Source organism: Urocitellus parryii, chromosome 2 (genome assembly GCF_045843805.1).
Source record: "Urocitellus parryii isolate mUroPar1 chromosome 2, mUroPar1.hap1, whole genome shotgun sequence".
In the NCBI taxonomy this organism is placed as follows: Eukaryota; Metazoa; Chordata; class Mammalia; order Rodentia; family Sciuridae; genus Urocitellus; species Urocitellus parryii.
In genome coordinates, this window is record NC_135532.1 from 41,554,702 (window position 1) to 41,698,880 (window position 144,179).

At 44.1% G+C, this 144,179-nt stretch overlaps 2 protein-coding genes across 3 annotated transcripts in view; one reads left to right on the forward strand and one right to left on the reverse strand.

Annotated features, from left to right (window-relative positions):
* Nucleotides 1-13,367: 13,367 nt before the first annotated feature.
* On the forward strand, nt 13,368-75,519 carry Siah3 (siah E3 ubiquitin protein ligase family member 3). Its single transcript, XM_026411951.2, has 2 exons — nt 13,368-13,574; nt 74,848-75,519. Exons 1-2 carry the CDS (start codon nt 13,440-13,442, stop codon nt 75,517-75,519), a joined length of 807 nt encoding a protein of 268 aa, XP_026267736.1. The 5' UTR covers nt 13,368-13,439.
* Nucleotides 75,520-136,352: 60,833 nt separating this feature from the next.
* Nucleotides 136,353-144,179, reverse strand: part of Cby2 (chibby family member 2) — a 13,835-nt gene continuing 6,008 nt past the window's right edge. For both annotated transcript variants that reach the window (XM_026411969.2, XM_026411968.2), the window contains one exon: nt 136,353-137,552. In XM_026411969.2, coding sequence (XP_026267754.1) covers nt 136,353-137,552 — 1,200 coding nt within the window. The remainder of the gene's footprint in view (nt 137,553-144,179) is intronic.

The following is a 144,179-nucleotide window of genomic DNA, read 5'->3' on the forward strand; positions in this document are numbered from 1 at the left end:
TCAGCCTCCCGAGCCACTGGGATTACAGGCATGCACCACTGTGCCCAGCTACGATCCTTTTGCAGAAAGGAATAAATTAAATAAACTACATACTATTTTTTGTAACCTATGAAACACTACTTTCTTCCTCAGCTCAAAGCTTCTAAAAATACATGAGTTTTACTTCTCAGTGTTGAACATATAATAGTTGGATGATAAACACCAGTTGGCTGATTTTATGAATCCATTTGATAGATTGTAAGTGGAAAGACTAAGTCTGCTCCATCACCAGGGAGCTTGTTAGCCGTGGAGTGCAGAGAAATTGTCTAGGCAGAGTCTCAGAGGGAGAACAGGTCTTTGAGTAATGAGCCTTTCGATTGAATTGCTAAATCCACCTCTTCAGCTGGGAGGGGTAGAATAAGAAGAAATCAAAGCCATGAGGTCAGAGGCAACTCCTTTCTTGAGAAGGGAGAATGACGCACAACCATTGAACCATTAGGAGCTTGAAAAATGAGCTTTTGTTTTCTTAAAGGGCTCCAACTTCCTGTTGTGTCTGTCAGTGGAAGTGAGTAAATTTCAAGAGCTAACTGTTCATCATTCAGTGACTTTTTTCTTTCTTTTTTCTTTTTCTTTTTTTTTTTTTGTTGTTGTTGGACATCTGCTAGGTACCATACATTGTCAATGCCAAGTCAATTTAGGATGTTGGCACCCTCAGAGAGCTTGCAATCTAGTAAGAGTCCAAAAATGTATTCAGATATTTCTAAAACGCAAAGCAGGATAAGGCAAAATGCCTTTAGAGAAATACAAATAGAGGCTAGCAGGTGCTGAGGAGGAAGAAAAAAGAATGTGCCTCTCCATTTTTTACATCAAATGGGAGGAGGGGAGGGGTGTCAGGTCGCTGATGTCCACTCCTGAAGCCATCTGGCACCACAGGTGTGTGAGCAGTGTGTCCACCTCCTGCTCCAACCCCTCTGGCCCGTGTGCACTGCTATTTGCTACCCTTTAAGAAATGGAGTGACTATGGGCCTTGTGCTTTGTGTTTTAGGGCCTAAAAGTCTGAAACCACTTCAAGGTCTCTTAACATTTGTGTAGTCAGGAGGCTCCATCTCTGACTAAAAGTCAACTGTCGAAGAGAGGAACAGGGTAACTTGATGATAAACCACATTTCTGCAGTGTCTGGCCTGGAAGTGCTGGCTGCTTATCCATACATGAGCACTCAGGGTGAATTCTCCCAGAACCATGGAGAAATAGCCTCATTTCAAGTTCTGCCATTACACACACAGAAAATATCAGAATTTAGGGTTCACTAATAGGAAAAGAACCAAGCCTCCCTTGCTGAAATACACACATGCATACGCATGCAAGCAGGGACAGCCTCAAGGGTTCTCGGTTCTGCCTTCAGCGATGTCCCTGACTTCTGGATTTTGCCATCAGCCCCAAAATCTTCTTGATGAAGTTAGTTAGGTTAACAAACCTCAAAGAAATATGGCCTTTATGATAATTAAAGTTTCCAGGGTCCCTGATGGAATTACCTGACTGCTTTACTGCATTCACCACAGCCTGGGATCCAGATTCCTTACAAAGAGCTACCCGTGTTAGTGGCTGCAAGGATTTTGTTTTACACAAGAGAGAGAGAAAATCAATCTGCAAGGTCACCATCAACACTGATGTTTAAATGCCAGTGGAGGGCAAAAATAACAGAAAATGCTGGGAACAATTTTCCTTCCTGGACACGCCTGGGGGCCTCAAGCATACCCAGCAAAACCCTCCCAATCAGGGCTGGGCAGATTAGAGAGCAGCCAATACTAATATCTAAGAAAGCACTTTTCTCCTTATTTTTAAACCCAGAAGTAATCAAGTGCTCACTGTAGAAAAACAGAAATACAGATGGTAAAACAAGATAAAGCAAGCAACCAAAATTCTACTACCTAGAGAAAAATCTCTGAATATTTTGCTGTACAAAACTTTGCATATATGTCTAGTTTTCATAGAATTAACTCCACATAGATTCTGTGATCTATATCCCTCTCTCAATATGTGATGAATGTCTTTGCCTGTATGTACATGCCGATATTCATTATACACACACACAAGCTCATCATAGTTTTATATTTTAATGGTTCAAATACAGTCTATTCTCGAGGTGGACTGCAGTTCATTCATTGGATCTTATGTTTTGTGGGGCATTTAGGTCTCTTGCAGCTTTTCACTAGTAGAGGAATACCCTAAGGAGTTTCCTTGTGCAGATATTTGCATATTTCTGTTAGATCAGTTCCTTAGAATGGAACTTCTAGGTACCTCTGCCTCTTTGAGACATTTGCTCCTTATTTCCAAACTCTGTTCCAGGAATACCATTCTGACAGCCACTGTCAGCAGCCAAGTCTGAGAGCACCTGTTTCTCTAGACTCAGAAGGGGCACCTTCTAAAACCCCCCCACATGGTCTTTGCCCTTGGCTTCTCATCCAGGACGTGCTCCTTTTCTGACAGCAGGTTGCAGAAAAGGCTCTGTACCGCTCTGTGGGCACCACACAAAGAAAGATGGGCAGGCAGCCATAGCTGGAGGAAAAACCGAGATGGGCCATTAGGACCCCGTGAGATTTTGCTCAAGAGAAAAGAGAGGGAGGTGGGGACCAAAAAAAAAAAAAAAAAACGAGGTGTCATCCTCAGAGACTTGTGGCTCAATTCCCCTGCCCTCCTTTCTGTTTGGGAGCAGCCCTATCTTGCGTTTATGTAGCTTCGCTTTTCTGAGAAAGCTGAATCACTCCAGCAAGGTTTCGGCTTTCAAGTCTTTTCCAGGTTCGAGCGTAATTGGCCCTGGCTGCACTTTTACACAGATGACGGTAGCAAATCTTCCCCACTCCTTTGTCGGCACCGGAAGGATGACCTGCTTTACTACAGTGTGGAACCTCCTGCCCCCAATCCAGGGCTCCCTTTAAATATCTTCCTCTTTCACTTATTGTAAGAGATAGGAATAAAAATACAAAGGAACCCCAGGATCTGCAGTAGAAATTACCTTTTGATATGCTTCTTGGTGTAGTTGTTGTTGTCCTTTGTTTTATTTCCTGAACAAGCACAAATAAGGGGCTGGGGTTGTGGCTCAGTGGTAGAGAGCACTTGCCTAGCTCTGGATTGGATCCTCAGCACCGCTTATAAAAAATAAAGGTCCATCATCAACAACAGCTAAGCACAAGTAAATGAGACTTAAGATCTAGTCCTAGCTACTCAGCAGAAGCCATGCCCCAGACTGCATCAGTAGCACCCCAACCACTGTACAAGTGAATCTTTGGGGTCATGGCTACTGACTTGTCAGGAATTTCCCAGGAGAAGACTGACCAGGCTTTGTAAGGTGCTTTAAGGTGGTTAATTGTATGTGTCCACTTGGATAAGCCATAGTATTCAGATATTTGGTCAAACACTAGATGCTTCCGTGAAAGTATTTTATTTTGTGGTGCTGGGGATTGAACCCAGGGTCTTGTGCATATGAGGCAAGGACTCTACCAACTGAGCTAGATCCCCAGCCCACCCCTGAAAGTTTTTTTTTTTTTTTAATAAGATTAACATGTAAAAGTGGATTTCCTTTCATAATGTGGGTGGGCCTCATCTATTCAGTTGAAGTCCTTAAGAGATAAGGACTGGCTCCCCAAAGAGGAGGGGACTCTGTCTGCAGATGACCTTTGGACTTGAACTGCAGCCTCAGTTCTTCCCTGGTCTCAGCCTGCCTTGCAGAGTTTGAACTTGCCAGCTGGCTCAATCTCATCGGTCAATTCCCTAAAATAAATCTCTCTCACTTTCTCTCTCTTTTTCCTGTGTCCTTTCTGTTCTCTTTCTCTGGTGACCACTGACTAACAGGTCCCTTGCCAACATGGTCAAACAAGAGTGACGATAATAGTGGTGTTCTCGACGCTGTGCTTCATCAAAAGCCCAACGTTAGGAAGCTGGCCTGTGTGCTCCTCTTCACAGACATGGGAGCTGGGGTCCCAGAGGCTGGTCTCCTGGCTTCTAGCCTCCCTAGTGCCACTCCAGGGAAACAGCACTGAGGAGTGAGCCTGGCCTTCAGACCTAGGTTGCCCTGACTTGTTTCACCCTCATGTTCAGGTCACCCTGTCTTGATGTCAAAGTGGTTTAGCATTAAAAAAAAAAAAACACAAACCCACAAAAAAACATTCAGTCCCAGATGGATACAAGCAGGGCTCTAAATTTTTCTACTTCGGGGCAGATGAAAACCACACAAGATGACTACAGGTCCTGAACACGGTCAATGGGGTTTGGATGGAGAAAGAGTCTTCCCCTGAGCCAATGTGTTAGATCTTTATGCAGCTTGAGAATGATTTAGAAACTCAACCTCTGCACACCATTGCTTCAGTTTCTCTCCCTTCATCTCCTACCTCTCTCTAAGGCCCGTCACAAGTGGAGCAGGGCTCTGCCCAGCATGGGAGGCCTTCCTCCCTTCCTCCTCTTCCTCTGCCAGAAAAAAAAAAAAAAAAAGATTTGGAGGTGGGAGTCTCAGGGAGGAGAGGAGGAGGAGGAAGATCAATGCTCTCCTCTCTTCTCTCCTTCCCCCTTAGGTTCAGACACAGTGAAAACATAATAAGCGTCTTTCAGCTCTGTGAATAGATGCTGCGGTAACTGTCACAGGAAAACATCAATGTGTTTTAACACTCAAGGGAATAAAGCTGTTTGGAGACATGGAAGGGAAAATGACAATATGACAAGAGACACTGGGCTCCCATTTGGTTCTAGGCAGATCGTAATGTGAAAAACACCATTTGCCTTGCGTTGCTGACACCTTAAGTGCTGTGGACTTAGGCACCCCCAGATAATATTTGCTATTTTGCAATCTTCCTTCCTATTTTCCTAGGAAAGATTTACGGAATCATCCGGCCTCTTTATTTCCACCGTTCTCCCCTCCCCCCACCCTCCTCGATGCCAGAAGCAGCTGCTGTTGCCTTGGCAACGTTACAGAATAAACTTGTTGCTTTTGGACCATCTGTACCCAACCTGTACTATGTGGAGGCTGATTGCTTCCTTTTCCTGTGTGTCATCTACCAAAAGTCAGGATTCCTAGTCCAGATGCTGACCGGCCTGAGCACTTCTGAGAGCCAGCCGGACTGCTCTCAGCCTCTCCAAGCCCAGGGCAGCGCTGATCCATTCCTTTGCATTTGGGTCTTTCCCATAAGACCCCTCACAAAATACACACCTGTTACTAGGGAGATGAGACCCATCGTCACACTACAGTCCAGGGGGATCAGTTGGTTTTCTTGTAGAAAACAGAATCTCAGTGAATGGAAGGACAGAACCTGTATAAAACAAGAAACAAAAAACTGCGAGTAAATTGTATGATTTTTCACTGTTATTTTTTTTTAACTAATTTAAAAAAATTTGTTCCCTCTCATCCAAAAGATATATAATGTAGTGATTATAAATATATGCTTCTTGAAAAAGATTTGGAAACCACAGAAATAAATTTTTTTAGATGACCAACAGTCCTGCTACCCAGAGACAAATGCTGCTACTTTTCATATGTTTTAAATCCAATTTTATATCCTGATTTTCCTAATTTAATGGATGTTGGACATTTTTGCATATTATTTGAAATATGATTCTCTCCCCACCCACTGCCTGATTGGTCCCTCTCTGTCTTTGCAATATATTTTTGTTCATTCAAGAACCCAGTCTTTTCTCCTATAGTTTCCTACGATTTGGGTTTTACTAGTTGGATTCCCAGGTTGTTGTTGATCATGTTCCTCTGTTTCCTATAGTTCCTAAAATTTGGTAGCTGAATCTAGAGGTTTGCTGGGTGCACATGGGTCACTTAGGTGAGCCTGCTTCATAAGCCATGTTTTTTCCTTCCCGAGGGAAGGGTTCCCTGGTTGTCTCTGTTCTGTGAGGGCAGCAGCCATTGATGATCACTGCCCAGACCCATTCCTTCATTCAAAAAAAATTTTTTTTAATTCTTGTTTTTCCTTTATTTATTTGTTTACAGCTGGAATGCTTCTACAAAGAGAAACTTCTCCTCAATCACTAATTATATGGAGGTACAGCTCACACAGGAAAGACAGGATATATGCTGATTTTATTTCCTTTATTAGCCAGTTATCAAACTAACGAATTCGATGCCAAACATGATCCAAAAGGAACTAATTAGTTTTTTAATGTCATTATGGATTAGAACATTTTGATATATTTTAATCCACTGCAGCTATGATTTTAATGATGCTCCAATTGTCCCATCTTCAGCAATGACAGCCCCTTCACATTGGCTTCTGAGTCTTTAACAAGACTCTACCATTTTTTTCCTAGTTTTTTTTTTTAATTTTTAAATTGCTTCCTTACTTTCCATGTTGAGGAGATGTTTCCAGGCTTATCCCACACATTTTCTGCTCCAGATATAGAACTATCCATTTCTTGGTTTGTTGGGTTGTTGTTTTAAGTGGGAAAAGGTATATGCAAACCATGGTCTGGCTCCGATGGTACTCATTGTTGAAGGTCTTTTCAGTGGATCAGACTAAGTAACATTCTTTCTCCTTTACCTTAATCTCTTCTTCCCTTCCCCTTTCCCTACTTCTCCTCCTCCTTCTCTGCCTCATCGCCTCTCTTCTTTAACATAAAAGGTGTACCCTATAATCATTGCAATCAAGTTTAACCTCATTGACCTTATACCTGTAGCTCCTTTCACACCAATGACACCCACTTAATTACACATTTGCTTCATCAACCATATTCACACATCAAATTATCCCCAAACCTGGTGTCTCCTAGCAATGATAACACTAATAATATCACAGTTTCTACAGATAGCAAATCTTACGCAGTTTAGCTTACAGTCTGGATCAAAGTCTTCCATGAGATTGCAGACAAAATGTTGGCCAGGACTGAAGTTATGGAAGGCTTGGCTGGGGATGGGAGATCTGTTTCCACTGGGACTTGCTCCCAAGGCTGGCAAGCTGATACGGGCTGTTGATAGAAGACCTCTGTTGTTCTTCACAGGGGCCTCTCACACAGCTGCTGGAGGGTCCTTGCAATATGAGTTCTGGTTTTACCCAAAGCAGGTGATGCTAGAGAGCAAGGTGTAAGCAGCTTTGCTTTTGTGATCTATCTTCAGAATCTCTGGCTGCTGCTCTAAGTCACTATGTCACATAGTCTCCAACTGTTCAAAGAGGATTGTCAAAGAATTTGCAGGCATATTTCTTTTTACTTTATGACTAACAACTTACATTCCTCCCACATGCAAAATTACTCACCCCTTCTGAAGACTCCCCAAAATTTCCTCCCTTCAAGCATCAACTGGAAGTCCAGGTCTTGTCACCTAAATCAGGTCCAGAGACGGAAGACACGCGTCAGGTGTGGTTCGTTGAATTCAGCTCCCTAAGCACAATTCCTCATGATCTGAAGAATTGGGATCTAAAAAGAGAAGTTATTTTTCACTCCTTGCCGACAGGTACACTTAACATGAATGGTGGGAGAAGCATAAGATAACCACCATAAACCCCACCAACAGTATTTGAAACAGAAAAACAGGAGACACACAAAAGCCCTGATCCATAGCAATTTGGAAATCCATCAGGGCAAATGAAGCTCCTTGATTGGCACTCGAAGCCTGAGATTACGTCTCTACAGCTTCCACCTCTGGTGTCTGACCATTAGCCCTACCCTCCAGGACATCCATGCTTTTCCATGAAAGGCAACCAATCTTTTCTCTGGAACAATTTTCTCAGCTTGCTTCTTACTGACAGAAACTTGTGTTTCCAAAAGCCTCTTTCTGTTTTATATATTCTGCTTCTTTCAGCTTAAGTTTGTAATATCTTTGCCAATGTACTCCTTTTAAAGACTTCATGGATCTCTTATGATTTTTTACAGTAGCCCATTCAATCCAATCATCACCCCTGCAAGTAAGTCCTTCTCAACCTTGGACTTCTACCAACAATCTTTTCAAGGCCCTTTCATTTTTAATTAACATACTCATCTTCTATCCACTGTCTAATTTGAAAGCCACTCCTAAATTTTAGGGTTTGTTATGGCATACCCTACCTCCGGTACAAATTCTGTACTAGATATCTATGGCTGTGTAACAAGTTACCCTAAAATTTAGTGTCTTAGAATGATGATTAACATTTATTGAGTCACAGTTTCTGTAAGTTAGAAATATGAGAGCTGCTCTGAGCTGGGCTATTCTAGAGGAGAGTTTCTGGTGAGGTTGGATGAGGGAGTTTGGCTAGAGCTGCAGTCATCTGGCGGTTTGACCAACACTGAGGGATCTGTGTCCAAGGACAGTCATTTCCATGGCTGGAAAGTGGCTGCTGGCTGTGGGTGGGGAGAGAGAGCTTCTTTTCCACATGGACCTCTCTAGATTCGTGGCAGAGTGTCCTTATGGTATGAAATGGGCTTAAGAGCAAGCCATCCAGGAGAACAGTGGGGAAACTTCAATTCCATTGATAACCAAGGCTTACAGATCACACATTACCATTTTTATGCTTTTTATTATGGTCAACTCAGTAAATCTTGCTCCCACTCAAAAAGGAAAATTAGGTTGTACATCTTGAAGGTGGAGGTGTATTTTTAAACCACATAAACACTATTGCCAATGATAAAATTACTGACAGTAGTTACATTTTCCACAACTTTTTTTTTTTTCTTTTAATAGAGTGCTTCTTACTGAGGATACGGTCAAATTACTATGTTCTGAATTCACATAAAGTTGTCCCCTGTGTGCATGTGCCATCAACTTAAAAAACAGTTGACTTGTTTTCTTTTGCTTTTGACTTTTGGGAATTCCTTCTTTTTTGTTTTGTTTTATAATTTTATAAAATAACTTAAATGTGTTGAAGTCAAACTAATCAGGCCAGATTCAGAAAATCTAGCTTTATTTCTTTACACTCTGTACCCTTCTCTCCTCTAGGTTAACTTTTAAAAAAACTTTTTATGTATACTTCCTTTTAAAAACAACTCCTTAAATAAATACATACTTCTAATTCTAAAATATTTTCATGTTATTCATACTACCCTTCATATTTCTTTTTTTCAGACACCGATATACATGGAATTCATTTCAGTATTTGAAGTCCAGTATTCACAAATAATGGTCATTTCTATGGCTAATGGTTACCATTATGTAAATGTATGTAGTTTATTCAACCAGTCCTCCATGCACAGATAATCTGGTGGTTTCTACTCTTTAACTAATGATTTATTTATCCCTATTCTTTTATTTTAGTCTCTTACTATTATAAATAGTATTGTGACAAATCGTTTTATGCATGTGTCTTTCTGAAATTTTTTCCACATAATTTTATGGTTACAATTTACTCCATTTTGTGGATTGTTTAAAAATGAAAAGTATCAATTTGACAGATAAAAGATATTATCTTGTTTGAATTTTTATTTCTTTGATTTCTAGTTCTATTGAGTATTCTTCACTTGCTTATTAATCTTTATTTTAAAACCTCTTTTTTGAAGTATGAGATACAAAAAGCTATACATATTTAATGTGTACAAGTGGATTCTGGAAAATTCCTAGAGGTATTTTCATCTGTGGATGGTTGTTAAATTGATGTTTCTATTGGATCAGAAGGTGAGGACTGGGACTTCTGCCTTCTTGGTAACTTTGCATTCTGCTTATTCATCTTTTTATTTCTTCCATGTACTCTGTCTGTATCTTTTGTCAATTTTTTTCGATGTAACTTTAAATTCTTTCAAGTGCAAAGAGAAGAGTTCTTTAATAGGAATGGAAATCTTTTGTCACTGTTCCTGTAAAATATCTCTAATTGTTTCTTTTCTTTTCAATTTTATTTGTTAGAAATTATTTTGACAAAGTTTAATGTTTTATATAATTGGGTTTTTTCCCTTTGTGATTACTTTAGTAGATTCTAAAAAATCTTTAGAAGTATTTTTCACCATTTCAAAATTCAATGACAAGTTCATCCACATGTTACTTTAGTATTACTGAGGACATATATCTTTCATACAGAAAACCCAGTCTGATAGATTTCCATGAATCGGACAAAGTTATTGCACTAGTTGGCTAGGGCTGCTATAACAAAGTGCCACAACCCAGGCAGCTGGAACAACAGAAAATTAGCCTCACACTTCTGGAGGCTAGAGGTCTAATATCCAAGTGTCAGCTAGACTGGTTCTCCCTGAGGGTTATGAGGGAGATTGTGTTCCATGCTTCTCTTTCTGGTCATATTTGGCATTCCTTACTTATAGATATATCACCCCAATCTGTGCCTCAGGATGTGGAGTATCAAGAAATTATTTATTGTTGGTGGAAATGCAAAATGGTGCAACTTCCTTGGAATACAGTTGGGTGGTTTCTTAGAGAACCAAATATACTCTTACCATGCAATCCTGTAATGTGGCTCCCTGGTATATAACCAGAGGTGTTGGAAACATGTCCACACAAAGACCTGCACATGGATGTTTACAGCAGCTTAATTCATAATTACCAAAACTTGGAAGCAACCAGGATGTCCCTCAGTTGGAGAATGGATAAACTGTGGTACATCCAGAAAAAAAGAATATTAATTAACACTAAAAACAAATGAGCTATCAAGCCCTGAAAAGACACAGAGAGACGTGGATGCACATTATTAAGTGAAAAGACCACTTTAAAAGATTATATAACATAGTCCTAAGTATGACATCTGGAAAAGGCAAATCTATGGAGATGGTGAAAAGGCCCATGGCTGTCAGGGATTTGAGGAGAAGGAGCAAAGAATAAAGGGCACAGAAGATTTTCAGAGCAGTGAAACCCTCCTGGGTGATTCTACAATGGTAGATATTTGCCATTATAAGTCTGTGCATACCCATAAGTATATCCAGTATACTGTGCACCCTGATGTAAACTGTGGACTCTGGATTAGGATGATACACTAGTGGAAGTTTACCAATTGCAACCAATGCACTGCAGTGCTGGGGGGAGGATGTTGACAGTGCGGGGAGCTATGTATGTGCTGGGGTAAGGGGCACACGGGAACTCACTGTGCCTTCCTCTCAATTTGAGAGAATCTAATATTAATCTGAAAATGAGAGAATCTAATATTAATCTGAAAATAATCTTTAATAAAATTTTAAACATACAAGGAGCACTGATTTCTATATCTTAAACAAACATGAGATTATCAATCAAATAATAGACCTTTGTTCTATTTGATGGTTTCCTTACTTTCCTTATAATCATTTTATTTAAAATAGATTTGAAAAGAAACAAAACTAGATGACAGAAAAAAAAAAAAAAACTTCACCCTCAGGGGACTTATTCTAGAGGGTGACAAAAGCAATAAACAAATGAACAAAAAAAATTAAATGTAAACAAAACAAACAAAATATCCATTGTATAAAGAATATAAAAGAGGAAGTTTGAACCTTTCTGAATTATGAAGTGTGTCTTTAAGGAATCCATGGGAGTCTATGTTCACTTTTTTTTTTAAGACAATAAAAACACACCAAAATGGTTTCCTGCTGAATTGCTGAGAGCTTTTTCAGAAAATGTAAACTTCAGAAAGCAAATTCTAATAGTGTAGACCAACAACCTTTATTTACAACCATGTAATAAATGGGTCCAGGAATTCATATTCTATAAAACCAGCACATTGAAAAAGGTCTAATCAATTTGAACGCTGTCATCTAGTTTTATGCCAGAACAATTATTTTTAAAAGCACAATTTTTCAATTTTATTTGGTGTTGAGCTTGTCCCTTAAAATATGGGTTTGGTTTAAAATTTAGGTTAAAATTAACCTGGGCTCTGTTCCCGTGTCATTAAACATATGCATATTTTTCTTCCTATATTTTATTCTGTTTTAGTTTATTGCCTGAGCAAGAAACAGCCAGATATTTCAGCATGTGCTTTTTTTGTGGGGGGGGGAGGGGATACTAGGGATTAAACTTAGGTGCGCTCAGCCACTGAGCCATGTCCCCAGCCCTTTTTAAAATATTGTATTTAGAGACAGGGTCTCCCTGAGTTGCTTAGTGCCTTGCTGTTGTTGAAGTTGGCTTTAAACTCATGGTTCTCCTACCTCAGCCTCCCAATCAGCATATGTATAGTGGGGCAGAGTGAGAGTCATTCAGGAAGGAGTAATGAACTTACACTCAATGGCTGCAATTCACTAATGAGACTGATTGTGCCCCAAGCAGCACTGGATTTGGTCTGACTGCTCCATGGAGAAATAGCCAAGAAGTGTGAAAATATAATATACCTGGCTTTAGTTACAAAGACCACATACACTATCAGAGCTCATCCCTAGAAACCCTAACTCTCTATGTACTGCTTGGGAGCCCTTCTTTAAGAACCACCTGGTGGCCTGGTCCCACCAGCCCATTTTGGGAGAGCAAGGTGAGTTTGTGTTATAGTGTGAGCACCCAAATGCTCTCTGCCTGCTCCAGCACAGAAACAGTGCTACTAGCATTCCCCAAGCAAGTAAGTGATGTGGTGTGTGTGTTTCTTAATCTCTATTTTAATGTCTCCTACCAGCTAGTGGTTAATTAGCAATTTGCTGCCCACCAATATGCAAATGAATGACAAGCAAAGGGTCTCTGCCTCTGTAATTATTTTGCTGATTTACAAGCCACTTTCTTCTCTGTGTAGGTTTTTCTGTGTGTGCATTCATGCATCAGGGATTTCATTATTTTTAGAAGTGTACTCTGTGCATTTTTATGCTTTAATAAAAAAGATTTCAGTAATTACAGTGTTTTGAAAAAAAATGTCTATATATACACATATTTCCCCCCCTCGGCTCCAAATGAGTTTGTCAGTTTTTTGTGTTTTTTTTTAAATATATAAAAAGTGGAGAGTTAGATTTATCAAGGGGCTGTAATCCAAATTGCAGAGAGTCAGAGGCGCAAGATTGAAAGATACACATCTCTGCTGCTGCCAAATCCTTATCTGGAATCGGAGTCTTGTAATATTTGATTTTCTCCCAAGCAGCTTTGGTGAGTCGAGCCACGGTCTGCGTTATCCATCTGCCTACTTTGGAGCAGGGTGTTTTACTATTTGGCGGTTTAAACGCTTTACATTATTTTTTTTGGGGGGGGGGGCAGGGCATTAAGAAAGGCTCTCATGTTAAATTAAGTCAATTAATAAATGGAGACACATTAAGCAATCAATTTTGTCAGCCTATCTCCCCAGCATTATGTATGGTTGGCTGTAATCACAAGATAAATGCAATGTGCTGATCTATGGTAATGTTCAATAATACATTCTCCGCCAGGCTCAATTCATCAGGGAGTTTCGGTAGGGGAGGCATTTGTTATTGGCTGTCTCTGCACCTCAAGGATAACATTTCTGTCCTTTTGATTGGCTGCCCCACTGCTGCAAGATTCTAACCGTCTTATTTTGATGATGAATATGAAGGCACGCTAAGCCGGGCTGGAGCGGAGTGTCTCAGAGGCTGCGTTCCTTCCAGAGCCCAAGGACCTACAGCTCCCTCCTCTGCCTTCCTGTGCCAACAACCCCCCAAAAGTTGTGATGCTTTTCTTTACCCAGTGCTTTGGGGCTGTGTTAGATCTCATTCACCTCCGGTTTCAGCACTACAAAGCCAAACGGGTTTTCTCTGCTGCTGGGCAACTTGTCTGCGTTGTCAATCCCACGCACAACCTAAAGGTGAGTCGCTGTCTCGCAGCATTGTGCATGCATTCTGCTCGGGGGACTCGTCCCTCCTCTTGGCGACCGGCCGCGGTGAGCCTCCCGCGTACCCCGAGCCCCTTCCAAATACCGGTTCGCGGGTGCTGGGACCCTGTGGTCCTCGGAGGTGATTGCCTGGGCTCTTTCTGGCTCTCTAGCTGGCTGGGTGCTTGTGCTGACGGTGTGCTGTTTCCCTAAAACACTGGAGCGATGGTCTGGTGTCTTCCCCACGCCGGCAACAGGAGCAGGATGGTGGGGGGAGGGGGGGGCAGGTGGATGAAGGTGGTGGAGAGAGTATGTGTGTTGAGCAGGGCGTGGGTGGGGGGCGGTGTACCCACCACTCTTTCAAATGTTTGTGGGCAAGTGCTCAGAAGATAGGATTTGAAAAGTTACCATGTCGCTGTCTGTCCCATGAGCTGGGAAAGGCAGTTAAGTACAGGGATTTTGGAAGCCCCTGCTGGCTAGGGGGCTACAGATCCAGCAAAAAGTACCTGCAGGACTGAGCAGCCCCGAGACAGGGAATTGGTGAGGGGGCTCCTTCTGCAAAGTATTGGCCCTTGTCCTTGGACTTGGTGTGTTCCTGCCAGCTAGATGGGCACCTTTCTCCTGAGTACAGGAGGAGGGGGAGGAGGGCTTTGCTTCAGTTGTGTAATAATGAAACCAGCTTGGAGCCTCTGCTGCCTCAAGCTTTGCTGGCAGCTGGGTGCTGAGCTGCTGGTGGCTGCCTGGCTACTCCTCTGCTGTCCTTGCCTCTGCTTTTGTGCCTTCTGTCAAGGCCCTTTAAGAGAGAGTCAAAACATGGGCTCTAGAAGGATCACTATACCTCACAGCCAGGGCTGAGGGGGAAATGAATCAAGAGCCACTGGCCAGGGGTGATGGAGAGGAGGGGCAGAAAATGGGGTGAGGCATGGTGGGAGGACTCAGCTGAACTCTCCACATGAGAAACTCTGAGCCACTTTGGCTCTGTCCTGAAATAAAAGGTGGGACTCTTTCTTTGAGAGTTGCTTTTGGGTGCTCCCCACTGTACTGGAGGATTGAGGGCAGGGGGAGGGGCCAGTCTGTAGCAGGAATGCTGGACAGTGTCCACGAGGACAGATCTGTCCTTCTGACCACTGCTGCTAGGTAGAGTGTTGGATGTTGCCTATCACTTTATGAACTCTCACCTGGCAGCTGTCCTTAGCTGCCACCCTACAAGCCTCTGCTGATCATCCCTCCAAACCCCATTCCTGGAAGTCCCTAGGAAGGACAGCTGCCTGGAGAGCCTGAGGCCACATGCCAAGGCCAGCCCCAAGTGCAGGAGCCATGGACTGCCCTGGAACCAGCACACTTGACCCCACCTAGGAACCGACTTCCTGGGACCTTAGCTGTGACTAATACCATCTCACTAACATTTCCTGCTCTCTCTCCCTCTCTCCCTCTGGGTCTGGCTTATGCGTGCTCTCTCTCTCTCTCCTCTCATTCCTTTCTTTCTTTATAGCTTAGTTTTATAAATGAGAACTCTCTACCAGTCATCCCTGACAAAGCAAGTGTATAGCATGCATATTAAAATATAATTCTGAATTCTATTTTATGGTCGCTTTTGAGACCACATTCGAACTCCCATTATTTTGTCACTTTACATTAGTTAGTTCCCTGTGGCAAGAAATTTTGTTTACTCCTGTTTTGCATTTTAATACCTTTAAAATTGTTTACGAGACTTAGCATTTCTGAGGTTTGAATTTATATGGTTCATTGACCGTAGCTGATGATGGAGGAGAGAGGGGTGCGGAGGTCTTGGTGTGGGGTGAGGGGATATTTTGGGGTGACATCTGTTTGGATATTGACACTTATTCCTGCTGCAAAACCCAGGGATTCAGAGTCAGGACTGGAAACCTTGAGTTAGCTCTGACCAACTGTGTGACCTTGAATGATTGAACCTCTCTGAGACTCCCCTTTATCACCTTCAACAGGAGCATAGGAATAATTGTCCTGGCTCCTCCACAGCATTGTGAGGCTGCCAAGAAATATGAGGGGCAAATGTGCTTTGTAATACTCTCCTCTAAAAAAAAAAGTATGTTTTTGCATACAATTTGTAGGAACTTCAAAAGTTGTCACTTGGAGCCTTCAGGCAACTTGGAAATCCTATAAGCAGGAACATAAAAATAGGTGACATATGCTTTGAGGGGCTATTTTGCCCGGCTCACTTTTTCACATACACTCTCATTTGATTTTTCATTTCCCATTAAAAAAAAATCCACTTAGGGAGTTTGCTTATAAAAGAACCACCACTGGTGTGTGTGTGGGGGAAGCATGTGGAGTGTAAGAATGCTGTCAGGCTTGGGGCACAGCATAGAGTTCAGAGGGGTCTCCATAAGCACCCCATGCTCATCCAGGATCTGGGTGGCCCAGCATTTAAGTTTACCTACTCCTCACACCTGAGGCCTAACACTCATTTGCAGAGTTTCTAAAGGAACAACCCTCTAGAAATATCACCGCCCCACTGCTTAGATTAAAAAGTGCACAAAGGCTGAAAAAAAGGTTCTCTTTGTAAACGTTAATTTCCATAAATAGACCACAGGAGTATGCCTTCAATGTAAATAAGCTGTGATCTACATAAATAAATATCCCTCTTTCTTAAAGGGAGAGAGAGAGAGAGAGAGAGAGAGAGAGAGAGAGAGAGAGAGAGAACACGAACAAACTGTGGCAATATAACCCAGAATAGCTATTGATCTGTGGTGCTTCCCCACACTTTGTATGACAGGCTGGAACATGAAATTGTGACCAAGGACAGAGAGACTGCAACCTTGTTTTCAATGTTGTATGTAGCTACAAAGAAGGCTGGGAAGCCTGCATTTTTCTTTGTGGAAGTACTTTTACACTCTTTATCTTTGTCTGGGTTTTCCTGGGAATTCTCACAACATCCAAGAACCCGAGGCAAATGCTAGATTATAATCCAAATTCACTTACTGAGAAGAGCAACTCGTGTATTTACTGTGCTTTTATAGGTCACCTTCATTCTCAATCTTATTATGGTGATTACTCAGCAACCTGGGATTCCTTCAAGCCTCATGCCTCTTCTTTTAAGTGGAAGGCAAAGTCTTCCTGGGGCTGCAGACACCATGGTTAGAGCCATTACACCACTAAGCCTACCCTAATTAAAAGGGTCCTTTGGAGTAAATGGCATTGTGCTAGAGAGACTTCAGCTCTAAGAGAATGCCAGGCAATACAGCAAATAAGATTGTGTCCCTGTGTCTGTCTCTGTCTGTAGGGATGACTTCTTGCAAAGATAAGGGTTTCAAATGGTACCCCCACTTTTCCTTCCCGCTTCATGAGAGACAGCTCCCAAGGGGCCAGCTTTCTTGGCTCGCTGCCCTCTGCTTCCCAGGTCACAGAGTTATTGCAATGCGGCGAGAAAGCTGCAGGCGGCGCTCTTGAGGCTGCCGCGCCTGGGTCTGATTCAGCATTCCTTCCTTCCGCGCGTCCTTTGCTTGTTTCCGACCCAAGAAGCCTTTCTCCCCTGGCTCCTCTCCCGTTGGCACTGGCTGCCCTGCGCAGCGCTGCCTTCTGCCCCGCCTGCAGACCGTACCCTTTGAGGGTGGGCGGGATGGCCAGTTCCTGCAGCCTGGTTTCTCCCAGGGAAGGGTCTGCAGCCCCAGCCAGAGCCCTTCTGCGGTCTGTCTTCAGCACTCCGCCAGCGGACAGTGACTGAGAAGAGATGTCTGTGCGACTTCCTCCTTTTAACCACAGGCCTTGAAAACAAGTTCCTGAAAAAAAAAAAAAATGCTTTCTGCAAAAATACCCGAAATGCGAAATGCTTTCTGGCAAACTTCCAAAAGGCCCTCTCTCATACCTCCATGCAGTGCCCTCCTCTGCGTCCTGACCTGGGAACAGAAGTCTTCCCACCTCCCTGGAAGGGAAGGTTAGTCCTGCCTCCAGCCAGCCAGATCCCTGCTGCTCTTGTCTGTGGTAACCCATTAACCTTGGGCTTACAGACAAAAACACGGAATGGGACAATGATGGGTTTAAGTGCCTGGCAGATTTGAGACCTGTAACTGGGGCATTTCAGTACCATTCCTGTAGTATCCCTGTGCCTTTCATTCTAAGACCAGCCTATGGGGGAAATGTATTCCGAGTGGTGGGGCGGGGGAGGAAAGAGGAGATGATCCTCCAAGGAGAGAAACAGGAGAGATGTGAGATGTATGGCAAAGCCAAACATCACCTCCAACTGTTTATTGGGATAATCTTTGGAAATCCCTGGCTGCCCTGGGGCTTTGCTAACTGCCTGACACAGCACAGCAGGGAGCAGCAGGGATGTGAGCTGAAGACCCGAGCAAAACCTGAGCTTTGTTTTTAGAGATTTAGAAATGGCCTTTGGAGGTAAAGCAGTTAAGGGTTTCTGACAGGATTGTTTAAGAGCTGGGATGTGGGTTACCCAGTTCTTATTTATTCACACAGCCACCTCTGAGGGCTCTGTTCCCAGTCCTCTGACCAATTTCCCCATCTTCTTTCTCTGCCTAGACTGGAGCCACCTCCTGCTCATTAGCACTTGTCAGGGGCTGGGGAGAGGTACTGGCGAAGGAGTAGGTCTAGGCTGGTGGTCTGCATCTCTGAGCTTTATCCTAGAGGCTGTCTGCAGCCTCTTCCAGCCCCTTGGTATTGTATGACACTCGACTCGATGGGCACGGAGCAGTCGAGCAGCTTTTCTGGTTAATGGTGATTGCAAATGAGGCTCCGGAGTCACATAACAGGAGGCCCAGAGCCCTGAGCAGTAATTTGGTTAGCTGTGTGCTAGTGATTGAGTTGCAGGCAAGGCTGAAGCAGGTGACTTGCAGAGGGGAGCAGATTACTTCTGTACTGCGTTTATCCACCAGCCCCCAAGCAAATTCTGTGGTATCCCTTAACCATGGTCCCTCCATATGTAGAGACTATTTGGGAAAATTAGAAAACTGAGACTGAGCTCTTTCTTTGAAATCCACAGTGAGGTCAGAGTTATTTGAATGGCATCCCTGGGATAAGACAGAATACTTTTTGAGGAATTAACAATATGGAGAAAGGGCACAGGGGTGCATACCTATAATCTCAGTGACTCAGGAGCTGAGGCAGGAGGGTCATAAGTATAAGGCCAGCCTCAGCAACTTAGTGAGGCCCTAAGCAACTTAGGGAGACCCTGTCTCAATAAATAAATAGGGCTGGGGTGTGGTTCAGTGGTTAAGCACCCCTGGGTTCAATCCTGGTATAAAAGAAATTATAAGGGAAAAATGTAACTCTCGGTAAAGGTATTTTACCCTTAAAAAGTCAGCTTCACTCGATCAGCTCTGCTCCCCAAGGGATCAGTGAACCTGTTTAGATGTGAAATGACTCAGAAGAGGGGTCAACCTGGAGAATGGAGACCCACCCTCCCATGGGTTCTGTGGCTCAGGAAATGTGGGTGGAATGTCAAAGCTGGGAGATTAAACCTTATTTTATAATCAAGGACACTACTTACGCTGGTTTCCTGTGGCTGCTGTAACAAATTGCTACAAACTGGGCAGCTTAACAACACAATAAAGCACAGAAATGCATTGTCTGTCTCACAGTCCTGGAGACCAGGCACTGGCAGGGCCAGGCTCCCTCAGAACTCGCTAGGGCAGAATCCCTAAAGGCTCCGCGCACCCCTTGGCTTGTGGCTACATCTCTCCTATCTCTGCTTCCACACGCCTCCTTCTCTGCTGTGTGTTGTCTCCTTTGTGTGTTTATCTTTTGAGGACACAGGTGACTGCACTTTGGGCCTGCCTGGATAACACTGGATGAGCTTCCCCTCCCATTATCCTTAGTTTATTCACACCTTTGGCAATATGATAGTCACTCTTTTGGTGTATAAGATAATATTCACAGGTTCAGGGCATTGGGATGTGGGCATATCTTTGAAGACTACCATTTGACCTCCTGCACGACTTTTGCAAAGTCTGCCTATTTAGGGACAGAAGTTAGGTCTCCTTTTGCCAGATCTTTATCACTAAACTCCTCAGGCTGCCTTCAAATTACCCAAGCTAAATGTCCCAGGTACATACTGAGGGGCGGAAACTTGCCCTTATTGTACCTTATCACTCCACTTGGGGCCAGCAACCTGGCCTCATGGGCTGCACCACACACCCTACCATCCCCCTTCATCAAACCCACATTTCTTAGCAAATCACAGCCTCTACCTCCTCCTCCTCCTCCTTTATTCCTCCATCCTTCTTCAAATTTTCTGTCCTTCTCTATTTCAAATTCCTTTGGGGGGGGGCAGTGAGGGTGGGGATCAGTACTGAGGATTGAATCCAAGGCCTTGTGCATGCTAGGCAAGTGCTCTATCACTGAGCTACATCCCCAGCTCTTTTAAAATTTTATTTGGGACAGGGTCTCATTTAGTTGCTCAGGCTGGCCTTGAACTTGTGATCCTCCTGCCTCAGCCTCCTGAGTAGCTGGAATTATAGGCGTGTGTCACCACACCTTTCTTCTTTTTCAAATTCTTTTACAAATAGTATAATTCATACACATGCATACATACCATATTTGAAAAATCAGATGTTAATAAGGTACACAGTAAAAGGGTAGAGCTTTCTATTTTATCCTTGGTGCCTATGTTATAAGTCCACAAGATCAATATGGGGAGAAGGAGCGAATTTGTGGGGGGGGGGGAGATCATGAGCACTGGGCAAGTGAGTTCAAATCCCAAATGTGCCACTTGCTGACACCTGGCCTTGAACTTAGCCTCTTAGAGGCTCCAGGTCCTCATCTATACAGAAGAGAAAACAATGTTCCCCTTCTCTGATGGCTATGAGAACCGAAGGAGCTCACATCATCAAATGCCCACTGTGGAGGAGAGTCCCAGCAGCAGCTTCTGTCAACATGCTTATTAGAGTAACAGTGGCTCCCCACACCCCCAACCTGGCAGTCGCCCTTGGCCTTTCCTCTCTCTCTGCCAGGCAGTACTCACGATTTCTTTCTAGTATTTATTTGCACATTGCCTTTAGCCTTGAAGGGAATTTTAATAAAATAATTTCTTGCCATATACAGATTTAATGTTTAGCTTCAAAGTGCTGAGCCCTATTGGGTTCTGAGTCTAGAAGTCCAGAGGGAGAGGAGCTGGGTCTTGGCAGGACATATGTGCCCACCATGGAACAGGGGTTGAGTGAGTGGGTGCCCTGTCATTCACAGAGCCAGGAGCCGTGCAGTGCAGATAAATCTCCTTCTCCACCCATCCTGAACACTTGCCCCTTATGACTTATTCATGGCTTCTTTCCATTAGCAGCAGCTGGAGGAAGCACACGGGTAGAGGCACACACTCTCGCACACACAAATGATGGCCACCCTGAGATGTCCACGTGGGTGGACCCTGAGTGGCCTCTGAATAGCAGTGATATTCAGGTCACAGGTGCTGATCCCAGTCGGTGGGGTCAATGCAATAGAAGGAAAAATGGAGATGAACAGGATCCTCCCCCCACCCACCTGTGACTGATCACTCCAGGCTCGGGAGAGAGGGGAGGGGACAGAGTAGTGCCCAGAAAGAAAGAGTAATATTTCAGCTAAGTATGGGTTTGGGAGTCAGACAGATCTGGGCTTAATCTGAATCCTGCTTTTCTTTTCTTTTGTATTTATATGTGACAGTAGAATGTATTTTGACATATCATATATACATGGAGTATAACTTCCCATTCTTGCGGTTGTACATGATGTGGAGTTACACTGGTCATGTATTCATATATGAACATAGGAAAGGTATGTCCGATTCATTCTACTATCTTTCCTATGTCCAGCCCTCCCTTTTGTTCCCCTTTGGCTAACCCCCATCATGTTATTTTTATTTTTAAATTTTATCTAATAATATCTTTTAAATAACACATTTTAAAATTTATCTAATAATATCTTTCAAATTCTTTATTTTTAATTGACACAGAAAATGTACAAATATACAGGGTACAATATGATAATTCAACACAAGTACATAATCAAATCAGGGTAATCCACATTTCTGCATCATTGAGCATTTATCATTCCTATGTGTCCAGAACCTTTGACATCTTTGACCTCCTTGAGTCTTGCTTCCTCACCTGTAAAAGGGTTGGTGTAGAGAATACCAACGTGCTCAGGACCTGGCACATTATAATTACTCCATCCACAGTAGTTACATTATCATTACTATTGAGTTCGAGTCCTCAGACATATTACCTGGTGCACAGGGTGTGACTCAGTTTGCCTAACTTGAAAGGGTGAGCAAACTTCCACTACTGGATGTTGGGAATGACTGGGCAGGGACAGAGGTAGAAGGTCCCACCTGTTGAGGGACCAAGTTTCAAACTATTGTGTGTTCAAGCAAAGAAAACCAGAATGATATTCTATGCAAGGCTTGAGTCTCACAAATGAGGCTCAAAGGGATAAGGTGACATGTCCAAGGTCACAGCTGGATGGGCTGCAGTAGGGCCAGTCCAACCCTCATGCTCTGCATTCAGCCACTGCTCTGCCTCTGCCACCACCCCATGAGGGGTGGGCAGCTTGGTTAAGGTCACTGCCTCTGTGATGTGTCCCCACAGTGGTGCTGGACATTTTTCCAGAGGGCCCTCATTCTCAGGACATGGCTAAGGTCTGAACCTGCTGGGCAGCTGTGGGGCAATAAAACCGCAAGTATTTCTTGTGTCTCTAGTGCTGGGTTATAATGAGGGCTAGGGACAAGACTCCATGGGATGTCACCAGAGCCTCACAGCTATAACCCCCAGACATAGCCTGATGGATCAAGTTCTACCAGCAAAGGTTACATTTTCATCTTGACCATGGGCCCAGTATGAAAGGACCATCATCAGAAAACAGGTCAGAAAGCAGCCTAGTGTTTTCAGCCAAAGAACAGGGTCTTTGTGGCTAATTTAGAATTGTGGTCTAACTGGAAATGTCAGTTGTACTTGCACAACGCTGTATCTCTTAATAATTTCTTAGACCTTTAATGTATTTTTAATCATGAATCCACAATGAGGCGGGAGCTGTGTGCTGCAGGGCTGCCTGCAGCTGCCTGCCGTTGGACTCCACAAGGAGAGAATGGCCTGAGAAAGGAGGGGCTGGCCTGGCAGGAGAGCAGGGCCCTCTGCAGAAGAGCTCTGCAAACCACAGCTGAGGAGGGAAGATGGGGATAGGTTGGCCTCAGAGATGGAACCAAATTCAGATCAATAAGTGCAGATTTTACAAGAGACTGGTGAGCAAGCCCGGCCACCTCTGGCTTTGTAGCCAGACTTCGTGGCGACCTCAGATCTGACTCACAGAACTTGGCCAAGATGTGCCGAGAAGTCTAAGGTTAGTAGCCACTCAGAACCTCTTCTGCCAGTTAGGATTATATTGTGGTTTTAACCTAGGCTGAGCTGGGACACATCCTCAACCCTTCAGATGATAATTTTCTACTGTGTCAGTTATGCACACGATAATAACAATAATGACAATAGCAATCAGAAGTAGCTACATTGAAAGCGTGCTACATCCAGGAACTCTGTTAAATCCTTATGCATCTGCCACTGGGAAATAGTATTTTGTAAATTCATATCCTGTGCTTTAAAACACTTCTTGACATGTCATCCCTAAGAGTTCACTTTTCACAACAAACAACGGGGCCAACTTACTGGATCCTAGGACTCATATTGGATATATTATTTTTTATTTAAAAATACTTAGGGACCCCCATCTTACTCATCCTCATGTATAAACACATGCTCCAGCTCTTGGTGGTGATCCTGGGCTGTATTCTCTGTGTTTCTGTAGGCTGCCCCATGGAATTGAGCCCCTGTGGCCTGTAGCAGTGACTCTGTGGCTCTTCCACCGCTTGCTGGAGTCACCTTCCAAATAAACTATCATACCCATGGCCTTATCTCAGGCTCTGCTTTAACCCAGATTAAGACTGTGTGTGTGTGTGTGTGTGTGTTACTGCATAACATTTATTGAGCACTTACTAAATGCCAAACACTTCAATAAGTGACTTACTTGAATTTCTTTTTATTAAGAAAAGCCTCAAGATAATGCCCCAAGTGTGTGCCAAAATCACACACGAGGAAGCTGAGGCCCAGGAGACAAAGTGACTTGCCCAAGGCTCCATCCCATTCATGAAAAAGTCTACTGCATGCTTTCAACCTCTGTGTTATCTCTTTCTCTCTCTTTCCTGATTTCAGAATAGATTGTCTCCAAGCTTCTGCAAATAGCACAGTATTCCAAATTCAAGCTCTCTAGAAATGATGATTTGCTTAAATACCTTTAGGGACATCTTTGCCACAGCTTTACCTAAATGCCCAACTCAAAATTATCCTATAGCAAAGGAAGTTTATGCTCCAGGACCTTTTTTTTTTTTTTTAATGGGTTACCTGGTTTGACAGGTGGACAGCATGTCTGAAACTAAGACTGACCCCTGATCCGGGAGGTGTGGTTGCCTTGTCAACATCTGACTTGCTGTTCAGTGACATGGGAGCTAGGGACACATTAGAAATGCACATGCTCTCTAAGCATTGGGATAACATTACCTTTCTCTGAGAAAGAAACAAAGAAAGAGAGATCTTTTTATACAAAAAGAAAAAGGCCCTTTAAGAGAACATGGCTCTTCCCATGCAGCACCTGTTCTGTAAGAACCACAGGCCTTTGAAACATCCTTTCTCATTAGCAGCCACATTCTATTACTGAATCTTTTTTTTTTTCCCCTGAAATCAAAGAAGAACGAAATTTTAATGACCAGCTCTTACCTAATTTAGCTCAGCTTTTACCTTGGTTTCTGGTGAGGCCTTCCCCTAATATTCTACAAACATTTTTTCTTTGCAAAAGTGCCAGGAGAAGAACTGAGCTAAGAGGCGCCAGGGTGGGAGTGGGGAGGCCGTCCCAGGGGCAAGGAATGGGGCTGGCAGGCTGCTCCAGGGCTGTGCTGGAGAAAGGACAGTCAGTGCTCCTGCTCCGGTTAGTGGCTGGAGGAAAATGCTCAGGCAAGAGCCAAGCAGGGGAATCACCAGGACACACGCAGAAGCTACCAAGGGCTGCAGAAGGTTCACAGGTGACACAGAAGTGGGAAGAATGACCAGGACACCTGAGGAAGGCGGCTGAGACCTATGTGATATGCCTTCACTCCCCTGCGGGTCCCCCAGGGTGCCTGTTTATGACAGTACCCTTCAGGGTGGTGGCATGGGGTGAGAGGGCTGGCGCTGGCACCGTAAGGGCCAGACTGTCCCCCACCCGTGTCTTGCACAAGGCCTCCTTGTAGGCAGACGGGCTGCTGAGCACAAGAAGTTGTCTCCCTGAAGCCAAAGTGATACATCTGTTTACGGTAATTAAATAAATGCCAGTTGGACCCCTCTCAGCATGCTTACTGAAGGAAGAGCCAGAAACACCGGGCTCTCCAAGAATCCGAGAGGGATTAGAAACAGAGAGGCGAGCTCCCAGGCACTTCCGCCCACTCTCGAAAGTACTTGGCCAAGGAAGTCTACTTCGGATCCCCAGGCAAAGCCGCATTTGTGTCCTGGCTTAGTCTCCTGTGTCAAGTCACTCAGCCTCAGCCTCTCCATCTGCCAGACCAGAGGGTCCCTCTAAGGTGACCTTGATGTGCAGAGATGGGTATTCACAATTAGATTTATTTACATGCACAATTAGATTTATTTACATGCAGCTTTTCAAAAGAAGCCTCTCTTTAAAAGGAGTTTGAGATGGTCAGGAGTGATGGCACACACCTATGAGCCCAGTGACTCAGGAGGCTGAGGCAGGAGGATCACATGATGGAGGACAGCCTTAGCAATTTAGCCAGACTAAAAAGTCTCAGGGTCATAGCTCAGTGATGCAGCGACCCTGGGTATGGGTTTATTATTAGTTATTATTGCTGTTATTATCTTGCCAGATGTGAGGAGGGTCTTCAGTTGCCGTGCTTGGTCCATGGTTTCTAAGGGTGATTCAGTAAAAGGAGAGAAAAAAAAAATCCATGGGGTGGGGCTCCCATCTGCTGAATTATAGTTGTTTTGACCTCAGGTCAAATGATCTGAAGACTGGTTCTGTCTCCACGTTCTGAAGCTCACTTTTTAATAGCCGGGGGAAGAGGCCCTGTCACTACGGTGCCAAAGGTGGTCTGCAGGTTCTCTAATAAATGAGGGGCATTTGGGGCTTTGTGGGTGGGGGGGATCAGTTTTTCTCTTTCTGCCCTTCTAATCTTTCTTGTGGGCTCTCAGATCTCATGAGGACGAGAGAACATTAAAAGGATCCTTCAATTGTGAAAGCAAAGTTCTTTTTTCACTTGGTTTTAAACACACTCACTTATAAAGTACAAACTATGTGCCAGACACACTGTTCTAATTATGCCTATTGCCTCATTTAATCGTCAAAATAACCCTGTGGAGTAGAGCTATTATTACCACTTCATAAATGAGGAAACTAAGGTGCAGAGAGGGAAAGCAATATGTCCAAGGCCACAGAGCAGCGAGTGATGGGGCCAGGATCATGAAATCAGGAGCCTGCCTGTGTCTTCTACCCTGCCATCCTGCAGAAGGCCTACATTTGGCTAAATGCATGAGGAGGTGAGTGAGCCTCATGTAGCCCAGGGTGGGTTGGGCTGCTGACTGTTCCCTGAGTGCCCTGCTTGAAGCCTCCTGCCTCTCTTGCTGGAAGGAAGGGTAATCTCCTGGACCAGCTCAGATTTCCAGGGATAATTCCGAGCCTCCCATTTTTGGACCTGGGCTCACTAAAAGCTGTCCAATAACCCGAGAATCCTCTGATACATGCTCCCTTTGGTTTTGGTCTCAAAATATGCTAAATCCTGATTTTCAGTGGGATTTGAGGCCCAGGAGATTTTTCTCTCTCTCCTCCCAGCCAGCAGAGGAAGCCTAGGAGCAGGCTACTTGATTATGGGGCCTTCACAATTGAATGGCCTTTTCTTTCCCCTGATAGAGATAGATGCTGATAACTCAGTGATGACGAAAACACTGTAAAGTGTCAAGCGCAGCATGTTTAGTTACAAAAGCTAGGAATAATTGCTTCAGCCTTGCTGCTAAGAAAACCAGTGGTTGAGTCCAGGATAGTTCTAGTAAGAAATTGGCATTCGGGGATTAATTGTTTAGAATGTAATGACTGCTACAACCCAAACTAATGAGAACAGAAGGCTGTATCCAATTTGAATTTTGGAAGTGAAACAGTGTTTTCCAGGCTGACTGATCCAGAATGGAAGGGTGGCTATTGCTGGTTTGTTGTTGTTGTTGTTTGTTTGTTTGTTTTGTTTTTGACCTCAGCATTGGTTGGACAAAAAAATAAGAAAGCATTTTGCAACAGCAGCTTCTGAGACCACTAGGTAAAAGTTTGTGCAAAGACCTCAGGAACATTCTTGATTGATTGCTTAGAAGTCAGGCTGAGCTCTTCCCAAGGCTCTGAGCAGCTTGGGGCCAACAAGGCTGCAGGGAGTCACCTTGCTAGGGAAGGAGCTGGCGACTCTGAGCATCAGTCAGATCCATCCCTGGCACTTACATCTCTGACCTTCAGTAGGTTACCACTTGCTGGATCTGTTCCCTCCTATAAAAGTGGGGTGGATAGCAGCATGTGCCTTGCCAGCCTCCATGGCTCATCCTGAGGATCAAATGAGGAAGTATCTGACAAAGTGCTCAGCAGTCTTCATCTCACAACGTGGTAGAGGGGAACATTTGGAGAAATTCCCCCCCTTTCTGGTTCTTAGCCTTGATTATTCTAAAAAGGACGCCTCATTTCTTCCCCCCCCCCGCCCACCCCCTCTTTTTCCTTTCTTGTAACTTCTTGCAAAGCTATGAGAGCCATGTGAGATAACTGTCATGGCAAACAGTAGTAGCTCAGTACCTAAAAGGACTCAGGGTGGTTTGCTGAGTCCAGATGTACAATAGCCTGAGAGCCCTACAAGGGACTTGACCTGTTCCAAAGGAGCTAGGGAAGTGGGCCTGAAGTTCTGCCCTTGCCAGGTCTTGAGAGAGCTGAAAGTGCTCTGGATTGTGAACCATGGAGGAGACATGGAAGAATAAAGATGGAGTAGCTCACTAGTTTACTGAGCACCTGCTATGAACATATATTTATAGGTTGGGCTCCTACCATGGGGTGGTGGTGCTATAATGGAGAGACATTAGAGTCCTTGGAAGATACCCATGGTATCAGCGTTCTCATGGGAAAGTCCTAAATTCTTCTCTGTTTTCCTAATTCTTAACCTCCCACCTCCATCTCTATTTTCTAGCTGTTCATGGGTAATTAGATTCCCCTGAATTTTTTCAACCAAACAGAAGGTACACTCATTAAAGTCCCACCAAGACTTGAGGACTCTTCTGACATATACATCTCAGTCTCTATATATCTGTATCTCTCTATATAGATAGAGATATAGATGTACATATGCTACATCCTCAACTCTCTCTCTTTCTCTGTGTATAATATGTGCATGTATGACATACACAAAAATCCATAAGAGATATTTTGTATATCTCATATATACATAACTATATACATGAAATTTATTAGCAAGTATGAGAGAAAAACCACCTCTTAGTTTTTTTTGAGGAAAAATGATTATAGAAAGGGAAACAAGCAAGACTGTTTTACCTCAAATGAATTGCTGGGGATAATGTCAGAAGTAGAGTGAGCACTGGTCATGAGAACGTTCCAGAATGTAGCAAGTTCCTGACGCTGTGATCTGGCTGGCAGCTACTGGGGCTCGTGTGTGTTAAAATTCACCAAGCTGCACACTCGAGATTCATGCACTTCACGCACAGGCAGTTTGGGTGTCAGTCAGCTTGGGCTTGCCAGCTACCTGCCCTTGAGCAAGTTACTGATCCTTGGAAACCTCAATTTACTCCATTGCGAAGCAAGTGAGACCAACACATCCACCTCGCGGCTCTGCGGCGGCGCTGAAGGAGTTAGCATCCATCATTGGGAGTTCCACATTAACTACTCTCAAATTAGCTCTGTAAGCCATTGCTTATTAAAATGCTTTGAAGTGGACAAGGAGGGAGATATTTCTTTTTGTGTACTTTTTCTAAATATTAAAAAATGAGTTAGTTCTGTCCAAAACTCTCCTCCCTTCTAACCACTCTATCAATCCCACTCATTTTATAGACTGATTCCTTTTAAGCCACACTTGAGGATAGATGCTGCCTCTTCTGCCTGGTAAACGGGTTTCAGCTTCCCCTCGGACATCACAATGCAACCAGAATCCAGTCCTCAAGGAGGCTAGAGTTGCTACTGAAAGTGGCCCACTGAAAAAGACTTTTGTAGCCAGATGCCGTGGCGCACACCTGTAATCCCAGTGCTTCAAGAGGCTGAGGTAGGAGGATCACAAATTCAAGGTCAGCCTAGGCAGTTTAGCAAGACCCTCTTTCAAAATAAAACATTAAAAGGATCTAGGGTTATAGCTCAGGGATAGGGTGCCCCCCTGTTCAAAACCCAGTAACCCCAAATAAAAAAGAAAAGTCTTTGTGGCTCCCATCATGGACTTGCCTTCTGCCCTGAAAAGGGGTGAATCCTGGCTGCATTTGATTCCTTATGGTAATGTTATGGCTCTAATCTAATTCCATATGGCGGCTGAGATGAGAGGAAATTTTGACTGCTCTTCTATTGGTAAACAGGGGTAGCAATTTTTGAACTTCAAAATCCTGAATATACCATTTTTATCATACTGCTATGAAATTATGCTATTCCCCGAAGGAATCTTCAGGAGAAGTGGGCTTTGATGCAGATTCTCAGGAACCATTACGGGCATCACGAGGGGAAGATGAGCACAACTCTCAAAGAGCTTGACTGCCACTATTTTAGACCAGGCCTAAGGGCCATGGACTTTGGCTATGAAGACGGACTCCTAACCTCACACAGTATTAGTCTATCATGGACAGACAGACACTCCAGGGGAGAGGAGCAGGAGAAGGAAGCTATTCAGAGCAGGCCAGGTGCAGTGGGGAATGCCATGCCTCTATCTCATTTAGCCCTCCCCTGAAGAGCAAAGGAATTAGTTATTCTTATTTTACAGATGAGGAAACCGAGGTTTAGAGAGGCTAAGACATGGCCCAAAGTCACAAAACCTGTAAGTGGGAACTGCACCGACTGCATACTTTTTGGAATGCAGTACAAAAGGAAAACATGGGGCCGCTAGTTAAAAATTAACAATTTCACAGTGACAGTAGCACATTACATCAAGAGGAGGGTCCTTGTCAGCTCAGGGACCCATGGGACCACACAGGTGGGATGTCTATAAAGCCACATCAAGTGCAGACAGTACCAAGAGCTGTGGAAGTAGAGGGAGGGAAGGACTCCCGCTGGTTGGAAATACTGATAAAATGAAAGCTTTACATAGAAGTAGCAGTAAATTAGGAGGACAACGTCACTCGTTTTCCTACAGTCTGATCACAAGGCCACCCTGGTGACTGTTTTTACTGACATAATCAGGGCAAGCTGTACCCAGGAGCTTAGAAGTCTCCTGAGCCTATGGGATTAATGAGTCTGTCCTGAGACTGAGACACCTAGACTGATGCTAGGAAGAAATCCAGTTCTGGGTTTATTCTCTGCTGTCTAGAACTTTTTAATCCCTCTGAGGACTGTAACTAACTGGCCCAGAATCGACATGTCTGTATAATTTCATATCCATTAAGAATAAGATTACCTGTAAATAACAACATCAAGCCATGGTGGCTTGAACAAATAAAGGTATATTTTTCTTGCAAAACAGGCCAGGAGTAAATGCTGTCTACCATTATTAGCTCAGGTGCTTAAAATGTCAGTATGGATCCCTCTGAGATTCTCTTGCTCTTTCCCTCAAATTATTACCATATGGTTACAATATACTTGCTGCAGCTCTAACCCTTGTGACTGCACTCAAGACAAATACAAGGGGAAAGGATGATATAGTTCCCTTTAATGAAGAAACCAAAGCTTTCTCAGAATTCCCTCCTCCAAAACATAGCCTCTCAGTTCACTCACAGAACCAGGTCACATGGCCACCAGAACTGCCAAGATCTTCTGAGAGAACAAAGAACAGTGATTGGCTCAAACATGGGAGTGGCCACTAAATTGCCATCAACCAAACTGAAGCATTGTTAACCACAAATAAAGGGAGGACAATTTACGCTGTTGGTTACTCTGTAGACTACTCTAGTTCTTGTATTCATCCCCATGGATCCCAAGGTCGTGGCTTTTCTGGGTTCAATTTGAGGGCATCTGTTACCCAAGAATTGTAGGAAGCTGGCATCCTCTGCATCACATGGCCTGCTGGCCCCATGTCACTTCTCCTCTTCCTTTTAGGGTGTTTATAACTCAAAGAGTTTAGGTCTCTCTAAATATGCCTTATCTTTCCTTCAGTTCCATAAACTCCTAAAGAGCAAATTTGTATTCAATTTGAAAAAAAAAAAAAATATATATATATATATATATATATATATATATATATATATATATTTAACAATGTCCATTGTGCTAGGAGTTGTGATTATGTGTCTGCCCATTAAACATGGTAAATGCAGCAACATGGACGAGGGGCAAGCTGGGAAGATCAAGGAGGACTTGCAGAGAAGGCTACTTATTCATCCATCCCATCCATCCTTCCATCCATCCACCCCCCCATCTATCCATCCATCTACCATCTACCTATCATCTATCCATTCATCCATCCAAATAGTTATTTAGTACCTAATGTGTGCCCAGCACTGTCCTGGGCTTTGGGGATGTATTTGTGAAAGACAGAAACAGGTTCCTGATCTCATAGCATTTATTGTCCAGTCCAAGAAGGAACTGAAATAAATAAATAAATAAATAAATAAATAAATATATTTAAATGTTTTACAAAGAATGAAAACAAGCAAGGTTCTATAGACTGGCTCATCCAGGAAACCCTTCTCTAGAACAGTGACACATTGGCTTGAATCGGAATGAAAAGAATTATCCCTGGAAGAACCTAGCTGAGGCCCAGGGGGAAACACCTTCTAGGCACAGTCTAAGGAGAAACTAGGAAACAAAGACATGGGGTGAGTGTTGGCGTTAGGGGAGGAAGACGGAGTCCTCTAGGTGCTGGGGGACCTGGGTGGAGTCTACCAAGGTCTGGAGGAAAGCTGGATCTTGGAGGATGCAGCCAGGAAACACAGGAGCAGGGAGTAGAGTTGTCCACGGGACAGGGCAGGGCCAGACACAAAGATCTTTGAGAAGGGACCTTGCCTTGGATGCTCCTCAACTCCCTGGTGGGGAAGTGAGCAGGGAGAAGAGCTCCCTGGCAGCCAGGACATCCTGGCGGGAAGGTGGCGGGAGACCTGTTAGAGGTGGCAACGACATCCAGAAAAGAAAGTACTTGGGCCCACACCATAGAGAAAGTGGGACACGCGGCTGAGTGAAAGAGACATGGGAAGCAGAAGTGTAATGGAATTGTCATCTCTGGGTGCTTCCTTCCTGGGACCCGACCTCTGACAGGTGTGCACTGATGCTCAGAAGCTCAGAAATGCAGCAGAGGACAGAAGAGTTGCAGCAGAGAAAATGCTGCCTCCTAAGTCACCTCTTACTTAGGGATGTTCCCTAAAAGACACTGACTTGTTTATTTTTCCTACCTTTAGCAGGAGAGGGAGATGGGAGAGGTGGGTCCCTGGAGGATGATTGTACAGGGAAGTAGAAGGGTCAGCTCAAATGGGCCCCAGGCTGGACTGGGAGCTGTGCTCCTGGGTGAGCTGAAATTGATCTCCCTCCCCTCTGTGGAGAGGAGTGCGGGGTGAAGCTGTGGCGTCGTGGTCGCCAACGTGTCTGCCCGTAGCTCCCTGCCTTGTCTCTATAATCCACATTCCCATTTATTAACGTGATGCTCCCAGAGTTGAGATAATGATTTAAAAGCTCTAATTTTGTTACATTCTGAAGCCTGACTGCCATCAAGGCTGATTGTAATGAGATTTGGGAAGGAGCCTGGCTCTTAGCTGGGGTCAATTCATCTTTGGGAGAAAGTGCTACCATCAAAACGCCCAGGAATTATTAGCACTTAGAGGAAAGCTGCAGAGACCTATTAATGCAAGATGTCTAGGGAGTCCTGAAGTGTGAGGTGCAATTATATTTCTTATTTATTTCCCCCAGCTTCATATTTAAGGGTGAAGAAAAGATGGGTAGGTAAGACCTCATGAAGATCAATAAATATTTATTAAGCACCTATAATACTGTCACACTGCCTTCTCTCTGCATAACGTGTCACTTCACGAGCATGGACGCGTGAGCACATCACTGTCGCTTCTTAGCACAGCCCTGGAGATAGTAGAGGACAAATATTTTGTTTTGTTTTTATTTTTTGATAACGAGGGCTCTGAGGCTCAAAGAGATTAAGTCCCTTTCTCTAATAAGTGTTAAAGCTGGATTTTAACCTGGATTTTTTTTTTCAACTCTGGGTGCATCATTTTTCTAAGGATATTCTTTATGTGCCAGCCTGATTGAGTCTAGGGCTTCAAACACACATGGTCTCTTTCCAACAGTGTTTTTCAATCTGCATGAATAATAGACTCCTGTAGGAAGCTTTAAACAAAGACGAAATGCTGAAGTCTGGATCCCACCCTCTAGAGGTTCTGCTTTAATTAGATGAGATCAGGTTCAGATGCTTTGAGCTCGTAGAATCTAGGAGAGGGAAAAATTTCATGACAGGTTATGGAGTGGAATGTATCCTACTCCACTTTGGTCATTCTTTGTTCTTATTTTTGGTATCAATAAAGCAATGCTTTATTGATAGCCACAGCAGATAGGTCCCCTGCCTGCAACAGGGCCTCATCACAGTAAGTCTTTCCAACAGCCCTTTGATGCAGGGAACATGGTCGACACTTATAGAAAGAACCTCATATGGCACAGAGGGACAAAGGGCTTGGAACAAACAGGAACTGACTTCAAACCAAGTTTGGCCAGTTACTACTCATGTGATTTTGAAACTTAAGTTAACTTAAACCTCTAAATATAAATTGTATGTAAAATGGGATGTAAAAATTCCCCCTAAGTTATTAGCATTGTGAAGACCAAAGAGCTGAAACACATAGTTGAGCTTTGTAGAACTTACTATAGAGATTATTATGATTATTTATTTATTTATTTTTTGGTACCAAGAATTGATCCCAGTGGTGCTTAAACACTGAGCCACAACCTCAGTCTATTTTTGATTTTGAGACAGGGTCTTGCTAAGTTGCTTAGGGCCTCCCTAAAGTTGCTCAGTTTGGCCTTGAACTTGTGATCCTCCTGCCTCAGCCTCCGGAGCCACTGGGATTACAGGGTGCACCACTGCACCTCGCTACTATGGAGAGTATTAAAAATGTGATTTCAATGGTACCACGGAGGTGAGAGCTGGTAGGTAATTTGCCCAAGGTCACAGTCATAGCTCAGGCCTTTGATCCACACCCTCATGATTCCACTGGATTGAACAATTGGACTCATACTTTCACAAAGCATTTAATGCTGGCTCTAAAGAGGAAGGAAAGGCTTCCCGATGTTGTGGGATAGCAAAAGTCGAGACCAAAATGCTTCCAGTGCTTGGGGAATCACAGAATAGATGGAGCTCTCAAGGGCTGAGAGTTTATGTTCGGGTACCTGGAGAATTTTCAAGCTGGAAGGCATATCCATTGTAGATTTCACGAAAGAAAAAGAAATTGGAAAAAAACTCCAGAAGTGGAATGTGACTTAAGGTTTTAAAGTAGTAGCTATAAAAAGACCTGCCTGGGGAAATAGGGCAGACTCGCCTTGCCTATAGCAGTTCCAAGGATTAGCAGAAATAGTGGACAAGTGCTCTAAACACGAAGTGGCAGTTGTTGGCACCAGCTGCATATTAGAATCGCCTGGGGACTTCTCACAGGGCTCCGGCTGCAGGGGCTCTGATCCACACTCTGGGGTGTGCCAGGCAGTGGCTTTGGTAAAAGCTCCCCAGGCAGTTGAATTGAGCAACCAGAGTTAAGAGGCCACAACGGTTCAGCAACATGTAAATATTAGTTGTAATAATTTACTGTTCAAATCGACCCAGGACTATTGTGCAATGGGTGTCCTCCTTCTACTGAGGTATAAATAAGAGCCAGTAGCTTTAATCTCTACCAGAAGGGACGGGTTTAACTGAAAGAGGAGCATTGTGTCTGGCAGGGGATTAAGAGTCCCTAAATTGGTGGTGCACGCTTGTAATCCCAGCAGCTCAGGAGACTGAGGCAGGAGGATTGCAAGTTCAAAGCCAGCCTTAGCAAAAGTGAGGCGCTAAGCAACTCAGTGAGACAGTCTCTAAATAACATACCTAAAGTAGGGCTGGGGATGTGGCTCAGTGGTCGAGTGTCCCCAAGTTCAATCCCTAGTACCAAAAAAATATTTAAAAAAAAAATAGAAGAGTCCCTGAGTGTTTGTTTCTCTGTTGAGTGACCCAAGGAGAATCAACCTCTGTGGATGACTTGGTGGCCTCTGGACTTCATTTGCTCTTTAATAAAGGAAATAAAGAGAGCCTCATGGAGATATATCTAAGGCAGGGGCTGCAGGTTATGGGGGTTGGAGGAGGGGTATGAGAACACAGCTACTTTAAAATCTGCTTCAGAATGAGGATGAGGCTCTGACTGTGTACCCGGCTTCCATGCAGTAAACAGCTGTCATCTGAGGATATCCACTGTTGGAAAAGGAACATCCCTGCCTTCCACATGTATGTATGTACATTTTCAAAATTAAAAAATTAGAAATATAAACAATTAAAATCACCAAACATCCTACTGCCCAGAGGTGATCATTATTAATATCATTTTTTGCTTTTTCCCCTACTCTGTATGTTTATTTGATAATGAAAACTGTAGCTCACTTATTCAGAGTATTGATCACTCTTGAGTGATAATTTGGAGCTGAGATGAAATCAGAAAAGATTCAAATTCAAATGCAGTTTATTTAGCTGCAAAATAAGTACTCTTAGCTCAGTCTGTTTTCAAATGGTAATATGCTGCCTACTATACTTGGAAATGAATGATTACTGGGGAGATATGTTCACCTCTAAGAAAATTATATCAGAGCTGAAGAACAAGTCCCCAAATCACATACCAGAAAGACTGCAATTTTTCTGCTCCTTATTCCTGAATTATGGAAGCAGGATATTATGCAGGTCACAGTTGAGACCTGGTGTCTTTAGAAAAGTGTCAAATCTCAGCAACTGGTCAGATCTCAGGGCTAGTGCTGGGGAGCTGGGACCCATGACTCCAGAAGCCTAGTTTCTGGGTACACATGTCACTTGCAGCAGGGGACATGTGACATAAGAGCAAAGGCATGTAGTCCCAGCTAGGAACACACAGATGAGAGCAGTCCCCGTGCTGGCCGCAGATGACCCTCATAAATCATGCCCAGCTGGTATCCAGTCCCTCATTTGTGCTCCACAAAAGGTGGTTCTGAAAGATAAGAACCAGAAATCAATTCAGCATGAGAAAAAGAACCTCCAGATAGTTCTCAGTGAACACCCGTTCTCATTTCTCCCTACCTCATTGCTGGGCAACAAACCATCTCTTCACTGCCTTTTTGTCCCACACTCATTGATTATCAACTCAATAATTGAGAACAGTTATTAGTATTTTCCTGGGGGGGATGCACATCTATGTGATGATAATAATTAAGAGGAGCACAGAATCATTTGCATAATATTTGCTCATAATTAGTACCTTTTTGTAGTTAATTAGGACAATGGTTAAAATTCTTCCTGGTGATTTTCCACCTTGAAGTCTGATTCTTGTTATGGCACCAACATTTTTTAACTGTGTCAGGTGTTGTACTAGGTCCTGGGCCAATATGGTCCAGGCCTTTAAGAAACTGATGATTTCGTTGTGGAGACAAAAGTTTCAGATAAATATAACATACTCTGATGCAGCTGTTAGTACAGCCATGTGTTCCTTAATAAGATACAGAGCTATGTTCTGAGAGATGCATTGCTAGGTGATTTCATTATGTGACCATCATAGCATGTGTTCACGCAGACCTAGATGGAACAGGTAAGTCACTCAGTGTGGTCTCTTGATGCATCAAGAGACTTGGTAAACAAGAAATATGAGACTGCTGCCAGCAGAATACAGCATACAATTTACAGTAAACTTGTTTTTATAAGTTGAAGGAGTGTACTTTAACAATAATAAAAAATATAGGATGATAAGTACATAAACCAGTAACACTGTCATCTATGATCATTGTTGGGTATTTTGTGCCGGACATAGTTATATGTGCTGTATTTTCCTGTTACCATAGCTACTGCATCACTAGGTGATAGCAAGTTTTCAGCTCCGGTATAACCCTGGGGGACCACTGTCCTGCAAACGTGTATGTGATGGGCCTTTGATTTAAATGCTACATGGGCAAGAGGTACCTATACTAGTGGCCCTAGGGCTGATGTGTATCAAAATGCTACAGATTGGGCTGGGGTTGTGGCTCAGAGGTAGAATGCTTGCCTAACATGTGTGAGGCACTGAATTGGATTCTCAGCACCCCATAAAAGTAAATATATTAAATAAAGGTCCATCAACAACTAAAACACATTTTTTTTTAAAATACTACAAATTAAGACACTAAACAGAAATGTATCAGGGTTCTGGAGGCTGGTGGTCTGTAACCAAGGTGACAGCAGGGTTAGTTCCCTTTAAGGGCTGTGAGGGAAAGTCTGTGCATGCCGCTCTCCCAGCTTCTGGTGGCCTCAGAGTTCTCAGCTGATAGATGGCATTCTCCCTCTGTCCTCACATCACCTTCCTGTGCCTGTGTGTCTGTCCCTGTGTCTGAATTTTCCTGTTCTGTAAGGACACCGGTCCTATTGGATCGAGGCCCACCCAGTTGTCTTCAGGTACAATGGATCATTGGCAAGGACCCTGTCTCCAAGTAGGATTACAACTAGGGGGTTAGGACCTGAACATCTTTGGGGGGATATAATCCATCCCATAATGGCATGGATCACAGGTACAAAGTGCAGAGGGGAAAACTGAGAGCTTGGTAAGAAAGTCTGGGGAGGAGGGGAGGAGAGAACGTTACCTGCAGAGGACCAGTGGAGGGATCAGGCTCCTAGACAAGGGGAAAGGCCGGGACTCCACAGAAACGGCCCAGCCGCCGGCTGGCTCCCTGCTACTCCAGTCCATTCTATGGGATCAATATCAGAGTATCTCAGACTGGGTAAGTGATAAAGCCAAGAGGTTTGGGCTCATAAGTCCAAGGACTTCTTCCTGGCAGAATTCCAGGGTGACGCAGGGTATCACATGATAGAGACAAGGAGTCTGAGACCCAGCCAAACTACCTTTTATAGCAAATCCTTTCTCTCAATAACCCATTAAAAAAAGGCTATCCATCTACTAATCTCATGAATTGATCAATTCATTCAGAGAGCTGAGTGAGCTCCAATCACCATTTAAAGGCCCCACCTCTTCCTATTTCACAAGGGGATGGTGTTTCCATGTGAGTTTTGGAGAGGACACACCCTATTCGAACTGCAGCACCTGGTAAGGCCTAACTACGTTCCCTGGTAAAACCTGGAGCTCTGAGAGCCCCAGAACCTGAAGCAAAAGGGAGAGGGAAGCCCCAGGTAACCCAGAGACGCCTGCAGAAGCAGTTCAGGGCAGACAGGGGATGGGTGTGGGAGCTTGGTGAAGGAGAGTGGGGTGGTGGGAAGGGGGCTAGCACTCTGGAGTTGCTGTCAGTGCCGCTCATTCCATTCCAGTCGTCTCACACTTCAGTGATAGATCAAGCTAAGAAACACAAAATACACTCTCTTCTACCTTTTATAAGCACAGCCTTGTGACAACCTGGAAGACCAAGTCCAAATCACAGTTCCTAGATTCTGAGTTGCTCAGCAGATGTGGCCGTGTAAGGACAGCAAGCCCCTTGCCCAGAGCCCACCCACCCTTCTCAGCCAACTCCTGGCTCCATGCCACACCCTGAGAGACTCCCCAACATGGGGGTGAGCACCCCAGACCACACTTCAAAGCTTCCTCCATCCCCTGAGTCAATACAGCCTCTTGACTTCTCCTGGCTCAGGGGCGGCACAGTGGGGTATGACCCATCCTCCAGAGGTGCTGTGGTTGAACGAGTCTTTCCAAGTTCAAGTGTTGAAACTTAATGACCCATGGGATGGGATTAAGAGGCCAGACCTTTAAGAAGGAAATAGGTGGCAAATGTGCCTCCTTTAGTGAAGGCCTTTATAAAAGAGGTTTCACCCATGACGTGTGGCTCGCTTGCCCTTCTGTGGTGTGAGGATGTACCATGCACACCCCTCTGAGGGGTGCAGCCATCTCAGAAGCAATGAGCAGCCCCTACCAGACAACTGAACCTGCAGGCACCATGATCTTGGACTTCTCAGCCTCTCGTGTGGAGATAGAATACATTTCTGATCTTCGTAGATCACTCAGTCTATGATATCACGAATACGGCAGCACAAATGAACTAACGGAGGAGGGTAGAGGCCCTGCCAGCTCCGGAAGTGGGTTTGGGGCTTTGGGAACAAGGACTAGGTCTGTGGAGCAAGATCTAGAAGGTCACAGTGGACCGTGCCCCTGAGGTGGACACAGTAAAGGCAGGCCAGAGCAGGTCCTCTGACGTGCAGGGTCTTTGACAACAGAGCAGCTGAAAAACTGTTTCCATACCACATTGCTTGGTCACCCAGTAAATAGGTTTCTCCTAAATCCCAGCTTTTTCTAATGCCTTTGTCTACTCCTCCAAAGTCTGACTTCCTCTTTGCAATAGATCTCTATATTTTTAAATGTGGAGTTACTGGTTTCCTGCAGAGGCCCTTGATGATCTTCTGAGTACCCCAGTGAGCCTCGCTCTGCCTGCAGGCCATCTGCCCCGTCAGACCATCCACCCAGTCAGGCCCAACGGTGTGCAGCTCCCAGGTACACTGTGGCCTCCAGCGTCTGTGAACTAGTGCACAGGGTTCTTTTTTTCATACTCGAATGTTCTTCCCATCTTGTATTTGCTGGAAGTGAAGCCCAGCAGCAAACACGACCCGACAGAACCATCCAAGCAATGGCCTATGGGAGGTTTACTGGGCTGCCATGTTAAAACAACCTGGTGCAAGCAGTCCCCGGAGAGTATGATGACCACAGAGGGCCCCTGGGGCCCATGGTCCTTTGACTTTCTACACTGGCCTTTCTAGCACAGGGATTCCTTGCTCCGTGTCTTTGACTCAAATGCTGACCTGGCAATGCAAATCATCACGTCCATGATGCAGCAGGAGGAAGGAGGAAGGGCAAAGGCTAAAGGGCATGTGGCCTGAGGCTGCTGCCCATTAAAGAGCTTTCCAGAAATTTCATCCAGTGACTCCCACTACCTCTCCATGGCCACCCCCTCTGAATGGAAGGCAGGGCCATGTAGTGTCTAGCCCCGCTCAGATCCCCAACCGACTCAGGCTGTCTTCTGGAGAAAGTGGGGAAAATGGATGCAGAGTGGTCACTGGCAGTGTCTGCTGTGTTGAATATTAACTTCTGTCACATTCTCCATCAGGGTTGGCATGAGGTCCCTTCCTCCAAGAAGCCCTCCATGTCTTGCCCAGGCTCAGTCATGTGCCCTTCAATTGCTCAGCACCTTCCTCATGGCTCTGGTTCAGCCTTTAGCCAGCACCTTGTAGAGGTGGTGTTTCTTGCCCATCTCTCCATTAGAGTATGAGCAGCTGGGGGACAAGGACTGTGTTTCATGAGCTCACATGTCCCTAGCACCCTAGTACATGTCCAGGAAGCAAGATTGAAGCAATGAGGCCATAGGCCAAGGAATGCTGGCAGCCCCCAGCAGCTGGGAAAGGCAAGGAATGGAGTGTCCCCTAGAACCTCCAGAGGGAGTGCAGTCTGCCAGCACCTTGATTTTGGCCCAATGATACTGAAACCAGATTTCTGGCCTCCAGAAATGTGAGTATACATTTCTGTTGTTTTAAGCCATCAACCTTGTAAAAATTTGTTATAGTACCATAGGAAACAAATGCACTTAATTATCTCTTTAAGTCATTATCTAACCTAACTACATGCAAAAACATAGCAAATGCATAAGTTTGCATGTCTTAATTGGGATTCGCCCAGAAGTAGACCCTGAGATGAGGACATGAACGCAAATAGGTTACTTGGCAAGAGATTTCAGGAAATGTTGGTAGGGAAATGGGAACCTGAGACAGAGACACAAAGGAAGCCACATAAGGTACATGCACAAGAGGGTGCCACTGTGGGCAACTGGGGTGAAGACACCTGAGACCCATGGGAAAGGATGTCAGGCATGCTTCAGAGTTGTCTCACCCCTGGGCATCTGGGGATTTCCCCAATTTCTGCCATCATTTGTCAGTACCTGTTCCTGGAGAGAGTTGTGGGAATTTGCTGAAGGAAGGCATTGCAGTGTTGGGGGATGGAGTCACCAGGGATGCAGGTGGGAACCTGCAGCCTCCACTGAACATATCGTCTCCTCACACACAGCAAACTGGAGCCCCTGGGTGAGTGGATGGGTGCCCAGCTCCAGCAGACTCAGATTCTATTCTCACTTCTAAAATGGGAGTAATGATGATATCCACTTCATAGGACTATCGGGAGGAGCAAAAACACATACATAAATATAAACTTGTCACACATGTATACAATTGTCCATCAGTATCCCCCAAGAATTGGTTCCAGGACCCCCCTACAGATACCAAAATACCCATAAGCCCAAGTCTCTTACATAAAATGATTTGCACTTGCATATACTCTCTATATATTCTCCCATATACTTTAAATCATCTCTAGATTACGTAAAATATCCAATTCAATGTAAATGCTATGGAAATAGCCACAATATTGATTTTTGGAGAATAATGACAAGAATAAAAGTTCATATGTGTTTAGCATGGACAATTTTTTTCAGTATTTTTGATTCATGATTGAATGTGGAAGCCACAGATATGTAAGTCCAACTACATACGTGTGCATGTGCAAATGTGCACTTACAAGGATCCAGATGCTATTGTAAATGCTTTTGATAAATTAACTCACTTAATCCTTACCATAATACTGAAAGGCCACTGTTTTACTCATGAGGAAATTAAGTAGATAGTAGATAGTAAGTAGTAGCAATGGGATTTCGGTGGCCTCGTTTGGATTCCTAGTCATTGCATAGGATTGCCCCTTTCCAATTAAATGACGTTGCCAGATCCAACAGAATAATTATCTGATTGGTAATAAGCACTCAGCATATTGTTGTCGCTGTCACCACTGTGACTGCTGCTACCTGAAGGCACATGCGTTACAGTAGTACTCTCCCCCACAGCTGTTGCACTCTGAGCATCACACTGGCTCGGCTGTCCCCGGGCAGGTGAGAAGCAGTTAAATGCTGCCTGTGTGGAGAGAAGCCCTCGCTGAACATCCCTGATGTCAGGGTGGGTGGAGCGCCGTGACATTCTACCTAGAGGAAGCATAATTATAGGCTGCGGCCTGAGCGGGCTGCTGTCGAGAGGGTTATGCTGACATTTACATTCAGATGAATGCCCTACCTCAAGGGCTTTAAAACTCAGCTGTTCTAATTTATAACAGGATTTTTAAAAATAGATGCACATTATTTTCAGTCTACATGTTAGCCGAAATACATAGTGGGTTGTACGCACCTTTTCTTCTTTGGTTGGGATTTACCGTATTTCACCCAATAAATCATCCATCATTGTCTTGATTTCAGTCCAATCCTTCTCTGTGGTCTTTGTGAACAGAGGAGAGGATCCCTAGAACAGGGTGACAGAGTGGCATGGGACAGAAACCCCAGTTAGACTGCTGCTGTGAATTTAGCTTGTCTGGTCTCCATCAAGGTGCAGGAGAGCCATGAAGTAGAGAAGGGCCTGACCTAGCTGTCCTGGTTTCAGTCCTGCCTCCAACTTCCTGTGTGAGCCAGGGCATGACAGCTAAGCGTCCCTGTGCCTCAGTTCCCTCACCTCTAGAATGGGCTGATGATGCCTACTTCACTCATGGCTTTGCTGTGAGAATAAATGAGACTGTGCCTGAATGTGGGGCATGGCTCCTGGCAAATACTGACTGCATAAATGATATCTGTTGTCATTCTTATTAAATGGAACCCCCCACCACTGCCATGTCACCTGAAGCTCTGTCAGCTGTGTGACCAAAGAAGACACCAATCCCAGAAAACTGATGGACTTGTGTGCATTCTGGAGTCTCATTATGAGGCTGAGGCAAGAATCCAGTTCAGGTTTTTTATTTGTCTGTTTATTTGTTTGTTTGTTTGTTTTGTTTTCCCACAAAGCCTTCTTGGATCATAGCGTGAACACTTGTCGTCATCAGGAAAAGCCAAACAGTGTGGCCTTTCCTAGGGGTGAGATGGAGCCATTTCAACCTGGAGTGCTTAGCCTTGTGCAGTGATTAGCCAGAGTTCTCCAGAGAACAGACTATGGGCAGGTGCAGTCAACTGCCCCTCTGCAGTTGAAGGCCGTGATTCCAGAACCTCTGTGGATACTAAACTCTGAAGATGCCCAAGTCCCTCACTTAAAATGGCATAGTATTTGCATAGAAATGACACACATCTTCCCTGTACTTTAAATCATCTCCTAATTACTTACATATGACATGATGTTAATACTTAGTTGATATACCGTGGTATTGAGGGAATTAACGACAAGAAAATGTCTCTTTGTGTTCAATACAGTCACCGATGTTGTTGTCCTGTAGTGACTACAGTTCCAGCCTATGGTTGGCTGGAGCCATGGATATGGAACTCATAGATATGGAGGACTGACTGGACATACGTACACATGTATACACACACACGGTCATGGTCTGAATGCTGGTGTCCCCACAGATTCATATGTGTGACAGTATTAAGATGTGGGTCTTGTGGAAAGTGATTAAGACAGGGGTGTTCTGCCCTCATGATTGGGATTCATGTTCTTAGGGATTGAAGGAAGTTGCCTGGCCCTAGTCTACTGATGTCTTGATCATGGAATTGCCAGTCTACAGAATTATAACAAAAAGATGTCCGTGATTTATAAATTTCTTCATCTAAGATATTTTGTTATAGCAGCAGGAAGGAACTAAGACCCACACACATATACACATATAGACTGTAAATATAGATGAGGGAGAGGATTGATTGACTGACGTTAAGAATTCGCTCATGCACTTATGAAGGCTGGTCACTTCAAATCTGTAAGGGGGCAGGGAGGGAGGGACACTGCAGACCCTGGAAAGAATTAATGCCACAGTTTGACTCTGAAGACAAGCTGGAGGCGGAATTCCCATTTCCTTGATGGACTTCAATCTGTCTGTCTTCTCTTGAGGCCCTCAACTGGCCCTCACCTTGTAAAGGGTAATCTACTTCCATCAAAGCCTACTGATTTAAATGCTTATCTCATCTAAGAATTATGTTCACAGCATCATTTAGATCAGTCTTTGAACAAATATCTGGTATGGTAGCCTAGCCAAGTTGACACATAAAATTCTCTATCAATCACTTCGAGGAAGTTGAAATGCCCCTCCCCAGAAGAACCCACAATGATCAATTTTTTCATTTCTGCTGGATCTTTGGAGACAAACTCGTGACTCCCCCAGCATCCAAGGAGGCTCAGTGTGGGGTTGTGGGAAGGGACTGAGAATCTGGGTTAGAGAGATGAAGCCTATACAGGTGGCGTCACCTTTTTGCATGGGTTATCACTACTCCTTCAAGCCTGCTCCCCTTCCTTATCTTTGCTAATCCTCCCAGAAGCCTTCCTGATGCCCCGAGATGGTGTTGGTTTTTCTGTTAAATGTCCCCTGGCACCAGTGCCTGTCCCTTGATCTGGCACTTCCACATAATTGCCAGTTTACCTATCAATGAAGTGAACTGTAGCTCCTTGGGGACTGTGCTCCAAAAACGCTTCTTGAACAGATGCACGAGGGTCATGGGCCACATGTCCCCATTTCTTTAGAATTCAGACATTGAAATCCTAACCTTCAGTGAGATGGGGCTTTGGGGGTGATAGGTAGGTAGGTGTGAATAAAAGCATGGGGATGGAGTCCTCACGGTGATATGGTGTCCTGAAAAGAAGAGAAACAGAGTAGAGCTCTCTTTCCACCATGTGTAGATGCAGCAATGAGATGCCATCTGCAAACCAGGACGCAGGTCCTAACCAGACTCCATTCTGTCCACACCTTGATCTTGGAGTTCCAGTCACCAGAACTGTGTAAAATAAATGTCTGGTGAGGACCCGACTCCAACAGCTCTGCCATCATCTCAGGAACACAGAAGGCACCCCCGCCCGGCTAGGCTTCCATGTGCTGGCTTCTTTCCCTCTCCTGGGAAGGGATCTACCTCACATTTCCAGCCCAGGGGATACTCTCAGCCTCTGTTTGCTCCCTGCACTGGAGCCTGTGAAGATACCCCAGGCTTGCCCTAGCTGAGTTAATTGTTCCCGTGTGTGTCATCTGCAAGACTTTTGTGCCACAGGCACAGCAGAAAATCCTGGGAAATTTTCTGGTGGGAAAGAGGCTGTTTGGTTTCCACAGCCCAGGAAGCAAAACGAGATCCCAGGAAACAAATTTTCTGTTTGCTCCTGCTGGGTCTCAGGTCCCATCCTAACATTGAGTAAGAGTATCCTCATCTGGTTGTCGTTGTTGGTTGTTGTTGGTGGTGGTGGTGGTAGTGGTGATGGTGTGTGTGTGTGTGTATACACATATATATGAACCCCATATGCATCACAGGAAAGCACGGCATTAAGGCAGCTGTACCCCAGGCCCCTAGTGATTCCACGTCATGATAATGATCATTATAATCATTATAATGTTAGCTACCTGCTGCTCCCCAGTGATCGTGAGGATTAATGGGATATCTTTAATATAGTGCCTCGAGTCTTTGGGAGAAAGCTCTTTAGCAGGTACTATTTTTAGCCTCTTCCTGTTGGAAATTTAAAAAAAAAAAGGATACACTAGGAATCGGGCCACATCTGTTCCTTGCCTGTCAAGTCCTAGCCTTGGGACCACGGGCCTGTCATGTAACCTCTCTGTTTCCTTGTCTAAATGGGCTCAGAGGGCTTTTCTGTCCTCTCTTGGGGACTGGGTGAGAGCAAGATGAGATGTGAAAACCAGAAAGCTTGGTGCGTGTTCCCAAGCTTGGTCCTACATTGCCAACCTCAGGCCAAGTGTCTGTATCGAAGAGCCTGGGGACCCCCTGGTAGCTCTTCTTCAGAGTCCCTGGGTCTGCTCCCAGTGTGACTGGCTTGTTCCTTCCTCATGTTCATTGCTTCCTGGAGGTGCCCTTTTGGTGATGGCTTTAGGCGAGAAGGAATGTGTCAGGCAGAGTCCAGACAGCAACTTCCCACTGGATTGCAGTACAGGTTCCTGCTCAGGCAGACCCTTTCTCATAACTGGAACAGGCCAGAGGCTTTGCGGTTCCCCAGAGACAGAACGGCCTTCCCTTCACAAGACTGTTTCTCTAAATGACCTCAGATCTAGGGATCTGAGATCAGCAGAGGTGATAGGGGTGGCCCTCAAAGCCCAGAACAGCAAACTCCTGGCACTTGGAAAGAGAAATTGGAGGGATTAAGAGTGGAAGCCGTCACCTCCAGGCCTATGCCATGACTTCATTGCACCGGGATCCAAAAACGGCCTCCTGAGTTGCAAAGACATTGTCACCCTTTTTCATTTAGAAGTCGTTAAAAGTTCGTTTTCAGAACAGCCTATTCCCTATCAATGAAGCCTAATTACAGAGCTTTCAAAACCTAGTTAGGCTGAATACATTCATTTCTCTTGGGAAATGTTCTCTTTCCCCGGCTGTGGCCTGAGTCCCAATTATCATCACCTTTCATCCCAACCAACCCATCCTACCTTGTTAAGAAAAGAATCCTCATCACCACCAACAACAGCAACGCCAACCCTTATATCCCAGGTAGTGTCCTTGGGTTTTATATGAAGCTTTTTTAATTCTTGAAATCACCCTGTGACAGAAGTTCTACCTTTGTTCTAACTTTGTAGATAAAACCCAGAGAGGGTAAACACCTTTTCCCAGGTTGCACAGTGAATGAATGACTAACTAGGGACTCAAATCCAGCCTTCCTAACTCATTCTCTTACCTGCTTCCTTATTTCGCCTCTCTCAGGTCTATTAGAACAATCTTTCAACCATATTTTCATGGAATCCAACAAATAGATATGAGCATGCAAGCTGTATATGCTCTTTTTTTCTATCTTGATTTCTGAAAAGTCCATACTAGGCCCTTTCTGGAAAGGCACACTGTGAGCCAGAGGACCAGGGGAAGTTTACTTATTCGTTTCTCCAGAGTTGTCAGTACCTGATTGGCAGCAACAAAAGAGCAAGATTTTATCTGTAGAATTTGTTCAAATTGATCATTTTTCGTAGAATATCAATTCTAGGTTCCCACTGGTTACATAGTATAGCAGCATATTATTTCTCTAAGGCTATGTCCCTGACTGCAAGCCCAGCAGTAGAAAAGCCACCAGTCTCAGGCAAATGCACTGGGCTAAAATTCCAGTCTCAGAATTGGTCCTTGTCTCAGAATTCTTTTTTTTTAACCTCCCAGAGTGTGATTTGCTCTGATTCCAGGACACATTGATACCCCCATGCCTAAGTCACCAACACCAGCTCTAGTTACACAGTTTGAAAAATGCCTCCTGGATTTTAAGTATCCAGAGTGGTTTGCAGGGGCACTATATCAGCCAGTGGACACACACAAAAGTCAAGATCTATGGAGGCTCCTGATACAAACAATTCCTCACCCAGACCTGGTGCTAAGCAGAAGCTCATCCATCCCTTCAGCTGACTAGCCTGGGTTGGAATGTCCAGGTAGGGCTGAGCATCCCGAGGAATCTCTCAGGGGATGGCAGAGAGCTCAGGGTCCAGGATGTTGGTTGTGCTATTGTCTGAGCTCAGCTACCCTTGTTGAACTGTGCCTTTAGCTTTCTGCCCCAGCACTCTGGGATGGGGAGTGAGGGGTTCTGGGTCAGAGTTAACTTCAACAAGGAGCCCATGGCAAAGTGACAGGCCTCATCATGAACGGCTGAGGATTGATTTTGTTTTGATTTTGTTTTGCTTTGTTTTACATCTACACTCAATTACATTATTTTAAAAATAATGTTTTGGGTTTTTAAAAAAATTATTAAAGTAGTAATATGGTCTGTACAGACACTTGTGAAACATAGAAATACACTAAGAAGAAATTGCCTGGAAGCATTCCCAGAGTTAGTTACCAAGATCTGTTGTTGTTGTGTTCAATAATTTTTATTGCAATGAGTTTGATGATTTTTTATAAGTGTGTTCACATCATGCATGTACAGTTTTATCCTGATTTTTTTTTAAAAAGCAATTCATTGTAAACATTTAGGGTCAGTATAAAGGCAGGGCTTGTTTGGTAAGCAGTTTGGGAATTTCAGCACAGTATTCCCTGATTTGAGTGTTGGCCAGACTAGAAGATGGTCCAAATTACTGATACCCTCAACTGAAACTTTCCTTAGAGCAGCAAAGCAAATGATTCTGCCTGTTATCAGGGGCCATCCCTCCATGAGACACAGCTTCTTGGTGTCTAGTGGGCACACACAATTTATCTGGGGCATCTGTTGCAACGTCCAGATATTCTTATTTCATTGTTCTGTGGACACAAAAAAGCACATCTAGTACTTGTAATGATTTCCAACCCGTAGTCTATAAATTCTGGTGTAGCCATAAGTGTGGAGCAAAAATTATGGAGTCTATTTAAAGGTCTCAGTTCTATGGAGCCCCCAACATCCTCATTCCCCCCACCCTAACTCCCAGCAGCTCAGCCAATTACCTTAAGGCAGCAACTGCTAAAAGGTCAGAGGTTAGGCAAGGCAGCCCAGGATTTACATCCACCTCAGGACTCATTGACCCACATCAGCTTCTTTTATGAGTTAGAACTGGGCAGGGATCATCAATATTGTTACAACAGGATTGGAAGCCTGCTCATTCCCACGTGAGTAATTCTGCCTAATGCATAAACTCTGGCCTCAGGGTCTCCTTACCCAATTCAGCTCTTTCAGATGTAAAATGGGTACAAATTCTAAACATATTCATAATTGAAGATGGGCAATAAAAGTAGCATTCTTTTCTCTAAAACAGAATTGAATATGTATTTTGAGTTCCCATTCCATCAAGGGTGGAAACAATCTTACCCAAGTTGGAGATTCCCTACTTTTCCCAGAGTTGGATCCAAGTCTTGGAAGCCTATGAACAGATGATTGGCACATGCTTAGCAATTGGCTGTTTGAGAGAAAGGTATGCATGCATACATGTACATAAGTTATTACAAATTTTACTGATACAAAGGATGTGCAACACAATTTACTAATACTAATCAAATATATTATACTCTTTATTTTAAATTCCACATACCCACACAGAATGTCTTCAATTAGGTTTGCTGAACTCTTGTATCCATAACCAACTTAGAGTTGCAATTCAATCATCATTTGACAAAATCAGACAGCGATGACTGTCCAGGGCATTAAAGAAGTCACCAATTGCCAATGAACACGTGTGACTTCAATATGTGTTGGTTGATATTCTCTTTTTAACAAAATGAAAGTGAAACATCAAAGATTCATGTCAACTTATTTTTATTACTGAAAAATATGATTTTTTTGCCGAATCAAATGACAGATTTAGAATATTTTCTCAAATTTCTGTGTTGTTCAACAACAACACGTACAGCACACTTTGAAGTTTATTTTGCCTTATTAACATTTTCCCCATCACTTTTTTTTTTCATTCTACTCAAGGTAATCAAAACAGAAAATCATGCTCTGATTTGTAGCAGTTGCCAATTTCCACAGTATAAATTCTCCTGCCATGGCTAACTCCAAGCTACCCATGTGACATCATTGAACATGACATTGGGAGTCAATGCTTATCATTATTTACTAATTCCACCATACAGATACAGATACAGACTTATACATATGTAAAAAAATCTCAAGATCATATGTAATGGCAAAATGTAGCAAGCTGATTAAAAAGTGTAGCAAGATGATTAAAAAGTAAAGAATATTGTGTATTTGCTATATTCTTAACTTACAATTAATAAGTTATTTGACTAAATAAATTTAATTGTAAGTCCACATCATTAATTTTAATGAATAATGGGTGTGTTTAGCAGTTGGACTCACAAAATCCCTGAACAATAGCTCTTGTGAGCTGAAACAGTACTGGGCATATGCATTGTCAATGGCTGGATTTGGTGGGCATTCTTTCTAGCTTTTGTCCATATTGACACCAACTCAGAATGCCATCGTCTCTAGTCATTGGATCCCGCAGGTTAGAGCTGTGTCCTGACTTAAACTTTATGCACTCTGAGTCTTCTCTAGGTCCCTAAATTGTCTCCATTCACTTCTCTGTCACTCTCAATGCAGATTTTCAAGCTGGTGGGAGGGTCAGGAGATTCTCTTCTCTAATAATATTCATTGCTAATTATACTCTGCTTCACCTACTGAATAAACTCATGCACGTTTGCATCTGTTTTTTGGACTCTGCTATTCTATCAGTTTGCTTTTGTTTTTCATGTGCCAGAACCACACTGTTTTAAATACTGTAGCTTTAGTCTATGTTTTACAGTTTGAATAGTCTCCTTCACTATTTTTCAATAACATTATGACTACATTTGTTTTTCATTTAAACTTTTAAAGTCAATTTAATTGAGTTTTTAAAATCTTTTGGTATATTTAATATAATTTTATTAAATTTAGAGAATGTCAACATATTTATAGTGAACCATCCATCCTATTGAATAGGTTACACTTTTATTTACTCAATTTGTTCTTTGTGTTTATCAGTAGCATTTTAAACATTTTTTTTCTTGTAGACTTCAACTGTTTCCTGTAAAATTTATCCCTAGGTATGTTTTTTTTAAATTTGCATAACTAGTTTTTATTTAGCTACATAAAATTATTGATTTATAAATATTAAATTTGTGCTCCATTGAATTCTTCCATATTTATAATAATTTTCTCAGTAGATTCTCTCCTTTCCAAATTCCTATGTCTTTCTTTTTTCCTATCAAATTGCTTTGGTTACTTTTTGTAGAATGGTAAATTTAGTATAGTGAACATTCTTGATTTGTTCCAGATTTCAGTAATGTTTCCAGAATTTTCCCACTAAACATGATGCCAGACTACTTATTAAGGAAGTTTCTGTCTGATACTATCTTTTATAACACTTTTATAAGATTTAATTCACATATCTTCTAAAGTGTGTAATTCCGTTTTTTTTTTTTTTTAGTGTATTCAGAGCTGTACAAACATCACCACTCTCTAATTTTGAAACATTTTCATCACTCGAGAAGAAACCCATATTCATTAGCAACTAATTTCATTCTTCCCTCGTCCCAGCCCCTGTCAATCAATCTACTTTCTGTCTGTATGGTTTTTTGTATTCTGGACATTTCATATACCATTGTAGGCTGTGTGACATTTTACTCAACAAACCACCTTGTGCACATCAATGGTCCATAAAATCATGTAGCCTCATGATAGCATAGCATCTCAGTTAATCCAGATGCCCTCTGTGATAATCTCACAATGGTAAAATTGCCTAGTGACGCATTTCTCAGAATATATCCGGTCATTAAGTGATTCAGGACAGTATATGGTCTTTTGTAACTCTCTTCTTTTACTTACCATATTGTTTTTAAGGTTTATCCCTGTGGTTTCTAATCATACTACTGCATTAATATTAATACTCAATAGTAATTCATCTCAATAATAAACTCACAAAATATAGAGCAGTTATATTTTAAAATGATATGTAAAATCATTCTTTTTGTAAAATTTCCAACCACAGTTTACTGTTTAGGAACCATTCTGTTTTCAGTGTAGAGCCATCTGTATCTCTACAAAGGGGTTATAATGGGATAAAAATATGCATTTTTGCAACTGCTATTGCCTTAAATCTATCTTGTCTCACTCCACTTATTTGGCATTTTTTTTATATAAAAAAATCTGTTCATATCAAATTCCTCTCCACCCTCCTTAAAATCCTTGAGTGGCCCACCAAAGCCTTCATGTTAAGACCTAAACTCCTGATCAGGACATACTTAGCTCAGTGGCCTCTTCTCTGCCATTTCTTATCACTCCCTCCCACCTTGACCTTGAACACATGGACCCAGGATTTCGAGCTATTTGTAGTTTTCAATAGTGCTGATTTGTATGGGTCCTTGCTTGATGTCTACCTGAATAACCTTTTCTTCCACCTGCAACCTGCTCTTTGTCAAGACAATCCCATTCATCTTTGAAGGCCCAGCTCAGTTGGCATCTAATCTGTGAGATTTTTTCTCTTTCTGCATCCACGGCCTGGCAGGCTTATGTCTCCCATAGAACTGATCACATGTGTCTTATAGTTGTCTATTTTCCAGCCTACCCTCCCTTAGACAGTGTACTCTTTAGGGGACAGACATTGGGTCTTATTTATCATTTAATCACTAGGATCTCAGTTTCTGCCACATGGAAGGTGATTGATAAAGTGATGAATGAATGAATAAAATTAAATCCATACACTCCAACTTGAAGCATATCAGTAGATACTACTGGACAACTTGCCATGTACCCACCAGTGACCTGAGAAAGACAATGTACAAAATGCAGCCCTCTCTTTTAAACTGCTTAGAAGATAAGTCACTCTTTCTTACACCCTATCAAGCAGGATTTATGGTCCTTGACTGATTCAATACAGACTCCTTGTTCTGCCTTCTTGAGCTTGTTTAATGCATATTAATTTGGGATGGCAACACGCTGAATGCAGATCTGGAACTAGCCGAGGGGTTCATGAGCCACACCCAGGCCTCTGATCTCTGTTTTGGAATCCTGCATTACCCTACTGTACTGCTCTATCACTGTTTATCCCAAGACACAAGCTGTAGCTCTTAGACACAGCAAATGTGCTACCCAGTCTGGTGCATGAATACCTGCGCTGGGAATTTGTTCCAATAAATCCAAAAGTTTTTCTCACTCTCTTTCTTCCCAGAGACCATATCCCATAATCCAAAGGAAGGACTAACTCAATTGTTCCTTCTTTGCCTCAACCAACCTCACCCCATAATATCACCACCCTCAGCGTTAAGTCAGGGCCCCATGACTGGAAAAAAAACTTATTGTCATCCTGTCATTTTATTGAATTGTCTTACTCTGTTAGAATTTTCTAGTCCATTCTTTTGTGGAATGTCACAATTTCTGTGAGAAACATTTGCCATGCCTGTTGCTTATATCTTCCCTTGTGTGAGCATGGATTGGAGAGCCTCCATCAAAACTAAGTATCTTCACCTGCTGGCCTAGACATAGGGAATGCCAGTTAGCAAAATTTCCCACCTGAATAACCAAGGTACTTGACCTTGCTTGTATTTGAGATCACATAAGACCCTAGGTATAAAAACAATTTAAATTGGTGAAATGATGGTTTGAAGTAATAGTCTCTGACTACAGAGGTGGCATAGAAGTAAATAATGTAAAGAGTCATTCAATATAGGTTGAGCCTCAGCTCTGTACACGTTTCCATGGTGATTTTTAGTCACTAGGCATATCGTCTTCAATGTATCCTGAGTATCACAGCCATACATCTAGAATATGGAAGCAATCAAAAGGACTATAAAATCCCCCTCCAACATTACCCCCTTCCTCTTGCTTCCAAAGTTCTCTGGGCAGATGGTACCCAACTTATGACTCCTTACCTGTACAGTGCTGTGAAAGCAAGACACGTTCAGTAGAACCTGTTCATTCAGTTTTGAAATCTGGTCTTTCTCTGGGCAACCAACATGCAGGATGATGCTGGGCAGCAGCAGCAGCCACAGGTCCCAGGCAGCCCCAAGATCACGAGGGAGTAAGTCCCCTACAGATAGAGGAGGACTCTGTGCTGAGCTATGATGTTTGATGGGTGAGACGTGCCAAATGAATTTTTGACTTAGGATATCTTCAACTCATGATGGGTGTATCAGGGTGGAGTTCCATTGTGAATTAAGGAGCATCTCTAACCTGCCCACACCTTTTCTACTCTAAGAAAAACTTATTTCTCCTTGTTTTCCTGGGGTCTCCCCAGACCACGAAAGGCCAGCTCCTTTCTGTGTTCGAGATGTTCCCCATCCATTGGAAGAGCTTTTCTCTCCTCCCAGATCTCCTCCATTGTTTCTGGCCCATTTCAAGAGTCAGGTTCTATAAGTCAAGCCACTTGATCCTGAAGAGAATGCAGGCTGCTTCTCTCCATGCACTGGACATTACAGAAACAAATGGCATCACAGTCAGGAACAGGTGAGTTTCTGGTGGCCAAAATAACAGTGTCAATAATGGTCTGTGTGGTGTCCAACATATTCCAGTCACTCTATAAGCATATGCTGATTGATAAGGACCTTGGGGGAAAGGAACCAGAACGTGACATCTAAACGGACCCAGGCAGTCTGTCCTTCCCCGGGGATAGCTGTCGAGGTGAGGGTCCATCCCTCTCTCTACGTCAGTGTGGCTCCAGGAGAGGTCACCCACAGAGACAGCAATGTTCTGTCTCATTACCGATTCTGTTCCCATGGAAGTCCTTGCCGGGGCCCTTAATTTCTTGTGTTAAAACAACAAACGAGGTGACCCCGGCACCATCTCTAATAGGTAGCACGGGTCAACAATTATTCATTTGTACTAGTGCTTTTCGCATGACGGGCTGAGATTAAAATTTGTCCTCTTCCTGGCAAGAGCTATAAATTAGTTTTATGCCACTGTTAAACCCAGAGGCGAAAAATAAAAAGGGGGAAGGGATTGGAAGTGGGGGAGGGCCAATGAGCACGGCCTGGCTGCCTCCAACAACAAAGCCAGCTCCTTTTTGGACCATGGGGACAAGGGAGGAGGGGGCAAAGGAGGTCAGTGAGATTGAGCCCAAGAGAAACTGACACAGTTCCTCTGAGACAAGACCATAGCTTCTTTGAGGATCTGAGTTAAATCTTATTTTTTTAATCTTTATTTTGTTTATTTATTTTTATGGAGTGCTGAGGATGGAATCCAGGGCCTCACACACCCTAGGCGAGCGCTCTGCCGCTGAGCCACAACCCCAGCCGCTTGGTTTTCTTTTTATGACTGATGTCTGGCAGGTTTTGCCAAATGAATGAAAAAATACACGATTGGATGCAAGCAGCAGTGGTGTTTCTGAGCCAGCTTTGAATAAAACCAATTATGCCACCTCCATATGAGTTCTCCATGGCCCAAAGAGCCACTGAAAGGAGAGCACTCATCTACATTTTTGACATGTATTGTCCCACAAGCTATCAAGCAGGGGGAAAGTGGCTCATAAGGCTGTACATGCAACATTTAGGCATTTATGTCAACAAGGCACCAAAAAAAGTATACACCCAAATGTCAACCGTGATACTGTCAGGATGGGGGCACCCAGAGGGTCTTCTATTCTCTTCTTTGCACAATTCAGAGTTTTCTAGAATTCTTGTGATGAGCATACATTATCTCCCGATCAGAAAAAAAAATTGAAATTAAATTTAAAAACCACCCACCATCCACCCCGAGTTTTCTGAGGTAGAAAAAGAGAAGGTTGATGTAGATCATCAAGAGGATGCAGAAAATCACCCAGGCTTGACTTTGGAATGTGTTACATACATTTTTCTCCCTCAGAAGATTTATCTTCCTAATTATGCTTTGCTCTTTACTTAATATTAGGATTAGTTCTAAGTCCCTGAGCTCCCCTGCCAACTAATGAGCTAAGCTGAATGGGAGGAAGAATCAGCTCAGAAGGAAATGAAATACGAGCTGCACATAATCCACACGGCGACAATTGGGCGTTGGCGACTGGCACGGAGAGGGGCAGGAGGCACCCACGCTCTGCAGTCAGACACTGCCACTGACCCCCAGGCCTTGGGAAGGACCCTTTTCTATGCTACTGTGTTCCTGTCTGCAAGCTGCTGTGGTAACAGTCTCCACTTCCTGGAGGGGTCAGCAGGCATCTGTGAGAGGACACTGGCGACGCACTTAGCATGTAGGACTCAGCAGGGGTCAGCCTGGTCAGTGTGTGTTCCAGGCATGTCCTTCCGTGATTGGCATCATATAATTTTTTCCTCCCAACTGGATTGTACCCTTTAAGACCCAAGTTAACGTATTTGTTCTTGTCATCCAGGAGGGAAGCAGGTGTCATTCAAAATAGCAACTGCCTAGGGAAATGAGAGGAGCCGCCCTTCTATCCCTAAGGAGTGGAGGAACCCATCACCCAGTTCTCCACGCGTCCTTCTCCCATGTGTCGCTGTCCCCCACCCCATCGGCCACTGCTAGATTCTCTTCTCCATGACTTCATTCCCTTTCTGAGTCAACACAGGGAAATTTAAGCTTCAACCTGAGGCCTACCCATACAGACCTGTGAAATTTAGACCGTGAATTACTGTTAAGTGCTTGGACTCAGATCAAACGTCGTGGTAACACAAGTTCCAGAAACGGGGACATTGTAGAGGCTGAGGTTCATCCTGACTCCTTGTCACGAGGCTGGTGCATTAGCAGAGCTGGACTGGAGACATGTCATTCCTGTTTTATGGAGGAAGGCTTGAGTGCCATTATCAACTTGCCCTCTGTCAGAAATAGTCTCCAATATGTGCATCATTGGAAGAATTGGGGGGCAGCAGTGGAATGGGGGGAGGGACAGAGGAGGAATAAAATCCTTATAAATCTCTTCTCCTTCGTGCATAATTTATACACAGGTCAATTGTTTCAAGATGACTTAAAGTGGATCCTAGTCCCTTCTTCCTCTGCCATCTGGGGCAACCAAGCAAGGTTCCATCTTCTTCCCCTCCATTCCCCCTGGGTCCAGCATTAAGAGAGGAGGGAGAAAGCAGAAAAGAGGATCAGGTCTGCACTCGGGATAAAAGATAAAGTTTGAACTATTCAATTTTGTTAAAGAGTTTATTTGACCAGACAGAGAATAAGGCAGCTCCAAACCTAAAGTAGTTCAAGGCTCCTCTGGAGGTGGTAGAAGGATAAGCCTTTGCAGAGCAAATGCAGAAATGGAACAAAGAAATCATGTGATGGGTTAAAGTTTGAGCCATTGCCTTCTTTGAATGATTCCAGTGGACGTTCAGGACTGTGTTAACTAATGCCCAGGGGACCATCTGTGATTGGCTGAGCTTCAGTTTCACTTTGCTTATGTAGGAATCCAGGGTGTCAGAGCCACCTCGGTCTAAATGGCCTCCTATTTAACTATCATTTTTTATTTATTTTATTTTATTGGTGCTAGAGATTGAACCCAGGGGTGCTTAACCACTGAGCCACATCCCCAGCCTCTTTTTTATTTATTTAGAGACAGGGTCTCATTGAGTCACTAAGTGCTTCACTGGCTTGCTGAGGCTGGCTTTGAACTCCTGATCCTCCTGCCCCAGCCTCCCGGTTGGTTGCTGGGATTATAGGCGTGTGCCACCGTGCCCAGACTATTTAATTATTTTGACAGACCTCTACAAGAAACTGGGCAGGATCCTACCCTAGCCATTCCACAAATATCTTCCTGACCTGAAAGCATTTTTTCTCCCTCCTGGAAAAGTAAGTTCTCTGAGGAGAGGGACCATGTTCCTGTATTCACACTTGCATCCCCAGCACCTCCCCCAGCATGTGCCAAATGCTCAATACACGATTGATTGATTGAATGAATGAATGAATTCAGCAAAGGGGTGTGGAAATCAGTGGTCCCTGCAGAAAAGCATATTTTTATATACATTATTACTTAAAAGGAGGAGGCTGCTTCTAAACCCTGAATGAGAATACCCAATTAAACTAAATAGTAGGAAATTACAGGCAACCATAAAATATGGTGAATTTACTAATGAAAACTAAATTCTCTCCTAAAACATGACTCTAAATACTGTGCTAAGAACGATGACAAAGGAACTCTCCATTCTCTGTTTAAGAATTACAGCCGAGCTTCCCCTCCACCCACCCTGTGAAGTCTGCCTGCAGGACTGTGTGTGACTAACAAATCACAGTTATCTGCCCCAACAGGGCGGCCCTATTATCTCCATTGTGAAGGTAACAATGGAACCTGAGGGGACTTGGAGGTTGCTAAAGAATCAAAGACTTTGAGAGGAGGGTCTGAGGTCATTAAGAAGATTCTATTTGATTCCCAAAGGAAACAGGGATGCCAGCCTGATGCTCCATGAACCAGCAAGAGTGAGTCCAGCCTCTAGCTCTTCAAAGTGTGGTCTGTGACCCCGCAGCTTTGACATCCCTGGGAGCTGACCCAACCCTGCAGAACTAGAGTCTGCATGTTAATAAGATGCCCAGGTAATTCCTGTGCATGCAAACCGGGGGGGAGATGGAAGATCCTTGGTTTAACTCATTTTCAGCAGAGTAGTGAAAGGAGAGTTTTGCTGTCTGTGAAACTGCTGGGAAAGTTATAGATGTATACAAGTGCAGGCCGCAAAGCCAGGGGCTTGGCATTGGAGGAACTTCCCATGTTCCCTCTCTTCTGTGACATTCCCTCAGATGGGGAAGAGCAGGGAGAGGAAGAGAGCCAGCCTCCCACAAGGGCCCAGGAGGTGACCCGAGCTGCAGGATTACACAGGCTGAAGCCACCCTTGCCTGCAGGAAGACCGAGCTAGAGACTGGAGACTTCATCTTCAATTCAGAGACTGGGTCAATTGGAGAGTTTTAGAACTCTTGTACAAAGTAAGCACTCTCCAGTGGGGGAAATGTGACTAAGATTGAACCAATGCTGAACGGTAGCCATGGTGAATTCTGGGAAGAAATACATTTATGGGGGCAACTGAATTGCCTTGAAGTAGAATAGGCTAATTATCTTAGCAACACTAATAAACTTGTTCCTTAGAGACACACGGTGCCTGTAATAACTGAAAGATGAAGATTAGATGAATGAATGGCTTGGCCGGTCTGTAACCTCCCAAGCCCAGAGGGCACCAATTCTCCCTTCTGCCTTCTCATGCCTCTCCCCCCAGCCTAAGAATTTTTATTAAATATGTACCCAGCTACTGGCAAAGATTTAGAGTCAATAAGACACCTGCCCCCTCCTCGCTTATGGGGATTTACTTGGAGCCTTCGTGACTGTGCTGTCCTTCAGATGGGGGTGAGGGCGGTCACACCACAGAGAGGAATGGAGCCATTTGTTTGGAGAGGCATTTGCTCAGTCAGGGGTGAGCCTGTCCCCCTGACCATCATGCTGAGGCCCTGGTTTCAGTGCTTAAGTCCTGTGTCTAAGAGTCTCAGGAAAAAAGTCTGCTGTCCCTAGGACCAAAGGCCAAGTGCTGTACCTCTCCAGGCATGCTGGGGACACCTTCAGGGCCTTTCCTCTGGTTTCCAGGCCCTTTGTCTTCCTGGGACACAAAGATCAGGAGCCTGCTTTTCTTACTCTCCCTTTTCCCATCTCTGGCATGATTCTTATCCTTATCCTCCAATCCCCTGAGCTGTTAGCATCAAGGGAAACCAGATGCAGCCTCCAGCAGAGGGGCCAAAGGAGCCAATGAGAAGGTGAAAGAAAAGAACCCTGTAAGGTTCACAGCCCTGTGAGATGTGCCCAGTTATCAGTGACCTGGAGACAATGACCAGACACACCCATCCTCTTTCTCTCTCTCCTTCCGTTACCATAGTCCTAGGTCAGAGGCCTGGGGGTCCCCATAAATCAGGTCCAGCCACAACCCCAAAAGCCAAATGGAAAAACAATGGCAAAAGCAGGAAAGGAACTTTAATCCATAGAGCTCTATTAGAAAGGCAAAGCGAGTATGGTATCTCAGCCTTATCTCTCGGGAACTGACGTGAACTCTAGGTTTCAATGGAAGATTAGGGGCAGGAGTGAGAGGTCTGTTTAGTCAAGCAGTCTTAGTCAAGATGGTCTGGGTGATCAGTATCTGAGTTCTGGTTCTGGGAAGTCCTTATCACTAGAGGGGGCAATCTCCACTGCTCCTCAGGATGTTTATCCATCAGACCTGTGATCTTGGAAGGAGGCAACTTGGGTTCCCATGAGATGATCACTCTTGCTTAGAGCTGGTAGCTCATCATGGGGGTGATCTGCCTGCCAGGCTCTGCTATTCCTAAAAGGTGCAGAGCAAAGACGAGAGACTTGTAGGTACCTGTCTATGGGATCTGAAACAGGATGTTGTAAACGCTGGAAGTTAAATGTCTTTGAAAATACCTTGGTTACTCTTACAGTGGTGTCCTCAGTCTTGAAGCAGGCACATGGCCAGTTTTACAGGAACATTCCTGAAATGATTAAAATGCCCCTGTGCAGAGTTGAACAAGAATCTGACCCAAAGTTTAAAGAAAAAAGGAGACAGATACAAAATGAAGGCAGAGATGCTGAGCATTTATCCTGCTTTTAGTTACCCACTGGGCATCTGCAGACCCAAGAGTCAGTACTTTTAGCAAAGGCAGACTTCATCCCCGCTATCCATTCTTCCTTCCTCCCTTCTTCCAGACCTTTCTCCTCCCTTCCTCCTTCTCTCCTTCCCTTCCTGTCTCCCTCCAATCTTTCATCTCCTGTTCTTTGATGTATAGCACACAGTGAAGTACACAGGTGTTAAGTATATATTTTAATGGCTCTTAACATATGTCTCCACATAAGATAACCACTGTTCAAACATTTATCACCACAGAGTGGCTTTGTACATTTTTAAACTTCATACAAATGGAATTCTTAAATACGTACTCTTCAGTGACTACTTTTTTATTCATCATGTCTTTGAAATCCACCCCTGTTGTTGCAGGTAGCAGTCATTCATTCTTTTGTCGTAGTTGTGCGGTAGTGTGTCATGTGAGTATATCACAATTTATTCATTTAAAGGACATTTAGGTGTTTTGAGATTTAGGCTAGGATGTATTAATGCTGCTATAAACATTCACATGCATGGTTTTTGATCACATAACACTCATATCTATCAGGTGTTGAATGCAACAGTGAGGTCCAGCCACAACCCCAACAGATTTTACACTACTTTCAGGCTCACAAGCTTGCAAGTCACAACTTGATGGATGTGGGTAGGAGACATGAGATTCCTGGGTCAGAGATGAAAGACAGTCTCTGACTAACAGCAATTGCAGTGGCCAGAGTATTCATACTTTTGCACCAGGTCCCTAAGACCTGGTTCCCATGATGTAATACAATTATGGCCAAACGATGCCTGTACCCACAAGTAGATTGCCTTACAAAAACTTAGAAAACCTGATCTTCAACAGTGGACTGTGAGCTTTCCTGCCCTTAGCTCCTAAGACAGATATCATCTGTTTCTCCCAAGGCTGTAAGCAAATTTGTCCTTTGCTCCCAGAAGAGATGCTACCTTTTTTAGGTTGTTCAGTATCCAAATATCTTTGAAACAATAGTTTGGGATAAGAGACAATTAAGTTCTTACATAATAAGAACTTAATTGTCTCTTATCCCAAACTATTGGGAAATTTTCCCTATGCCCTATGCCTTTTGAAGTTTCACTGTAAAAACTTGACAAAGACAGATAGAAGTTATACAAATGTATTAACATAAAAGGGGAAAAATCCCAGGATGAGCAAAGATAACACAAGGTGACTACCTACCAGCCTAGTATCATTCAGAAATCCATACACCTTTTTTCCATAGGGGAGTATGAGAGAGGGAAATGTAGACAAACCTGAAGGGTCATAATTGAACCTGGGGGTGCTTAACCACTGAGCCCCATCCTCAGCCCACTTATTTTCTATTTTGAAACAGGATCTCTCTAAGTTGCTTAGCATCTTGCTGAGTAAGTTGATTAGGGTCATGCTAAGTTGCTGAAGGTGGCTTTAAACTCAGATCTTCCTGCCTCAGCCTCCCAAGCCTATGGGCTTACAGGCATGAGCTACTGCACCTAGCTTTTATAAGTGATTCTGAAGGGAGCTCAAAATCACTTATAAAAGCTAGGTAGAATATAGGGTGGCCTGGGACAAACTCTGTCTAGTTGGCAAAGGAGACTGTGATTTGTAAAAGATTCCCTTTAGTCTTGAAATAGAAGACAATGGTGTGTGACAAAAGTCTGTCCAGGTGTGTTAACAGAGTTTTATCTCTTGCTGGCAATATAAGTTTAGTTAATGGAAACTTGGGGAAGGGGTCAGAGGTACTGTTTCTTCTTTATGGGTCCAGACTTTAGGCTGATAAGGAAACTTTGCAGAAAGCCTCTCCATGAGCTGGGAGGGGGAGAAATTGGGACGGTCAGAGGAAACCAGATTCTGGGGTGAGTTCTAAGGTCTCTCCGCATGTCAAAGTACCAGATGTGCAGAAATGCATGAGAATGGAGAACAGTCTCCCAACAGGTTCATGCCTGGGAGTGGAACTGCCGGGTCTAAGGTCTGGCTTTTGTAGATATTGAGTTTCCCAAAGTGATTATTCCATCAGCAGTGCCCAGGAGTTTCGAGTGTTCCACATCCTTGTCAACCCTTGATACTGTCATTGGTTTCACTGTAGCCATCCTGCTGTGGCCATGCCTCCTTCCCACCTCAGGGTCTCTTCCACATAGAACTGCTTAGATGTCCTTTATAATTATGGTTCAAGTCAACATGAATATTATTTTCATTACATGTTCTAAGAAACACATTTCATGATGCAGAAAGTAGGTGCTGTGTCCTCAGCAGCAATCAGTTAGCTGTTCAATAATAATAATTATTATGTGATGATGATGATGATAGCATCTACCACTTACTGCTTTCTTACTCTGGGCTAGAGGGTATTAGATAGTGTTCTTTTTGTCTCATTCAATTCTTACTTCAACCCTAGGAGATATTATTATACTTGCTTTATAAATGAAGAAACTAAAGCATAAAGAGGTTAATTAATGAGTACAGGATTCGTACCCAAGTGGGTCTGACTTCAAACTATAGTTTTCTCATTTTTTTCTACTGTGCAATTCTGTCTTTCTATCTCCCTTGGTTAGATGACACATGCCCCATTTTAAGGGCAGACTTATATGAAGGCCTAATTTTCTAAAGATGGTTCTGCGGTTGGAAGACAGCCCTTTGTGTGAAATAGCATGTCTCCCTGCTCCAGATTTGCATGTCTCTGATATTAGCACATGGGTGTCTTTGATATTAGCACATGGGTGGGAAAGACCTATGGACTACATCCACACTTGGGTGTAAGCACTATGTCTCCTGCCATCCAGAACATTCCTAGTCTGAGTTATTCAGGCAAGAGGCAAGTTTTAAGGAAACCAAAATTTTCAGTGGAGAGAGTAAACCCCTGCTTCTCCTACAGTCCTGCTGTCAGAGTCTGGAAGACTTGAGTACAGATGTGGAGGTATGAATCCATCCGTGTGGGAGATTTGGAGAGTCTGGAGCCAGCAGGGATCCGGCCTGAAATTATACTCCAGGAGGCTACACTTGACCCCAAGCACTGGCCCAGTTTTAAAGCCTGGTGAGAACATGAGCATTGCCTCAGCTTCAGTTGAATCCACAAAGTAGAATTCAAAGATACACCCAGGAATGGGCATGAATGTGAGCAAATTTTGGGCTCTGGTGACCCTCTAGGTCCCCTACAGACAGGAACTTCCGGTCTCAGCAGTCAGCAGCTATGAGAATCCACCAGGTCAGAGTTGCATGGAGCTGAGATTTTCTAACTTTAGAGATCCAGGAATGGGAGAAAGCAGGAGCAGGAACAAGTCCACTCTCCAGGGACATGTGCCCTTACTTGAGTCTTCTAAGATGGAAAAGGTTAAAAGATGCAAAGGAGTTTGTCCATTCATTTAAAAATACACTAAGCCCCTTCAGTTTCCAATTAATCTTCCAGAGATACATCAATGAATAGAACCAGGTTGTTATTCCCAAGAAACTGAATGTTGCAGCAGGGAAGACAAACAGTACACAGATAAATATATGACCTACAGTCTCTCTGTCCTCTAATATACCTTATCATGGTATTGATAAGTGCTGTGAAGTGAAATAGGGGGATTCAAGTGGGTTTTTAACAGGTAAAAAAGGACAGCCTCAGAGTAGACATAACTGTGAATGAAGTGGAGGAGTGAGCCACGTGGGTATCTGGTAGTGTTCCAGGCAGAGGGAACGGAGAGTACAAAGGCCCGGTGGCAGGCATGTGGCCAGCATGTCCAAACAACTGCAAGAGGCCAGTGTGCTTCAAGTAGAGGGAGTGAGGTAGGTATGGGAGAAAGGGTCATGAGACCAGAGAGTTCGGTAGGTGGCAGAGTATGTTGGTGCTTGATGACCCTTCCTGGAAACCATTAGAATATTTAGTGAGAAAAGTTATAGTCAGTAAGGGGGCAAGAGTGGGTGCAGGAAGACTCGTGTATTCATTTTCTAAGACTGCCATAACAAATGACTACAAACCTGGTGGCTTCAAACAATACACACTTCTTCTGTCACAGCCTGGACACCAGAAATCTGAAATCAAAGTGTCATAGGGTCACGCTCCTTCTAAGCCCTAAGGGGTCCTGATGGCCCAGGCCTTCCTTGGCTTGTGGCCACATCACTCCATCTCTACCTCCCTCTTCCCATGGCCATCTCTTCTGCTTCTGGGTCTTTGATGTCTCTTCTAAGAATATTTGTCCCTGGACTCTGGGCTCACTCGGATGATCCAAGAGGACCTCATCTCAAGTCTTCATCACATCTAAATCCCATGTGCAAAGAGCCTTTTTTGGAAGAAGGTCTTTCACAGGTTCCAGGTCAGTGTGTGAGCATATCTTTGTGGGAGGAGCCTTCCAACTCCCTCCAAGTAGGAGGCTCCTGAGAGGCAAAGTGGGTGACTTGCCTTGGAGTGGTGATGGGCAGATGGTGAACGTGGTTAGAGGGTGATGGAGTCGGAGGGAGGAGTCATTCATCCTCTCCACTAAGAGTTCTGGGGCACCTCCCGTTCCCCAGCACTGTGCTGGTCCTGGACAAACAATGGGGAAGAAACAGACCATGTTCCCCACCTGGAGCTCACCTCATGGTCCAGCAGGAAGATCAGCTGTTAAATAAGTTTGTTGCCTGTTAGAAAGGCACACACGACAGCTAGACCTGACCTAATTAGAGTAAGGAACCCCTTAAGGATGGATAAAAGTTAACTGAATAAAGCAGGTAGGAAATGGGGAGGGTGGAGAGCTCAGACAGAGTGAGCTGAATTTGTGGAGTTTCTGGACAAGATGCCTTTGAATAATTGAGGAAAACAACTTTGATATGTGGCCTAGGGACATCCTAGCCATCAAATTTTCTCAGATCACTCAGGACACGCCTCTGCCCACACATGACTTAATATATTTGCTTCCAAAATTTGCATTTGCTGTTTCTAGTTTCTAACCTCCTCTCTAAGGTTAGTACATTCGTCAGCTTTCCATGACTGTGACAAAATACCTGAGATAATCAACTTAAAGAATGAAAGTTTTTTTTATGATTTTTTTTTTAGTTGTTGATGGACCTTTACTTTATTCATTTATTTATATGTGGTGCTGAGAATCAAACTCAGTGCCTCACACATGTGAGGCAAGTGCTCAACCTCTGAGCCACAACCCCAGCCATGAAAGAGTTATTTTGACTGATGGCTTCAGAGGTTTTAGTCCATGGTTACTTGGCTCTGCTGCTTTTGGCCTGTGGGGACACAGGACATTATGGAGACAGGAGTGTGGTGGTAGAGCTGATCACTTCCTGGCGGTTAGGAAGCAAAAAGAAAGAGAGAAGGGGTTGGGGTCTCAGTATCTCAGGACTTCCAGGGCACATTTCCAACCACCTAACTTCCTTCCACTAGGTCCCTCCTCCTAAAGATTCCACCATCTCCCAGTAGCACCATCAAGTGGGGACCAAAACTTGAACATATGGGCCTTTGGGAGACATTCCAGATCCAAACCATAATAGTTAGGAGACTAACCTGGGCCACAGCAACCTGTTACATTGTGACTGTTGTCAACAAGCTAAGGGTAGGTTAGGACACTAGGGGTGTCCAGATGGGCGGAGGTTGTACTGTCAGCAAACCCATCACACCTCCCTTGTTACCTTGTGGTCCTCATGTCAATCTCCAGAGATGCTTCCAGTAAATGGAGCTTAAGGTATTTAAATTTTAACCTTTAAATTCCTCATGCAGGCTCAGGTTTCCCTTTCCAATTGCAGATACAAAAATCTGACTATAGGAAAAGGTGCTTTCAAGACAAAGTCTTTCATCTACAGGACTCATTAGCATGCTCCAAGCCTAGCAGTTGAAAAGCAGAACCAAAGAATAAACGGAAAGGGAGCTGCCTTCCTCAACCATTTGCTTTGACTACAGACTTGCTCCAAATGTTTGCAGGCTCCAAGCAAAAGTACGAGTGAAGGCCCACACTCTGTAAATCTAAATACTTAAAAGTAAAAATCAAGGCATGAGACTCTTCAAACATGTTCTATCCTCTTGCCTTCATAATTACACCTTCGGAACGAGCTGTGTACACAGCCAGCCACCTGTCTCACTTTCTCCCATTTCTGGCTTCCTCCTATCCTATGATGGGCCTCATGCAAAATCAAATGGACACCCCAATTCACACACCCAAGCTCTGTGCATACCCCCTAGAATAGCCACTCAGTGGCCATTGATAACAGAAAATGCATAAGGAGATTGATTAGGCGGTCTCCGGGCTTTTGTTAAGGCCTCAGCCCTGCTGAGGTGTGGGAGGGAGAGTGGTCTGGATCCATCCAGGAGGCAGACAGACTTCCTGGGTCAAACCAGCAGACTATGCTTCCCAATCCCATGTGAGAAGCAATTCGTGATCCATAAAGGAATGCCTGAGACTTTGAGTCAACTCTGTAACAAGTAGAGGCAAAGAAAGTGCCTCTCTGACTTGAGAAGTTTCTTCTTTGAAGTTTTTATTTCACATCCGTACTGGCAACTGGGCCGCCTCTCAGTCAGGTTCAATGCAGCTTCTGGGTCCCATCCCTGTCAGTTTTAGGGTGAGGAACTGCCAGGACACCATCCTGGTGAGCTCACAGCTGTGGACTCCTTGTACACACACACACACACACACACACACACACACACACACACTTGTCCAGCAGCTGAGAAACCAAGGTAGAGGATAGAGCCTCCACTGCAGGTGGTCCCCAGGGTTCTGTTTATGAATCATCCACTCATTCATACGTTCAAGCAGAAATATACTTACCAAGAGTCTATCAGATGCCAGGCACTGTAAAGTGCTGGACTTGCCCATTACTGGACCAGACACTGTCCCCCTAAATGACTTCCAGCTCGAGGAGAGAAGCCACCAGCTAGCGATTTTCAGTGCAGGTTGAAATGAGTAGTGAGTTGAATGTAAAGATCTTTTTTTCTTTTCTTTTTCTTTTGGTTCCAGGGATCAAACTCAGGGGCACTCAACCACTGAGCCACCTCCCCTGGATTATTTTGTATTTTATTTAGAGACAGGGTCTCACTGAGCTGCTCAGCATCTCTCTGTTGCTGAGACTGGCTTTGAACTCAGATCCTCCTGCCTCAGCTTCCCGAGCTGCTGGGGTTACAGGTGTGTGCCACCGCGCCCCGGGTATGTGAAGATCTTAACTGCTGCACGACTGCTCCAGAGGCCAGGGAGGGAGACAGCATCGCCATCTTAGAGCAGTTGATTGTCTCAAATAGACAACCCCAGTTAGATGGATGCTGACACACTTGAATGATATAAAGGACAGAACCAGGGTGAGCCTCATGGAGGAAGCTATAATTAATGCATCCCTGTGTGCTACAAAGAGGGGTCAAGCATCTGACTGTTGCATACTGGCGCTGTGCTAGCCTGAGCAAAGAGTCCCTGTCCTGAAGGCACCCAACAAACAGGAAATATTCTGGTCAGCCAAGAGCTGGGATCTAGAAAGACGGGCCCTGCAATCCTAGCTTGGGGACTCAGAGAAGTGGGTTCTGTTTTCCCATTTCCTTACCAGACCCTCATGTAGCCAGGACGGCATTAATAAGAGGGCTGGCACGGGAGGCTTTTGAGAACACAGACCAGTGTTTGTGAGGACATCTGTATGGACCTCTTCTCTATTTTTCACCTGTGGGTCTTGGTTTTAAATAGATTTGACCTCCAACTTGTCATTTTCCTCTATTCAAAGTAATGTCCCATATCCCTCTTATCTAAAGAGTCAATGACTTAGAGGCTCCTGTGTGTGCTCATCAGTCTCCACACTCAATTTACATAATTTTGGTCACTAGGAAAGAAATTTTGCATGTAATGATATTTCAGAGTGAGATCCCAATACTCCAATAGTCCTGAGAGATGGCATCAGACCGTCAGAAGCCCTGACCCAGGGGTTGGACATAGAGCAATTAGGGAACAAGCTTTTAAAACCCTTTTGTAAAGTAAGAAATCTCCCTGAACGATGTTACCCGGTCCTCACTCCCTTCCTCGCCATCCATTATGCTGATTGACAAACCACTAACGTCGCCAATGAAGACCCAGGCGGAAGTGTTAATTAGCAGCATCTGGTGTGAATCAGAAATATGGCTAGGAATTGAAGCAATTGTACTCATTATTTCTGGGGTGTGGGCTTTTCCAATAAAATGTTAGGTGATAACCTTGAAGTGAGAATTCCTGATCCAGGAATTGGCAGCCCCTGGAGTATGGTTTTTTTAAGATTATATATTATAAATATATAAGTATTATACATCTATATATCTTATTATGTATATCTCATATTATTTATACTAAAGTATTTTGAAGAAAGGTGCAGACATGATATAACCTAGGCCCCCAATATGACCGAAGTCTGACTCTGGTATGGGGGGAAAGGAGCATGAGATACATTCATTAAGAAGTCCTACCCCGGGGCTGCATTTTCTAGCTCACTTTGTGTTATTCCTTCACTGTTTTGAAGCATTCCAATGTCCTCCTGGGTTCTGTGTACACATACAGAGTTGCACTCCGTTCTGAGGGAGAGAATGGAGAGCCAGGAAAACCAAATGGACAACATTTAGCCTCCACCTCTGACTATCCTTCCCAGAAACAAAATACCATGTCATGTAGGCACGAGTACACTCCACTTCTTAGCGGACCTGACTTTGAACTTGGCTCAGGCCTTGACTTTATCCCCATACTCTAATGCCTATTTTTTAAGTCAGCTTTGCATTGCTGAGACCCAAAGACCCAACCAAAACAACTTAGAGGAGGAGAAGTTTGTGTTGGCTCACAGTTTCAGAGGTTCAGTGTGTGGTCGCCGTGACTCCATTGATCTGGGACTGGGGTGAGACAGAACATCATGGTGGAAAGGTGTGACGGAGGGAGGAATAGTGTGATGAAGGAAGCTGACAGTTCATGACAACCAGGAAGAGGAGAGAGAGGAAGAGAGAGAGAGTGTGCTTCACCCACCAGGGACAAAACGTAAACCCCAAAGGCACACCCCCAGTGACATACTTCCTCCAGCCACACCCCACCTGCCTACAGTCACCACCCAGTACAGTATTCTTTTCAAATGGATTAATATACTGATTAGGTTCCAGCTCTCATAATGTAATCATCTCACTTCTGAACATTCCTGCCTTGGCTCACACCTGAGCTTTGGGGAACATCTCATATCCAAACCCTAACCCTGCCCTGGAGTTATGTTACCCCATCCTCTCTCCACCTGCTCTTCCTTCCTCGGTGTGAAATGCATTCACAGAATCACTTCCTTTTCCATCTTCACCCAGGTTGAAAAAGCCTCCGTTAATTAATACAAATAAGAGCACGGACAAACTCAAAGCAAGAGCCTGTCATTTAAAATTGGGTGCAGAATCCTCTTTCTGCCGAAATGCATTAGCATGGCCGTGTTCTGGAAGCAAGTGGGAAGGAAAATCAATCCTGTAAGTGAGCTTGCTGACCACAGGGAGTGCAGGCTGGAGAAAGGGTCATGTCATAATTCCAAGGGCAGGTTTTCCCTTTGAAAGCCAGGATTTGGAGGTATAGCCATTACCAACCATGGGAGTGTGGCTGATCAAATTAAAGAATGCGTTTTTAAATTCAATTACACCCTCAGTGGAAATAGCCTCACAAATGCTTGGGGGGAAAGAATTATACCCAGTCTATAAAGCCTAACATTTCCAAACTCAATTCTGCACATTATTCTAAAGGTTAATTCAAAATCTCTCTTCCAAATGGGAAGTTAAATACAGCCAATGGAAGGAAGGCATCCTCTGACTGACTGAGGCGTTTATCAGCCTGTAAGAGTTCATTAGTTTTAATTAGTGTAATCACTAATGTTGCATTAACAGTTTAGTGAAGGAAAGTAATTACTCACACATCCACTGTATTAGATGGGAAGATTAGAATTCATTTTCCAAAAACGATTAGCATTTTGCCAATTAAAAGCATCCCTTCTCCCTGCCAGCAGACCTGTGACCTCCGTCACCCAAGGATCGTTTAAATGAAACATATTTTGCATCAGAAGATGGAGTAGGGAGACATGAGGAATTAAGACTGCATTTATTCTTAGCGCCCTTCTTGGAGCACAGCAAGCGCCCGGGTCTCCGTGAGTCCATAATGTCCCACTCTATTTGCATAGTCATTCAATTCGGTCTCTTTGGATTATATCCTTGGCTGCTTTGTGATACAGCAGCAATTAAAAAAACAAGACGTAAAAAGGCTGGCAGATGAAGAAGCCCAAAGGAAGCTACAGGAGCGCTTAGGTGGAAGAGCACTGTTGTTTCCACTGGGTGGACAGGGTGGGGACTGGCTGCTGGCCCCACTCTGAGTGCTAGTTTGGAGCAGGCTCTGCTTGTGGGCCTGGGCACATGGTGCCACCCTCAAGAACACTTTAAAGTGCACAGCTGAGTCCTGGGCCTTCCTGCTGGTTTCCCACTGGGCACTGAAGGCCATCTCAGCCTCCCCTTGATTTGGCAATAAGGCCCAACCCCTCTCCATCTCCACCAGATGGCCCATCTGCCAGGTCTGTTGGAAACTTCTTGTCGCTTCTTAAACATCTTGCCTTCTATCACATCTGGCCCTTTCAAACTTGTTGTTCTCCCTGTCGGCAAGACCTTTACCTAATTTGTTAGAGAACTCACCCTTCATGCTTCACACAGAATAAATGTCCCTCAAGCTCGCTAGAATAGCCTCCCCTACTTTTTGCTATGAGAGCCCTTCATGCCTGAAATCCTCCCTCAGTGTCTGCTGGGATTGGTTCCGGAAACTTCTGTGGTACTCAAATCCATGGATATTCAAGCCCCTCATATAAAATGACCTAGTGTTTACATATAACTCATGGACATCCTCCCAAATCCTTTAAACCATCAGTAGATTATTTATAAAACCTACTACGATGCAAATGCTGTACATTTTGTTTAGAACATAGTGTCAAGAAAAAAAGTCTGTACATGTTCTGTACAGATATGATTTTCGAAAATATTTTCAATCTGTGGTTGACAGAAAGCACAGATACAGAGGACCTGCTACACTGCATTTTTGCATTGTTTTATAACATACATGATCCTAGGGGCCAGTGAGCCAGGAACAAGGATGCTCTTCTGTATCCTCAACCCTTTGCACTGTTAGGTGACTACCTTGAGTTGTGGTCATGTTTCTCTCTCCTCCCCACCTGAAACCTCATCAGAGCTCACCTACCACATCACATAGGAGGGAACAGGGATATTTGCATACAGATAGGCATCCTCCTCCTCCTCCGCCTACCTGCCTCGCTCAGTACCATTTCCAAAGGGAGTCAACACTTGCTTGGTGCACTCTCGACTCCCTTTGCTGACAGGTTCCTGGTTGCATTGTCTGATGGGGGGGCACTGGCAGATTGGAGAGAGGGATAAGGGAGCTCAGGGTATCCCCCCTCCTTCCCTACTTTGACTTCACGTGTCTGACATTGGCTGCACAGCACAACACAGAAGAAGGAGAGTGGGCTGGGGAAGGGCTTATGGAGGTTAACTAGCCCAGAGGCCACTTCTGAGACGGGAATCCCAGGACATTCTGTTGTCATGCATTAGGCCAAGGGCAAAATCAGGTTCTCCAGGCTCTTGTGGTAGCCTGTGTTCAACCAAATTGCCACCCACGTGTGAAGGTCAAGTGACCAGGCTGGAGAGAGGAAGGCATGGACCAAGGCAGAAGGTCACCAAAGTCTTCACCCCCAACCCCATCTAAATGGAAAGATCATCTTCGTATGAACACTTGCCTTCCTTTTTAATGCCATCTTAAGGCATTATTTTATTGCTTCTTAAACATCTTGCCTTCTTTCGCATCTGGCCCTTTCAAACTTGTTGTTCTCCCAGTCAGCAAGACCTTTGGGGTTAATTATTTTTGCCAGTAAGAAAACTTCCTTCATTTACTTGCTGGACAAGTAAACAGATAAAAGTCTTTTGAGATCCAGACTGTGTTCTTCCCAGACTATGATCCTTGTCCCCTTTAGCTATTCTGGGCTCCATTTCCAGCCTCATCTTTTATGTGCTGTGTGACTTTGAGCAAGTGACTCAGTCCCTCTGTGTCTTAGTTTCTTCATCAATAAGACAAGCATAACATATTTCTCTCATGATTATTGTAAAGCCCATGTGAGAAAGGGGTCTTCTCAGAGACTGGGTAGGGGCAGCATTTGGGGCTTCCCATCAGAGCACAAGACTGGGTTTTCTTGAGCACAGCTGAAGAGGCAGACCACCTTTCAGGAAGGTGCAGACTTCTGGAAAGACCATGGAGCCTAGCTGGTGTTGGGGACCACATATCAAGTCAAGATGGCGCCTGGCAGTTTGCCAGGAGGAGTGGTTTGTAAGGCAACGCCACCAAGCCACTTAGATGGTAGGGATTCCTTATTGGCTGATTGCTGTAACTGGATGATGCTAATTGAGTCAAGCTGTGTGTAACCAGTTAGGTATATATACCTCTGCTGTTTTGCAATAAGGCAGCTCCTGCTACCTTGGGTGCCCGCTACCTTGAGTTCCCGCTCCGTTCCTGCTGAGTTTCCCTGCAATAAAGCAGTTCCCGCTTCGGCCTTCAATGTTGAGAGCCACAACCAAGTCAAGATGGCACCTGGCATTTTGCCAGAAGGAGTGGTTGAGGGGTAATGCCAGCGAGCCATTAAGATGATGATAATTAAGTTAAGCTGTGTGTAATTATTAAGATAATGACTGATTGCTGTAACTGGATGGTGCTGGATTGGGGCAGGCTGTATATTCAGTTGTGTATATGGACCTCTGCTGTCCGGCAATAAGGCGACTCCTGCTACCTCGTGTGCCTGCTACTTTTGAGTTCTCGCGGAGTTCCCGTTGAGTTCCCGTTTAGTTCTCGCGGAGTTCCCGTTGGTTCTCGCGGAGTTCCCGTTGAGTTTCTGTGGAGTTCGCGTGGGTTCTCGAATAAAGTTCGTTCCTGCTTGAATCTACAAGTGGCTCGTGACCTCCCGGTTATTGTGCGCAGCCGGACTGCGGCAAGCTGGAGCCTAGCTGATGGAGATGCAGCCCTGGATTTCTTGGGAGGAACCCTCCCTTTACCCAGTGAGTAAATGGTCCAGGCTGCCGGCAGGCAGATGGCAACTCAACAAGGTTTAATTTATCTGTAAACAAACAAAAAACCCCAAACTGATCTTTACTGTGAGAGAATTAATGAAATAATTATTTTCTAAAATCTACTTTTCCTGGTGCCGAACACTTAGTAGATGCTACATACTAGGTAACTCCCTTCTCGGTGTTTAATACTAAAGGGTAACTGATCACTAGCAGAATTCTGGAACATAGTCTGTCACCTCTCGGCTGATGAAGGCGCGATGTCTCCCTTAGGGGTGAGGATGGGTGACAGCAGGCGGCCCAGTAGCTACCATCAGAGGCAGGAAGGCGCTGCTGGAGGGACTTCCATAGCTTACACTGCTTCTGCAAGAACCCAGACCCCGGAAGCTAGAGCTAACAACTCCAGAGCAGACCTCATCTATGCCCACCTGCCTCTAGGTCACCTCCACCACCAGGTGGCCGTCTCTGCATACCACGTGTATGAATGTGTGCGTGTACTCATACTCTAAAGAGGGGGATGCCAGTTAGCCACAGTGAGCTAGCAGAGAGAAAAATTCTTGTAACCATGGTGGTGAGTGTAAAAGGCAGACTTTCACCCTATTTTCTATACTTTGGGAACAAACTGAAGCAAGGAGAAAAGGCAGGTGCCCAAAGGCACTTCAAGTCTGGAAAGCATTTGGAGAACTAGGGCAGACGGGACTTTCGCGACCTGAGGGTAGCCTAGGAGACCACTACCAGGTGAGGGCCCCATGCCTGGGCTGGGGGTGGGGGGAGGGCGCTATAAGGCTGCCACCTCCACCCAATGGCCCAGATCCTTCAGTAGCTAATTAAAGACAAGCGAAACTCGGGAGTGAGAGTGGGGAGCTGAAGGCAGGCAGAACTGGGGTGGGGTATGTGCTCTGTGTTCTGAGTCAGGAGGTGTGAAAACGAATCCCTGTCTGCGGCTTTCCCGCGTGGTAACCTCAGGCACATTGCAGCTGAAGCCTGTATCTTCAACTGAAAAATATGAATCATAGTCCTCATGTCACAAGGAGGACCCCTGTCAAATGTGTGATTAATTATAAGCATATTAATGTCTGTACCACCCACACCAAGAGACACGGTGTCTATCGCTAACGCCTTCAGGGCCTGGCCATAGCGGGTGCTCCATACATGCTTACAGATGCCTGATCAGAAGGTGCCATCACAGGTCTGACTGTTATTAAGGACATTTGTGGGCACACTGCCCTGAGGAACAAAGGGTCAGGAGACTGTCACAATGGAAGTGCCTGGAAGTGAGCCCCTGAGAAGTTGGTCTGGAGCAGAGAGCGAGGCATAGGGTAGAAGCGTCCATGGTGGGGGACAGTGCCCGGAGTCAAGGGTGGGGCTTCCTCCCTGGTGACTGGGGTCAACTGCACACAATTGCCTCTGTGTCCCAATGGTTGCCTTAGGACCTGGGAGAAGGATACACAAAACTGTATGACCCCGGATAACCCTGGAAGGACAAATAGGTATTATTGAGTTTTTATTCTAAAAATAACAGCAATAATAAAATAGAAAAAAAATCCATTGACTTCTATTGTCTGCACAAAAATATCAACAGTATCAAGCAAGCAAAAACAAAAACAACCAGGGTGGGGGGTGTTCTTCATGATTGATGACCATTACAGTACAATGTTATTTGAGGGGGAAAATTGGCTATTTGCTATTTGCTTGGATATCTTATTAAAGAATCACAAAGACATAAATATTGCATTTTCTTGGCCCACGTTTCCAAAATCTTAACCCCCCCATCTCCCCAGGTACCCAAAATGTCCCTCATTTTTAAAAGAAATGAACCTTTCTCTGTTGGCACTAAATAATCTGCTTTAATTTTTTTAAAAATTGTAATTAATCCCTTAATTTTATTTATTTAGTTTTATGTGGTGCTGAGGATCGAACCCAGCGACTCATCCTTAGTAGGCAAGTGCTCCACCACGGAGCTACAACCCCAGCCCGACAATCAGCTTTTAATGTTTTGGTCACCAGGGGAGTCGCAGCCAGGGACAGACACAGGTCTCATGCCCCACTAATACTACTCTCTTTCCTTCTAGTATGTGTCCAGTAGACGCGCCATCACTCAGAGCACTGCAGAGCAAGGCAGCTTCCACCCTCACCATCTCCCCCACCACCACCTGCGCCACCACCGCCACCACCACCACCTGCGCCACCACGCCCACCCCCACCACCTCCACCACCAGGAGGCAGGGCTGCACGCTGCCCAGGTGACGCCCTGCCTGTGCCCCTTGTTCTCCTGCCAGTGGGAAGGCCACCTGGAGGTGGTTGTGCCCCATCTGCGTCAGACCCACAGGGTTGACATCCTTCAGGGAGCGGAAATCGTCTTCCTGGCCACAGACATGCACCTGCCGGCGCCGGCCGACTGGATCATCATGCACTCCTGCCTCGGCCACCACTTTCTGCTGGTGCTCAGGAAGCAGGAGAGGCACGAAGGGCACCCCCAGTTCTTTGCCACCATGATGCTGATCGGGACCCCCACCCAGGCCGACTGTTTCACCTATCGCCTGGAGCTCAACAGAAACCATCGGCGTCTCAAATGGGAGGCCACCCCCCGGTCTGTCCTCGAGTGCGTGGACTCGGTCATCACAGATGGGGACTGCCTCGTCCTCAACACCTCCCTGGCCCAGCTCTTCTCTGACAATGGCAGCCTTGCCATCGGAATTGCTATCACTGCGACGGAAGTCCACTCCGCAGAAGCCGAGATGTGAGGCCAGGAGCCACCAGAAGCCCACACACGGCCTGTGAGCCCTGGACCTCTGGATGTCAGGACACTAGACTCCTTTTTATTCTTCTCCTTCTTTCCTTCTTTTTTTTTTTTTTTTTCCTTTTAATTTTGTCTCAGGTATTTTGTGGTATTTAGTATTTGTCTGCCGCGGGCATTAATATCATGTAAACATCCTGTGATTCCAGATCTTGGCGTGATGTCTGTCCTGCTTCGTTGACATAGTTTTATAGAATGTTTGTAAGATTCGATCAGAGTAGTTATTTCCTGCCATCCCCAGTTCCTTTCTCCACTATTTCCAAAAGGAAAAGACTGTTGGGAGTTGAAAGATGTACTGTCCAAATCGTTTCTTCTTTCTTTTTTCAGTCTATTTCAGAGGGAGTCCTGCCTCTTGAGGTTGAGTCTGCTTCTCCCCTCTGCCACACTTCAGGCACTGGGGAAGCATTACTCCCAAACCCCAAGAAGTGCTCACTGGGGCCCAGTGGGCCTTTCGCCAGCCCATTCTGTCACCTCAGCTGGATCCTGGCAGGCCTCCAAGTGAGTGCTTAGTTTCAGGCAGAGTCCTGGCTGCCCATCAGCAATCTTTTCTTCATCAAAAATAATTCATCCTGAAACACAACACCCTCCCCCTAAACAACCCGAGTAATTCTCCAGCCACTTTTGCTGCCACCTCACACCCCAAGTACCAGAAAGAGGTCCTTGGAAGATTTGACAGCACAATCCTCTGGAGTCACACAATAATTGCTAGAGCCCTGGGGCTAGGGCTTCATTTTTTCAGAGCCCTGAGTGGGTGACAAACTTTAGGTTGCATCCTGCTTGCTCTCAGAGCTACGGGACATGTTCCCCCGGGGCACTGGCACTAGCTTCTCACCTCCACCCACAAGAATGGTCCAGGAATGACTTGAGGCTGGTTGGTCAGTGCCAGAAAAAAATAGGCTTGTCTGACTCCCTACTTAGTCCCCAATCCCTTTCTGTAATCCAAGACCTGCTTGGCTGTAAGTCTGATAACCGTAGAAACCGCAGTTCCTCTCCTGACTTCTGATGCTCAACCATTTTGAAAACATTTGGGTAGCATCCCAGGTGCCCCAGACAAACAAACCAACCTCATGAAGAATACAACTGACATTCACAGGGCCTCGGGGCTCCTGAGGACACCACCTTTGCCTTCTTGTGCCAAGTCACCTGAGCCAACCTGGGAATAACTTCAGGTCGTTGTTATTGCATACAAGACTGTGTTATGAGTAAGTGATCTTGGAGAGGATCTTCTTGCATGTTGGTTTCTAGAAATCCTTAGAATAAGGAGGAGGACATGTGCTATTTTCTTCCATCTATGGTACTTCCAAGGAGGCCTTTCTCTCCATATCTACATGTAAGGGAATTAAAGAAAAAGGAGCAAACTAACAACAAATAAGAAATAGAAAATAATACCCAAAAAGTGTGTTTGAGCTTTAGTGCTCTTCAAGGGCTCTCTCTCATTTGAGTCTCAGGTTAATCCTTAACAGTATCCTCAATATACTAAAAAACAATAAAAATGCCCAGGCAGGACATTACCTTCTCCAGGTCACACATGGAGTGATCAGACCACAGGGAGAACTCAGATTAACCAATTTCACACTGAGGGTTCTCAAAATAAGAAGACTGCCCAAAATATTTAGCAATGTTCCCACATCAGCAGTGGATCAACTGGGCCTTTGCCCTAGGACAGATGGGAGAACAGGAAGAGGAAGACTCAAGTGGAGTTGCTTTTAGTAGCATCTGGTCAACCTGGGAATAGGCCAGCCCCAGGGAGATGATGTGGGGACAGGTATGTGGAGGTCTCAATGCCCTTTCTTGTCTCTCTTCACCCACTGCCAGGCTTCTTAGATTCCCAAGAACCCCTGCACAGCCCTGGGTTCTGGTTGTCTCATTCACACTGAGGTGCTAGACTTACTGACATCCTCTGAGGAACATGTACATTCTAAGAAGACCTAGAGAGACAGCAGCACTTAATGGTGAGAAAGGAGTTACCCATATTTGAATCACAGCTTTTTCTGTAGGTATGGAGAAAGAACCATCCCTCTCCTTGAGCCAACATGAATGATTATTGGTGAAATGGATGTCAGGTTGTTTTTAACAATTAGTATTCACATGAATCACTTTATCTTCAGATAGAAGTCATAATAGCACACATGGCTACCATTTATTGAGAGTCTACTACATGACCCAGTGGACTAAGTATTTGAATATACTATCTCATATAATCTCCCTAACAACTTTATGAAATGGATACTGTTTATTATACCCACTTTATAGGTGAGAAACACCTACATGTCTGCCTCCGCAGTCCAGGCCTCTGACCAACATCAACCACATCATTCCTATGAACTCAAGACCCAAGGCTCAGAAGGACCTAGCCATGAAGTCCAAATGGCTTAGGAGGCTTTTAGTACTGTGGTACTAAATGTGCTCTTTCATTTCTCCTTTTTCTTCCTTTTTTTTTGCCAACTTAAAACCCAGTGGTACCCTAGAGCTGCCATGTGTTCTGGTTGTTAAATTCTTAGCAATTTTGCAAGCTGATTATTAAGTACAGCCATTATTAAAAATTAAATTGTATAAATTTTCAATTAAATAAATTATATTTAATGCACAGGTAATAAGTACCCAACCTAATCACTTCTTAATTATTTCATCACTCTTTGCTTTCTGGGCTCCTGACATTATTTGTATCAGTCAGATCCAAAAGATGAACTTGCTACACAAGGATGTTCTACAGCTCATCTTCCAACTCCACATTTAGTGACTTCATGGTGATAACTCAAAATTGGCCATGGTGGGAGAATTTGCACCATGGAAATTAGCAAACACAAGCCAGGGGTTCCCCTTCTCTCCCTAAGAAACCAGTTGTTAAACATTTACCTGTAGAGCATTACCTTGATGTTGCTAATGCACACAGCAAGGTAGGACTATTGCAGAGAGTGGACTTTGGGAGAAAGCCAGTCCTTGGTGGCCATATTGATAGGGGTAGAGAGGACAGTCAAAGAGCAAATTCTCAGAAAACCCAAACCATCCTGGAGAAGAGATTCTGAGGCTTATAAGCAGCTACAAGAGCATTCCCTGCCAGAGGATACCCTCCTCCTCCCCATCAGCATCCCTCTCTATCTCTGTGAGTACACAGAGTTGTATTTGATGGCTTTCATGGAGAATCATGGCCCATAACTAGTCTGTTGGCAATTCCAACCCAAAAGCAAAACCAAGCTCTATAAATAGAGCTTGAATCTCCTATCACTTACGTGCCCCTCCCTAGTTCTAGATCCTGACACATAGGTCAAAACCTAATCTAAAGAAATGTTCTATTTTGAAATTAGAGATTTAAAATATCCCAAATCTGAGAAGTCACAGTAAGCAGTAGTTTCAGACGTCACATAAAATGAGTTCCCATGAAACTGGGACCCTCGGCAGGAATCTAAGGGACAGAAAAGGTAGTCAGTCAAGAGATGTCACACGAAGAACAGAGCTTAGCATTTTCCTTTCCTGCTTTGGCTACTTCACTTCATTGCAACCCAACAGGGACCCTGCAAGCATATATGGTTTCCCCTAGGGCAAAACTCATGGGACAGAACAGGCTAAATCCCTGGAAAATGGCAGAATCTCCAAAGTCAACTGTGAATCAATGACTCTGATCCCAGTGATTTCCATGTAAGGGATGGCAGAAGTGAGGTTCTCTGAGGTTCCACCTGGAGCCAGGTTCTGGTGGGAGGGGGGGTATCACAACTGGGCATCAAAGAGTTAGGCTTTGATTGACATTCAGCTCCAAATTGCAACAAGTGGAGTCTCCTAGTCAGATTGTCAAATTTGTTCTGAAGATTTCCTTTAAGAATTGGTTTGCTGTCCATTTTGTTAACCTGGAGGATGGCCAGCTGAAGAAAACCTCCATTGAAAAAAGATCCCAGAGATCTATTGCAGATAAGCATTGATTTCCTCCAATATCAGGTCATCATATGAGTTATCTACAGGGGTTAGAGTTTGTTTTTTCCAATACTGTGAAAAAATTTCACCTTGATTATACTATAAACGTTCCTTATCCTTTTTTAACCTTGGTTTAAGGTATGGAGATAAGAAAGAGAAAGGAAATTGAGAGGCATTTTACTTATCCTGAAACTGATGTGTATATAGAATTTTCTAGGCTTTCTAATGTTAAAGAAGAAGTAGCAAACGTAGAATGCTACTTTATCTCTACCCTGTCTCAAATGGAAAATGTCATTAAATCACATTTGATATTGTTTCCTGGAACCCTTTGGAGTTGTTTTGTTGATGGTGGTGGTCCCCCCCCATACACACACACACACACACACACACACACACACACACACACACACATGCACACACTCACACACTAGTAAGCAACATGAAGGAAGTGCTATGATCAGAGATTCGCCAGCTGTCACATTTGACTTAGGTTTCATTATCTTCCCCTCTCATTTCATATTTAAAAGTCATAATTAGATGCACAGAATAAAGCACTACCAGAGATAAATAGAAGCCCTGGCAACTAACTTGCCCCCAATCCTATCTCAGTCTAGTGCTACCCTGAGAAGAGAGACCAAAGCCCTTCTCCCCACCTGGTAAAGAAAGACTTGCTTCACTCCCCTTCTCTGGTCTCCCAAGTCCCTTATCTTAGCTGTCCCCTGCCTCTGCCTAACAACACTGTCCCTGAAATTTACTTCTGGGCCTATCAGATCAGTTGTCAAAGAAGCCTTCCTGGTTTAATTCTTTAATTTCAGGCCACTGTTAGTTACTCGCAAGATCAGAATTGAGCAAGAGTTCTAATCCTATTGCCTGTCAATTCACTTTAACCTCAATCTTCTTCCCTTCCTCCTTACTCCCTGAACCTGTTTCCTGCTCTCACAAAGGCTTAGAGACAGTGCCTTGAATGGATCTGAGTGATCAAAACTGACCGCACGGCCATCATGAATATTCATGAGCCGGGGCACTTTTCAGGCCCTGTCCTCTCTGGGGACCACTCTGTACCCTACAGTGGCCGGGTTATTTGCCCTTTGCCTCTCAATTCCACACTAACGCTGCTGACGTTCATGCTGGGGAAAGACTCCCCTGAGAGAGAACGTGGTCCTCCAGAAGCCCAGCAGAGGGAGGAAGCCCCAGCCTGATCCCACCGTGACATCCAGAATTTTAGTTCTCAAACTTCAGTGGGCTTAAGAGTTCCCCGTAGAACCCAGTTTTTGAATCCTGGAACCAGACATTCTGATTCAGGGGTCTAGAGTGGAGCCCAGGATTCTGATTTTTAACTCTCTTCCCCCATTGGGATTCTGCTGAGGCTATTTGGCTGAACATGAGGTTCTCAAATCCAGAGCCAGAGATCTGGTGAGAAAACAGGTCACCGAAAACAAAGAAGCAGGTGAAGTCACCTGGGGAAGATAGCTGGTAGTTCTTTAAAAGAGGCAGGAGAGCAGGAAAGAGGTGACTGGAAACCGTCATACTTGCATTCAATGGAGAAGCAAGAAAAAACTAAAGAGAGTCTAAAAAGAGCACAGAGGAGTATTAGGCAGGAGTCCTCTGCAACCCAGTGTGAGAGGGAACACAGCTCTGTCATCTGGGGCTGGCAATGGAAGGCAGAGAGGACAGAGGAGCAAGAAAGGGGGGTTGGCAGGCAGATGAGGATGTGGGAGCTCCTCAGCCATGACGGATGAACCAGCCCAGCGTGGAACCATCCCCAGTGCCGAGTGCCACACAGTGCAAATCCCCACCGCCTGGTGCTGATAAAGGGACTACAACCCTATAAATCTTCCTTTGAGCACTGAAGTAAACCCCTGTCTGGTCCTAATTTATATTTAAATCTCTGCCCCCAGCCCTGACACGGAGTCACCTCACAAATCCCTAGAGAGGCCTTTATTCATCGTGCAGGTCTCCCCTGGCTGCCTGGGTAGGGGTCACCATTTCACGACCTTCCGACCTTCCTGGGGAATGTGAAATATCAGATCTTATTCTCCTGCAGCTCTGAACTAAACCCCCTGTAAGCTTCGCCTGCCGGGTGAGAAAGAAGGAAAGCATTGAACTGGTTCCCTATTGGCTCAGGGTAGACAAGGCAGACTTTGCATTTGCTGTGTAAGGGCCAGTGGGAAAAGCATCTATTAAGTATCAAAGTTGGGGGCTTTGATTGCCACCCAGCTAGAAGGTAATTGAATCTTCCATTCTGCCTCTTCCTCGGTTTCAATTCTATTTCCAGTAATACACAAGGGGTAGACACATCTTGATTTTTAGATCAGACTTTACAGTGTTAACTTTAAAAAAGATTGACACAGAGGTCAGAGGAAATAGCATTTATTTGAGAAACAAAGAATTGCAATTCTAGTACACAGAATCAGGGTACTCAGAGCAGTGTCCCATGGGGTAGGTACGGGGAGGTTTCTTTAACAATATTTCCACAAAAGTTGTTTTCAGAGGCAATTCGTTAGCTGGACAGAAATTCTAAATCACAAACCTGTTCTGATTGGTTTGTTAATTAGGTTACTTCCAGCTGAGAGATGTTGAAGATCAGCGGCTGCCCGATTTCACCTGTTGAAGTGTATTGGAGCAGGTTTGAATACAATCTTCTTGAGGTCTCCCTATTCCATTTAAAAAAAAAAAAAAAAACTTAGTCTCAGTGACTTCATTTTCTTTCCCAACAAGCAATTCTGGGAATTAAAGATTTAACAAATAAAACACAATCAAACCAGAAATCAAGGGCCTCAAAATATCATAGAGTGCCCCAGTTACTCAAACGCAAACCACTGCCTACCTCAAGGTCCCCATGGTCCCGCTTCCTGCAAACAAAATCTAGGTTAATCAGGGAAACGCAATGGAATTCTCCTGAAAGGTGTGTGCATTCCTTAACATCCAGCTCCACAGCATCACCATCCCAGGAAGAGTGCTTTAAGGAAAGAAAAAAAAAAAAATTCTGGAGGGAATTTAGAGAGGATGGAGCTCAGGTGGGAAATGGGACACCCAGTTAAATTTTAATTTCAAATGAGCAACAAAAACAAAATTTGGCATACATCTATCCTTTGTAATCTTTGGGACTTATTTATACTAAAATAATATTTATATCTGACTCAAGTTTAACTGGGAATCCTGTGCTTCTTATTTGTTAAATCTGGCAAAAGTAGGAAGGAAGAATCCATGAAATGCATTCACTGTTCTGAGAGAACAGGTTGCTGTCTGAAGCAAGCACGCAGGAGGGAGAACCCTTCTGGGCAAACTCATTCTCTAGGGAGCCCACTGTGTGGCCTGTTGCCTCTGGCCACAAGTCTATTAGGTCATGGGCCTGTTCACTGGTTGAACAGTCTTGGGCTGGAGCTTGTCTCTGCACCTTAACAAGATCACTGGGCTGTGGCCCCAGTCTCAGATAACATCAGCACTTGGGCAGAAGCCATCAATTTAGAAAATAATCCAAAGTTTTTGTGCTCCATGAAGAAAAGCATTAAAGAACAGAAGGTATGACTGAGTGACTAAACATTGAATGCCTATTGTATGTTGGGAAGGAAAGATCTAGTCTCAGCTCTCAAGAACTTCTTGAAACTAAACAAATGCACTTAGACCTGCATCAGGCAACTATGGAGTGGGCCAGACGTTCCCAGTATCAGCTATTGGTTTGGTTGTTTGCTTCTGCAGATTTGACCCATAGGTAGACAATAAGCCCAAATGTAATTGGCACTAACTATTTACAGCAACAGGAACATTTTTGTGCAGGTTCCCTGAGCCCCAATTCCAATAGGATAACAAAGCACCAAGGGCTAGGTGTTGCCTGCACACACAGAAGATGTGTGTTAAAGGAAAAGAACCTGGGATTAGGACAGGAACTCTCATTTTTATATAAGGCTACAAGCAAACATACCTATCCTCTCCTCTGGAGAGAGGGAAAATATTTTATTACGCTGAAATGTAAGCAAATCTCTCTGAGGATGGATCTATCTTCACCATCCAGCAATGTAATTTGGTCCAGAAGAGTCACTGTCGCCATGTTTATATACACATTTCAGAAGAGAATTCTGGAACAATTGGCCATTCATGCCTAGACATGTAGAAACACGAGTGATCTGTGTACATTTGTGTGCCAACAGCAAAATGTGGCCCAACACAATGAAAGTTAATGGAAGACTTTAACCGGTATGGTTTCAAGGGGAGCTTGGTAGCAGCTCTTTTGGTTAAAGAATGATGTATCCACCACGAAGAATTTGAGGTGGCCCCTGAAGACCATGTAAATAATGTCCCCAGATTACCAGCCCATTTTACCCCCTAGAGCAGGGGTCCACAATTTTTTTCTATAAAGGGTCTGAAGATAAACGTTCCAGATTTTGCTGACTACCTGGCCTCCATCACAACTCTTGGTTCTGCCATTGTGATATGAAAGCCACCTTTGACAATATGTAAATGAATAGTTGTAGCTGTGTTCCAATAAAACTTTATTTATAAAGAATAAGAAGTAGGCTGAATTTGTCCCAGGAGATAAATGTTGTCAACTCCTGCTCTAGAACACGACAGCGAACATCCTAACAGATACAATAAGGTGATCTATTATTAGAAGTGGTAGAAGGAATTTATTCAAGTGAAAGAAACCTAGATGGAAAAACAGGGAAAAGAGTGAGAAGAAAAAGAGAGGAAATATTTTCATGAGGTAATGCTTGGGGTCTCTTACCACTCAACGATTTCATAATTGTTTAGGATCTTGGTAAAGTAACCATAAACTGTTCAGGTATTCTGAGATTTCCCTCCTAAACGTAAGAATGAAGTCATAACCCTGCTGGAATCTTCATGTTAGTCCGTGCATTCACCTCGAAGATTCTGTGGGAACAGAGCAGGCCACAGAGAGCCTTTACTGTATGAGAGGTCCTGAAATAAATGATGAACGGGACCTGGAGTCTGAGGGTCAGGGACCTGGCCCTAACACCAGGATGACACTGTAACAGGGAAGGGGATGCATTGAGGGGGAGTCCTGCATGTATGTTCCTGAGGCAGAAGACATTTAAACTCCAGGGCTCTGTCTTGGGAAATCCAGCTCATTACAGGAGATCGTCTGTGGAACAAGACACGGCGTGAAGCTGCTCAGCTCTTTTCTTTCCCAGTGTTTTAAGATGTGCCCAGGATTTGTTTGAATTGGGTTCAGTAAGACATCAAGCCTGGACACAACTGCCTTTAGAGAAAGGCTTATTCCTGTAGCTCCCAAGAGGAGGGCACACACACACCATCCAGGACCACACATGGAAGTACCAGGGTCCTTCAGGAGGCAGAGGGATGTGGGGAAGCCTGGGCAAAAGCTTTCATTTTTGCTTTCATGGAAGGATTGGGGGAGGCAGAGTAAGCAGCTGAGTCGGTGTAGGATTGGCTAGTTTGAACAGTTCTGGGGGGAATCTAAGTTATAGGACTGACCTCTAGTTGTACCTGGAGGGATTTAGGACAGAGGGAAATGGCTAGTCTACAAGAACTTAATTAAAGAAATAAGTTATGGACTTAGGTTGGGTTAGATGGCATAACCAAGGTGTGTTCTCATATAAGTTGTCTGGTATGTCTAGAAATTAGATAACTCTAGAAGGGACAGTATGTCCCCCAGGTCTGCAAAGCCCAAAGATGGCAAAACTTTATCATTTATTTTTCATTTATGGAAAAATGAAAGCCATGACTAATACACCCCACCTGTGGAAAATTTTATTATAAGTGCTTGGACCAAAGAAACAATAGCCTAAATAAAAGAATGCTAATCTCTTGGAGAAGGCTCTGTAGACTGAAAGAATGGTAATCTTTATAGAAGATTGCACCTTCACACTTGGCTGCCAGACAGCACAGGCTGTAGAGTGAGGCCCAGACTGTGGCAGTGGGAGCAGCAGAGCTTAGAGAGAACCACACAGCCGTTCACAAAGCAAGGCTGGTCAGCCTGTGTGGATGGTGTACTCTGGGTTGTACAGTGTAGTAGCTGCACAGCTGTACACAGGAGCTCAAATTCCCCAAGACACACAGGGAGAGGATGGCAAGGTTTCTGGTTGAAGACAACAAAATCTATATTAGCGAGTTCAATCAGACCACAATTGGTCATCTCTAGGAAGGTTAGAGAGTCACACAGCTAGGGACAGAGCGAATAGAAAAAACACCCAGCTACCTCACAGAGCTCTTCTAACAAGAATTCCATTGCTGTTGGCTTCTGGTGCATGGCACTGTGGTGCCAGGGACAGGACACTAGGGTAAGAAGCTCTGCCAGTGATGCCTGCCATCATGCTTGACAGAAGGTTAAATCCCTAAATCGTTTGAGAAGTCCCAGATGCCAAGTAAACCTGAGAATATAGGTCTTCACTTTCCAGTTGTATCGCTCAGAAGAGCAAACTCAAAGGGGATCAGAATCCAGGTAAAATGAGCCAATGTGCTCAGTACTCGGGGTCCCAGTAAAGAGCCAGAGATGTGGAGCTCCAGAAGCAGTACCAGGGCTTAGAGGCGACTACCCCCAAGATAAACCCTACTTTCTTCACTGTCCCCATGTCCCTGTGAGCAGGGGAACAACGGTTGGCTAATCAGAAGACAGAAGCACCAAAGCCCTTTAAGTAGGCAGCCTTCTGCCCACAGACACAGTCCCGGAACAACAAACTAAATCACACGCTAAGTGCCGCATATCATATTTATCACTTTAAGAATCCCACCATGAATCCTTTTGCAAAGTGAATAACCATCCTTCTGTGTTTCTTTCATGTGAAACTGGATTTCATATATTGAACTTTCTTAAATGAAGGCACACTATATAGGAACCTTTTAGAGGAACCAAACGTCACAAATCTCATGAAAGGAGGCCATACAAAAATCGGTTTTGATGTAACAGGGCATCACATAAGTGCGAATGGAAGCTGGCACCTGTCCAAGCCTTCCTTCAATCTCTACCTTCCACATTAAGAGCTGGAACCCGTCTGTCTGGACATGGAAGAAAGCAAGCTGAGTGATCCCCATACCTGGCTATGGCCACTTAGTAGCTAATGCCCCTGGGGTATTGAGTGGACCACTGTAGCCCGTGGGCTCCGGCATCCACACATGTGGCTGGATGGGAGGAACAGGTAATCAATGCTCTCATGAAAAGCAGCACAGATGGTAATTAACACCTCACACCATCCCCAACACGCAGAGCAGAACTGCTCAGGCGGCACAGAGTGGGGGTGGACTTCCTGTCCAAGCTTGGCCTCTTATTTCTTACTATTTAAAAAAAAAAAAAATTTGCCCTGAGAGCTGGAGACCAAAAGCTGAATATTATGAAAGATTTCTCTGCCAGCTCACTCAAATCTCAGCTCATAATGGAGATGGGTTCTCGTTAATAGATTCATGTACTCCTTCCCCGGTGCCTTGTCAAATAATAGCAGTTAAAGCAATAACAGAGGAGTCCACACTCCACATCTTCCACATCAAATAGGAGGAGGGGGCTTGTTTATTGCACTGTCTGGAGCAGAATCAAATTATTTATGGACCATTTGGATGCAAATGTATCATTCATTTAGCAAACAGGCTGCATATGCGGGCAATTTAGCCAAACAATGGATCCATAAGGACATCCCCCTTAATCTCCAAGTATCAACTGTGTGTTTTCAGAGGGGATTTGGATTTTTCTCTGAATTGATCAAACTTGACAAGTAATTTCTACCTAATGTTTAGGCTAGCCTCTTCTCTATTCTCCATCTGTAGGTGAGAAATCCTATTTTCTGCTAGTGCAGAGATAATGCGAAAGGCTACAAATGCAGGTTCAGGAAGAGGAGGAGATATTACGCCCAAGACTACATTTGCCACAGAAAAATAAAACCATTCTGAAGGATCTATTTTGTTGGGTTGCTCTGAAATTACAAAACATTTCCATTCGACACACACCCCCACCCCCCAACCAACCCGTTCATTTGTGCTTCCTGGGCTGTGGCTGAAGACACCTAACCCGTCTTTGCACAGAGAGCCGGCGCTTCCCCACCCACCCAGGAGAATGTTTAAATTTCTTCCAGGAATTGTAAAAGAGCCACTGGATGTTCCAGCCACTCTCAGAATCAATGAAAACTACATTAGGGAGAAAGACACCAAATTTGAAAGCTTGGCTCCTCCGCCTGGAGTTCATTATCAAAATGTCAGCTTGATTCAGTTGTTCTAAACAACTGGGCGAATGGGAGACAGGGAACTAATAAGCACAGCAGGTTGGAGAGGTAAAATGGAATTAGGTGGATTTTTCTGCTGTGGCCGGGAGGGAGCAGCTGAGGGGCTGAGGGGTGGTACTGCCTCTGAGATCCCCTGTGAGCACGTACTCTGCTCTCACCACTGGAGCCTAGTGGGTTTTTGTCCTGATGCCAGGCAGGAGGTGACTTTTAAAGAAAAAAAAAATCACATTGTCCTTTGTCCCTATCCAGATGAAGAAGGGATAACCTGGCATCCGCCCATGGCCTCTTCTAAGAGTCTTAGTCCAATGGAAGCTTCCAGACACTGACCTGGTCATTAGGAAGCACTCATTGTATCCCAAAACTGTATCCCAAGTTGCCTGCTGTTTTACTGGAATGCCAACCAACATCTGGTTTCAACTCATAGTAATCGAGCTCTAGGACTAGGTTCCAAGAACAATAGGTTACTACGCTACTCCGTGCATTTTAAATTTCTCAAGGAAAAAAAAAATTCTTAATAGTGTCATCCAAAGAAGTTCAGGTGACCTGTGATGCAAAAAGAAAAAAAAAAAAAAAGGGAAAAGCATTTATTTGGGGGTCTTAGAATTGCTGCTCAGGGATCACAGACTTCAAATAGAAACTAGGATGAATCCTGTTAGGGAAGAGTTTACAGGGTCATTTTAAGGGGGGGAAGAAAAATAAGGCTGTGTAAGTGGGGCCTAATTCTCAGAATGACCAGTGGCTAAATTTACTTCTGTAGCTCCTGGATCCGGCACAGCTCAGCTCAGACCAGCTCCTTGTTCTTGGAAAGTTGAATATGATTCTCTGGATGTTCCTTCTCTGCAAGTAACTTTCCTCTGGCCTGTCAGTTCACAGAATGGTCACCATAGCCCAAGGTGGAGTCATTGTTGTAGAATCTCTTAGGTACAACTGCTATTTTTTAGTTCAACAAACTTTGTAAACGGAACTCAATGTCAAATGAATAGCAATTCATCCTCATCTACCTCAGCACTACCTTACCCAGCCACCTACACACACACACACACACACACACACACACACACACACACTACTCAATTTCCCACTCTGCTCTTTCCAACTGTTAAAAAAAAAAAAAAAAAAAAAAACAGAGCCTGACAGCAGTTGAAATGGTTAAAAGCGGGTTTTACTTGGGAACTATTATAATGGGGGAAAGAGACCTCAGTGTAGAGCTGAACTCAATTCAGAATACAAGGGAAGGGGCAGGTTAGGGAGGGGGCCAGTGGTTGGAAACTTACTAAAAAAAAAAGACGTGAAGGATAGGGGGTTCTTGCTAAGCTGACCTGACAGGATTCTTGCTCACAGCTGGCCAGCTTGATCAGGTTATCAGCTGGAGGACGAGAAATTGGACTGGATACTGAGAGTGATCAGATGCCAAGGACGAGGGATTCCCTCTACATTGACTTGGTTTCAGCAGGACTCTTGCTAAGGTTGGGTGGTGCAGACCCAACAAGGACAGCACCAAAACCCTGGGCGGGAGCCTCTTGAGAAGACCCCTAGCGAGGTCCAGAAAAGGGTGGACCTTTAAGCAATCCAGATACCAGAACCCTTATGAGAAACCAGCCTCTATCTCAGAGCAAAGCCTGTCCAAGGAAGGGGGCGTGACCCTTGTCCTTAGAAAGACCCACAGAGCACTCCTAGGCACATACCCACCCTGCTGAGTTATTTATCTACAAATAACAGGAGAGATCTGCAGTGCCAGGTGTCCCTGACTCAGGCTAGGTGAGGACCCATAGCAACCCCCTCGCAACCACCAATCAGCATGAGACAGGGAAATACCTGGGATGCCAGATGACCCCCAGTAGTTTATGGTGGTTGATAACATGTTGGGAAACCATGTAGTGTAGCACGCACACCCCTCGTGGCCTAAACCAATCAGTTCAAAGGAATCCCCCTCTTGTACTAACCAATCACCCCTACCCAACTTGTTCCCGCCAGTGCATGTGCTAATCATGTTTTAGAGTTGTTTTATGATTTTCCCATGGTGCGTGATGATTTGTTAAGAGATACTATGATGTATGTGAAGTCCCTGCCTTCCCCCAAAGAGTGTATAAAACTGCTGTAAACCCTGGGCTCAGGGCCTCTCAGCGTCACCAGTTGCTGTGTGTGCGTGGAGGACCGAGCTAGCTCTCAATAAACACCTCTTTGCTGCTTACATCGATATGGGTCTCTGGTGGTCTTTTGGGGGTCCCGAATTCGAGCATAACACCTTCTGCTTCATTAGCCTCTAATGTCCCTGCTTTCTGAGTTCCAGCTTCATCCCTCGCAACTCCACTGCCTCAGCCCATTTCAAGGTCACGGCCGGCGGGACTGAGGGTGAAGCTCAGTGTAAGAGCACATGCTTAGTGCGCACGAGAGCCTGGGTTCGATCCCCAGGCCCATGGAGTGAGGAGGAATAAAAAGAGCACGAGCTACTGCCTTATCCTACATTCAGTGGCTCAGTCTTCGTTTTACTCAGTCTCTGCCACACCTGATGTTGCAGATGCTCACAGATTTCCAGGGAAGCCTGAGCACTACACAGAGAGGCCCACTGGGCTCGCAAACTCAAGAGACCTGAAGTTGACATTTGCCTGCATCTGGCATCCCCAGGGACTCTCCCATCTAGAGCTTCCCGCCTCTGGTAAGGCAGCACTCTGTGAGGAGCTAGAACCCCAGAGGCATCCTAATCCCTCCCTTTTCCCCACCTCTCCTTTCCAGACACCTGGGCATCCCCTTGATTCTTCCTCCTCATCTCTGCTCCTCCAAGATGCATCCTTCAGAAGAAATCACATCACAGATGGAAGGATGTCTCCAGGTCCTCGAGTGGCCGCATGAGACCCCCCTGCAGTCCTCCCCTTCATGATGATTTTCGGGTAGATGACAATACCTGGCTGCCTCAGTGCATTGTAATTTCTGGAACCATGAGAGTACATGGGTTGTCATGATCATTTTTTATTTTTGTAAACCTCCTTTCAGATGGGGTTGATAAGTGTTGCTCTCTCTTATAAGTCGCATTTAATCTTTCCTTCCAGGCCTGCTGTTCCCTTACACATTCTTACCAAATCATCTCTGCTCCCTGACACTAATCCCTGTATCCTCAGCTTCTTGCCTCGTCAATCCTCCCTTTGTACAGTTGAGAGATTATCTTTATACAGCACACAACACACCAATCACTCCCTTCCCACGGAAATCTTCAGGGGCTCCCCACCGCCTCATGAGGCAACTCTTGAGGGTGATGTGTGAAGCCCCTGCCATGGTCCCCTATTGTCCCCCAGGCCTCTATGGGTCTACCACACACTCTGTGCTTCCATAGGAAGCCAGAATATGCTTCCCCCAATAGGAAGGATGGCTGAGCTGAAGGCAATTAAGAGGAAGCCGAGGCAGGAAAGCTCGCTGCCCTCCAGCCAGTTTGCCTAGAAGCAGGGCATTGATTTATAAAGACAGAGCCACCCTCTCCCCCATTTATATTGCTGAAGATGACCTTGGGCCCTTATTGGCCTTGAGATGGTGCAGAGGAATCTACTCTAACAAGCTCTACCAACTAGCCTTTATCTGCCCACACCTTGCCACTCCTGGAGAATCAAGTCCTTTTCCTGTCTTGTGGCTCCTCTAAAAATGGACTAGTCTCTTGTTGAAGGTGCTGCATAAGCTGGAATTCAAACCACCTCTTTAAGAACTGCTCATCTCTAGGTGTCTCCTACGTGTATATGAAATGCATGGGTTAATAAGCTTGTTTGTTTCTCTCTTGTTGATCTGTCTTTTGTTACAGGGGTTCCTTCCAGCCAAGAACTTACGAAGGCTGAAGAAAAGAGGGTTTTCTTCCCCTGCCCTTCAGTAACTGGGACTCACTGCTCTGGACTTTGGCTTGCATGGCTCCCTGAACTCGGGCTCCTTTTCTCTCCTAGCAGATCGATGCTAGCCTTCAAGTCTCTGTTTGTGCAGAGGCCAGTTCACAGAGAAAGCTTCCTGACCCCGGTTTCTTCCCTGCATGCCCCCCGAGTGCCTTACTGAGCCCCATTGGAGTTCCAGTCCCTCCTCCTTGCACAGGAACACTGCTGTCTGTCTACATACCTCTGACCCTCTCAGGTGCCAGTCCCCCAAGCTGGGACTATCTGGCCTTTCTTTGCATCCCTCTTACTAGCTAGCCCTTTGATATGGTGGGTGCTCAAGAACTGCTGACTTCGTTGAGAGGCTAAGAGTCAACACATTTCTGGAAAAAGGCGAGGGAAGACAATGGAGGGCAGACAAAGCTTCTGTCTCGACAGCCCTCTTAATGGAACTGAATTCAGGGATTAGGGCTCCCCCAGGAAAGGTCTCAGACATTTCCATCCCATTATTTTAATTGAAATTAAAAACACACATCGATAAAACCATGAGAAGTAAATGCAGTGCTTTCTTAAAAGGCTATAGTACAATGCCCACTTGTGGAGACTTCTGGAACTCTGCCCCAAGTGTCCCCTCCACCCCCCTCTCCACCCTGGGAGTTCTTCCCACTGGCACAGTTAGGGAACACTACTGCCAGAGTCCTTCCCGCTGCTTACTCAGTGGAGACTTGCAGCCTGTGTCAGCCCTAGCCACCATGACACTAGAGCTCTGCACTGCCATCAGACCCTTTGGGGGCCTCTTTGGTCTCCTGGATCCTGCCCTGTGCACATCCCAGCCTCCTCTCTCCTCCGTGTTCATCGCGCTGTCTGCCCACTCCACTCCTCCCTTCCCTCACCCTCTGTTCTTTTCCAACTCTGACCATCCTGCAGGCCCTGGGACCTGCCTAGCATCCTCTCTCTTCAGGAATTCATGCTCTTTCTCTAAGTCTGCGCACTAGCTGCCATGGGTCTGGATAATCCCCTCTCCTCTTCCTGCCTCAGGGAGGCCTTTCCTGACCTGGCAGAGTCTAAGGCTCCTGCTCAGTTCATCCTTCTGTGAGCTGCCTGCATCCTAGGCCATGCTGAGTAGTTTTGTTTTGGTGGTTGCTGCTTGTTTGTTTGGGGTGCTTGTTTGGCTATACCATAATTTCATTGATTATATTTATTTGGTGTGATGGTTTTGAGACAGGAGAGAAGAAATAAAATAAAAGAAAAGAGGTAAGAGGAATGCTTTGGTCAGCTCTTACGCTGCTGTGACTAAAAGGACCCGACCAGCGCAACTGTAGAGGAGGAAGAGTTTATTTGAGGGCTCTCGGTTTCCGAGGTCTCATTGGCTCCATTCTTTGGGGCTCAAGGTGAGGCTGAACATCAAGGCAGAAGAGTGTGGCAGAGGGAAGCAGCAGCTCACATGATGATCAGAAAACACACATACAGAGAGAGAGAGAGAGAGAGAGAGAGAGAGAGACTCCACATTCCAGGTATAAAATATGCACCCCAAAGGCACTCCCCAATTCCCACCTGCTCCAGCCTCACCCCACCACTTCAGTTACCACTCAGTTAATCCCTATCAGGGGATTAATCACTGATTAGGTTAAGACTCTCACAGCCCAATCATTTCTCCTGTGAACCTTCTTGCATTGTCTCACATTTGAGCTTTTGGGGGGACACCTCACATCCAAGCCATAACAAGGGAAACTAGAACTTCAACCTAAAGGCCTTCTGTTAAAATTCTGCATACCTTCCCTCCCCAGGACAGTTCTCTCTCCCAGGCCTGTCACTCCTAACTTTCTGGGAAATCTACAGATCTTCACTCATAATCTTAAAGTTACTGGAAATTCACTCACTGGTGGAAATTGCTCTCTGCACTGTTAGGTAGCACACTCGCTTGTGTTGTTGTCACAAAACACTTGAGCTGTGCGTGTAGCTGGCTCCCTTTCCATTTTTCTGCCATGGTGGAGCAGTCAGGAGGCCCTTGTCGAGATGCCAGCCCCAGGCTGCTCAGACCCTCTAGTCACTGAACCTGAGACAAATAAACCTCTGGATATTATGAAGTACTTCTATGGTATGATATGAAGCATCCCTCAAAAGCTCATGTGTTAAAGATTTGGTCCCTCCTACAGCTACATGCAGAGGTGACACTTGGGGAAAGTGATTGGATCCTGAGGGCTTTAACCTTCGCAGTGGAGTAATCCACTGATGGAGTCATAGTGTGGTAGCACTATTGGGAGATGGTAGAAGTTTTAGGGGGTGGGGCCTAGTTGGAGGAAGTGGGCATGACCTTGGGGACTATGTCTTGTCCCCAGCACCTTCCCCCCTCCCCTGCTTCCTAGCTACCATGAGCTGAGCAGCTTTCTTCTACCACACCCCTCTGCCATGATGTTCTGCCTCACCTCAGGCCCAGCGCAATGGAGACAGTTGAGCATGAACTGAAACCTCTGAAATCATGAACCAAAATAAATCTCTTCTCCTGTAAATTGCTTTTCTCAGGTATTTTGTCCCAGCAATGAAAAACTGACTAATATAAGCACCCAGCTTCAAGTATTTTGTTATAACCACCACCCAAGATAGACTAAGACTGGGCTATAATTATTTAAATGAAAATGACTAAAGGTAATTATAATCCATGAGGTCCAGATTGCACATTTCTGTAGCTTCACTACTGTGTGAATAAATTATATATTCCTTAAAAAACAGCTATACCACAGAATGGCAAAGATTTTTATTGTCAAATAAACTATCTGTGTTAGTTTCTTAACTTTAGTCATTTTCTTGGTGTTGGTCAGTTTTCTGTCAATGTGACCGAAATACCTGACAAAAACAACTTAGAAGAGGAAAAGTTTATTGCAGCTCATGGTTTCAGAAATGTAAGTCCATAGTTGGCCAACTCCATTGCTCTGGGCCCAAGGTGAGGCAGGACATCATGGCAGAAGGGTGTGGCAGAGGAAGCTGCTCAGCTCATGGCAGCTAGGAATCAGGGGAGGGAGGAAAGTGCTGGGGACAAGATATTGTCACCAAGGTCATGCCCACTTCCTCCAACTAGGTGGCCAAGAAACACAGGGGCAGGGAGGGGCCACAGGGAATGTGACTACTTTCAGGGTACACCCCAGTGACCCATCCCCTGCAGCCATGCCCCCACTTGCCTATAGTCACCACCCAATTAATCCATTCAAACTTGGATGGATTTATTAGGTTACAACTCTTGTACTCTAACTGCTCCGCTTCTGAGCATTCCTGAATTATAAAGGAAATTTTGAGGGACACCTCATATCTAGACCATAATATTCCTTAATTCTGTTTATAGCAGAAAAGGCAGAAGTTTTACTTTCTGTTCAACTTTGCATTTTTGCTATATAACTTGCTGTGGCAGTGAATTTTGAGAGGATGATAAAATTTAAATCAGATCGATTTTATTGACATCAAATTTTATCAGTTTGTTGTTCAAATAAAAAGACACTGGGAAAAAAAATGATTAAAAGATATTTACAACTTGGTTTTGAAAGATCAGTTTTAGTGCCAGTGGAAATTCAGTGATCTCCATGTAAATTCTGTAGATATTGCTACTGGCAATATCTACTCCAACAAGCTTTTAAAGTTTTAATATTCTAGGGCTTAAACATATCGAAAAACATTTTTATAGATCATATAAAATGTGGAAATTTATTTGGAAATAAATGCATTTCTGAAAAGTAATCAGTCCTTGAAAAATATACCTTTTTAATGTTATTAAAATAACCATACCGGTAATAAGCATCCACGGAACTCAGGATCAATCAGAAGGAAGACCCATGGGACAAGGCATGAGAATTACGCAGAGGGCACCCTCTCTCTGCACATCACCTTTCTGACACCTTGATGTGCTCGGCAACCCTGAAGCTCCTGTGGTAACTTGTTTCGTGTTTGTCATCCCGAATCTGTATCACTGTACCATAGGGTCCTCAGGGCCCAGCACTGGGTCTGGCATGCCCTGGAAAATCAATACCTATTTGCTGGATCTAAATGAGTGGCCTGGTGGGTCTGCATATTTCATGTGAGAGTCTACCACATGTCAGACATTGTTCCCAAAGGGTTGGGGGAACAGCCCTGACCAAGGTGGACAGAATCCCGGCTGTCAAGGATCTTGGAGGCCAATGGGAAGAGACACATTTCTAAAAGGCATGAATATATATATATATATATATATATATATATATATATATATATATATAAAGGAACAGTGATGTTGAAATCTTTCCTTCTTCCTTAACCAGTTCAGGTTGCCAAAGTTATACAAGATCCAACTCCCTCGAAGCTATGATCAAAATGAAGATGATTTTGGTGGGGAAGAAGGGACACCAATGGACTTTAGGTTGACATGTGGTATCTGCCACTTCTTGTCTCTCTCTGGTCATTCCTGTGTCTACACCACACTTCCATCTCAGGTTCTCTCAGATCAGAGTTATTCACAAATGGCTCACTTTCCTTTGGGGAACAGGAAGGCAGGAACCCTGAGCACAGCTCAGCACACAGAGGAGCTCAATAAACACTTGCCACTTTCAATAAAGCTGAATTTTAAGGTGAACTACAGAGAAATAGAGCAAAGAGCTACTTGACTTCTGCGTAGTCTGGAAACAGACAATTCCACGTGATTCAGCTCTGGGTCTTTCCATTAGTAACTATTAGTATCCTAAATCTGGGTCCCTGTCAGCAGATTTAGGGACTAGCTACAGTGACACCAGTCAAAGGCCCATTCTGTTATCACTCATCTATCCTACCTCTTTGGTTCACTGAACATCCTTTCCATGCCTAACCCCCATTGTCAATATTGGTAACAGCCTCTTCTGGGCATCACCAGGAGCATGGCCACTCCTCTAGCAGAATTTGGCTCTCACAAGCCATCACCATTTCTGTCCATGTCAGAGCTAAGCCAGGTGAACTGGGGATGCACAGAATATTAGTCAAGGCAGGAACGTCTTGAAAGCCTGGGTTAAAAGTAGGACGTTTCAAAGGTGTGGCATCAAGGGGTCCCATTCCTCTGCCCAAGGAAGTGCCAGAGAGAGAGAGAGAGAGAGAGAGAGAGAGAGAATGGCAGCACTGTAAGTTGTTGGGGGAAGATGGGAGAGGAGGAGGAGGGCGGATTAAGGAGGAGCAGAATTAGGCCAGCAGAGAATAAGGCCAGATCTGTGCTTCTCCAGCTTCAGGGTGCCCAGAATCGTCTGGAATCTTATTTAAAAGCAAGTTCTGATTCTGTGGGGATGGCTAAGGCCTCAGATCCTGCACTTCTGACAATCCCCCAGGTGATGCCCGTGCCTCTGGGCCTCAAACTATACACTGTGCAAACAAGAAAGAGATGCCAAGGTCCCTCCTGTTCTGGGATGGGATGTAGGTAGTCACACTGACTTGCAGGTGCAGGAAAAGAAAATCTTGATTTGGGTTAGCCATGTGCCTGGATAAAATGGAAGATCTTAGTACCATGGGAGACAGAACAAATAACCACACCAACACCACCACACTAACACTGAATCCTCGTTTGCTACTGCTGAGCACCAAGTTGCTATTTTATTTGCAAAGCACTACCTGTGAGTGCTGTCACTACTCCCACTTTACAACTAAGAAAGCTGAGGAGAAGGGAGGCCTCTGTGTTTTGCCCAAAGTCCCTCATCCTGAAATGGCCAAATTAGATTTTGAATGCAGTAGGCCCAACAAGGACTGTGGTTTTGTTGTCGTTCTGTCGTGGCCAGGTGACTTGAGTTTTAATGAAAACCATATCACTTCCTGGCTGTGTTCTCTTGAGTCCGAAAGTGAGCACTCAGAAATAGTGTCTATGATTATTATTGTCATAATTAGTACCACTCAATGAAAATTTCAAGCATTAAGACCATGAGGGAGGATGCCTGTAGGGTTTAGAAAGAGGAAGGAGGAAAGGTCAACGGGATGCTACTGATCTCCTGGCCAGAATTTAACCTTTGCCCACTCGAAGTCCTGAACCAAGAAGCACCATCCCATTATTGCCCTCAATCAGGGAAGGAGCATGAGGGCAAAAGTTGAGCTAGACCTTGGAGTCATCATTTCTGTCACCAGCATCTGCAAGACGGGACACATTTCTGTTACAGAAAGAGGACCAGAGTTGCATGGTCAGCAACTTGGTTGCTGCTCAGCCCACACAGGACAACACAGGCAAGATCCTGGATCTCAGGTGGCAGAGGACTAGGAAGGACCTTGAAGCTGCCACAGGACTAGGAAAAGGGTGAGGAGAGTGAGGCTTTGGGTACAAATGCAAGATGGTACTGAAAACTCAGTAATCAAGATGAGTAATATTTTGGTGCAAAATTTCACTAAGTTCCCTCTAAAATTAATTGATTGAAATCCTAACCCTTGAGGTGATGGTATCAAGAGGTGGGAATTTAAGTGATGAAATCATGAAGGTGGTGCCCTCATGAGCAGTATGAGTGACCTTAGAAAAGAGACAAAGAGTCCTCCTTTGCCCCCATTTGCCACATGTAGACAAAGTGAGAAGACAGCAGTCAATGAGAAATGGGCTCTCAGCAAACATCAAATTCACCATCACCTTGACCTTAGACTTCTTGGCCTTCAGAATCATAAGAAATAAATTTTTGTTGTTTATAAACCACCAATCTAAGATATTTTGTTATAGTTGCCCAAGCACACTGGCATAATGTCTTTTATAAATGAAAATTGATGCAAAATCTTAAAAAACAACAATGAAAAAATATCAAGACTTTACATTTTAAAGAACACACCTGACCCAGCACTTTTCACAACCCAGGGTGTAAGTTCTTCATTCACTTTACCTAGTCCCAACCTTGATTAGCCAAGAATGAACAAGAGATTTTGTCTCCAATTTGCATGTGCAGGGAAGTGAAAAGGAAGTGCAGTTTCAACCCTTCAGGAACTTGAAGGTTTACCCTAGGGAGAGGTCACAAGAATATAATTGCTTGCTGAGCCATGGGGCATCAGAACAGTATTTATGGAGGTTAAAATGGAAGTATGAATCAAAAACCTTTCAAAACATGCATGCACTTTAACTCAACAATTCAGTGACTGAATGCAATGGGTTTGTTTGAGTGCAGGAGCTAAAGGAGTAGAGAGAAGTTTATTATTTGCAGCAAATAAGGTGAGCACTGGAGTTAATTTGCAAAGCAAAGTTCTCCCCAAAGAAAGCAAGCTTCCACTGGGAAGGGTTATATAAATAAAGAAATATAAGTATAAAAATAATTTTATTTATATAAATTTATATCACTTATTAAAATATTATTTTTATTGATATAATTTTTTTACATAAAAATACATTTGCATCTCCATCTATACAGGGAAGATCATCACATGTAGAAGTCAGCACATTTCTGAGCATGGTCAGTTAGGGGTCTTAATCACTTGTTCAAAAAATGGCAGATAGAAACATAGCTGGGCAGAAAATTTAGTGTGATCTTGAGCAGGATATAATACAGGGCACCTAAAAATAGTGAATTAGAGTGACTTGGTGATTTTGCCTGGTTCTTGTTTTTCCAAACAACCTTAGTTGAAACAAAAAGAAAAACAACTTTGAAGGTGCATTAACAATTGTTTAAAAGGATAGCAGCTTTCCCTCCATAAGTATAAAGTGCTAACCTTTAAAAGTGCCTGTCTCACCCAGCAGTGGACAATTCCACTTCCAAGAATTTATCTTAAAGAAATAATAATAGATACATGCAAAGGTATTTAATATTGAATAGTTCATATGAGAGGAATATTGGAAGGCACTTAAATGACTAAAAGTAATTGCTTTTTAAAACAATAACAAAATACCCTTGTGCGTTAGTCAGCTTTGTGTCCCAGTGACCAAAATACCTGTAAGAACTTAGAGGTAGGAAAGTTTATTTGAGCTCATGGTTTCAGAAGTCTCAGTCCATACAGACCCTTGCTGTGGGCCCAAGGTAAGGGAGAACACCATGGCCAAAGGAGAGTGTTGAGGAAAACAGTCTACCTGGTGGCGGCCAGGAAGCACAAAGAGGAAGAGAGGGGGAAGGGACCACAGGGAGATGCACCCTTCCAGGGCAAGCGCACAGTGACCCACCTTCTCCAGCCTCTGCCTACAGTCACCACCCAGCCAGCCCACTCAAACGAGGATGGACTGATTACGTGCCACTCTCGCCATCCAGCCATCTCACCTCTGAACATTACTGCATTAGCACAGGAGCTTTCAGGGGACTCCCCATATTCAACCCATGACACCTTGTGTAACGTTCTGTTCTGTCATTCAAAACTGTGCTGTCGACAAATTGTTAATAACACGAGAAAAAGCTCATGACACATTGTAAAGTGAAGAGAGTGACAATATCTATCTGAAACTATGGCTGAAGGGTGAAAAACGATTATCTTGGGGTCAATGGCATTATTATGGGGGTTTTATGTCATATTGTACCACCGACATTTTCTAAAATCAATGGCTTGTGAAATCAGATGTTAGCAGGCTGTAATGTTTAAGAAACAAGGGAAGGTCCAGTTTACAGACCTTTTGTGTTCTGAGAGGACGGAGGTATAGCAAGTGTGGCCCTAGAAGAGGGACAGAAGAACAGCCTGCCGGGAAAGGCAAGGGGCACGAACAGTGGGGGTGGCCAGGGTGGCTGGAGCTGAAGGACAGAGGGTCCCAGGGGCAGAGAAAAGGTTCTTGGAGCTCAAAGTGAGAAACAGCTGATCATGCAACTGCCAATTCCCGAAAACCCTGATAATCCTGAATCCTGTGAGAAGGATCCGGTGACCTGTTCCTTCAGGGGGTGGAAGGAGCAAGGGGCATAATTTAGAGGCCATGATGAAAGTTCCAGCAGCTCCTCTGATTAAAACCGCAAATCCACAGCTCTCTACCTAATCCCTTGGTGAAAAGGGAAGATTAGCACAAGTCGCAGCCCTGATAACTCCTTCCATCTCTTTAAGTTGCATGTAAAATTTCAGGCATCTCCCTGGAGACTCCACGCTGGGCTATCGCCATTGCTCTCCCACTAATTGGAAAACTATAATAAGAAAGTAAACATCGCTGATTCTGTAATAACCTGAATAATGGAGCAGCCTGCCTTGTGCTCCTGATTACTCTATCCGTTTACTAAATATACTTGCAGGGTTTGAAAGGATGAATGATGGGGGCTATTGTAAGCCCTTGATGTCACTGCATTTTTCATTATATTAAAACAATAACATCTGCATTGAGAGAGATCATTTGTCCTGAAAAACCTTTGGACTCCTGTGGGCTGGGATAGAGGCTTTGCAAATTTGAATGACTCCCTTTGGGGACATAAAGACATCCAGCTTGCTTTGCCCACAATGGAATCATTAAACCACAGCAGGAGAAAGAGGCTGCAGGAACACAGGTGCCTGGGTAGGGCTATTGCTTCTTCCTCGCTTTTGTTCCACACCATTTCACATCTGGCATCCGCTGGATCTTAGGAGGCCATCGCTGTGTGAGGCAGAGGAGGCCAGGCAGAGTTCACGGGGGAGGGAAGGCCTGGAGCCCTTCTATGCAGAATGAACCAAGTGGAGCCCAGCTCTGCTCTGCCCAGCCACTGCCTCCCTGGCTTCCAAACTGGCCCTGGGGTCTGGAGAACAGTGCTGCTGGCCGCAGACTGCCCTGCAGCATCTGGGGAAGACTCAGCCACTCACCACCAAGCCACAAAAAAACTTTCAGAGAAGATGAAATAAAAGAGATGTCATAGATGTCCAGCCCTGGGTAGCCCTTATCAGTCAAATCACAGTGGGATCCAAAGACTTCTAATACTTCTAATACAGAATCCATTGATTTCCTAACTGATGCTTTCCCAGGATTTTTTATTTTCTAAGCCTCTTCGGTTTTTATAGCTGGTTTCTGTAGTGTTAGTGAGGCATGGGCATGAGACAGGCGTTGCAAAATACTGTATTGGGATGTGTCCCCAGTTCCATCATTTTATCTTGTTTTTTTTTTTTCTTGCATTAACTGAAAAGATATTAAAACATTCCAGGGTATTAAAAGAGTGGACAGCATTAGTGGAAATCTAAGAGGGTGATATGTTTTTTAACGGATCAGATATAACATACTCAGGGAAGGCATTAATGAAATTTTAATGAGAAGTCAGCTTGCAATAATTTTATAAGTAATGATTCTCTTCATTCCCAAAACTGTCCAAACAAGTGTCACCACGGTGACGCACATGGTTAGCAGAGGCATATATTACTAGGAAAAGCAGTCCACAAATAGACCCAGATGGTTATTTTTGCACGAGAGTATCAGGAATACTAACCGGTGAAGCTGTCTACACTTTACACAAAGGAATTAAATTTTTCTTAATGGGCTTCTAGTCTGGGATAAACTTACAGGTGAAGCAAAAAAGAACACTTTTGATAAATGCAGAGCAACTTTCCTTGGCATGGCACAGGATACTGTGGATGGCACCTTTACCTGGAGTAAGCCCTGGGCAACACTTGACAGCAGAGAGTCTTGGGGCCCTGGGGTTAACTAGGTGCCACCTGGGAAGAAAGGCGGGGGAGGGTATGGCAAGGCACAAGAGAGGGAGTGCTGAAGGACAAAGCATAACAGGGAGGGAAGAAAAGGAGGCACTGGATACATTGTATGGTGACCCTTGACGTTATTTTTCCTTTGGCTTAATCTCCATGACCATACCGTTTTGTAAAACCCTGTACACAAAATTTCTAGGAAGATATTTTCCAAATGTATCTCAATTCTCTTTTATATCATAAGAATATCCCAGACTTATTAGAACAGTCTCTCTCAATTATTCATTTATTTTTATGTGGTGCTGAGAACCAAACCCAATGCCTCACACATGCTAGGCAGGTACTCTACCACTGAGCCAAAACCCCGGCCCCATCCTGCATCTCTTAACAAGTTCATCTATCAGTGTTGTAGTCCCCTGGCCCACGGACAGCACTTTGAAGAGCAGTGTTGCACAGGGTGAGTTTTTATAGGTGCATGGTGTATAGTGCTTACCACTCATCACAAACTGCTCAGGTAGTGTTACTTTCTCCCCTTTAGTAGGAAAGGAGGCACAGGGGTTCTGTAATTAGCTTGGTATCATAGCCAATGAGGGATAGATAGAGCCAGGATTTGATCTCAGGCAGTTGGGTGCCAGAGTGTGGGTCTCTTTGAATAGCTAACTTAAAAAATTCAGGTTTAATTCTTACAAATACAATTGGTCATGCGCCCCTATCCCACTACGAAGTCATGTACACAGGCTCAACTTTCTGCTTACAGACATTTCTTAGCAAAATTTACCAAGCAACTATATTCAAAGAACAGACCCTATTGGAAATGTCACCGAAAGCTGGGTCCTTATCCCTGATGCCAATTTAATAAGGAGGACTTGGTTTTGAGAAAGAAAAAAAAAAGGAAAACGAAGCTTTATTGCTTTGCTAACAAAGGAGAAGGGGACTCCTGTTCCGAAGGCTGTGATTCTCCTCATCCTGGGAGAACCCGGGGCTTTTAAAGAAGCTATTCAAAGGCTACAGCCCAGGTGTTCCCTGTGCTGGGGGTTGTGATTCACTTGTTAATTTGGAGCCCAAAAATAATCTTGTCTCCCTAAACCTGTTAGGGAGGGGGAGAGGGAGAAGAGAGAGAAAAAACATGTCCCTTTTAAAATAAGCCTCAGAGCAGAGCGGCAAGGGCTATGTACTCAAAGCACCAGGTAGATCACTGTGAGAGAAGGAGCTCACAGGTCTGGGGAGAGGGGTGCAGAAGAATAGAAATACAGGTCAACCAACAGTTCTACTGAAATGCGTCCCACCCTGGGACCACAGAATGCATTAGATACACTTGTATTTCAAACACAGACAGGGTTAGGTGAATCTTCCTTAAGTGGAAGGAAAGGGAAGACAAGAAGAGCTAAGCCTCCCCCCACCCCATCTCCCACTACATGTTTGACTTTGGACACATGTGGCCTCATTGAATCCTCAAGTCAACCTGAAATGCAGTAACATTATCCCTACTTTAAAGCTAGATCAGACTCTGTCCAAGGTCGCAGAGCTAGCCAGGTAGAAGTTGGCCTAACTTTCTCCAAGGCTGGTTTTTTTTCCCATACATCACTGTTCCAGCCATCGATTCCTTCAAAACTCCCCCCAAAACCTAGCAGCATAAGATGACACCCATTTATACTCAAGATTCTTAGGTCAGGAATTCAGGCCACAGTGGGGTATGTTTCTGCTTCATGATGTCTAGGACATTGGCTAGGATGACTGGAAGATGGATAGGGGACGCTTGGCTGAGGGATGGGGACATGAGAGTTGAGGTAGGAGGATCCACTCCCCAGGGGGCTTCCTCACTCAGTCTGGTGACTGGGTTGGGAAGGTTTAAGGATGAATTAGTTCAACTAGGTCTGTCACTTGGAGTGCCTTCATGTGGCCTCTCTTGCAGGGAGTCTCAGATAGCCAGACTTTACCTATAGTGTCCAAGGAACTACACAAGTGAGATGAAGATGACTGACACATAGCTTCATTTCACCTCACTCTACTGACAGATTGCTGGTCACAGAGCACCCTCAGATTCAAGGTTGGAACATAAACCCTATCTGTCGATGAGATACGTGCCAAAGAACTTGTGACCATGTTTTAAAGCAAAGCACCTTCGCCCAGATGAACCGACCTCATTGGTAGCCCTTGCCTCTTGGAGCCACACAGAAGCCTTTGAATAACTCAGCCCAGGGTAATGAGGACATCAAACAGCACAGCATGTGTCTCCTTGGACCCCATCCAAGAGAGAGTTACCGAGTGACTGGGAGATGAGCTCACCTCTAATCCACCCTGTGGGAGGACCACGTTCACAACGAATCACGAAACTGACATTGACCAATTCTCCCATTAACACCCAGCGCTCCAGTGGAATGCTAATGCAGGAGATATTGCCAATGATCAAAGACTGCTTCTGACCCATTCACCTCCATTTGTTGTTTGGTACTGGAGATTGAACCCAGGATCCTACACTTGCCAAGCACACACCATCCCTGAGCTACATCCCCAGTCCCTTTTCACATCTCTCTTGGATCTAACCCCACACTACAGGCAGCAGCTGAACCTAGATCAGGAAGTGTGGGAGGCCGCCATATCATGTGACCAGTGTTTTCCCTCTCCTGATCCGTTGAGGCTCTGTTGGTCATCTCCCTGATGATCTGACTACTCTTAAGTTGCTGAAGACAGTAGCTCTGATCTTGAGGGTAGAAATAATGCAACCAAATGTGTCTTCGTGCATGAGCGTGTCTTCCTGCAGCCCCATGGGTGGAGCTATGCACACCTGTTCCTTTGTGATATTACCCCTTGCCCTGTTTGGGATAGAATGTTCCATGGAAACGCCCTTTGAGTGTCCCCTTCTCTTACTCTGCCCTTGAGTGTGGCCTTCCTAGATATCAGTCAACCTGCTGACAGCAGACATCATGAAGCTAGACTCAGCACCTTGAAACCTGACCCCTTGCCTCATTTGAATGGCTTTTCCTCAATAAAAGGGGTCACCATGCACTTGCTCTCTCTCTCTTTCTGTGGACCCTTAAGGTCAGAGGAACCGTCACAGCACCCCCAAAGAAAAAGGTATTTCTGTCTCTTGTGTGGCTATTTCTCGCAGCCCAGTTCCCCTGAAGTGACCCCTGAGTGTTTTAGTCACATGCAATGCGACAAGGAAGGATGGAATGGCAGCTTCCACATCAGGCTCACTTAAGCCAGTACCCCAAAGAAGGCCTTGGTTTCCAGGGCACACCTTCAATGGGGACCTGGCCTCCAATAAGGAGGCTCTCTCAACCTGCACTTAGGTTAGAGTCTCTTTCCACCCTACCTCAGGACTTCATGTCACAAACCTCTTACCTTCCAGAGCCTGACAAGGAGCCAGAGGAAACCATTCACCATTCAATGTGGCTGACAGGTGAGAACGCAGATAATAACTGATGGAGAATTGATTAGGCAGGAAACCATTTAATCAATGTGAGCAGGCGCTGCAGACCACTCATATTGAGCTCAATCAGAAACAATCAGTGTGTGAGAAATGCCTCCTGTACTAGTTCTCAAAAATTTGCAGCTTCCCCCAACCCCCGCCACTCAGCATGGATTTATTTGGGTTTCAATTTAACAATGTCTCTTCTAACGTTCAGGGCTTCCAACCCACGGACTGACGGACTGACTTCTTTCCTTCCTTTCTTACCTGCCAATATTTACTTGACAATCTAGGTTCTAGGGAAATTCAGTGAACAAAACACACAAGAAACCCCTGTCCAGCTTTCATTCCAGTTGGGCAAAGACAAGACCAGTAAGTATAATAAACGAGTAATTTTCACAGTAGTTAAATGTGGCAAATGTTTTGGGAAAAACTAGGACTGGGTGAGATTACAAGCGTCGGTGGGATGGTGAAGTTTTAAATTGAGTGGTGAGGGAGGAAATCACTGTGAAGATGGTATTTGGGCAAAGAAGTGAAGCAAGTCAGGGGGTTATCTGTGGAACTGTTTAAGAAAAATGCGTGGTGGGCAGAGACAGCACAGCCATCTCCTGGGAGGAGGTACCCAGCAGGATGGTTGAATAGCAAGGAGACCAGTGTCACCAGGGCAGATGGAGCCAGGAGAGGAGTCCAAGATGAGGTCACACGGGTATGAAGGACCTCAATATGGATTTTGACTTTTATCCTAGGATGAATGGTGTGTGTGTGGGGGGGTGGATTTATACTTTTCAGCAATGTAGTGACATAATCTAACTTAAATTCTGAGAGGATAACCTTGGCTGACATAGTGAGAACAGATTACAGAAGAAGGGACAGAAGATGGAATAAAGGAGACCACTTATGGGGTCAGAGACAGGAGAGAGAAAATAATGGACCACACAGTGCTATCTCAGAGCAGGGGCAGAGGTGTAGTCAGATTCTGGGTATGTTTTAGAGACTGAGTGACCAGAATTTACTATGGGAATTTACAGGAAGAAGAATAGCATCAAATGTTACCCCCAAATTTTGGACCTGAGCCTCTGGAAGCCTGGAATTCTGCTGTCCCAGAATGGACCAGGGAAGACAAGGAGTTCTGTTTGGGACAGTTGAGTCAGAGTCATCTCCAGACAAGCCTGGCATGGTGGCACATGCCTATAATCTCAGTGCCTTGGGAGGCTGAGGCAGGAGGATTGCAAGCTCAGGGTAGCTTGGGCAATTCAGTGAAACCCTGTCTCAAAATAAAAAATGAAATTCCTGAGAATGTAGCTCAGTGGTAGAGCACCCCTGTACTATGAGAGAGAGAGAGAGAGAGAGAGAGAGAGAGAGAGAGAGAGAGAGAGAGAGATCCCCCAGATGTTCCAGAGGAGATGTCAAGCAGGCAACTCAACGGCAGTGGCATTACATCCCAGGAAAACCACCTGGTTTTCCCTAAAGATATGGAGACTTAAAAAATAAGATAGCGAGTCAGAGGACAGCTGATGTACCAGCATGTGACTTCTGGCACCTGCTCTGTGACATACAGTAGGGGCATGTGAGAGATGGAAGAGAAGGCTGTGGTGTGGCTCTCTGCTTCCAGGCACCTTTGAGTCCGCAGCTGAACTGGCTGACCACACCAGACACCAGATGAAACAAAAAGAAGTGCCAAGACACAGCCTAGGGGTATCTACATTTAGGGAGAAAGACAGAAGCCAAAGAAAGTTCAAAGGTAATTGGTGAAAAGTTATAAGAAAAAGAAAAGTAAGGAAAACCCCAGAAAATGACCTCTTGTTCAGGATGCTGACTGGGGATTGGAGTACGAAGTCAGTGGGTGTGGACACCTGCTTGGGTTTTAGGCAGTTCTCTGTCTACAGTCCAGGTCTGGAACATTCACCACTGGTTTTCATAAGCCTTCCAAGAGGTGAGGATTCTCTTTGCTGATAATGGACCTTAGAAATCATTTCAAACATGAACACTCAATTAATGGTTTCCAAACCTTAGTGTAGTTAGGAACTTGTAAAAACTCAGAATCCTGGACCACATCTCCAGGGGTTTTGATTTTGCTGAGTGGTTTTTCGGTCAGGAGATCCTAGGACTATACATTCTGAGCAATCTTTCTCTAGACATGATAGCCATCACTTTCATGGTGGTAAACAAACAAACAAAAAATCCTGCAGAATGCAGGCTCCATGGAAAATAACTTAGCTTCCAGGGTGAGGAGTGTGGCTCTAATAATCCATGGCTGCAACCATAGATTGGAATGAGCCAGCTGCCAGGTCCCTAAGGATTAGACTATGTGGGGAGAAAACAGCAAACAGAATTTAAGAGGCCTTTTGCTTTGGTATCAATCTGATTCTTGGTCATTTACTGATTTACTCAGAACTCATAAGTCTACTTCAACTGAATATCATTGTCATACTTAATGAAACAGAAAATGAGAAATATGGTTAAAGTTCATTTTTTGGGGAAATGCAGTGGAGTGTATTTACCCCACACTGATGTGTATTTCTCTTCAATAACAGAAGAGTAATAACGGTACCAGTTGGGTCAGCCCTGTTCCCTTCCTGCTTTTGATACATTTATGGGTTGTAATTTTTTCAATCAAGGGCTAAGGAATGTAGCTCAATGGCAGAGCATTTGCTAAGCATGCATGAGGCTTTGGATTTCATCCCCAACTCCACAAAAAATAAAAAGTAAAACAAAGGCATTCACAATTCAATAGCATAACGATATCATTTCTAATCCCGGGCTACTTGGACATTTCTTTCCCTGAAAGTTCTTTGTTCTAGTGACCTCTATTTGTTTATTGATCCCCCTAAACTTGAAACACATGTTGAAATAAGTAAGTTCCTTTGAAAGAGAAAGTGACAAATCCGTGTAAACATGTGTCTCCTGTGCTCTGTTATTTGACCTAAGCAGAATGTTGTTTTGGATAAGGGGTGCCCCCTGCCCCCGGCAAAGCTCATGGGTTAGGCAGAACGGGAATGTTCAAAGGTGAAATGCTTAGATTATTAGAGCTATACCCTCATCAGTGGATTAATCCATTTGATGGATTAATCATTTGAAAGGACTGTTCTACTGGGTAGTAACTATTGGCAGATGGGATGTGGCTGGAATTAGGTCACTGAGGGTATGCCCTTGGGGATTTTATTTTGTCCCTGGCAATCTTCATGCATTTTCTTCCCTCTCTGCCATGATGTTCTGTCTCACTTCAAGTCCAGAGGAAAGGAGTCATGTGGTTGACCATGGACTGAACCTCGGAAACTATGAGCCAAAGTAAACCTTTCCTTCTCTAAGGTGTTCTTGTCAGGTGTTTTGGTCACAGCAATAAAAAGCTGACTGACACACCAAGTCACCAGTTCATTGCATAACATGCCAAATTCTATAGTCTGTGACATGTCAGAATTAAAGAAAAGGTCATGGCAGACTGGTACTTTTCTTATTTTAGGCCGATTTAAAGAGATCAACTTCTTGAGCATTTGTTGACATCAAAGATAAAGAAATGGATCTGCTCAAGACTCCAAGTTAAAAAGTTGTGCCTTTAAAATTTGAACTGAGATCTGTATGACTCCATAATCAATTGCTTTTCCTCTTTCCCTGTGGAAAACACAGCAAGATCAACCAGGTTGGGGCCTTTTCCACCCAGTCAGTGGCATGGAGAAGTGACAGTCTCTTACCTCTGCTGTGCTAGGTCAGTTCAGAATCACCCTTGATGGAGAGTCCCTATTTGGTGGGAGCAGCATCTTGTACACACCAAAAACAGTACAGACAAAATTAAAAAATTGCTTGAGGGGTAGGGAAGGAGCCCCATGAAGCCTCCTTTTGTAAAAGCAAATCCAGAGGGTGTATCACACATGAAATGTTTATAAATATATTCTTGTTCTTCATCCCTTGTAACCATGGCTTCACTCAACCCTTTAAATCACTGCAAATAAAAACTGCTCTGAAGACTCACCTTGTGCCAACGTAACAGCATCACTATTATAATCCCCGGACCTGGCAGGTGGATGGAGGGTGTGGGAGGGAGGGAAGCACAGGAAACGGGATGGAGCAGCCACTGAAATCAGGAAAACCTCAGCCAAATTGAGTGCTTTCTAATCTAATGCATTAAAGTCTGACTCAATAAAGCTTGGCACTGATCCCTGTTTACTGTGTGACCAGGATCTCAGCAGCTTCTGATTAGTACTTTGGGTGTTTTCTGAAACCCTCTTTCTCAAGCTTAGCAATGTAGAGATTTTTAATGCTATATACAAACTCCTGCTTTCTTTTCCCTACTCTGGGATCATGCTAAGGCTGCACTTACTGCCTCCCTGTGATTGGGTGGTCTCTGCAGCCAGTTGGGGCCCATGAATTATTCGCTTCTTCCAGGTGGAACCTTAATTGCAGGTACAAGAACTTCCTGGGCATTCTTTTCTTTTGGCATGGCCACTTGGAGTTGATGGCTGCTCTGTCATTCTGGGTCCTTGAATTATAAAACTATAAGTCAAGACCCCTTGGCCCATGGTGAGGTGCCCCATGGTGCAGTATCACACCAAAGTCTGAGTGGGTAGTGCTTCAGCCTGGAAAAGTCAAGTGTAGTTGGCATCCATAAGAAAGTGGCCCAAACCACTGGCATCTCTGTGGACCCAAGGAGGCAGAATGTCCACCAGGTCCCTGCAGGTCAACATACAGGGATTACTCCAAGCTCCTCCTCCTCCTCTCCGGGAAGCCCTAAGCCCCAACAGGGGAGACTCTTCTGCTAAAGAACAAGACCAGTGATGCCCATTTGGAACATCTACAAGAAGGAGAAAGCTAGAGTCATCAACAATGAGAAGAACATCAAGCCATTGGCTGGAGGCATTAGGGAAGAATAGCGTTAACTTAGATTAGGTAGAGGGAAGTGATGGGAGGGGAGGGGAGGGGATGTGGGGATAGGAAAGATAGTAGAATGAAACAGACATTATTACTGTATGTATATAGGCATATATGTGACTACGTGACCAATATGATTCTCCAACAGGTACACTCAGAAAAATGAGAAATTATATTCCATCTATGTATAATATATCAAGGTGCATAAATGCATTCTACTGTCAAGTATAACTCATTAAAATAAATTTTAAAAATTTAAAAAAGCATATTGAGAAAATTTAAAAGGAAAAAAATATAAATAAATAAAAGTGGGGGGTGCTGTGGGTAACTCAGTAGTAGAACATCTTCCTGGCACGTGCAAGGCCCTGGATGCAATCCTTAACATTGCAAAACAACAACAACAAAAATCCATGTGAGTGTCTATCTATTTGTCATGACTAATAGGCTTATAACATGCATGTAAAATAAAACTTTGAGTTTAAAATCACTGAGATCAGGGAGTTTTTCTTATTGCAGCATACCTGGGCTTGTCCTGATAGATTCAACAACCAAGCTTTTGAACCTGGAATAAACAAGGAAACCAGGAGCTTTCAGATTGCAGGAAGCCTTTGACAGTATCCTCTCTGAGGAATTACAGATCGCTAAGTCTTTTGGTGTTCCATGAGGACCTCTGGTTCTGGAGAACTGCAATATAAAGATTCTAAAGCCTTTTGAGTTTAAGGGTCATCTGTGATTCTGGAGGGTAGGAGTTTTGTACTTGATATGCCACAACTCTCTGCAGAGAGAGTAGATGTCAATACAGACTAAGAAATAAGTAACTAGCTTGTGCAGGGAAAGTGTTGCCCTTCCAGCTGGGTTCCCTGCTTTCTCAGGGTTGGAATTATGAACATGCACCTGAAGCTAGAGTGATTCAGTTCAAATCCCAACTCTATCATTTACCAGTTCCATGACCTCTGGGCAAATTGTTTAATATCAGTTGCTTTCATCTGTGCAGAGGAAATAAAACTGTTTCCTATGTTGGAATATTGTTATAGGAATAAACAAATAAGAAGTAGTAAAGGGCTTGGATCCATGCCTAGCACACATTAAGCATCATATAAATAGTTATTAATATTATTGACTTGTTCATATTATCATAATCCTCTTTCCCTTTTATCAGTGAATATCTTTTTTTTCTTTCTTTTCCTTCCTTCCTTTCTATATCAGGAATTGAATACAAGGTTGCTTAACCACTGAGCCATATCCCCATCCCTTTTTATTTTTATTTTTTAAAAAATATTTATATTTTAGTTGTAGGCGGACACCCAATATCTTTATTTCATTTTTATGTGGTGCTGAGGATCAAAACCAGTGCCTCACACATGCTAGGCATGCGCTCTATCACTGAGCCACAACCCCAGCCCTTACTTTTTATTTTGAGATGAGGTCTTGCTAAATTGCTGAGGCTGGTTTTCAATCTGCAATCCTCCTGCCTCAGCCTCACAAGCTGTTGAGATTACAGGCATGCACCACCATGCCTGGCTTGAATATATTTTTCTTATTAGACTGGTAAATTTACATAGGCACAGAAAGGATTTTTATTGTCATTAAAAAATATATTTTCAAGTGGAAATGCAGATTTTAGGTATATTATTTCCAGTCCTAAAGACTTGAGCCATCCTGCTGCAGATGACCTTGCCTTGGCTGCACTGTGCTGTTCCCAGTGGCACACACACATCAATCCAGTGCTCTAGGACTCAGAAAGAACCAAGTGACGTTGTTCTTGGCTCTGGATGTCATTATTTTAAGAATTCTGTTTGCTGTGTAATATTCACAACCCCCCCCCCCCCCCGCTCTGTAGGACATATTGAGACTTTTTGAGCTAGAGACCTAATTTTCAACTTCTGGTTGAACTCCATGCTCCATTTTATTGAATAACCCACGTGTTGAAACATTATATTAGAAATATTATAGTTTAGGTGGAAGTTAATGTAAATTCATTCATTTGGATATTTATTTGTAGAAAAGCAAAAGGAACAATCAGGTTGTACATCAGCATTTTTTCAGGTAACACTAATACTATTGTTTGGGTCTGGAGTATCCCCCAAAGTTCATGTGTTGAAGGCTTGCTCCTCAGGCTGTGGGGTGATGGAGAGGTGTTAGACCTTTAAGAGGCGGGGTCTACTGGGAGGTCTTGGTCACAGGCAGCATGCCTCAAAGAGGACTGTGGGGCCCTCATCTCTTCCTCTCTTGCCTTCATCTCCAGCCATGGGGTAAATGGTTCTTTGCTCTTCAATGTGCTCCCTATCATGATACCCTTCTTCTCCACAGCTCCAAAGTAAAGGGACCCACAGAACATGGGCTGAAACCTCCAAAACAGTAAGCCAAAATAAATCTTTTTTATATATAAGTTGATTTATCACAGGCATTTGTCATAGTAACAGAAAGCTGATTGACACAACTAGGTCCCACTTGACTTTCAGAGTATCTGTCACCGAGGGATCTAATACCCTTTGGAGGGATTCCTGGAGCTCAATGAATTCACAAATACTATATGCTTCAAAAACATCAAGCCTCCCTTGCTAGCTAGGCTCCGAGGTGCTAGGGACCTGTCACATGGTACTTAAAATGTGAAGCACTGACAGCTGACTTGTGGTAGGATGTCTGGGCATTTGTCCATCCCTGCATCTTTGTTCCCACCCAAATCCCCCTTGCTTCATCTATCACCCAAATGTGAGTCTGCTGTATGGTTCCTGTAAAAAGAAAGGAAGAAAATATTAGCCTTGGAAAGTTTGGGACATCTCTGTGTACTTATTTATTTTTAAATCCAATTTATAGAGATCAAATGTATATACAATAACTCTCCTTGCAGTGCCAAGTTCTCCAAGCTTTGACAAAGTACACGACTATATATTGCCGCAGCTGTGCTATTCATAGTGAAAAGATTCCGAAACTTCTTGTGGAGTTCTCACGCAGATGCCAGGATATCTGCTTAGGGTCACAAATGCATCTCAGGTTTTCTGACTTACGGGTTTGCATTCTCACTCTTCAACCCCCCAAACAAATTATAAAAAATGCTTTGAACACTTACAAGTGAAGGGCCTGTAAGCCCCACTTTTCTTAGGCTCTGAGAGACTGAATTGGTTCCTTCTAGCCCAGCAATCATTTACTCATGGCTCAATCATGCTTTTTTACTGCCTGCCTGTTTTATTTTCTGTATTTCTGATAATTGGACATCTGGGGCCTCACTGACCCTGGAGAGACATCCACCCCCAGAGCCAACTGATTCCTATAGATAGCAAAGGTCACCTGCAAGCATACCTTCCATCTGCAAACCAGCACCAAAGCCCACATCTCCTTACCTCCTCTATCTGATTCTGACAGGGCTTTCACACTCTTAAGTCTTGCATTCCCTGACCTAATGACCCGAGGGCGAAGTACCAGATAACTAGATAGAGCCTCTGGAAATTATTCATAGTCCAATCCTAAGCCTTCCTGGCCTATCCCATGGAAACCACAATCGAGGCTCAGTCCCGTCTTCTAGGTCTCACATGACTGTTGTCCACTGTTGCTCAGTCCTCCTGCTCCTTCTGACTCCTACCTGACTCTTGTGTCTCCCCATGTGGCCCTGTATAGCATGGGTGCCCCTCCTCTTGGGAACTGTGAGTAATAAACTATTCGAATGGCAGACATCTCCCCTCCGATGACCTCACCACACCTGATTAATAACAAATTTACAGTTTGAAACAAGGGACATCCACATGTTCTGGAAACTTTATAAAGTATAAGTCTGACTAACTACGTGGAGAGCTCTCACTAAGAGGCATGTCAATGTCACCTCCATGCTCTTCAACAGCAGCTGCACGGCTGGCAGGTGGGTTAATTCTGACTCTCACTCAAAGCACCATTAGAAGTATTACAGTTTAGGTGAAAGTGAATGTAAATTCATTCATTTGGATATTTGCTGAGTATCTGTAACGTAGCAGGTAGTGCCTACTGTTCATAGGTATCCAAGGAAGAATAAGTCATGGCCCAGACCACCAATACAAGTGAGTCCAGTACAAAAAATATGCACATTCATAGTAACTGTGGCCTATAAAATGTGAAAGTAGTCATTTTTCCTCTTGCTTCCTAATTAGGGTTTCATAAATGGTAGGGTAGGAGCCCAGAAGGTTCCAGCCACAAGACAGCCAGAAAGGATGCTGAAGGCATTGACAATCATAAAAACTTAATGAAAAATCCTTCCTCTCCGTGAATACCTCCCCTTGCTTCCCGAGTCCCCAGCCTTTGGCTGACCCAGTCACCTCTATTTGTTAATATTTACCTCACACTTGCACAGAATTTTTGTTTCTGTTTTTCTAAAAAAGACTATGGCACTAATGTCTTCTGGGTCATCGACTACAAGATCTGGCGGATGTGCCACCCACTCCTAATGACCAAGCGGGAATGAGTCCAGTCAAAACAGACTGCTGGCCCAGAAGATTTTCATGCCCAAGAAGGGACCATCCAGTGGGATGTCCCACTGAAGGGCAGTGTGGGCCAAGGAAGTCCTGTTGGTTGTGACTGTTGTCCACTGACTCTTCTCACCTCTCTGTCAAGAAACAAGGAAGAAGTACTCTTGCTGGTTCCCAATGTTTGGATAGAGCCTTGTGACCAATTTTATCCAATAAGTTGTAAGCACAGAGATATGTTAGTCATTTCTTGGCTGGGGACATAATTGGATAGAATACCCCGGAGCTGCAGTGCCTGGTATAGCAGCCATGAACCACATGTGACTGTTGAGCCTTTGACAAGTGGCTAGTCCAAATTGAGGTGCTCTCTAAATATTAGCTACACTGAACTGCAAAGACTTAGTTCTGAAAATATGTGCATATGTATAAAATCATTAATATTTTAATTGATTATATGTTAAAATTATATTAGGTAAAATAAAAAACATTATTAAAGTTATTTTTTTCTTTTTTTTTTAATTGATTGTTCCAAACATTACAGAGCTCTTGATAAATCATCTTTCATACATTTGACTCCATTGGGTTATTAAAGTTATTTCACCTTTTACATTTTACCTTTCTATTGCAGCTAGAAAATTTACACTTGCATATACATTTGTGGCTCACATGATATTTTCATTACGCAGGAGGCTTTTTTCCCCTCTGCTACAGTGACTAGGTAATGTGCCAGAAAAGGTCACCTATGACAGCCCGGGTCTTGGGTGAAGATAATAATGAGGTAGACAGAGTCTCCCAGTCATCCTCAAAGGATTTGTAGCATAAGCAAGAAGCAACTCTCATTAGTCTAAGCAACTGAGAGTTGGGTTTGTCTACTACCCAGTCTATTCTAACTGGATGAAGGATGAGGAGCCAGTCTGGATAGAGATGGAGCAAGACACACAGCAGAAAAGGAACAGAAGAGAAGACATTATCTAAATCACAATCTTGCCTATGATCATTCCTGCATGTATGTGTACATACACACACACACACACACACACACACACACACTGCTGTTTATTTCATCTAGAGGAGGATCCAAGACATGAAATACTGTTTCTCTCCTGTGACACTTCAGAATACCAATGTCGCTGAGCATGCACAGGTCTCATAAAGAACTCAGTTTTCAGGCATGGTAAATGGGGGTTTTAGCTTGGCTGTGTAAAATAATTATTGTGCACGCTGTCATGTTTTTGACTCATTTCTTCCTGTATGACCATTTCTGATATTTGACTTCTAGGGCTGATAGTCATGATCATGCCTCATTAAACCCGGATCCTAATGCACTCAGGACTCACGATGATGGTGCAGAAAATACAATTCTGGAAATGGATAGCTGAAGCAGAGTTTGTAAAAGTACACAATCTTTTGCACCAGGTCATTTGGTCTTCAGTGAACATTGAGAAAGGTGGATCATGAAGTCCAATGGTGTGAAAGAGGTGTGAGCAGTGTCTCTGAAGATGAGCTGAACAGGAACCAGAAATCCAGACTCCATCACCAGTCGTCTGTCCTGGAGCTACTTCCTCCATTCCCTGTTTCAATTGGGGCTATTTGGCCTGTCAGTAATAAAACTCTTAAAATAGGAATTTATTTTTCTCATATAACAAGAAGTTCAGGGATGGTCCAGTCCAGGGTAGCTGTATTGCTGTACAGGACTGACTACTCCAGGTTCTACCCAGCTTTGTTTCCACCTCCTAAGCAGGTTCAGGGGCTCCTTCTTGGTGATAAGATGGCAGGCTTGTCTCCAGGCATTATACCCATCTTTAAGACAAGAAGAAAAGGGAAAGGGGCCTATCCCTGCTTTAGGAACAGTGGGACAGATGCCCAGGCATCAAACTTGGCAAAGAGCCATATTGTAGAGAAAAAGGTATCAAGGGACTGATGTACCTTCTTCTTCAGAATACCTGGGCCTTGATTCAGGGCTCCATCAGCTTGGAAGATAGAGTAGCTTTTTGAGATTTTTTTCTGCCCAAAGAGATCTCCTTTTTTTGCCCCAAACATGAAAGCATTTTTCATACTCATGGTATGGACCTAGTTAACCATGGGTGAAGGTAGCTTCCTACTCTTCCAGGGATATCCTCAGCCAGATGTAATGACCAGGCAAAGTGAGGGAGAGTTTGGAAAACAGTGTTTCAAGGTCTAGAACACATGGATCACAGTGGATCTCCCGATCTGTCTCCAGTCCCATGCTAATCCCACTCCTCATTTCTCCCCTACTCCTTCACCACCAGCAGCAGCAACACCCAGAAACACAACAAGCTCACACCTATGATGTGGCAGCTGATCGACATTCAGCCTTATCAAAAACTGGGCAGATAATGACCAAGCCTTCTGCTCCTGGAAGCACCTGCTATTGTTAATAGGCTACATGGAAATCTCCTAGATTTTCCTAGAGCTTGCAGGCCAGCAGTAGTTATAGGCTTGAACCCGAGAGAGGGCAGCTGTGGAGGGAGCCCATCTCACTCCTGGTTCCCCCACTTGCAGTTCTAGAGGCCAGGGGGATTTTCCACCACCCTCTACTCAGAGAGGGAAGCTGTGCCCGCCCATTCAGCAAAGCCGACTCTCACAAGTGGCATTTCTGGCTGGGTAAATTGCCCGGCAGCAAAAAGAACTGGTGTTAATTTAGTGTTCAGTTCTCATCAGTTGAAATGTTTTTATTTTTGGAGGGAATTGGTGAGCTATAATTATTATTGATCTCTGTGACAGCAATCAGAGAATGCCTTCGTGTGTCCTCCAACAAGCAGAGCCAGAAATAGATGCAGTGTCTTTCTCGGCCTATCCTAACTCGTTCTTGCTCTAAATTGATTTTATAGCTGACATGCCATTTAAAGAAAAAAATTAAGTTCTATATAGTGAATTTAGGTGTCCCAATCCTTCCCCTGTCAGTATTTATGAAGCATTCGCTGGGGCCCTAGCCCTATAGTCTTAGAGAATGCCTTACCTGACTTTCAACAGATGGATGTTAATGGGATATTTATTTACGGAGTAAAATTAAATCGGAGCTGCATCTTAATGCACAATTTACATAATCAGCTTTGTTCTGAACTGATGAGCTGTTTTCAATGGCACTTGGGACCTTTCTGTCACAGCTGCCTCAAAGCAGCAGCCACTGAGAATGGAGATTAAACAATTTCCTAAAGCTAGAAGTCTTGATGAGAATCCATTATCCCATCCTGGAGACCTCACAATTTCTCTAGACACTGGCACGGGATCAAAGATTCATGTTAGTTTCTTGCCATGGTTCAGGATCAAAAGAAAGATGTTCCCTTTGCATGTGGAAACCATTGCAGTCCTGGGTAATCTCCATGCTGATCCTTACTTCTGTAAAGTACCCAGCATTTCTGTTTTTATAATGCCCCCACACGACACACACACTTACCAACCAGCCACACTATGTGCATGGGGACCCTGGAGGGAATCTTTCATTGTCATACCTGTGCACCTAGCACTGGTCTGCAGGGAGGGCAGATCCTTGGTGAGATTAATCCAGAGGCTGGAGAGAGAGAGGTAGCTAATGCTCAAGGGAAGAGCAGAGTTAGCAAAACTGGCTTCTTAATCTTAAAAAAAAAAAAAAGTTACCTTTTTTATTTCTGCCCCAGTTAGAGGGCAGTGCAATAACCAAATGCTGTTTGTCTCTCCGATCCCTCTGATTTTGACCAACTCACTGGTGAACGGCTGTTCTCCTGGGAGTGGACCTAACAAGAAACACTTGTTCTGTGCCTGTGCTTTGTTTCATCCTCCCTATAGTTTTAAGAGACAGTCACCATTATTGTTTCCCCTCATTTTTTAATTAGTGGCTCTCCCTCTTTTACAGATAAGAAAACTGAGTCTTAGAGAAGTTGAATATTTTGTCCCGAATCTCCTAGTTAATTAAATGGAAATAACCAGGACTTGAACCTGGTTCCAGAATGCAAAGTGCTTGCCCTCCAAGCAATCTCACGGAGCAAACAGCATAGGCAGTTCTGTTAATCGACCCAGGTTCCCATTTATTAATAGAAAGGGGGGGAAAAGGATGTTTAAAATCAGACTTCTATTCCTCAGGGCTATATTTGCTAACCTTGAGCATTGGGCAAACACATAAAATCCTTAAAAGGAAAGCTGATCTAAATTATTTATGTATTCATCCCTTCATTCGTTTATTCATTACAAAATGGCTTATCCCAAAGTCAGCTATAGTTAAAATATAATAGAGAGGTCAAATCCATACCCCCTGGGGAGGAAGCTATGTATATAATTGGGATCTCAACAAATTTGGGATTTTGTGATATCAACTTGTTGTTTAAATAAACCCAAATCCTAACACAGTTGTTTCTATATATTAGTACCATGTTTCCAAAATCCACTGAGATCACAAGAGACAACCGAATGCAGTAGGAGAAACCTTCACCTAGTAAAGATTAAGTGGCCTAATGACTCTATTGTTCATTAAGCACGTGGCCCTCAGCTTGTTAGGTCTGTTTTGTGATGGGCTAAAGGCTATTGACATCCTGTTCAGGCTTAAAAGCTCAGCTGTTTCATCATGACTCCACTTGCTCTGGGAGATCCACAGACTAATAGATAAGGGCAGGATAGGGGTCACTCTTCCCTATGGGCTTCAAGAAGGTGAGCCTTACATAAAAAATATGAGGCAAAATTAGGAACAGTCGCTCTACCTTTTGACATCCTCACATCTCACTCAGACTGCCTTTCCATGGGTTCAGGCAGCTAGAGGCCCAAGGTCTTCAACTAAGACCATCCAATCCTTTACCTAGTAGAGCCTTTTTGCTCTACTAAAATCCTCCTCAGCAGTTTAATTCCCTCAGGAGCCTCTTCTCTGCCCACTGTCAGAGATATTCTGCTTTTTCTTGGGGCCCTCTAGAGGTACAATGCTTGCATTTCAGTTGTGGCTCTAAATAGTCTCCAAAGATACGTCCACATTCTAACCTGTAGAATCCGTGAAGGTGACTCTATTTGAAAAAGTTTCTTTGTTGATATAATTAACTTAGAACTTCAAAATAAGATCATCCTCGATCAAGCAGGAAGGCCCTAAATCCAATGACAAATGTCCTTAAAATAACAGAAGAGAAGACACAGACTCAAGGGCCATGTAAAGATGGAGAGCCTGTAGTGATACAGCCACAAGCCAAGGAACACCCGAAGCCACCAGGAGCTGGGAAAGGAAGGAGGGAAGAAATCTCCCCTTGGACTTGGAGAGAGAACACAGCCCTGGGACAGTGGATTTCAGACTTCTGGACCCTATCATTGTGAGAGAATAAATTACCATTGTTTTAAGCCACCAAGTTTGTGGTAATTAATTAGAGTAGCCATGGGATACTAATACAGTCACCTTAAGGAGAAGCCTTCTATAACCATGCCCGTGTCTTCTTGTTTTAATCAACTTTTGTGTCTCTGTGGCCAAAATATCTGACAAGAACAATTTAGAGGAGGGAAAGTTTATTTGGGGCCCACATTTTAGAGGTTCAGTCCATAGATGGCAGAGTTCATTGCTCTCGGCCCAAGATGAGGCAGGACATCATGGCTCAAGGGTGTGGTGGAGGAAAGCTGATTACCTCATGGTGGTCAGGAAGCAGAGGCAGGGAGAGCGGCCTTAGAGAAGATGAAACGCTTCCAGGGCATGCCTCATCCCGTGACCCACCTCCTCCAGCCATGCCTCACCTGCCCACAGTTAACACCCAGTCAGGCCATTCAAGCTAGGATGGAGGGGTCAGGTTACAATATCATAATCCAATCATCTCAACTCCATTTATTTCTGCACAAACACAGGAGCTTTGCCGGGGGACACTTCATATTCAAACCGTAACACTGCCTTCTGCACTAACAGGAAGAAGCAGTCTGAACCATTCCCTGCCTTCTGACCACCACCTCTTCGTGGCTTTTCAGAAAAAGGACCCATTGGCCTGTGAAGCCCTGATCCTCTTGTGTGCCTGAGAGCTGACTGTCTCCCGGGTGGCATCCCTGTATTCTTCATGGCAATTCCCTACCAGCCCTAAGTGCCTACCTGGGAAATAAAGTGGAGAACAAACACTTGAGGCCCTCAAACTGGGAGAGCAGGTCACGAGAAAAACCAAAGGAATAAAATCTGTGGCACCAGGACATGCTTGAGAGACAGAATGACAGTTGCCTAAAATATTAGAAAGAGGTTTAACCTAGCGAAGGGAGGTGATAGAATAAAATATGGTGGAATTAAAATGAGAAAAGAGATACTTAGGTACATATGGGACTGCAAGAACTAAAAGAGCAGTCTGCAAGATGGTTTCTATAGGTAGAGGATGAGAGACGTCACTCAGGACGGTCAAGCTAAATTGGTCTTCAGGATGCACACAGGAGAAGCAACACACATCATCAGGGCCATTAATTAGTGAAATAACTCAGAAAGGGGGAAAAAATCTAGTCTTTAGGAGTAAAACAATCCTCTCATCTAAACTAAACAAAACAAAAAAGATCTTTGTGTGGGCGGAATTTACCTGGCATTGCTTAATTGTCTATCAGATTTTTAAATGCATTCAATTTTCCTAGGGATACCTAGTCAGGGTTAGGAAAACATCCTCTGAAAGCAGGAAAATTACCCTAGAGAGGATGTTTTAGTCAGCTTTTTCGTCACTGTGACCTAAAGACCTGCCAAGAAAAACGTGGAGGAGGAAAAGTTTATTTTGGCTCACAGTTTTAGAGGTTTGGTCCATGGTTGGCCAACTCCATAGCTCTAGGCCCAGCTGAGGCAGAACTTCAAGATGGAAGGGCATGCAGAGGTAAAGCAGCTCAGGACATTAACAGCCAGGAACCAGAGAGAGAGAGAGCTCTGCTCACCAAGGACAAAATACAAACTCCCAGGGACCTATCTCCCCAGCCACAGGGACCTATCTCCCCAGGGACCTATCTCCCCAGCCACACCCCACCTGCCCACAGTTACTGCCCAGTTAATTCATACCAGTGGATTAATCCATTGATTAGGTTACACCTGTTATAATCTGATCATTTCACCTCTGAAAATTCTTTCATTGCCTCACATAGGTGCTTTTGGGGACCACCTCATGTCTAAACCATTACAGTTGATTTCGGTCGACTCCAGTGACTAATTCCTGGAGCTCAGAGTCCCTCCCTCTAGGTGGTTCTGAAGGCCAAATACAAATGGAGTTTGGTGCCACCCCTAGCCCTGGCCCTCAGCTTCATTTTCCCCTCCCCACCATGCCCACCCAGGGGCAACAAGTTCTCAGGGCCACCAGGAGTCGCCTGGATAAGCCCACCTCTGTGGAGCCTCCTGTCAATCTCCTCAGGGTCCCCTGTGCCTGTGCTCCTCTCTAAACAGGGAGGCAGGTAAGGCCTTCTGTCCCTCCAGCACCCAGTGAAGGCTTTGCCAGCGCATGTGCTTCACCCTCCTCAGGAACCAGGCTGTCCCCAGGTTTGCACAGGTTCCTTTACTGGGATGAGCAAACTCCATCAGCAGATTGGGTCCTCTTCTGTTCTGCTTGCCCATGCCATCTGGGTGGGTAGTGTGATAGGAGGCTTCCAAAAAGGAAATAACAGGCGACAGTTAACGCGATAATGTTTCTCTCTTTTTAATAAAATGTAGAGGTAATCAGGAGGGGGCTTTTTAATCTTTTTTGCTTTTATCTTCAGGATGAGTCACTTGTTTCATGCAGAGGATGAAACTTCTAGTCTTCCCACTGGGGCCTGGAGATCCACCTGAAGGATGTGGAAAACAACAACCCCCAGGGAAAAGGGGAACAGAACAACAGCCCCCAGGGAGAAAGGAGGACAATGGATCCTGTCTTTCACCATTTCCCAGCAAATGTGAGCTTTGAACTTTCACACTGCTTCCCCTGACTTGGGCTTTGAACTTGTTCAACTAACTGTTCTCCCTAACCGTTCCCATTCTGACACATTCTGCTATGATTAAGTGTATCTAACTAATTCTCACTACACATTCTGCTGTCATTCAAAATCTCACTTGTTATGATTCAAATCTCACTTAAACCCTATAAAAATCAGACCCTTGTTATAACCAGTTGCCATTTTCTCTCTTGAAAATGTGACTCTTGATGCTTAACTCCGTTGTTTAATAACAAAAGGCATCCTTGATCCGCCAAGGTCTGTCCCCATTTGGTTATTTTTGCTTTCACTACCCTCATCTCATCCCAAAATCATCTCCTCTTACCCTGTCCTCACCAATTGGCTCTGCCACCGCAAGGTCTTCAAATGTGCCACTCTTCTACCTAGAAAGATCTTGCCCCACTCCTTACAGGACAGCTCTTCCTCTCCATTTAAATCTCAGCTCTAACATCTCGTGGTGGTCTTGGGACTTCCAGTTTCCAGTCTAGCATGTGAGGAGGTTGGAAATCATCATTCTCATACACACACACACACACACACACACAGGCTTTAAAACTGAAAATGAACAATTTTTAGATTCATCAGAGAATTGAAATCACAGGACAAACTTCTGCCTCAATATTGGGAGCAACAGGCAGATACAGGGAATGGCAAGGTCCTACCCGCCATGGGAACAGAAACGTCCTCTGGAGCCAGTACCTGGCTAGGACAATCAGAATCATGATTGATGAGTTAATGGAGGCTCCGTGTGGACAACTCGGAAAGTTAACGACTCGGGGCAACCCAGGCATAAGGGAGCCCCATGCTGCTGTGAGAATTACTTCCGAGAATCTCACCGGGTCTCACAAAGAAAATCAGAGAAAAATTCCTTTGTGCTTCTGGCACAAGGAAGGGGAAAAGGAACCTTTTAAAAATACTTATTCCAGGGTATTCTGTTCTTTATAACCATGCTTGTCCTCAGGAGAAAATCATTTTCTGATCCATAACCTGCTGGGGTTTTATCAGAGCCTAACCGACCTGGAAGAAGGAAAATACTGTACCCAGCTCTAGCCACCTCCAGCCATCCTTCCTACCTCAGGAGGAGGAGCACTGAGAAACACTTGGGAAGGAGTATGTGCTCACTAAAAGACTGAGACTAGGACTGGAGTTGTGGCTCAGTGGTAGAGCGCTCACCTAGCACGTGCGAGGTCCTGGGTTCAATCCTCAGTAACAAATAAAAACAAATAAATAAAATAAAGGTACTAAAAATGAAAGACTGAGGCTACAGGACGGTAGAACCCTTTGTCTCCCCCCACACTTCCCACCATATCAATAGAGACCCTGAATAATCAAGAGGAATACAGCCTCAGGACTTATAATTCACATGTTGGAGGGTAATGCCCAATGGTGAGGCCAGTGTCCCTTTGGGGAAGTGATAAAGTCATGTTTAAGGGATTAGTGCCCTTATAAAAGAGGTTAAAGGGAGCCATCTTGTCCTTTCCACCAAGAAGGTGCGCTCTTCAGAGGAGAAAGCAAGACCTCCACCAGATGCCAAATCTGCTCCTGCCTTGGTCTTGAACTTCCCCACCTCCAGAACTGTGAGCAATAAATGCCTGTTGTTTACAAATTACCCAGTCTTGGGCTAAGGGTATGACTCAGTGGTAGAACACTTGTCCAGCATTCATGAAGCCCTGAGTTGAATCCCCAGCAAAACACACACACACACACACACACACACACACACACTTTTTTTTTTTAAAGAGAGAGAATTTTTTTTAATATTTATTTTTTTAGTTATCGGTGGACACAACATCTTTGTTGGTATGTGGTGCTGAGGCAGAACCCGGGCTGCACGCATGCCAGGTGAGCACGCTACCACTTGAGCCACATCCCCAGCCCACACACACATTATTTTTTATATAAATTGCTCAATCTGAAGAATTTCTATCACACCCTGGATAGACTAAGACAACATCTCAGACTTAGGAAGCCTCTCCTGGCAATCTTGTCTGAAATTGTCATGTGCCTCCTGGCATCTCGTCTCCTACCACTTTCTTCATAGCCTTTAGCACTACATAAGATGATTTGCTTATGTGATTACTTGTTTATCTGTTGTCTTCTTGTCAGAATGTAAACTCCATGTCTGCCTTGCTCCTTGATGACTCATTACCCAGAATGAAACCTGGAACACAGTTCAGTGTTTAGTAAATGTTTGATGAATTACTGAATGACTAAATAAATTCAAGCTCACTGGAGTGTCTCTTATTTGCATGCCTTTCTCATGACACGTAATCTGACCTGTTCATCTTCTCTGTTTTGAATCTTCTTGAGAAAATATTTTTCATTTTCTTGTGTGTGTGTATGTATGTGTATGTGTGTGTGTTATCCGTACATAACACTGTGTGTGTGTGTGTGTGTGTAGTCCAAGTGTACTCTAGCTCTTAGTACAACTATTCACATACATACTGTTACCGCTGTTGACCGGTGACGAGTTCTTGCTCCCCGATGTTGAAGAATAACACCAAAGAAGCACGCCGAGGCAAGGCCAGAGTAGAAATTAGAAATTTATTAAAGGACAGAAGAAAAAGACTTCTCCCGGAGGAAGAAGGGGACCCAAGAGGTGGAATCCAGTTAGCGGGCAATGTGTTCCCTTTTTATAGGTTTGGTGATGTAATGTAGGTGGGAAGGGTTTGGGACAAAGGAGTAATCTGGTCAAGTTTGCTGTTCATTAGCACTTCTTTGGGATGAGCTATCTCCAAATCTGTTGGGGGCTGTATCCTGGGCTTCATTAACATTTCTTTGGGATGGGCGGTCTTCGAATCCATTGGGGGATGTTCATTAACATTTCTTCCAGGTGGACTTTGGCCTAGGGCCTTTTCGGAACTTTATTAACACTCCATGAGTTGTCCTGTTTTCCCTGAGTCATTCCCAGCATGGCCTCCATTTTAGATTTCACTCGATATTAGACCCAACTACACTGACTACCTAACTTTAAATCTGGCTTCAATTCTACTACACACTATAAGGATCTACTGTACCTAGTTTATGGCATACGGATACACTCTCTGATTTTACTTTCCTGTGGTGTATTATATACATCAAGTCAAAGCTAATTCCTTCCTACTGTTACCGCTGTTGACCGGTGACGAGTTCTTGCTCCCCGATGTTGAAGAATAACACCAAAGAAGCACGCCGAGGCAAGGCCAGAGTAGAGATTAGAAATTTATTAAAGGACAGAAGAAAAGACTTCTCCCGGAGGAAGAAGGGGACCCAAAAGGTGGAATCCAGTTAGCGGGCAATGTGTTCCCTTTTTATAGGTTTGGTGATGGAATGTAGGTTGAAGGGCCCGAGGGACGGGACACAGGTGGACATAATTATCATCTTTTGGGATGGGATTATCACTTCTCTGAGATGGGCTATCTCCAGATCTGTTGGGGCTGCTGGTTAATACTTCGTCCGGGTGGACTTTGGCCTAGGGCCTTTTCGGAACTTCATTAACATTCCATGAGTTGTCCTGTTTTTCCTGAGTCATTCCCAGCATGGCCTCCATTTTAGATTTCACTCGGTATTAGACCCGATTTACCTAACTACACTGACTACCTGACTTTAAATCTGGCTTCACTACCAAGAGTGACCCTTTCTTAAAAAAAAAAAAAATCACTGCTACAGTTTATCTGTCTTCTTTTTCACTCAAATATGTGAAGGATCACTGCCTTCCTCCCTGGCCATTGTTCCCCCAGGATGCAGTGAAGTGAAGAGGCCACTGTGTCCTAAGCATGAAGTGCCATTCAGGATGCCTGTGGAGGTCATGTCTGCAGACCTTTGAACACAAAACCCTGCCAGAAAGCTTTTGCAGCCTTAAGCTCTAACAAATTCAATTCCTACAAAGACCATGTCTTCCAGCTTCAAGTGTGTCTGTGTGTGTGTGTGTGTGTTCAAGATTACCATGAAAATGGTTATTTTCACCAATTAATAGCCTACAACCTCTAACAACTAAAATAGCACTGGACCTCAGGCCTATCCAGGCGGCAATGGAAGCCACCAGGCATCCCAGCATCAGGCACGTTTTTCTAACCCAGCAATTCTCACTTCTCTGTCTCTGCTTGGGATGACCTGCTTCTCCTCATTTGCTACATTCAAAAACAATAACAACTGCAGAGAGTTAGAGAAGAATGTTGAATTATACCCGTTCTTAATAATATTGACTTCAAAATTCTGATATTTGGGATTTAAATCCTCATCCTTCAATACTGGGAGACAATTTAAATAAGACCCCATTTGCAAAGGGCATGAAAGCATCGAGTTTTTAGCTGCACTGTCAGCAGACAATGAGCATTGCAGTTGTCCTCCACATTTTTCCCTGACTTTCTTATTTTTGGAGCACCTAATGCATTCCAGGTACTGTGCTGAGCATTAAATTTTTAGACGATAATTTCTGTCCTCAAGGAACTCTCAGACTTGGGGGAGGAACAGATATACAAACAGGCTATTTCTTGACAGTACAGTGAGATTGAGTAGAAGAATATGCATGGTTGGGGCGGGGAATGGCATTACACAAAAGGGAGGTCTTCAGACTAACCTTGAATCTCTAGGAAGATTCCTGAAACATCTGACTCTTGAATTGATTCTTGAGCGATAGTAAGAAAAATGCAAGATACAATAGAACTCAAAATATATTCAAGATTCAGAGAAACACATAGGCAAAGAATGATAGCCAAGGGGCTAAAGGCAGGAACATGCTGCTACTCTTAAGGCAGAGGGTAGCAGGAGATAGACCAGGCAAAAGGAGACTGTTAGGAGGAGCTGGGGTTCTATTCTATGAGCCTTTTCCACATCACGACATACATAGTAAATTATGGCTGCATGCCTATGGGGGTAAATCAACAAGGCCGCTCCCAGCTTGGCCATCCTTTGAACTAAAGGAATCAATATATCTTCACACCTGTCATTGAACTCAACTTACTGGTGGGAAAGTTCTAAAAATAAATAAATAAAGAGCCACTGAGAGTTTTGAGGCAGGGTTATGACATAGTCGATGCTGTGTTTTAAATTGTTCACCTGGCTGAAATGAGAAAATGGATTTACTTAGGATTTGACCATAATCGTTTAGGCAAGAGCTGATGAGGCCTTAACTGGGTCAGTGATCAGATAAAGAGAAAAGGACAAGTTTGAAAAATTGGGAGAAGATAAAATTGGCCACATTGGGTGATTTAATACCAGGAAACAAGGGAGAAAACAGAGCCTAGGGTAGCTCCCTGGTTTCTGGCCCAGTATTGAATGAATACATATATACATAAACCTGTTTTGTCCAAAAGATTAAGATCTCTCCCCATTCACCACATCACACATATTTAAATAGAGATTTTTTAAAGAGTTATCAGACAAACAAAGAAAACACTGAGGCCATTAGGAATGCTCTCCTCTTTCCCAAAATTTTGTCTGAATGTCAGAGTCAACACATAAAGAGACACAATTGAGAGGGAGGGAGGGAGAGAGAAAAGGAAGAAGGGAAGGAGGGAAGGAAAGAAGTAGTGAAGGCAGGAAGGAGAAAGAGGGGAAGGAATTAAGAAATCACTCTGGTTTCGGTATAACAGTCTGATATTAAATTCTTCTTAGTTTGGGGCCATCTTGCCATCTGTCAGATTTCAAAGCAAAATTAGGTCCTTTGCTTCCACTCTTTCCGAGGCATCGGGTCCCAAGGTAATTCTACAAGGTCTCAAATTGTTCACATGATTCTGAAATAAAGAAAGCAGAGCCACTTGGGCAATCTTGGTTACATGACCTCACAGCTCTAGGGAACAGCTCTCTGAATAGTCCTAAATTGTCATGGTGTTAAATACCCTGAATGGTGTCCTCAAGATTTCCTGGGAGATGCAGTGAAGCTTGAAAAACCACACTGGCTTATCTACACTGAATGCATTAGGGCCTGGCCATTCCATGTCCCTGGCAGGCCTGACCTCAAAGGACTGGCCAATTCTGGACACCCCCAAAGAAATGCACTAAAATCGACCTTCTAAAAACAAACTTCAGAATTACAACAATAAATGCAAATGCGGAGATCTCGCTTGACTCAGACAAATAATGGGAGAAATTTTATTATAAACTGGGTATTAAATGATATTCAGGATTTATGGTTTATTCGGTTGATGTGACAACAGTGAATACATTAGAAATTAAAATAATGTTTATCAGTGATATAATACTAAAGAATTTACAGATGAAATCTGGTACTTGCTTTAAAAATACCCTACAAAAGAAAGAGGAAGGAAGGAAGGGAGAGAGGGAGAGAGGGAAGGAGGGAAGGAGGGAAGGAAAAAAAAGAGAGAAAAAAAGAAATGAGGGAGGGAGGGAGAGAAAAAAGAGGGAGGGGAGGAGGGAGGAAGGAAGGGGAAAGTGGAGGAAAGGAGAGAAGAGGGGAGGAGAGGAGAGGAGAGGAGAGGTAAAGAAGGAAAGTGAGGAGAAGTTCACAGGATTGGCCACCAGTTCATCTGTGGAAGCTGCATAATGGAGATGTGAGGACTTTACTATACCATTATCTACTTATTTATCATATCTACCTATGTACTTCTGAGGAAATTTCTATCATAAAGCTCTATTCTACTTCTACTTCACATATTGACTCACCTGCTGAATTTAAGTTTTTAGCATAATGTAAAGCAAATATGCATTTGTTTTAGGAAGGAATAGGGGCTGGGTAACTGCTAGATTCTTTTTTAAACCAATGGTTCTGCTACAGTACTATAATAATCTTAGCTACTATTACTTAGTGTTCACTTTATTCCAGGCACTGAGATAATTATTTTGCATGCATTTATCCAATTCTCACCATAAATCTGTGTTTAAAAACATGAGGAACCAAAATGCTAACTTTACACAGGTTCTCCAGGAACCACCAAAAAAAAATTGATCCAATTATGCAAATGAAAAAAATCCTCAAAAGTCTTGTAGGCAGTTTTCCATGGACTGCTATAATTTTTATCTATATCCTTGAAGATACATAGGAAGCATAATGATTATGATGGGAACAGTGGGCAATGACTAACAGCTATTGAGTGCCTCTAACATACTGGTATGTTCTAAGCATTTACCATGCATGGCCCCACCTGAGTCTCAAAACCACTTATGAAGTAGATTAAGTGCATTGAGGGCCCAATCCTTGGCTCCCCTGTATTCTTGTCCTTTGCAGCTCCTATCACCAACAGGGGAGATGCATTTCAAATCCCTTGAATTTGGGCTGGCTTCATGAATTGCTTTTACCTGTAGAGTGTGTTTGATAGAAAGGAACATAGTCCACCTCCAAGCCTAGGCTTCAAGAGGCCTTGCATACCACCATGTTTTCTCTCTTGGACTCTTGCCTCCACCATGAGACCAAGGCAGGGGCGACTTGCTGGTTAGTGAAAGAACACATGGAACAGAACAAAGGAGCTTAGCAGCCATCAGCTAAGCAGAGCCCCCTAGTTACCATCCAACTGACCACAGGGACATGCAGGAATCCAGCCAAGACTAGAACTGCTCAGGTGAGTCTAGCAGCCTAATTTTCCAAACAGAACAACTGTAAATGAAATAAATGATTACTTCAAGTCACTAAGTTTTGAAATGGGTTTGTAATGCAGTGACCGGTGACTGATATAGGTGTGTACTGTTGTTTTTTACATTTTATAGATGAGGAAACAGAAAGCTTGCCCCAGGTCACATAGTAAGTGGTAGAGCTGAGACATCCCCCAGAAGTCTGCCCTAAAGTCCATGTTGCTGGTGCAAACCTGTGATTTTTACTCAATGAAAAGAGCAGAATGAGAGGTTATTGTTTTTTGATACCCACCAGCACAACTGCATCCTATTTGAGTTTATTACAAGCACCTAGCAGGAAAGGTATCCCATCTGTCTTAGTCAGGTATGGTTCCCATAACAATATAGCAGAGACTGGGTGGTCCAAACAACTGAAACTGATTTTCTCACAATTCTGGAGGCTGGAAATCTGAGATCAGGACAGCATATTTGGATTCTGGTGAGGGCCCACTTCCTAACTTACAGACTGCCACCTTCTTTCTGTGTCCTCACATAGCAGAGTCAGAGACAGAGACAGAGACAGAGAGCACACCAACTTTCTAGTGTCTTTTCTTATAAGGGAACTAGTCCCATCATGAAGAACTTACTGTTGTGACCTCATTAAACCTAATTATCACCCCAAGTCCCCACCTCCAGATATCATCACCCTGAGGGTTAGGACTTGAACATATAAATTGGCAAACACAATTCAGTCCTAGTACCATCCTTTCTCATTACTCCAAGTACATCTTCCTCAGAGCTCTGCCTGCCCTTCTCAGGAGGTATCATCTTTGTCCTCTCTAGGTATAACTGCCTTGAGACAGGGTGACAATTGGGCTCATTTGAAGGAGCCCAGTGGGGATCTCGAGAAGCAGTGATGTGATAACTGAATTCTGATGGTGAGAAGAATATAAAGCAGCATCTACACTTAAGCAAGAAACCCAGAGTAAAATTTTTATCCCAAAGACTATGGAAAGACAGTGATGAACTTTAAGGAAGGAAATGCCAAGATTACATGCACATATTTAGGCAACACAGAGAATGGGCCAGAAGTAACCCTGGGAACAGATCAGTTCAGAGCTGTGGGCGTCACCCAGCAGATAATGGTAGCTGGGACTGGAGTTGCATCATGGGGAATAGAGAAAAGTTTGAGAGTCCAAGAGCTATTTTTAAGAGAATCAAGGGTTACCTGGTGAATGAGTGAAGGAGAGGGTAAAGGTGGACAGCACACAAACACAGACCTACAGAATGTAACTGGTAACCAAGAAACTCTCTTCCCTTGGTGACAAATGACTAGTTTCTGAAAAGGATTTTTTGCTTAGTGCTTTCTCCTCCAGAGGATTTTGCATTTCAGGCGGAGAGTTCTGAATTGCCCTATCTGCAAAGAATAAAGGCAGCCTTCCAGAGAGAAAATGTCATAAATTAAACAGCCACTTGTCTTGACAGCATTAAAAATAATCTGTCACCTGCTCGTAACTTTGTTCTTGGTTAGAAAGGCCATTGTTTGAGTGAACAAAGAGGATAAGAAATCTGGAAAGAACTGTTTACCCAGAAAAACTGATGGGAGCTCAGATTGGAGAAGACCTGCATGCGAATAAGGAAGGGGGTGGAAAACTCCAAGTATAAACATTCTCTCTGCTGTGGGAGACTAGAGTCCAACTGAGAGGCGCAAAATTATGAATGGAAAGCAAGCCAGTTCCTAGCAGCTGCTCTTGGTATTTCCATAATACTCTGAAAATGGCCCTGTTTCTCAACAAAAGTCATTTCTCATCTGATGAATCAAAATTCAACTTCGAGGACAATGAACTGATGGTGATTAAGGAGGACTTAGGGGTCTCCTGTTCTTCCATCCGACATTTTGTCCTAGTTTACCCTCCTCTGTGCTGTTGCTCATGCTACCCAGGGCGACACTGGACCTCAGCAGACATTGAAGACTGCGACCACTCTAACTTATGGAAATTTATTAGAAAAGTGATGAGATCTGAGCATACAAAACACATACAATTTTCTTTTTTTTTCTTAAAATAACACTTTTATAGCAAATCAGTCCATCATGATGGTAATGAAATAAGCAGTTGCCAAAAGGCTTTTCCCAGACCATTTAGATTATAAATACTGAAGAATAATGTGCAGTAAATAAAATGAGAATTCATTTTCTACCTCCTCCCCAAAATGAGTTGGGCCATCACATGAGCATGACTGTTCCCAAGTCAGTGGATGTTGTGTCTGTGCCCTTAGCACAGTGGCAGATGGGACAGAGCCTCAGTCCAGATGTTAAGAACGTTCCAGGCTCAGGTCCAAAGGGTGAGGCGGCTGCTCAAAGCCCCAGATGTCAAGCCATCTTTTCTAGGTGACTCCTGGGGGCCTTGGGAAATACCCTGCAGGGCTCACTTCTTGAAGCCAGCTGCGGTACAAAACCTGTTAGGGTTCTTGTCAAAAACACATACAATTTTCTTCAGATTTTTTTTTTCTGGTTCCCATTGCTGTCGCTCTCTACTAAGTTGAGGACAATTGCTATGATCAAATCATTTGAGCATGCTCCCCAAGGGTTCACGTGTTGGAGGCCTGGTCCCCAGGGTAGTGATGTTAAGAGCTGGGACCTAGGGGAGTTCTTTAGGTCACTGGGGGAGTGCCCTAGGAAGGGTTTAACATGGTCCCTGTGGAACCCTTTGGATAGTTCTCAAAAGAGCCTTGCAATAAAAGGACAGTGTTGCCCATAACCTGGTCTCTTTGGCTTCCTATATAGCAGTATCTCCCTACATGTGAACTGCTCTGCAAAGAGCAAACAGGCTTGGTCATTCGAGGAGGACCTAAGGTTGGACCAGGAGGCAGACACAGAACAGAAAAAATGAGCGAGATGCTGAAAGAAAACTTTCCTTTAAAAATGAAATTTTACTCTGTTCTACCAGAGATTAGGTCCCACTAGAATGTTAGCTAATCTGTGACAGATTGCATTGTACTGTACAATATAACATTGTTTTGAAATAAATCTCCCCCGCTCCACAAAAATGATGTTTTATGGCTAGTCTTGCTAATTTTTCACCCATTCACAATCTGCCTGACAGAGAAAGTTGACATTGTTAAATAGTATTAAGTTCTCTGAGCTCTCTCAGCTTGTGAGAAAACATTACACTGCTGTTATATAGATTAATCCAAGTTAAATATTTGGAACACGAATGTGGGGAGTGTGTGTCTTTAGTCTTCTCAAATTTCTGTCTACAATAACAGAAATCAGTTTGGTTTCATCCAAAACCCAAAATCAAAAACCCTACCCACTGGAGTTACTGCACTGACTTAAACAGTGTCTGGTATTTCATGATGCCCCAAATGATGAATTTTTCAAATACAGAAAGCAAAAAATACAAAGGTCCAAAGGCCCATCAACAGCAACTTCCAATTTTTCAGATTTGGGTGACGACAGTGGAATAAATTACTCAGCTTTTGCATGCACCCCACCCCACCCCCTCACCCCACCCACACCTCAGGTACAGATTAAAGGTGTAGTCACCAACTGGTGAGAAGGAATACTATTCAGGCTGTCCTCTCCCCTATGGAATTTCCAAACTTGACAAGTTCTTGAACCTGGAAAACAGGCTCTGAAGCCATTTTTAAACTTAATTTTTAGAGACCAGGAAATTGGCAATGTAAGCTCACGGAGTTTGAGCTCAGCAGTTATTCAGTCTATATTGAAGACCCAGACTGGCTCTTCCCTTCTGGTTAGTTGGCAAATCACTTGGATTTCCCACTTGCACAGCTGTGGAAAAAATGACATTGCCCACCTCACAGATTCTAAGGATCACAAGGAGTCATCAAGCGAAAAGGGAGATACAAAGGACTGTGTGGTGGGGGGCAGGAGTTACTGCCTTTTGGAATTTGCTCAAGTCTCAGAAATTTAGGCAGCAATAACACACATTAGGAGTGAGGATATTTCAGTCTTAAACTCATGTCTATTACAATACAATGATCAGCTTTTCCCTAAGCAAAATAAATTTTTTCCTCCCCTGCCTCCTAGTGCGTGGGGCATTAGACTGAGAATCAGAAAGCTGAACATCCCTATTACTGGGATTCCTCAACTTTGCTGTGCAATGGAATCACTTGTGTAGCATTTAAACATCACAATGCTCAGTCAAACCCATGAATAATTAAACCAGAATGTCTAGAGGCATTATTTTTCAAGGACCCTTTGTTCTGGTTTAGATACCAGGTGTTCCCCAAAACACTCATGTGTGAAACAATGCAAGGAAGATTAGAGGTGAAATGATTGGATTCTGAGAGTCTTAAATAGTGCATTAATCCCCTTGAATGGATTAACTGGGTACTAACTGTAGGTTGGTAGGAAGTCGCTGGAGGAGGTGGGTGTGCCTTTGAGGTATATATTTCGTCCCTGGTAAGTAGAGTTCCCTCTGCTCCCTTGTTGCCAAGTTCTGAGCTGTTTTCCTCCAGCACACCCTTCCACTCTGATATTCTGCTTCACTTTTGGCCACAGCAATGGAGTTGGCCATCTATGGACCTCGGAAAGCGTGAGCGCCAAATAAATTTTTCCTCCTCTAATTGTTCTTGTCAGGTCTTTTGGTCACGGTGACAAAAAAAGCTGACTAACTTACCCTTCAGGTGATTTCATTAAAAAGCAAAGTTTGGGAGCCAAACTCCGCTCTTTAGTTGCCTGAGGCTACCTTTCAACTTCTTGTTCTAAAGTAGGTTCAACTTTAAAATGAGAATTTTCAAAAAGACCAAGACACCAAATCTTGAGCCTCTATACCTTCATTCAATGAGCCTGGTAGCCACCTGCCCAAGCTCTTGAATCCAAGTGGGAAGTGTGAATCCAGGGGTATAAAGGTGAGCCTAGGGTCAGGGAGAGCAGAGAGCACCCCTTCCCAAACTTCCCAAATATAAAGAGGGATTCCCTTGGAATCCAATAAAATCAGGCAATCTTGGGTTCCCCAAACATAAGCAGATAACTTTGTAGTATGTCTCAGATGCTTTTTAAGTCAGAGAATTATGAATCTGATGCAGAGAATTGTAATAGGATTGCCCCTGTAGAAATCTTTGTTTTCTCAGAGCATTTCATAGACTTGTGTTCAAGGGCTATACTTTGAGAGCCCTGGGGCAGTGTGGGGATTTTGCTTTCCAGGGGATATTTGACAATCTCTAGAGACGTATTTGCCTTAGCTGTGGGCCAGTTGGCCTTAAGTGGCATCTGATGGGGAGAGGCTGGGGATGCTGGAGAATACCATACAGGACAGTCCCTAACACAAAGAGGTATGCATTCCCAAATGTCAAGTGACACAGTTGAAAAGCCCGGACTTACAGTGATCTCTTCTCCCCCAATGCTATAGCCTCAGAAATAGGAGATAAGAAAGAAAGCCAAGAGGAAGCAGAAAAGGGGGAAGGAAGAAAGGAGGAAATAAAAACAGAAACAGTAAAGGCAAAAGAAAGAGATGAGGGAGAAAAGAAAAAGAAAGTCGATTCTTAATTGTTAAAACTTGGAAGCCACCAAGATGTCCTTCAGAAGGTAAATGGGTAAATAAACTGTGGTACATTCATAGAATGGAATGGTATTCAGCGCTAAAAAGGAATGATCTATCAATCTACAAAAAGGCATGAAGGGAATTAAATGCATATTGGAGTCAAAGAAAGCAATTTGCAAAGGCTACCTACTGGATGATTCCAACTACACGTCGTCGTTCTAGAGAAGGCAAAACTCTGGAGACAGTGGTTGCCAGAGGCTGGAGGTAAGATGACTAAAGAGCTGTAGGACAGTGAGACCATTCTGTATGATACTACAGTGGTGGCCATGTCATACACTGTCCAAACCTAATACCCAATTTCAAAAGGGAATCCTAAAATGTGCTGTGGACTTGGGGAAATAATGATATATCAGTGTAGGTTCATCAGTTTTAACATACATACTACTCTGGTGGGGGATGTTGGTAGTGGGGGAACTGTGCATGCGAGGGGGCAGGGGGCATATGAGAGCTCTGTACCTTCAGCTCAATTTTTCTATGAACCTAAAATTGCTCTAAACAATTCTACTTTTTTGCAAAAGGAAAAGAAGCTACAGTGGCATGCTGGTGTTGGCTAATCCCAGCCTCCTAGGCCTTTATTTCTTCTCTGAGTTTAGGAGGTCCCTTAACGCCTCTCTGCAGCAGGCACACACTGGTGGGCAAAGGCAAGGACAACGAGGGAAAGAGGGGAATTTTCTTTGGCCCGGTGAGGTGTTCTGTGCCTGAACTTCGTGTCCCTGGTCCACTGCTAAGGCCTCAGACCCTGCTGGGCTTCTTGAGGTCCTTGTTCTTGGACGGCATGAAGGCATAGAGCTCCTCGATGAGCATCTCCATGCGGGCGGTGACCTCGGTCACCGTGTCGATGACCAGCCTCTGCTGCAGCTTCAGCTTGTTGTTCTCCCACAGGGCCTTGTTCTCCTCCTGGAAGACGCGATGCTCCTCGCGGAGCACGTGCAGGGCCCTGTTCTCCTCCTGCAAGAGCCGGTTCTCCTCGCGCAGGGCCTGCAGCGCCTGGCTCATCTCTCTCATCAGCTGCAGGGGCTGCTCTCCACCCACCAGGCTGGTGACCGTCTTGCTCTCGTCCTCCCTGGAAGGCCCCGAGAGGTTGCTGACCATCTCCCTCAAGGCCCGCAGCGTCTTGGAGTCCTCTTGCGGGCTTGAGGGTCCTTTGGGCTCTTCAAAGGGAGAGGAAAGGCCCGGGCTCTGGTCGGGCAGCAGTCCAGGCCCGTGCGGCTCCTGGTGGGGCGAGGGCACTGGCTTGCTGTCCTCCGCAGAGGTGCTCTTGTCCTCGGCCTGGCTCCAGTAGGCCTGCCTCTGCTCCAGCAGCTGCTGCAGGGCTCGGTTCTCCTCCCGGAGGAGCTGCAGCGTGCTGTTCTCCTTGCTGCACTGCGATGGCGGGGCCGCGGTGTCCTTCTTGACCGCCTCCAGCGACGCGTTGTCCTTGTGCAGCGGCGGGGAGGAGGCGCGGCTCTCCTCGCGGCCCAGGGCGGCCTTGTGCTCCTCGCAGAAGACCTGCAGGATCTTGTTCTCCTTGCGGAGGCCTTTGTTCTCCTCCCGCAGGGCCTTGTTCTCCTCCCGCAGGGCCCGGTTCTCCTCCTGCAGCAGGTACTCCTTGGCCAGCCTCTTATGGTGCAGCTTGTGGTGGAAGGAGGAAGACGGAGAGAAGTAAGGGGACTGGAGGCGACAGTTCTCGTTCACCCACCTTCCGTCCTGGAACACGAACATCTCGTCACTGAGCTGCACCCGCGGCGGGTTGTAATCCAGCTCCAGGTCGGCCTGGGAGGTGGGGCGCTCCATGGGTTCGAAAGGCACGGAGGAGAAGCGGTTGAGCGGGTAGGAGTGCTGGCTGACCACCCGGCGGCCCAGCCGGGGCAGGGCGGCCGCCTGGGCCTGCCGCGAACAGCGAGGGGTGGAGTACAGGCTGTGGAGCCTCAGGAAGGGCTCAGCAGTGCCCCTCTGTGGGAGAGAACAGGGAAGTCCAGTGTTAATGGAGGGACGGACACACCCAGAGCTAGTGGACAGGCCCAGGACACCCCCCAATCAACCCTGCAAGTCTAATAGGCTCCTGGTCATTGGGGTCACTTTTGCCTCCTGGGATCCTCACAAGGAAATAGAGCCAATCCTTGTTATTCTTGGTAGTTTTGTGGTATAAAGTCATCTCCAACCTTGAATTGATAAATTCTGAACCATTGTCCCCAGGGGAAGTGCAGGACTAGGTTCCTGTGAGCCTCCAGTTACAACTGATCAATACATAACCTTGTTTTATGTGTGTTTCTGTTTAAAGATGTCTTAATTAATATGTTTGATTGATTCGTTAAGATGGAGCACATCATTAACAGCACCGTCATTCATGCTGGAACAAGACTTAACAAACACGTGTTTTCTCCATCAAAGGCTTCTGGTGATTAAGGACAATAGATAGCATCTTCAACACTATGCCTAATAGGAGCCATTGCCTACAGTGAGTCGCCAACTAAAAGCAACAAAATTTTAAGGTCATGGCTCTAAATTGCAAAAAGAGCGCTATGTTCCAGTATGAGAGTTCAAACAAGAAGTCCCCACATTGGAGTCTCTGCTACAGACCACATGCACTACTCTGTACATGTCCAATGGCCATAGAAGTGCTATAAGTATTGATTCTGGGGTTACAATCAAATCTTGGTGAATAGGCAAGTGTACAAATATAAAATCCATATTAATTAGAGGTTAATGTGATTTAGATGTATATGGTGGAGGCTAAAGTATCAATTTTAGAAGCAACCAAATATTTACAGCCCTGGACTTACCACTTATCAGTCACAAGAATTTAATCAAGTAATTTGAGCGACAGTTTCAAAGTGGGACATAATGATACCTCCTTGATTCAGAGATATTTGAAGTCTTAAAAAAGATCATGCACAAGATCACTAATCACGAACTCTGTCACATTTCTGTCACCCTAAAAGAAAATATCGTTCTCAAGCTACCCCAGCTACAGGTGTGTGCCTGCAATTGGCATGAGCAGAGGGGTAGCATGAATCACCCTGATAGCTATCCAAATCACTGTGTTTAAGATGGGGTGATGTTGATCACCCCCCTCCCTTCTCCTGGACCACTCAGGCTCATCCTCCTCTCTTAGCGTCTTGGAGTCTGTCCTGACCACTGCCCTTTAAACATCCACCTCAGCCCTCAACACAGTGCAGGGCTCAAAACAAAGTCTAGCTGCTCATTTTGAAGAGGTGAGCACCATCCCAGACAGATCACTGAGTGCTGAGAGTTCAACCCGTAGGAATGAAGACAACAAAGGGCACTAAGGAATTCATAAAGAGGCTCTCATGGTGGTGGCCATGAACCTCAAAACTACAGCATAAAAAGAGGACTAGGATCTGCAATAATAGCTTTTGCAGTTCCGAGCATAATCTGAATGAGTTTTAAATGCAGATTTCTGAGCCTTCCATTTGGGAATCTAATTCAACATATTGAAGTAGGGGCCAGAAATCTCCATTTCTAACCAGCTCCCTTACTTGATTCTGGATGACGTGGTAAGGACACCTCTAAGAGAGCAGGGTTAAAGACAGAGGGGCCAAGACCTGGTTCAGGTTCTGTCACTGGTGAGCAGTTCGAAGCTGGAGGTTGCCTCACACTCTCTGAGACTTGGATTTTTCACCAGTAAAATATAGAGAATCAACCTCTGTGATCCTAGAGGCACCTTCCAACATTAAAAGTCAATGATGGAGGCTGGGGTTGTAGAGTGCTTGCCTCACCTGTGTGAGGCACTGGGTTTGATCCTCAGCACCACATAAAAATAAATAAAAAACAAAGGTATTGGTCCAACTATAACTAAAAAAAAAATATTAACAAGGAAAATCAATGATGGGCTGAGGATATAGCTCAGTGGTAGAGTACTTGTCAGGTATATGTGAGTCCCTGGGTTCAATCCCCTATACTATTAAAAAAATCAATGAAATATTTCTGTAAAATGCAGATAATAATATGTACCCTGCTTAGTTCACAGCACCACTGTTATGAACTAAGCAAATAACAGAGACAAAAATGTTCTTTAAATTACCAAGTGCCTTAGAAATGTAAGATATTATTATCATTGAGAAAAGCAGATTTTAATAGTGCAAGAACTATAAGATGTATTCGGAAAGACATGAACAGGTGTAATACACACTGGAGAAGAGACAACCATGGCAGCAATGAATTAAATAAATATAAGATCACGGTAGTTACTTCTAAAGCCATCCAAAGCATTTCATTCAAGTACATAAAAATGCTTTCCAGATATTATCAACTCCTCATTTCTTGGGTGATTTTCACAATTTTACAGAGACAAAAGTAGAAAACAAATTATCTTCTGTGTGTGTGTGTGTATGTGTGTGTGTGTGTGTGTGTGTGTGTGTGTAGAGAAAGAGAAAGAAAGGCAATTTACACAGCATATAAAGTTAGTTAGAATTCTTTAAGATGCAAAAAGCTAGATAAATAGAAGACACAGTTCTATACCATTAACTTTGCAATAAGTACATGTCATTAACTCAGTAAAAGTAAGCTCAATCTTCCAGGTAGCAAAGGTGCAAGGGCATTCTTTAAGCAGAACCTTATTTCATTTCAATAAATTTAGCCTCCATGGTTTTCACATTTCTCAATTAGGGAAGCACAGGAACTCCTGTGGCTGAGTCTGTGATCAGAATGAACCTCACTGTGGATAGTCCAGACTATTTTCCAATAAAAGTTTAAGGCCCCTGAGTTCCAGATTTCTGGGATGACTAGCCAAGGCCAAGTAAGGAAATACCTCTCTATTCTTGCACCAGAACGCATGCAAGGCTCCATTCTCAGCAAGATCTAACTCCTGAAGATATTACCTACCATGAGAAGATGTAGTTTAGTGCCTATCCTAGTTCTGAGAGGGAAAAGGAAGTAGGAAACAAATATCGAGACCCAAGATCCTGAGGTGAGGTGAGCATTCTCCATACAGAATTCATTTCATCCTCACAACACTAGCACATAAAATATTACAAGAGGTTGAGCACTTCTAATCCAAAAATTCTAATCCCAAACTTCTTGAGCCCTAAACATGATGCCACAAGTGGAAAATTCCACATCTGATCTCATGCAATAAAAGTTGTAGTCAAAATATGGGCCCACTAAGAATATTGTATAAAATGACCTTCAGGACATGTGTATAAAATATATGTGAAACATAAATTTTGTGTTTAGACGTGGGTTCCATTCCCAAGATATCTTATTGTACATATGCAAATATTCCAAAATTTTACAAAATCCAAAATCTGAAACATTTGTTTTCATGTATTATACATAAGGTATACTCAACCTGCATTCCCATTTTACAGATAGACTGAAACTCAGAGAAGTCTGTAACCAGCCCTACCTACACTGGATTAGACACAAACCCACTTCTGGTTCCCAGAACTTACATGTATAAAGCACACACTTGGGAAATTATCATGGATTTACCAAAGGACTTCCAGAAACTTGAGAATCAAGATGGTTTCCTCAACTTTTTATTATGGGAAATTTCAAACATATATGAAAGGAGAAAGAGTGATCAAATAAATTTCCACTTACTCCTTACCCTGCTTCACCAGCAATCAAATCAAGGCCACACTTGTTCCACAACCATCCCCCACCACATGATTATTTTAATGCAAAGAGAAATCATGTTTTTATTCATAAATGCATCAATGTGCATCATTTCACAGAACCACATCATTATCATCCCTTTAAAATTTAGCAATGTTCCCTTAATATCATCAAATACTAAGTTGATGTTCAAATTTCCCTAATTGTCTCATAATTTCTCTTTAATAGTTGCTTTGTTTCAATCAGAGATGCTCTTCTTGATCCAACTGAGCATCCAAAGAGGATCCACTAAGGCTTTATGTCTGTTCCTGTTTATATCCATGCTGGCCTTTCAATCATGTCACTGAGCTTCTTTTGTTCCTTAGGCACACACTGAACTGGGTACTCAAGGACTTTCCAACTGGCCCCTCAATAGAAATATTCTCAATAGAATATTAACATGTGGCAGATCCCCAGCTCTGGACAACCTGGGTATTTGACCCTTGTCCTTATGCACACTTTATGCACATAAACTGACCTTGGTCATATTCTCTCACACTGCAGCCTTATTTTGCACTGCTACATGATGAGGGATTGGAAACAGGACCTCTAACTTTGGTCTCACTTTCTCTGGTCTACTGGAGCCATATTTGCTGATTGGCACAACTGGGGCCCCAGCATCCTTGTTGACATCTTGTCCTTGCCCTTCGATGGCTAGCTTTTCCCAAGCAGACCTGGTGCCTTCCTTGTCCCATACCCACAACACCTAATCTAGAAGGCTGATAGGCTAAATAAGGTCCCCTTTACTTTCTCATCAGAGAACCAAATCCTTCCCTTACAAATGAGCCCTACTATCTTTCCTCCTATTCCCTAGGGACCCAGTTAGTGGTGAAATCCAGTGTGCCTCATGGCTTGACTTCTTAGAACCCTTAAATACCTCTAAAACTTTATCAGGTGTGCATTTATTTGAATGGGTATTAGAAGAAAAATAAGCTTATTTTAACAAATTCAGAATTCTATGAATATTACTAAGAGGCACTAAAATAAAGCAGCATCATTTCTTTTTCTGAAAATGAGAAACTTTAAGGAAAAAAATTGCAAGTCTGTTCAGATATGACAGAATTCAGGATGGAACTTTGGAGAAACATTGAGTCAAAGCAAATTCATTCTTTCCTGTGTTTTTCCTCCAATTCCAATCAGAGCTAGCTGGACTTCTTCCTCCAAGGGGAGCTCTTTCTTGGTCTTTTGAAAATTCCTCACCTTAATCATACTCCCACTTAGAATGCTATTTCATCAACTCTTCTCCACATTGTTGATTAACATTAAAGTTGGTATCTACTGGGGCTGGGGATGTGGCTCAAGCGGTAGCGCGCTCGCCTGGCATGCGTGCGACCCGGGTTCGATCCTCAGCACCACATACAAACAAAGATGTTGTGTCCGCCGAGAACTAAAAAATAAATATTAAAAATTCTCTCTCTCTCTCTCTCTCTCTCTCTCTCTCTCTCTCTCTCCTCTCTCACTCAAAAAAAAAATTAAAGCAATACAATTAACTTTAAAAAATATATATATATATATATATATATATATATATATATATATATATATATATAAAGTTGGTATCTACTGTGTTCCCAGCTCACAGGTGTTGATCTCAAGAAACTTCCAGTCAATTTGAAAAAATCAGCGAATAGCATCAGTTATTTCTTGGTGAAAATTAGAGGTTAAAGTGCAGCAATGTAGGCAGCAAGTTAGGACATAATAACACCCGAAGAGACTCTTGGCTCTGCACTGTCTGAGTGCATAACCCTGATAAAGTCTTCTAACTTCTGGGCCTCACTTTCCACGTCTAGAAAATGAGGATTCTAACACAGGTTATACAGTGCCTGACTCTAGGAGATGCCATTCACTAACATTGCCGCTTAAAACTCATACCGCTGTCTATCTCAACCTAACTTATTTCAGAGAATTTTTTGTAGAATTCAAAAATAAAAAGAAAGAATATATTTTCTTTGTAAAGAATAGTTGCTACATTTCACAAGAAGTTGCTTAACATTTCCTTAGAGGAAGGTTGCACACAAAAAGCTAAAGGAAACAACACTGAGTGACTCTTATATGTCTAACAATAGGCTAATGGCTTTCTTTATTCATATGCAATATCTTACCCAAAGATCTGAGATGTTTCTACCTAGCATCCCATAGCTAACAAGGGGGTGGAGCCAGGACTTAACATTAGTACATTTCACTTCAAAATCCATGCCCATTCTAGCACTTCATAATGGCTAGGTCTTTTATTTTGCATGTGTTGTTTTCATTCCAATAGTTTTCATACATCCTGTTCCCCTCCCCATTTATTTCTATAAATAAATTTCAATTCTCTAAAGAAGTAACCTGTTATTTATTTATATATTTATTTATTTATTTATTTTAGACATTCCTAGTCCTGGAAATTAAAACCATATATTTGACATACAGTGGAGGCTTAATGTGTCCCTGCTGATGAATGAATTGACCAATGTACACAGAAAAGTAGAAAGAGATATTAGACTAAATTCTATGAAACTGTTCATATTCTGTTATTTTGGGCCTCCAAAAATGGCCATTTATTTTGTTTTGGAAAAACAACAAAGGATCTGAAAAGAGTTCTCTGCTCCTAAAAATTTCTTGGAATACCCTGAAAAGGTTCTCATAAGCTTGGGAGCTACCCTATGGCAGCACTGTTCATTTGCCCTAAAGGATAATGAAGTGTATTTGGTAAATGCTATATCCCCATTTCAATTCATTTTTTTAAATTTATTTTTAGTTGTTGATGGACCTTAATTAATTAATTAATTACTTTTTATGTGGTGCTGAGAATCAAACCCAGTACCTCACATATGCTGGGCCAGCGCTGTACCACTGAGTCACAACCCCAACCCTCAATTCATATTTTAAAACTTTAAAATAATCCTAGTGCAGGGATGTGATTGCATGATGTAAAATCTCCAACAGTGGAGTTTGCTACCTTGTGAATTCCACAAACTC

Bases quoted from the DNA above. Each gene is read 5' to 3' on its own strand.
- Siah3 (XM_026411951.2), top strand. From the start codon at position 13,440: ATGCTTTTCTTTACCCAGTGCTTTGGGGCTGTGTTAGATCTCATTCAC. The intron at 13,575-74,847 runs GTGAGTCGCTGT...CTTTCCTTCTAG, and splicing joins ATCCCACGCACAACCTAAAG to TATGTGTCCAGTAGACGCGC.